The 107,626-nt window shown below is 42.6% G+C and overlaps 2 protein-coding genes across 3 annotated transcripts; one reads left to right on the top strand and one right to left on the bottom strand.

Moving 5' to 3' along the window:
- Positions 1–8,130: 8,130 nt before the first annotated feature.
- rp9 (RP9 pre-mRNA splicing factor) lies at positions 8,131–50,392 on the bottom strand. Of its 2 annotated transcripts, XM_068056571.1 has the most exons (7): positions 50,140–50,196; positions 38,019–38,049; positions 37,122–37,421; positions 33,311–33,440; positions 30,975–31,066; positions 29,067–29,128; positions 8,131–9,725 (listed from the first exon to the last, which is right to left on the bottom strand). In XM_068056571.1, the coding sequence occupies exons 3-7, from the start codon at positions 37,182–37,184 to the stop codon at positions 9,554–9,556; spliced, it is 519 nt and encodes a 172-aa protein (XP_067912672.1). In that variant the 5' UTR covers positions 37,185–37,421; positions 38,019–38,049; positions 50,140–50,196; the 3' UTR covers positions 8,131–9,553. The 2 variants fall into 2 exon arrangements, with proteins under 2 accessions (XP_067912672.1, XP_067912663.1); XM_068056562.1 differs by lacking the exon at positions 37,122–37,421 and having other exon boundaries at positions 50,140–50,392.
- A 5-nt stretch (positions 50,393–50,397) lies between these two features.
- Positions 50,398–68,587, top strand: LOC137383516 (gamma-glutamylcyclotransferase-like). Its single transcript, XM_068056549.1, has 4 exons — positions 50,398–50,752; positions 56,369–56,511; positions 61,557–61,692; positions 64,334–68,587. The coding sequence occupies exons 1-4, from the start codon at positions 50,528–50,530 to the stop codon at positions 64,481–64,483; spliced, it is 654 nt and encodes a 217-aa protein (XP_067912650.1). The 5' UTR covers positions 50,398–50,527; the 3' UTR covers positions 64,484–68,587.
- Positions 68,588–107,626: the final 39,039 nt, after the last annotated feature.

Genomic DNA, 107,626 nt, shown 5'->3' with positions numbered 1-107,626 from the left:
GGAAATAAAGGTACTGAATTGGGGGAAGGCCAATTTCAATATGATAAAACAGGATCTGGCCAAAGTGGACTGGGAGCAGCTACTTGTAGGAAAGTCTACATCAGACCAGTGGGAGTCATTCAAAGAGGAAATAGTGAGAGTTCAGAGCCAACATATACCCGTTAAGGTGAAGGGTAGGACCAACAAGTCCAGGGAACCCTAGATGTCATGGGATATTTCGGATTGGATAAGGAAAAAAAGGAGGCTTATGGCAGTTTCAGAGGGCTGAAAACAGCGGAGGCCCTAGAGGAGTATAGAAAGTGTATTGGGGGTATTTATAAAAGTAATTAGGAGAGCGAAGAGGGGGTATGAAAAAACACTGGTGGGCAAAATAAAGGAAAATCCTAAGACATTTTGTAAGTATTTTAAGGGCAAGAGGATATCCAGGTAAAGAGTAGGGCCCATTAGGGACCAAAATGACAATCTGTGTGTCTGGAGCCGGAGGATATAGGTGAGGTTTTAAATGATTACTTTTCATCTGTGTTCACTATGGAGAAGGACGATGTAAGTGTAGAGATCAGGGAGGGGGATTGTGATATACTTGAACATATTAGTATTGAAAGGAAGTATTAGCTGTTTTAGCAGGCTTAAAAGTGGATAAATCCCCAGGCCCAGATGGATGTATCCCAGGCTGTTATGTTAGGCGAGGGAGGAGATAGCAGGGGTTCTGACACAAATTTGCAAATCCTCTCTGGCCACAGGAGAGGTACCCAAAGACTGGAGGACAGCGAATGTGGTACCATTATTCAAGAAGGGTAGCAGGTATAAACCAGGTAATTACAGGCCGGTCAGCCTAACATCAGTGGTTGGGAAACTATTGGAAAAAACTCTGAGGGACAGGATTAATCTCCTCTCGGAGAGGCAGGGATTAATCAGGGATAGTCAGCATGGCTTTGTCAGGGGGAGATCGTGTCTAGCTAACTTGATTGAATTTTTCGAGGAGGTGACTAGATGTGTAGATAAGGGTAAAGCAGTTGATGTAGTCGACTTGGACTTCAGTAAGGCTTTTGATAAGGTCCCACATGGGAGATTGGTTAAGAAGGTAAGAGCCCATGGGATCCAGGGCAATTTGGCAAATTGGATCCAAAATTGGCTAGGTGGCAGGAGGCAGAGGGTGATGGTCGAGGGTTGTTTCTGCGAGTGGAAGCCTGTGACCAGTGGTGTACCGCAGGAATCGGTGCTGGGACCCTTGCTGTTTGTAGTCAACAGTAATGATTTAGACGTGAATATAGGAGGTATGATCAGTAAGTTCGCGGATGACACGAAAATTGGTGGTGTCGTAAATAGTAAGGAGGAAAGCCTTAGATTACAGGACAATTTAGATGGGCTGGTAAGATGGGCGGTGCAGTGGCAAATGGAATTTAATCCTGCGAAGTGTGAGGTGATGCATTTTGGGAAGACTAATAAGGCAAGGGAATATACTATGGATGGTAGGACCCCAGGAAGTACAGAAGGTCAGAGGGACCTTGGTGTACTTGTCCATAGATCATTGAAGGCAGCAGCATAGGTAGATAAGGTGGGTAGGAAGGCATATGGGATACTTGCCTTTATTAGCCGAGGCATAGAATGTAAGAGCAGGGTGGTTATGATGGAGCTATTAAACGCTAGTTAGGTCACAGATGGAGTACTGTGTACAGTTCTGGGCGCCACACTATAGGAAGGATGTGATTGCACCGAAGAGGGTGCAGAGGAGATTCACCAGGATTTTGCCTGGGCTGGAGCGTTCCAGCTGTGAAGAGAGACTGAAAAGGCTAGGGTAGTTTCCAATGGAGCAGAGAAGGCTGAGGGGGGACATGATTGAGGTATACAAAATTATGAGGGGCATTGATAGGTTAGATAGGAAGAAACCTTTTCCCTTAGCGGAGGAGTCAATAACCAGGGGGCATAGATTTAAGGTAGAGGGCAGGAGATTTAGAGGGGATTTGAGGAAATATTTTTCAGCCAGAGCGGTTGGAATCTGGAACGTACTGCCTGAAGAGGTGGTAGAGGCAGGAACCCGCACAACATTTAAGAAGTATTTAGATGAGCACTTGAAATGCCATAGCATACAAGGCGACAGGCCAAGTACTGGAAAATGGGATTACAATAGGTACGTCCTTGATGGCCAGCACAGACATGATGGGCTAAAGGGCCTGTTTCTGTGCTATATGACTCTATGGCTCTAACCTCACATTTCCCCACATTCTACTGCATCTACCACATTGTTGCTCACTCACTTAACCTGTCTATATCTCTTTGAAGCCTCTTTGTGTCCTCCTCATAGCTTATGTTCCCACCTAGCTTGGTATCATCAGCAAACATAAATATCTTACTCTCAGTCTCTTCATCAAAGTCATTAATAAAATTGTAAATAGCTGAGGCCCCAGCATTGATCTTTGCGGCTCTACTGGTCACAGCTTGCCAAATTGAAATGCCCCATTTATCCCTACTCTCTGCTTCCTGTCTGTCAACCAATCCTCTATCTGTGCTAATAAATTACCCCAACTCCATGAGCCCTTATCATGTGTATTATTCTTTTGAGTGGCACCTTATCAAATGCACAAATGGGATTGTGGTATTAATCTCCCAACAAATTTAAATATTTGCTGGATTTGCTCTAAGTACAAATCAAACTCACTGCAGAAAGTTAGTACTGATATTTCACGATGTAAACATATTATGAATAATGAGATTTATGTTCCTGTAATGCTATTCAACCTCAGAGCTGGATGGGTTGCATCTGAACCGGAACAGGACCAACATCCTTGCTGGGAGGTTTGCTAGTGCTTTTGTCGGGGTGGAGGGCGGTTTAAACAAATTTGGCAGGGGGATGGGATACAGAGTGGAGGTACAGTCGGGGGTGATGCACAGTCAAATATAGAACAGAAAGTAAGTCAGTCTGGAAGGCAGAGCAAATACAGACCTGTTAAGGCACAAGCAAATAGTGCAGGGCTGGATTGCATCTATTTTAACGCAAGGAGTCTTACAAGTAAGGCAGATGAATTGAGGGCATTGATCAACACGCGGGATTATGATATTATTGCTATCACAGAGACATGGTTGAGGGAAGGACAGGACTGGCAGCTCAATATTTCAGGATATAGAATCTTCAGGGTGACAAGGGGGTGGGGATAAAAGAGGAGGTGGCATTGCACTGTTGATCAAGGACTCAATTACAGCTGTAAGGAGGGATGATACCTTAGATGGTTCCTCAAATGAGGCCATATGGGTAGGGGATTTCAATTCCCTCAATATTAACTGGGATAGTCTTACTGAAAAAGGTTTAAAGGGGGAAGAATTCTTAAAATGCATTCAGAAGAGCTTTTGAGCCAGCAAGAGAAGAGGCAGTACTGGACCTAATCCTAGGGAATGAAGCCAGACAAGTGGTAGAAGTGTCAGTGTGGGAGCATTTCGGGGATCGTGACCATAACTCAGTAAAATATAAGGTAGTTATGGGAAAGGACAAAGATGGACAGGAAGTAAAGGTACTGAATTGGGGGAAGGCCGATTTCAATATGATAAAACAGGATCTGGACAAAGTGGACTGGGAGCAGCTACTTGTAGGAAATTCTACATCACATCAGTGGGAGTCATTCAAAAAGGAAATAGTGAGAGTTCAGGGCCATTATGTCCCCGTAAACGTGAAGGGTAGGACCCGGGAACCCTGGATGTCAAGGGACATAGAGGATTGGATAAGAAAAAAAAAGGAGCCTTATGGCAAATTCAGGGGGCTGAAAACAGCGGAGGCACTAGAGGAGTATAAAAAGTGTGGGGGGGGGGGGGGAACTTAAAAAAGTAATTAGGAGAGCGAAGAGGGGACATGAAAAAAATAAAGGAAAATCCCAAGGCATTTTATAAGTAAATTAAGGGCAAGAGGATAACCATGGAAAGAGTAGGGCCCATTAGGGACCAAAGTGGCAATCTGTGTGTGGAGCCGGAGGATATAGGTGAGGTTTTAAAAGATTACTTTTCATCTGTGTTCACTATGGAGAAGGACAATTGTAGGTGTAGACCTCAGGGAGGGGGGTGGTGATATAATTGAACAAATTAGCATTGAAAGGGAGCTGGTTTGAGCAGGCTTAAAAGTGGATACTAGGTTATGGGCTAAGTGCTGGAAAATGGGATTAGAATAGATGGATGCTTGATGGCAGACATGGACACGATGGGCCAAAGGGCCTTTTTCTGTGCTGTATAACTCTATGACCCAGAAATTGTGGAGTCACAGTTGCTCCTAGAGTGTTTTAAAAAAAAATTCTTACTCTTCCTTTTTTCGTCTCCTTTAATTCAATATTTCTTTCTCTTTCTTAATATATCAAGTTTGACTATACGTCATTGGTTAAGGAGACTGTTGGTTCCATCATTCATCAAGGTCCCAGATGCCACCTTGCCCTTCTATTTCCAGCAATGTATGGTGCAAAATTACTTGGAGCTGAAGAGCAAGGGGAAAAAATCCAACTCGGTGCTCACTGCGAGCTGATTTGCTCTAGCTAATTCTGGGTCATTAGGTTTATTGAAAAAATGCAGTTTCTTTTCAATTACCAGATCTTTTGGTATTGAAGTATTTATTAATAATAATGCATCCAAATCAGACATATGAATTAGTTCAAACACATGGCAAATAACTTGGTTTGTTTAAAATGTCATATCCAAATAGCAAATATGAACTGAGACACAAATTATATGGCTTCTACCATTAGGAATATCGCTATACATTAATTAAAAATGTAAATGTTAGCCTTTGCTCAGTCGTAGCATTTTTGTCTCAGAAGGTTGTGGGTTCAAGCCCAATTCTAGAGATTTGAGCACAGAATCCAGGCTGGCCCTTCAGTGCATTACTGAGGGAGTGCTGCATTGGTGGAGGTGGTGTCTTATAGATAAACTGTTAATCTGAGGCCATGTCTGCCCTCACAGGTTAGACAAACCATCACATAGCACTAACCAAAGCAGAGCAGGGGAGTTTTCCTGATGTGCTGACAGACACTTGTCCCGCAATCAACCACCAAAAACAGACTATCTGATCATTTTTCTCCCCGCTAGTTGTTGGACCTTGCTATACGCAAATTAGCTACTGTTCACCTAGACTAGACTTCAAATTACATCATTGGATGTAAAGCCTTTTGGGATGACCCACGGTCATAAATGCGTTCTTTCTTTTATAAATATACAATATGTGTAAAATCTTACTGACATATATTAATGGCTTTTCCATGGTGTTGCATGTGATTAAGTCATGGGATAGAGGGTGATAGATTTGCTGCTGGAAGTAGATCAGGCCATGTCAGGTGTCAGACTGCTACTCTGACCCTGCTGTGACCCCAGTTCATTCAGGGCAGGGTCTTAGCTCTGTAACAGCTGGAAACTGTTTTGAAAGGGGTGTTCTCGTGCTCTAAATGAACTCTAGTTACTCTGTCTATCACCCAGTTCAGTGTTTCGTCACTGTAGAGGAGGGAAATCAAGCTTACCTGACCAAATATAAATGTAAAGGTACAGGAAAATTTGTATATGGCTCTGAATGAGCTTGTCTGAACATTAATGGGTATTTTTGGAGGGAGGGGGAAAGGCAGGAATGTAGAGAATTATCTGATCACTCTGCCTCCTTTCTCCAGCCATGAACATACTAATGCCTCTTCCTTGCAGTGATTCTTTGATTGGTCGAGCAGCGACAGGTTTCCATGCTCCTTTCTCACATTCATTTAAATGTAGGCAAACAAGGGATGACGCAAGAGAGTCAGAGGAAGAGTGCAACTATTTTTAGAGATAGGTATTCAGCGGAAGACTTCCCAGCCCTAGCACCCTCACATTCTCTCAGGGCCATCTGAAAACAGAAATCCTGCCACCTTCATGTTTCTCCCCTAGCTGTCTCTACTGTCCTTGCGTCGGTACTTTTATCTTCTCTTCTAGTTCTTCCGCGTATTTCATTTTGCTTCCTTCCAGCAGCTCTCTTCGCAGTCCTTGATGCTTCTCCACCTCCTTGCTTTCATTACATCCCCAACCTTTTCTCCTTCCCAGTACACTCACCTTCCTATTAACCTCACTCTTACTGCTACTTCTATCTCTCTGAAATACCTGTTCAGCCTCTGCATACATTTTACCTGAAATTATATAAAACTGTTAGATCCAAATATAGATCTATCTGTTTATCAATAAAAAAGTGGCAAGCACACCTCCTATAACATTGCTCATGGCAAATGAGAAAGGAAGGATGGACAGAAATGCATGGAAGTGAATGCATAAAATGACAGGCTTCACATCGAAAAAGAGAAATTACCCCTTTCTGTCTGCAGACATTTCTCGCAATGTTGCGAATGAATTGAATGGATTTTTTAGCTGGTTGGAAAATGATGAATTTGAAGAAAATGTGTTTTGGCAGCAGGCTTCCCTTCATGAATTAATAGTAACACGAGATCCTTCTAACAAATGAGAGGTAGAGAAGTAATTCAAGCAAGTGAATCCATGGAAAGCATGCAACCCAGATCAGATCAGCAGAAAACTTCTTATGGAATGTGCTCATCAGTTGGCAGTTCCTTTTTCTCTGGTCCTTCAGAAAACATTTGAAACGCATACTGTTCCTTGCTGTTGGAAATCAGCCATCATCATTCCAGCTGCTAAGAAGTTGCGGCCAGTTGAGCTCTTAGATCGATAGTCATGAAGTATTTTGAGCGCATTGTGTTGAAGCGTCTTTCAGATCCTCTTGTTCCACATATCGATCAGTTACAATTTGCTCATCAACTTCACAAGTCAGTGGATGACACTGTTCTGACCTTGGCCTACTTGATCCAACAGTACACAGATAGATTAGGCAACCATGCTTGCGCCACCTTTGTTGATTTCTCTTCAGTTTTTAATACTATGCAACCATTCAAGCTTACTGAGAAACTGAAAAACCTTTATGTTAATCCTACTCTCTTAACTTTGGATTCGTGATTTTCTTCACAATAGGACCCAATGGGTGTTTCTCTCTGGAATATACTCAGAGCCCATGTTAATGAATACTGGTTCTCCTCAGGGCCATATACTCTCACCCTTGCTTTGCATCCTCTACATGAATGTCGATCAGAACACAATAACATAAATGATTGTGAAGTACACTGATGATATGGTACTCGTGGGCCTCATCAGGAATAATAAGTAAATAATAGGGACTTGCTGGAGAGGTTCGTAAAATGGTGCGATGACAATTCTCTTAAATTCAATGAAAACAAGACAAAAGAACTAGTTATAGACTTTAGGGAAAAGCCAGCTAATCATATTGTTCCAATAAAGATTCATTATGTGGACATTGAAATAGTCATCGGCTACAAGTATTTAGATATTAAAGTAAATGATAAGTTGAATTAGGGGGGCATGGGGTGATGGGGAAGGAACAGTGTAGTGATGTGATGGCCAAGGGACATACACAATTATATTACCTCAGTTAAAATCTTTGAGTAGATCCCACAATTATGAAACTCTTCTATTTGGTTGTAGATGGGAGTGCTATCTGTTAGATATTGTGGTAGCATAGATCAAATGTTGTTTCAAGAAGTCTTGGGTTCTTTTAGGGCTAAAGAATAACTATTATATAGATATATCTATTTACACTCTCCACAAGCCCATTTAGCCAGCACACCTCATGCTGCTTCTAGCTTCTTCCCAGCCTAATACCTTGTGACTATTACATCATCATCACTATAGTGGGAGGGGTTTGCTCTAACTGCCTCAAACATTAACCCTTTTAGACCCTTATCCTACACTATCCTTTTTGGATGTCTCTCCTGGTACTATTGTCTCTGGAATGGAGATTCTTTACAAGTACAGAGATTGTTGAATCAGGTAGGAGGGCATTTGATGAACAGATCTTTCTTGATGAAATCTTTCAAAAATTTTGATTAAAGTAGTGTTATGAAGAGTGAGAATCACCCTTTGTCTCAGTATTACTGTTGGATGTGGTGAGGAAAAAGACTACAATCCCGGAGATGCAGGACAAATAGGGTCTTGAACTCGTTCGTGCCTTTCTCTATAATAACTTTTAACAGGAGCCTGATGAATGGATGGGGATACGCACTCGATTGTTTTATCATACTGGAATTAATTGTTAACATATATTTTAAGAAAGTTAGACTTTTCATGATATGAAAATTGAAAATTACCCTTTTATTTGTAATTTTAATGAATGAGCAATGTACCCAAAATGAATTTCCATTTGGACAATAAACTGAAATTGAACTGAATTGACTTGCATTTATATAGTTCCTTTCATTTCTACTTCAGAGCTAATGAAGCTTTTCAAAGTGTCATCAGTGTTGTAATGTGGACAAATGCTGCAGCTAATTTGCACACTGTAAGGTCCCACAAACAGTAATGAGAAAAATGACCAGATAATCTGTTTCAGTGGCATTGGTTATGGGATAAATGTTGGCCAAGTTACAGGGGGAACTTGCTTGTTCTTCAAGGAAACCTGATTCTTCAGTTCTGACAAAAAGTAATCGACCTGAAATATTAATGGTTTCTCTCTCCACAGATGCTGCCATCTTATTTCCCATTTTATTTAATAAGACAATACTGCTAAGAACAACCTTTTCCAAACTGCTATGCCTACCAAATGTAGTGATAAGTATTTTTTGTTTAAAACATGAAGAATTTCAGTTATTGAGGGAAAAAAACCTTCTTTCATAAAAAAAGTCATGCACAATTGAGACTGGCCCCAACTGGGCATTCCTGCTCAAAAACACAGCAGCAGATCTACAAATATTCCGCAGGCATCTAATACGCTAGTAGGATTCAGATTTCACAAGTTTGAAAGTAAATAAAACAAAGAACAATCTGGAGATGAAGCTGTCCCAGCCTTCATAATGCTTGTGGAGGGGTTCCAACAGATCTACTTGATATCACCAAAGCATGCAAAAGTAATTCACAAATTAACAAACCCAACCTCACTGCTACATTATGATTCTTTTGTGCTTTTTTAAAAACAATACACAACATTTCTGTCACACAAAAATTATACTCTTACCAAGCAATATCTTGATAAGTCTTAACTACAGGGGTTCTAACTTGCAAATGAGTTGTCAAACTGACAAATGGGGGTATTTACCATCTGTCACCATTTCCCACAAAACTTTTGCTATTTTAGTAATTTCCCTTCCAGTAGAAAAGACGACAACAGCTTTATACTATTATTTTTGTCACTGAGAAAGTGATTTGTAATTCCATTGTTACAAGTTAGGTTTACACGCCTTTTGAGTAAGAACTAAAAGTAATCTTTCAACAGCTAGCATTTTTACAATGAAAATATTCCCACTGAGTCTAGTCCTCAATCTGTCAAAATTAGACATGTACAACAGCTGGAAGTGTGCATTCAATGTCTGTATACACTATTATAAAGGGAAGCATGTTAACCTCAGCCATCATGTTCAGGTACTGAGCTTATTGCTTTCACAGTTTTTCCCCACTCTGGCTGAAAATGTCCAACTCATAAAGCTACTCAACATAAACTATGAATAGAACAAATATTTCTCTCTTTACGACAAACCAGAAAACATTCAAGTCTTTTGTCTTATTCTGAACTGTCACTTGATTTTCTAGCCTTGTGTTTCTTTCTTTTCGTCTTCTTTCTTTTTTTCTCTTTCCTCTTTTTCTTTTTTTTGTGCCTGTCTCTAGAATCTGAGGAGCTGGAACTCTTACTGTCTGACGTGGTGTCCTCTAACATCTGTTTCAACTGTTGTATCCTAGGAAGAAAATGTCACATTACAGTAAATAGAACAAATAACTGTTTACATATTGAATAGGACTTTGTCTTTGAAACAGTATTTTTCACTTAAAATATGATTGTTAGGCAGTGTAAATTCAGCCAACTTTCAAAAAATGGGATACAACTTAAATAACTCTGTAGGATAAAGGATCAATTAATTGCCTTGTTAACGTTTACAATCTACATTAATAACTTGGATGAAGGGTTTGGGTGTATTGTTGCCAAATTTGCTGACAATACAAAGATGGGTGGACAAGCAAGTTCTGAGAAGGACACAAAAGAGTCTTCAAAGGGACATAATCGTTAAGTGAGTGGGCAAAACATTTTGCAGATGATGCACGTGGGAAAATCTGAGGTTATACACTTGGTAGGAAGAATAGTAAAGCAAATTATTTAAATGGAGAAAGACTGCAGAATGCTGTGGTACAGAGGGATCTGAGCCTCCTCATACATGAAGCACAAAAAGTTAGCACGCAGGTACAAGAAGTAATTAGGAAGGCAAATGGAATGTTGGCATTTATTGTAAGCGGGCTGGAGTATAGGGAAGTCTTGCTACAACTACACAGTTGGTGAAAACACACCTAGAGTACTGTGTACAGTTTTGGTCTCCTTATTTAAGGAGAGATAAACTGGCACTGAAGCATTTCGGAGAAGGTTCACTAGGTTGATTCCTGGGATGAAGGGGTTATCTTATGAGGAAAGGTTGAGCAGGTTGGGCCTATACTCGTTGGAATTTAGAAGAATGAGAGGTGATCTTATTGAAACTTCTAAGATTCTGAGGGGGCTTCACAGGGTAAATGCTGAAAGGATATTTCCCCTTGTGGGGGAATCTATAACTAGGGGGCATTGTTTAAAAATAAGGGGTCTCCCATTTAAGATTGAGATGAGGAGGAATTTATTCTCTCAGAGGGTCATTAATCTTTGGAATTCTATTCCCCAGGATGCAGTGGAGACTGGGTCATTGAATATATTCAAGGTTGAGATAGACAAATTCTTGAATTATAGGGGAGTCAAGGATTATGGGAAACAGACAGGAGAATGGAGTTGAGGTCAAGATCAGATCAACCATGATTTTTTTCATTATTTGTTTCATGAGATGTGGGCGTAACTGGCAAGGTCTTGTTGCCCATCCCTAACTGCCTTTGAGAAGGTGGTGGTGAGCTGTCTTTTTGAACTGCTGCAGTCCATGTGGTATAGGTACACCCACCATGCTGTTAGGGAGGGAGTTCCAGGATTTTGATCCAAGGATAGTGAAGGAGCGGTGATATAGTTCCAAGTCAGGATGGTGTGTGACTTGGAGGGGAACTTGCAGATGGTGCTATTCCCATGCATCTGTTACCCTTATCCTTCTAGGTGGAAGAGGTCACTGGTTTTGAAGGTGCTGTCGAAGGAGGAGTGATGAGTTGCTGCAGTGCATCTTGTAGATGGTACACGGTGCTGCAACTGTGCGTCGGTGGTGGAGGAAGTGAATGGCACTCCATTCACAAACAATCAAGGGGGTTGCTTTGTCCTTTGTCGAGCTTCTTGAGTGTTCTTGGAGCTGCACCCATCCAGGCAAGTGGAAGGTATTCCATCACACACCTGACTTGTGCCTTGTAGATGGTGGACGGCATTGGGGAGTCAGGAGGTGAGTTACTCGCCACAGAATTCCCAGTCTTTGATCTGCTATTGTAGCCAGAGTATTTATGTGGCTGGTCCAGTTCAGTTTCTGGTCAATGGTGACCCCCAGGATGTTGATAGTGGGGGATTTAGCAATGGTAATGCCATTGAACATCAAGGGTGATGGTTCGATTCTCTTGCGTTTGAGATGGTCATTACCTGGCAATTGTGTGGTGCGAATGTTACTTGCCACTGATCAACCCAAGCCTGAATGTTGTCCAGGTCTTGCTGCATTTCTACACGGACTGCTTCAGTATCTGAGGAGTTGCGAATGGTACTGAAAAACGTACAATCATCAGTGAGCATTCCCACTTCTGAACTTATGATGGAGTGAAGGTCATTGATAAAGCAGCTGAAGATGGTTGGGCCTTGAACACTATCCTGACAAACTCCTGCAGCAATGTCCTGAAGCTGAGATGTTTGGCTTCCAACAACCACAACCATCTTCCTTTCTGCTAGGTATGACTCCAACCAGTGGGGAGTTTTCCTCCTGATTCCCATGGACTTCAATTTGGCTAGGGCTCCCTGTTGCCACACTTGGTCAAATCTGCCTTGATATCAAGGGCAATCACTCTCACCTCACCTCTTCAGCTCTTTTGTCCATGTTTGGACCAAGGCTGTAATGAGGTCAGGAGCTGAGTGGCCCTGGCAGAACTCAAACTGAGCATCAATGAACAAGTTGTTACTGTTTAAATAGCACAGTCGACGACACCTTCCATCACTTTGCTGATGATTGAGAGTAGACTGATGGGAGATAATTGGCTGGATTGGATTTATTTATTTATTTAGAGATACAGCACTTGTTCTGCTTTTTGTGGACAGGATATACCCGGGCAATTTTCCACATTGCTGGGTAGATGCCTGTGTTGTAGCTGTACTGGAACAGCTTGGCTAGTGGTGTGGCTAGTTCTGCAGCACAAGTCTTCAGTACTACAGCCAGGATGTTGTCAGGACCCATAATCTTTGCAGGATCTTATTGAATGGCAGAGTAGGAAGGGGCCATATGGCCTACTTCTGCTCTTTATGTCAACAGCAACATCACATTCAAGCTCCTGTATCTACATGGAAATACTAGCCCATGATTATGAATTTATGTAGTACAAGCCCACAGCATCAATTGCACACAAGTTGCACCCAGTCACATCTTTATTATAGGTGGTTAGAAGTCTTCAGTGGCAGAAACTTTTTTTTGGTCAAACAAAAACTCTATTAAAGTCAACAAAGTTCAAACCCTGGAAGAACCCACTAAATCTGATCACTACAACTTTGTAACGACTACTGTATAACTTATTTATGCTATAAAATCATCCAAAAGTTAATCACAAGTGACTCAATATTAATACCTAAAATATGATGTGTTGCACCCATTTTACAGTCATAAAACAACTTCTAAAGGTCTAATATGGCAGGTGGCATAGGTGCACTCATTCCACACATCATATTGTTAAAAGCCCCTCCATAGACAGTCAAGGCACATTGCCGAAACAGGCATCAGGCCTTATGTCCCCTTTGCAAAATTGTATTATTCATGACCACAGCATGTACCGTGCATCAGAACATGAGTAAGCTATTCAGCCTCTCGTCCCTGTTTCACCATTCAATTGGATCATGGCTGATCTAGAGTTTTACTCCGTTTACCCGCCTTTGATTCATAACCAATCTGTCGAGCTCAGTCTTGAAAATTTCAATTGACCCAGCATCCGCAGCCTTTTGGGAGACAGAACTCCAGATTTCTACCCGCCGTGTGAGAAAAAATGGTTCCTGATTTTATTCCTGAATGACTCCAGCTCTAATTTAAAGATTATGCCACTCTGTTATGGATTCCCCTATCAGAGGAAATAATTTCTCAGTGTTTACTGCATTGAATCCTTTTATAATTTTAAACACGTCCATTAGATCACCCTTCAACCTTCTAAATGAGCAGCAGGGTACAAGCCAAGTTTATACAACCAGTCCTCATAATTAAACCCTTTAAGCCCCGTTATAATTCTAGGGAACCTGTATTGTACTTCCTCCAAGGCCAATATATCTTTCCTTTTTCTTCAAGTACTGACCCTCTCTTCTTTAAATCTACCGTCATTACCCCTCCCCTCAAAAGAACAACTCTTGACCTCTCTGTCCTTGCAAACTACTGCCCCATCTCCAACCTCCCTTTCCTCGCCAAGGTCCTTGAACTTGTCAGCGCCTCCCAAGTCCATGCCCATCTTTCCCAGAGCTCCATATTTGAATACCTCCAATCAGGTTTCCACCCCGCCACAGTACCAAAACTGCTCTTATTAAAGTCAAAAATGACATCCTGTGACTGTGCAAAGGTAAACTATTCCTCATTATCCTTCTCAACCTGTCTGCAGCCTTTGATATGTTTGACCACACCATTCTCGTCCAATGCCTCTTTACTGTTGTCCAGCTGGGTGGGACTGCACTATTCTTATCTCTATAACTGTAGCCAGAATATCACTTGCAATGGCTTTGCTTTCCACTCCCACACAGTCACCTCTGGTGCCCTCAATGGACCTAATCCTGGCCCCCTCCTATTTCCCATCTACATGCTGCATCTCATTGACATCATCCGAAAACAGCGTTAGTTTTCACATGTATGCTGATGACACCCAGCTCTACTTCGCCCCCACCTCTCTTGCCTCATCCATTGTTGCGAAATTATCAGACTGCTTATCTGACATGCAGTACTGGATGGACAGAAATCTCCTCCAACTAGACATTAGGAAGACTGAAGTCATTGTCTTCGGACCCCGTTACAACTCCGTCCCCTCGTTACAAACTCCATCCCTCCCCCAGCAACTGTCTGATGCAGGAGCAGATCGTCTGCAACCTTAGTGTCATATGTGACCATGAGATGAGCTACCGACCATGTCTGCATCATCACGAAGACCATCTACCACCGTTAACACCTCCGTTAACAATGCCCAACTCTGTGCCTGCCTCAACTTATCTGATGCTGAAACCCTCATCCATGCCTTTGTTACCTCTAGACATGACAATTGCAGCGCACTCCTGGCCCATCTCCAACATTCTAGTTCCATAAACGAGGTCACCTAAAGCTCTGATGCCTGTGTCCTTACTTGTGTCGTCACGAGATTGGCTCTTGGTCAAGCAACGCCTTGATTTCAAAAGTCTCATCCTTGTTTTCAAGTCCCTCCATGGCCAACTCCTCCAGCCCCACAACCTTCAGAGATGTGTGATTCTGGCCTCTTCTGCATCGCTGATTTTAAATGCTTCATCATTGGTGGCCATGCTTTCAGTTGCCTTGGCCCAAAAGCTCTGCAATTCCATCCCTAAATCTCACCACTCCTCTATCTGTCTTTCCTCCTTTAACACACTCCTTAAAACCAAACTCTTCAATCAAGCTTTTGCCCATCTGCCCTAATATCACTTTATGTGGCTTGTTATCCAATTTTGCTTTGCACCTTGGGATGTTTTATTATGTTAAAGGCACTAAGTAAATATGTGTTTTGTTGAGGTGTGGTGCCCAAAACTTAATGTAGTACTCCCGCTAGGGTCTGACCAAGGCTTTGTACAACTGAAGCATAAATTTCTCCCGTCTGTATTTTAGCTTCCTTGAGAAAATTCCAACATTTCATTTGCTTTTATTATTGTTTGCACCTGTCCAGCCAAACCAAGACACCCAGATCTCTTTGCTTCTCCTCACCTCCTAGTCTTTCACCATGAATAAGCTTATCTGATCTAGATGCAAAATACATGGCCTCATATTTCCTCGGATTGGACTCCATTTGTCATAGTTCTGCCTACCCACTTCATCTGTCTATGTCCCTTTATAACTTCCTGCTCTCATCTAGACAACTTATTGGGCCGCCTAACCTCGTGCTATGGTAAGTTTCTTCGGACACAAGGCTGGCACTGGAAATCTGAATGCTTTTAAACTTACCTTATTGTGAAGCTGGAAAGAGTAGGAGCGATATTAAAATCACATGCTGCTGCTGCCAGCCACTGCTCGCCTCCCCTTATGACTCTCATGACCTGGCACTGCAGAGTTGCCTTGAGCGATGCCTGCTGCTCGTCAGTAATAAGCAAACAATTTTCTGTAATCGTGCCACTGGCCTCATTAGGTCCGTGCAGCATGTGCTGTATTGGGCTCGCAACCCCATTCAAGCATGGTGGGGGCGACACAGTGGCACAGTGGTTAGCACCGCAGCTCCAGTGACCTGGGTTCAGTTCTGGGTACTGCCTGTGTGGAGTTTGCAAGTTCTCCCTGTGACTGCGTGGGTTTTCGCCGGGTGCTCTGGTTTCCTCCCACCGCCAAAGACTTGTAGGTTGATAGGTAAATTGGCCATTGTAAATTGCCCCTAGTGTAGGTAGGTGGTAGGGAATATGGGATTAATGTAGGAGGGGATGTGGCAGGAAATATGGGATTAATGTAGGATTAGTATAAATGGGTGGCTGATGGTCAGCACAGACTCAGTGGGCCGAAGGGCCTGTTTCAGTGCTGTATCTCTCTCTCTCTCTCTCTAAATGATCAATTTAGAGTGGTAAGTCACCTGGTCTGGATGGTTTGTATGCCTGGTTGCCAAAGGAATTGTGGGTTAAGATAGCAGCAGGGCTTTCCATAATCTTCCAATCTTCCTTAGATACAGAGAGGTGCATGAGAATTGGAAAGTGGCAAATGTGACACCCTTATTCAAGAAAGGGTGAAAGGACAGTCCAAGCAACTACAGACAGGCCAGTCAGTTTAACAACAGTGGTGGGTAAGGTTTTAGAAACAATAATCAGTGGAGAAAAAAAAATTAGTAGGCACTCAGAGAGGTTTGAGTTAATTAAGTGAGCACGGATTTGTAAAAGGCAGATCGTGCTTGACTAATCTAATTGACTTTTTTGATGAAATAAGAGGTTAATGAAGGGAATGCAATGGATGTTAGAGTCATACAACAGGCCCTTCAGCCCAGTGCGTCCATGCCGACCATAATGCCTATCTATACTAATCCCACCTGCCTGCATTAATTCCATATCCCTCTATGCCTTGCTCATTCAAGTACCTGTCCAGATGCCTCTTAAATGTTGCTACCACCTCCTCTAGCAGCTCATTCCAGATACCCACTATTCTTTGTGTGAAAAATTTACCCCTTTGACCCCCTTTAAACCTCCTCCCTCTCACCTTAAATCTATGCCCTTTAATTTTAGACACCCCTACCATGGGAAACAGACCCTATCTATGCCTCTCATAATTTTATATACCTCTATCATGTCCCCTCTCAGCCTCCTTCGCTCCAGGGAAAACAGACCCAGCCTATCCAATCTCTCTTTATAACTCAAGCCCTCCAAACCAGGCAACATCCTTGTGAATCTTTTCTGCACCCTCTCTAGCTTAATCACATCTTTCCTGTAGTGCGGCGACCAGAACTGCACACAGTACTCCAAATGCGGCCTAACCAACGTTATGTACAACTGTAACATGACAAACAACAAAGAACAGTACAGCACAGGAACAGGCCATTCGGCCCTCCAAGCCTGCGCCAATCTTGATGCCTGCCTAAACTAAAACCTTCTGTACTTCCGGGGACCGTATCCCTCTATTCCCATCCTATTCATGTATTTGTCAAGATGCCTCTTAAATGTCACTATCTTATCAGCTTCCACCACCTCCCCCGGCAGCAAGTTCTGGCACTCACCACCCTCTGTGTAAAGAACTTGCCTCGCACATCCCATCTAAACTTTGCCCCTCGCACCTTAAACCTACGTCCCCTAGTAACTGACTCTTCCACCCTGAGAAAAAGCTTCTGACTATCCACTCTGTCCATGCCGGTCATAACTTTGTAAACCTCTATCATGTCGCCCCTCCACCTCCGTCGTTCCAGTGAAAACAATCCGAGTTTATCCAACCTCTCCTCATAGCATTTTGATTTTGTATGGCCAGGTAATCCTGGGCAGTGCAGACTAGAATTTCCAAAATGTACCCATGTTAACGGCCCAACTCTTGTACCCAATGCCTCGGCCGATGAAGGCCTTCTTCACCACCCTGTCTACCTGTGTTACCACTTTCAGGGAACTATGTACTTGCACTCCAAGGTCTCTCTGCTCAACAACACTCCCCAGGGCCCTGCCAGTCACTGTATATGTCCTGCCTTGGTTTAACTTCCCAAAATGCATCACTTCGCACTTGTCTGCGTTAAATTCTATTTGCCGATCTCTTGCCCACTTTCCCAGTTGATCTATATCCTGTAGTAACCTTAGACAAACTTCTTCACTGTCCACTATACCACCAATTTTGGTGTCATCTGCAAACTTACTAATCATGCCCCGTACATTCACATCCAAGTCTTTAATATATATGACAAACAACAGAGGGCCCAGCGCCAAGCCCTGTGGCACACCACTGGTCACCGGCCTCCAATCTGAAAAACAACCCTCCACTACCACCCTCTGCCTCCTATCAATTTTGTATCCAATTGGCTAGCTCACTCTGGATCCCATGTGTTCAAACCTTCCGGACCAGCCTACCATGTGCGACCTTTTCAAAGGCCTTGCCAAAGTCCATGTAGACAACGTCCACCGCCCTGCCCTCGTCAATCCTCCTGGTCACCTCCTCAAAAAACTCGATCAAATTTGTGAGGCATGACTTCCCACGCACAAAGCCATGCTGGCTATCCCCAATCAGACCTTGCCTTTCCAAATGCATATAAATCCTGTCTCTCAGAATCTCTTCCAATAACTTTCCCACCACTGATGTAAGGCTCACCGGCCTGTAGTTCCCTGGCTTATCCCTGCTGCCCTTCTTAAATAAAGGCACAACATTAGCTATCCTCCAGTCTTCCGGTACCTCACCCGTGGCTAACGATGATACAAAAATCTCTGCCAGGGCCCCAGCAATCTCCTCCCTGCTTCCCATAGCATTCTAGGATACACCTGGTCAGGCCCTGGGGATTTATTCACCTTAATGCACTTCGAAACCTCCAGCACCTCCTCCTTCGTAATGTTGATATGCTCCAGGATATCGCTGTTCCCTCCCTTGAACTCACTAGCTTCCATGACCTTCTCCACAGTAAATACAAACGAGAAGTATTCATTTAAGACCTCGCCCATTTCCCGTGGCTCCACACATAGATTACCACACTGATCCTTAAGGGGACCTAATCTCTTCCTAGCTACCCTTTTACTCTTAATATACTTATAGAATCTTTTAGGATTCTCCTTTATCTTATCTGCCAGGGAAATCTCATGGCCCCTTTTTGCCCTAATTTCCTTCTTAAGTGTACTCCTACATCCCTTATACTCTGAGGGACTCGCTTGATCCCAGCTGCCTATAGCTGACATACGACTCCTTCTTTCTCCTGACCAGACCCTCAACATCCCTCGTCAACCAAGGTTCCCTAAACTTGCCAGCCTTGCCCTTCAATCTAACAAGAGCATGCCGGCCCTGAACTCTTCCTATCTCACTTTTAAAAGCCTCCCACTTGCCTGACGTCCCTTTACCTGTAAACAGCCTCTCCCATTCAACTTTTGAAAGTTCCTGTCTGATGCCATCGAAATTAGCCTTCCCCCAATTTAGGACTTCAACTTAGGACCAGTCCTATCCTTTTCCATAACTATCTTGAAGCTAATAGAGTTATGGTCACTGGGACCAAAGTGCTCCCCCACTGACACATGAACCACCTGCCCAGCTTCATTTCCTAAGAGGAGGTCGAGTGTAGCCCCTTCTAGTAGGGCTATCCACATACTGCTTCAGAAAACTATCCTGGACACACTTAACAAATTCTTCCCCATCTGATCCCTTAGCACTAAGGCAGTCCCAGTCAATATTAGGGAAGTTAAAATCACCTACTATTACAACCCTATAATTCCTACACCTATCAGTGATTTCCCTACATATATGCTCCTCCAATTCCCTCTGACTATTGGGGGGCCTATAGTATAATCCTATCAAAGTGATCACCCTTTCTTATTCAACACCCTTTCTTATTTCTAAGTTCTACCCATATGGGCTCGCTGGACGTTCCCCCCGGGATATCCTCTCTAAGTACTGCTGTGATGTCCTCCCTAATCGATAGTGCAACTCCCCCTCCTCACTTACCTCCACCTCTTGTCTATATGGATTTTAAGTGCCACATAAGAGACTGGTTAACAAAACTGAGCCTCAAGGAATAGGAAGATCAGTATAAGCTTGGATAAAAAAGTTGGCTTCAGGACAGAAAATAGAGAGTCATGGTAAATGGCTATTTTTCAGACTGGAGGATGGTAGACAGTGGTGTTCCCCAAAGTTCAGTGCTAGGACCATTGCTTACATATAATGACTTGGACATTGGACTACAGAGTAAAATTTCAAAATTTGCCGTGATACCAAAGCTGGAAGTGTGGCAAACAATGAAGACGGTACCAATTGACTGCAAGATGACATAGATAGGTTAGCAGAATGGGCAGATGGAATTTAATACAGAGAAGTGCGAAATGATGCATTTTGGCCGAAGGGATATGGAGAGGCAATATCGACTACATGGTGCAGTTCTAATGAGTATACAGGGAGAATGGGACATGAGTTTCATGTGCAGAGATCTTTGATGATGGCAAGACATAGTGAGAGAGTAGTTAGAAAAGCTTATGGGATCTTGGGCTTCATAAACAGAGGTACTGAGTACAAAAGCAGGAAAGTTATGCTGACCCCTTATATAGCTCTGGTTAGGCCACAACTCAAGTATTGTGTCCAGTTCTGGTCATCACACTTTAGGAAGGACGTGAGGGCCCTGGAGAGGGTGCAGAGGAGATTTACCAGAATGGTTCCAGGGCTGAGGAATTTCAGCTATAAGGTTAGGTTGGAAAAGCTGGGGTTGTTCTCCTTGGAGCAAAGGTGATTGAGGGGAGGTTTGACAGGTTTGTACAAGATTATGACAGATTTAGATAAAGTAGATAAACAAAAGCTGTTCCCATTAGCTAATGGTTCAAAGACTGGGGGACACAAATTTTAGGTTTTGGGCAAGAGATGCAAGGAGGATGAGAGGAAGAACTTTTTTTTTTTTTGAACAGAGTGAGTGGTAATGACCTGGAACTCGCTGCCTACGAAAGTGGTGGAAGCGGAGACGATGAATGATTTCAAAAGGAAATTGATGGGCACTTGAGAGAAATAAACTTGCAGGGCTATAGGGATCAAGTGGGGAAATGGATTGCGCTACAGAGAGCTGGCATAGTAGACTCGATGGGCCGAATTTTTCTTCTGTGTCGCAATGACACTAATGAGAAGCTACTGAGGCCAACAGTATAAGGGAGCTGAATTAAAACAAAATGTTGAGTCATTAACTCAGTGATATTAATTATAACCTGATGTCAATTAAACTTTGAAAAAAAATCAAGTTCAATGACCCTTCCAAGATTTTCCTGTGATATCTTCAGTACCCACAATATCCAAAATAAATTTTTTTAGATAAAACAATAGGAAAAATGGCTGGTTAATCATAATTCATTTTAATTGAAACTGGATTGGACAAAATTTGGTTCTTCTTTTCATCCTCCATGACACTGATGATGCTTTGTAGAAAAGCAGGTCAACAGGCCCAACCCCGAGTCAGAAAATGGCACAAAAGTGGTAGGAAGTAAACAATCCCGGGTGATGGTGTTCCCCAGTTAAGTTAATGTGCCGTACTTCATTTCTTCCATTGTTATGCTAAAAAACTGTATAAGATCTAAATGCATTTTATATGAGCATAGTAACGGAGGAATTTACACGTCCAACTTCAAACCAGAAGGTCATGTGATTGAGTTCTCAAGCTAATTGTCACTTGAACTCTTGTGTCATTGCTGGATACAAGTTGCTGGTTTTTAGTTGGACTGCTACATGGAGTGCCATAATGTGAAAAGATGTGCATCTCAAAGGGAAGGGAAAAAACAGCACAATACACTATCCCAATACAAAGACAGTAAACTTGAGGTTTGTTGTGGAGGGGCCTACAGGCCAGATAACACAACATATTTTGCTTCAAGGAGACAGGGCTCTCACTGAAACTAAAAGAGAAAAATATTTATAAACAAATCCTGCCACAGTTTAATGGGAGGGGTATATTATTCTGTGCGGAAATACTTCTAGCATATCAAACGATGGGCCGAAGGGCCTGTTTCTGTGCTGTATGACTCTAAAAGGGTAAACAATTTATGAAAATAGCATGTAGAATAGTCAATGAAAGGTTAAATGAGCTAACACTACAACTGAGCTTTTACTTCATTATCTTTTCCTATTTTGTTCTCTCATCCTTTGCAATCTACTCTTTGTGATGTTCAAACACAAGAAGACAAGCAAAAAAGTACATACAAAATGTGCAATAAAGTCAGCTACATGAAATGTTTTCTTATTTTAATGCACATGACATCACAGTTGGGAAAAGACAACATGCTGAAGGGTAAATTGAAAAAAGAACACAGCGATGCCACTGGACAACTTTGCAGTCATTGCATCATTCATTACAGATCTACTTAAATTAAAAGTGACAGAACCATAGCTTGTAATATAGACAAAATATAAGAGCTATTCACTGATGATTGTTGTTCTCAAGTCATCAGGTCACACTACTGTGGGGTCCAAATCATATCCTACAGCTCTCAGTATGCATACTTTAGTTTAGTTTAGTTTAGAGATACAGCACTGAAACAGGCCCTTCGGCCCACCGAGTCTGTGCCGACCATCAACCACCCATTTATACTAATCCTACACTAATCCCATATTCCTACCACATCCCCACCTGTTCCTATATTCCCCTACCACCTACCTATACTAGTGGCAATTTATAATGGCCAATTTACCTACCAACCTGCAAGTCTTTTGGCTTGTGGGAGGAAACCGGTGCACCCGGAGAAACCCCACGCAGACACAGGGAGAACTTGCAAACTCCACACAGGCAGTACCCAGAATTGAACCCAGGTCGCTGGAGCTGTGAGGCTGCAGTGCTAACCACTGCGCCGCCCAAATTTATACATTACATTCTGCAGTTGACACCCGAATGTGATGAAAAAACTGAAACCTAACCTCAGAAGGCAATGAGTTTCATAACCCACATGAGATGAATTCTTATTAGAGCTGCTCCCAAATACCTATTATTCTCTATGAAGACTGAAACTATGGATTAAGCATAGTTGAAAGTACTAATGTGTGTATAAATATATTTTTAAATGAAAAAGGAAAATCATGATTTAATATAGTCATGTTTCATAGCTGGAAGAAAATAATGCAATGAAAGAGATTCAAGTAGCATAGCTCTTCAAATTCTGTGGTAACACCACTTTTGTTCAAGTCAGATGATTGAATCACAGTACATTCACTTTTTACACCCATTAAGGGGACAAAAAACCCAAAGATATTAGAACAAGAATAGGCCACTCAGCCCCTCAAGCCTGTTCCACCATTCAATTAGATTATGGCTGATCTGTACCTTAACTCCATTGACTCATCTTGATTCCATAACCCTTACTCAAGAAAAATCAGTCAATCTCAGTTTTGAAATTTTCAACTAACCTAGCCTCAACAGTTTTTTGGGGAAGCGAGTTCCAAATTTCCATGCTCCATTGTGTAGAAAAAGTGTTCTCTGACATCACCACTGAATGGCCTAACTCTAATTTTTTAAGATTATGGCCCCTTGTTTTGAACACCCCTACCAGAGGAAATAGTTTCTCTCTTATGTACCCTAGCAAATCCTTTAATCAGCTTAAACACCTCAATCATTTCACTCTTAATCTTCTACACCTACTGGAATATAAGTCCAGCAGTCTTTCAACTTGTCCTCATAATTTAACAATTTTAGCCCTGGTATAATTCCAGTGAATTTGCATTATATCCCCTCGAAGGTCAATATATCTTTCCTGAGATGATGTACCCAGAACTGAATGCAGTACTCCAGATGGGATCAAACCAGAGCTATGTAGAGCTGGAACATAACGTCTACCTCTTTGTACTTCAGTCCTCGAGATAAAAATCCAACATTCCATTAACCTTTTAAATTATTTTTTTATATCTGTCCACTAGCTTTGAGGGATTTCTGTACTTGGTCCCCACAAGTTTCTCTGCTCAGCAACAGTTCCTAGCTTCTTGTCACTTAGAAAATGTTTTGATCCCATCTTTCTTCGGTCCAAAGTGGATGACCTCACACTTTCCCACATTGAACTCCATCTGCCACAGATTCTCCCACTCATTTAATCTATCAATGTCCCTTTACGACCTTCTGCTCCCATATGCACTATTTACTGTGTTACCCAACTCAGTGTTGTCAGCAAACTTAAGATATATGGCTCTCTGTTACTTCATCCCAGTAATTTATAAATACACTGAAAAGTTGAGACCCTGCTAAATCCCTAAAGGACATCACTAGTTACATCTTACCAATTTGAGTACATATGCATTATCCCCATTCTCCATCTCCTTCTTCCTAACCAATTCCCTATCTAAGCCAATAGGTTGCTTCCAATCCCATGTGCTCCAATTTTTTTTTTGAAGTATCTTATGTGAAACATTGTCGAATGCCTTCTGGAGGTCCATAGCCATTCCTATATCTACCATGTTTTTAATCTCCTCAAAAAAAATTCATACTTTACTTATATATGATTTATCCTTTACAAATTCACGCTGACTTGCTCTGATCAGCTCATATTCATCCAAATGCTCAATTACTCTGTCCCTAATAATAGATTCTAGTAACCTCCCCACAACCAACGTTAGACTAATAAGTCTATAATGTCCTAGTTGGTTTCTATTACCATTCTTAAATAATGGAGTGACATTGGCAGTATTCCAAACCACCTATTTCCTCACCTATTTTTTTTTTTAATACCCTGGGGTGGAAACCATCAGATCCTGGAGATTTGTCTATCTTTAATCTCATTAGTTTCTCCATCACCAATATCTTTTGTTTTACTTACTTAGGAATCTAGTTAGTTCCTCCCCTTGATTTATTTTTGGCTTTCCTTGCATCGTTGGTACTTTAGCTTCACCCTCTACTGTGAAACCCAATACCAAGTAGTTAGTCATAGAGTCAAACAGCACAGAAAGAGGCCCTTCGGCCCATCGTGTCTGCGCCGGCCATCCAGCACCCAACTATTCTAATCCCATATCCCTGCCTTGGCCCGTAGCCTTGTATGTTATGGCATTTCAAGTGCTCATCTAAATACTTAAATGTTGTGAGGGTTCCTGCCTCCACCACCTCTTCAGGCAGTGCGTTCCAGATTCCAACCACCCGCTGTGTGAAAAACAATTTTCCTCAAATCCTCCCTAACCCTCCTACCCCTTACCCTAAATCTATGCCCCCTGGTTCTTGACCCCTCCGTTAAGGGAAAAAGTTTCTTCCTGTCTAACCTAATCAATGCCCCTCATAATCTTGTACACCTCAATCATGTCCCCCCTTAGCCTTCTCTGCTCCAACAACCCTAGCCTTTTCAGTCTCTCTTCATAGCTGAAATGCCCAACATCTTGGTGAATCTCCTCTGCACCCTGTCCTGTGCAATCACATCCTTTCTATATTGTGGTGCCCAGAACTGTACACAGTACTCCAGCTCCATCATAACCTCCCTGCTCTTATATTCTATGCGTCAGCTAATAAATAAAAGTATCCCATATGCCTTCCGAACAACGTTATCTACCTGTGCTGCTGCCTTCAGTAATCTATGGACAAGTACACCAAGGTCCCTCTGACCTTCTGCACTTCCTAGAGTCCTACCATCCATTGTATATTCCTTTGCCTCGTTAGTCCTCCCAAAATGCATCACCTCACACTTTTCAGAATTAAATTCCATTTGCCACTGCTCCACCCATCTTACCAGCCCATCTATATCTCCCTGTAATCTGAGAATTTCCTCCTCACTATTTACAACACCAACTTTCGTGTCATCTGCGAACTTACTGATCATACCTCCTATATTCACGTCTAACTCATTAATGTACACTACAAACAGCAAGGGCCCCAGCACCGATCCCTGCGGTACACCACTGGTCACAGGCTTCCAATCGCAAAAACAACCCTCGACCATCACCCTCTGCCTCCTGCCACTAAGCCAATTTTGGATCCAATTTGACAAATTGCCGTGGATCCCATGGGCTCTTACCTTCTTAACCAACCTCCCATGAGGGACCTTATCAAAAGCCTTACTGAAATCCATGTACACTACATCTACTGCTTCACCCTCATCGACACATCTAGTCACCTCCTTGAAAAATTCAATCAAGTTAGTTAGACACGATCTCCCCCTGACAAAGCCATGCTGACTATTCTTGATTAATCCCTGCCTCTCCAAGTGGAGATTAATCCTGTCCCTCAGAATTTTTTTCCAATATTTTCCCAACCACTGTTGTTAGACTCACCGGCCTGTAATTACCTGGTTTATCCCTGCTACCCTTCTTGAATAATGGTACCACATTAGCTGTCCTCAAGTTCTCCTGTGGCCAGAGAGGATTTGAAAATTTGTGTCAAAGCCCCTGCTATCTCCTCCCTTGCCTTACATAACAGTCTGGGACACATCTCATCTGGGCCTGGGGATTTACCCACTTTTAAGCCCGCTAAAACATATAATACTTCCTCCCTTTCAATGCTAATATGTTCAAGTATATCAAAATCCCCCTCCCTGATCTCTACACCTACATAGTCCTTCTCCATAGTGAACATCGATGAAAAGTAATCATTTAAAACCTCACCTATATCCTCCGGCTCCACACGAAGACTGCCACGTTGGTCCCTAATGGGCCCTGCTCTTTCCTTGGTTATCCTCTTACCCTTAATATACTTATAAAACGCCGTAGGATTTCCCTTTATTTTGCTTGCCAGTGTTTTTACATGTCCCCTCTTCGCTCTCCTAATTACGTTTTTTAAGTGCCACCCTATACTTTGTATACTCCTCTAGTGCCTCCGCTGTTTTCAGTGCTTGGGATCTGCCGTAAGCCTCCTTTTTTATCCTTATCCAATCCTCTGTACCCCTTGACATCCAGGATTTCCTAAGCCTGGTAGTCCTACCCTTCACTTTAACGGGTACATGTTGGCTCTGAACTCTCACAATTTCCTCTTTGAATGACTCCCACTGATGTGATGTAGACTTTCCTACAAGTAGCTGCTCCCAGTCCACTTTGGCCAGATTCTGTTTTATCATATTTAAATCGGCCTTCCCCCAATTCAGTACCTTTATTTCTGGTCCATCTTTATCCTTTTCCATAACTACCTTAAATTTTACTGAGTTATGGTCACTATCCCCGAACTGCTTCCCCACTGACACTTCTACCACTTGACCGGCCTCATTCCCTAGGATTAGGTCCAGTACTGCCCCTTCTCTTGTAGGACTTTCTACATACTGGCTCAAAAAGCTCTCCTGTATGCATTTTAAGAATTCCACCCCCTTTACGCCTTTTGCATTCAGACTATCCCAGTTGATATTGGGGAAGTTGAAATCCCCTACTATTATTACCCTATTATTGTTACACCTCTCTGAAATTTTCCTACATATCTGCTCCTCTATCTCTCACTGACTGTTTGGAAGCTTGTAGTACACATCCAGCCAAGTGATTGCTCCTTTTTTGTTTTTAAGTTCTATCCAAATGGCCTCATTTGAGGAACCTTCGAAGATATCATCCCCCCTTACTGCAGTAATTAATTCCTTATCAACGGTGCAATGCCGCCTCCTCATTTATCCCCTCCCCTGTCACGCCTGAAGATTCTATACCCTGGAATATTGAGCTGCCAGTCCTGTCCCTCCCTCAACCATGTCTCTGTGATAGCAATATCATAATCCCATGTGCTAATGAACACCCTCAATTCATCTGCCTTAGTAGTAAGACTCCTTGCATTAAAATAGATGCAATCCAACCTTGCATTTTTCATTTGTGCCTTACCAGGTCTATATTTGCTCTGCCTTCCAGACAGACTCACTTTCTATGCAATATTACCCCCTACTGTACCTCCACTCTGTCTCCCCTGTCTCCCATCCCCCTGCCAGATTAGTTTAAACCGCCTGCACCACCCCCCCCCCCCCCCAACATCACTAGCAAACCTCCCAGCAAGGATGCTTGTCCCATTCCAGTTCAGGTCCAACCTGTCCAGGTCCCACCTTTGCCAGAAACAGACCCAGTGATCCAGAAAACTAAAGCCCTCCCTCCTGCACCATCTCCTCAGCCACGAATTCATCTGCTCTATCCTCCTATTTCTAAACTCACTAGCACGTGGCACCAGGAGTAATCCAGAGATTACTTTGAGGTCCTGCTTTTTAATCTGCTACCTAGCTCCCTAAATTCTTGTTGCAGGGCCTCATCCCTTTTTCTACCTATGTCGTTGGTACCAATGTTTACCATGACCTCAGGCTGCTCACCCTTCCCCTTCAGAATGTCCTGCAGACGCTCCGTAACGTCCTTGACCCTAGCACCAGGGAGGCAACATACCATCCTGGAGTCACATTTGTGGGCACAGAAACATTGCAGGTAAGTAGTTATTTGGTAAGTCGGCCATTTCCTGATTTCCAATTACAATATCATCTGTGTCAGTCAGTTACTGAGGGGCCACACCATTTTTCTTAATATATTTGTAAAAACCTTTTGTCCTCAATATCCCTTGCAAGCTTTTTCCTACATTCCCTTTTTTGAAGGTCTTATCACTTTCTACATAATGTTTAGCTGTCCTTTATATCTCTCCCAGTTCCTGGGATCTCGACTGTTCTTGTCCTTCGTACAAACCTTTTCTTTTAGTTTCATACTACCTTTCACTTACTTTGTTGATTGAGGTTGCTTATTTACACACCTAGAGCTCTTGCTTTTAAGGGTTTGTACAGGTCTTATAGTCTACCAAATACCTTTTTTGAACAACTATACTGTTCATCTGTAATTTTACCTATTATTATTTCTGCCCAGTCTATTGTGGGCAATTCCTGCTTCATCGCTCTAGTCAGCCGTACCAAATTTAAAACCTTGGTTCGTGACTCATCCTCCTTCTTGTATCTAATGTCAAATTCTATCATATTATTGTCACTGTTAGCTAGGTGTTCCCTTACCTCTAGATTATTGACTAATTCAGGCTCATTACTAAATCTAAAATGGCATGTTCTCTTCTTGGTTCAAGGACTATTGTTCCAGAAAACTGTCCCAAACACAGTTGAGAAATTTGCTGCTCTGCTTCCTCAGATTCTGTGAAAATTCAAGTCTCCCATTATTACTATTCTGCTTTTGCAATAAGCTTCTCTGGTCTCTGCGATAATGTACCCTGCTACTTTATCACTGCTACATGGAGGTTAATAAACAACTCCCAAAGTCTTGCATCCTTTTCTATTCCTCAATTCTACCCAAAGCGTTTTTACTGCCTGCTCACCCTTACGAATATCCCCTTTCTAATGTTGTAATAATGTTCATTGTCAATAATGCTGCACCTCCTTTCCCAATTTCCCTGTCCATTCTAAAGTCCTTATGACCTGGAATATTTATCTCCCAGTCATGTCCAGCTTATAACCAAGTCTCCGGCACACCCTTTATGCTGAGTTTGCCCTTCTAATTTGCCCGTTTTATTTCTATTGCTACATCAATTAGGTTATAGAGCTTTTAATTGGACTTAGACCATGTCCTGTCCTTATGCACAAATGTTTTTAAGCAAACAATTTAACTTCTATCACTCTTTTTTTTAATCACTTCTGTTGTATTTTAATCAGTAATTATCTATAGTTGCCCTATCACTATCAGTCTAATACTAAAGGTTATGCTTACCTGGTTTCCTTTTCATAACGTTTGTTTTCTCTGATTAAGTCATACATGGGATCCTCGTGTGCCTAGTAAAAGAATGCACCATGTTAGCAAATTGTTTATGGTGACTACAAATTTCTACAAGCTAAATTTAACTTTAAAATCAACTTTCAAATATCTGTCATGAAGCACAAGATTGTTAAATGCTGGATTAGTTAAGTCCAAACACTATGATTTGATTCATATTATTAATAGACATTTCAATCAGATTCCTCTCCCCAGAATGTGATTTTTATTTATGCCATGCTATTAATGCAACATTTCAAAAATTACTTGCTTTGTTAGGTAGGCAAATAGAGCAGCTATTTTGTCACAGTTAGATCCCACTAAGACTACGGAGATGGATGAATAGGGGTATCATGGGGTATTTTATGTTCATTTGAACTTGCAGATGGGGCCTCAGTTTAACATATCATTTGAAATACAGCACCTCTGACAATGAAGCACACCCTCAGTTTTGCAATCAAGTGTGAGCCTAGCTTATGTGTTCAAGTCCTGACATGGAGTGAAAACTTGCAATCTTCTGACTTAGAAAAGAGAGTGCTACCACTAAGCCAAACTTATGTGTAGTAAATTGCTTTTTTCTGTTACTTAGTCCTGCATTATTTAACTTACAAAACTAGGTCAATGACATTTAAGCAATTAAACCAAGACAAATCTGACCTCACTTTAGCAAATCAGGTAAAAAATATGACCAATATCAGTAGCACTATAAAAACACTATTACTGATACATGGCTTCAGGAAACGTTAGTTCTAATTGGATAGGTTTCAAAAACAGCAATCTAATGTGCTAAAAAAGCGAAACCCATAAGGCTGAATTTTAACAAAGAAACAGATGGGTTTGAGTCAGATGGGGGGGCGGTTAAAATCTCAGAAATCGGTTTCCTGACCCAAACTTGCCTCCAACCGATCTACTTCTGATTTTAACTAAGGCTGGCGGTTGGTGGAAGAACAACCCAATCCACGGAGGCGGGTTGCAACTTCAAATACGGTAATGAGACTACAAGCCTCACTGTCATTCTGCTTTTGAAATTTTACAGCTGTCGGCTGAGTTTCCCGAACTTCAGGTAACTGAGCAGCTTCCGCAAAGCAAGGATGGTGGATTAAGGAAGTAAATGCCTTCTCACCTACCTCCTGGATCCAGGTGCCTGCCTGAAGTGACTTCACAATCAGGCACAGCCCACACAATCTTCCCCTTCCACGCTACAATCAGGCCCCTATGCCCGCTCCCTCACCAGGCCCTGAATCCCGCCTCCACCCCTCACCAGGCCCTCAATCCCAACACCCCTCAGCAGGCCCTCAATCCCGCCTCCCCCCCCCCCCTCACCAGGCCCTCAATCCTGCCCACCCCCTCACCAGGCGCTCAATCCCACCTCCACCCCCTCACCAGGCCCTCAATCCCAACACCCTTCACCAGGCCCTCAATCCCGCCTCCACCCCCTCACCAGGCTCTCAATCCCAATCCCCCTCATAAGGCCCTCAATCCCACCCCAACCCCCCTACCAGGCCCTCAATCCTGCCCAACCCCCTCACCAGGCACTCAATCCCGCCTCAATCCCATGTCCACCACTAGGCCCCGATCCCTCCAATTACCCAAGGCCCCCCCTCCCCCACCAGTTGATCCCCCATTCCCAGTGTAGACCTATCGGCAACTGTCTGCCTGTCAATCATGCTAGGCCTCTGGGCTGGGAACTGACCACTTATATCAGAGACATATGGTGGAGTTAAAACTTCACAGTCTGTGGGGGAATCCTGAATTGTGGGATTCCCCCCATCTTTGACTGATGCTGCAGGTCAGGTCAGTAACAATTCTGCTCATACCTTTTACAAATTTTCAAAAGCAAAGAGAATGAAATATGTTATGACTTACTACTCTGAACTGTTCCAATTTCTGATTTCCACTGATGAAGTAGGGACATTCTCTATCCCCAGTTCTGTGTCCAAACTTTTTGCATCTCCAGCCTGGAAACAACAGTGTAAAATAGTACAAGTAACAACTAATAGCAATTCTCCTCGGCTAAGCTTTGAAAATGGCTAAATGCTTATCAATGAAGGCATTTTTAAACTTCGAAGTGAAATAAAACTTCAGGTTTGGCTTGAATAAGGAAGCTGCTTTTAGTCTGCTGATAAACTACACCATTTTAAATAAACACAATAATTTGCTTCATTATATTTTAATGACTCAAAACAAATAATTGGTTTAACAGTTACATTTATGTCAAGTTCAGAAAGATATTCTCGAATAATCATAACTGCAAACTGTTAACAACATATGAATGCATTATAGGCACAAAAATTGCACAACTTTTCAATCTGACACTTCAGTACAAAATGAATGCTCCAAAATTAGTATTTCAAACAAGATTATCCGTATTTCACAACATATAGCTGATTCTACTTTTCAGAGAAAGCATACTTTGACTTTTAGTGGTGGAAAAATTATACTGCAAAACTTTCAATTATCCAAGGTAGCTGAATTTGCAAACAGTGGGCTGCATTTTAATGTGCAGACGAGCTGGGAGTGGGGGTGGAGGGGTTGATAGTGGATGGGAAATTCAGAAGTAAGTGCAGCCCTTCTGTCAGTGGCTATTTAACTCAGGCACCTATATCATTTTACTTCTCAGTTTGCTGTTCAATTAGCATCAATGGGCATGATGACAATGTGCATGGCATGATTTAAAGGGACACATCAAACATGCAAGTTGCAGGAGTTTGGAGTTGTCATGGACAGCCACAAACCTCTTGCTATGTAATTGGATGGGCAAAAGCTGAGTCCCACTACAGTGATGCCTCCCTAGATGTGCTGTTGGTGACTATAAGGGCCTGGAGGGAGATATACTTCCCTAAATGACAGGAGGAAAAAGCCTGCAACTGAGATAGAGGTTGGAGGTTGTGGAGGTCAGCAGCAGGAACATGGTGCTACACTCCTGGATCTAATATAGGAGGTGACTCAGTGACCTCAGCAGGTCTGGAAAGGAGAGAACAATGGCACACTGCTCTACATCCTGATGTGCATATCACTCTAACCCTCTCTCTCTACCTTCTGAATCCCAATCAAGCACATCACTCCTCACAACTTACTTTGCAGATGCACCCATTCCCATTTGTGCACTTACTCACATTCCCATCTATCCATCCGCACTGACATTTACTCTCATCCTTATATATTGTCATGCCTCTCAGTCATTCTCAACAAATATTCACCATCCATTAGGTGAATTTATCCCATTACTCTCACTCATAGGTCTCTTCTTTCCCTCCTTGCAAGAGAAGAGATTACAGAACACCAGGGAAAGGCGGAGAATTAGAGCTGGCCCTCCAGCCTTCTCTCAATTAACATCTGCAGAGGCAATGGCGCAGGAGATTAGTGGTGTCTCGGCGTGCCTGGCCATCGGAGATGGAGCCTGCCAGCTATCTGGTGAGGGAATTAAATATCAGGCAGCCTGAGATCCAAATCTAACACAACGTAAGTGGCACCCATGCTGATCTGATTGATCAGAACTCCGAACTGCAGTTCAGACCTTTAAAAGTCCAAAGTTTAGCTGAAACCTGCCAAGTGGGAAAGTAACCTCGATAGTGTGCAAAGTAACCTCTCAGCACAAGTATCGTGAACAAATCCTTTCACACAAGCAAGAAACCAGCTGTGGTTACTGAGAATTTATTGGCTTTTTTCCCCATCATGTCTTCAGCCTGCTCAATTGCTACTGTTCTCGCTTTGCTTTCACTGGTAGGTTCCAGGAAGCCCAGATAACCTGTGGACCCAAAGTTATTGTGCAAAACCCTAACAGAGATTAACATGCCAATTGCCAAGCTGCCTCTCCCGAGGGGACTGCATGCACGCACACAGGCAGCCTAACACACTGGAGTGAAATGTGGAAGCCGGCACATTGGAGTTGACTTCACGACACGCTCACATTTCTCCCAAATAACCTCACCGCTCCCTCCGACACCCCGACATGCACTCTACCTCCCCCCCCTCACACTTCTCTTGGTTAAAATTCCCTCTAGTGACTCTGTAGTTTTATCAAGTTAGAATCTGTCCTGGCTCCTTCCAAGGACATTTATTTTATCTACATAAAAGTCATCTATTTCAGTATTTTTTTCTACATGTATTGGCACTAGTTTCATTTAATTTTTGAGTTCATAATTTACTCCCTTCGCTTCTCTTCAACAGTGAATAAATAGTATTAACAAGATTCTGCTTACACTGCATGACTTTCACTTCTTTTCCCAATGGCATCCAAAGTCCTTTGGTAGGAGCATGTGCCAGGAAATCTCTTGCGCCTTCATTGCCGGGCAGATCTGGGATACAATCTTCAGGCTTATCATCATCTTCCTGAACACATGAAAATCATTTTACAGGCCTTATAAATTCTGTAAATAGCTTTACTATTTCACATTATTCAGAAGAATCATTCAGACCCAAAGCTCTGGGGAACTTATTCAATTTAATTTACAGAATACAAAACTAATGGGGTGAAGTTCCTTCTTAGTGATAACCTGATAATGACTGCTTTTCTCCATAATCAATGTCTCCCAAAAAAAACTGTCAGAAATCACAAATTTCAAAATCAGATTCTAGTAATTTCTTTGGTGGCTTCTTAGTAGTAGAGAGTATACTTAGTAGTATATTCTCCTGTTTGTTTGGAGAATGTTCTAACTTCTGTGTCATATATATTCCCACAAAAGGATCAGAAATGTGCAACAAAACATCAGATTTTCATTATTCATTCATTCCCATTCTCAACTTTTCCCCCTTTGATTTTCTATCCTTCCTTACCTTTCTGGAAGGCAATGATTCATGCTGGATTACAGTTCCATGGATATCGGAATTCTTCTGCTACTTTGACCCAGTGGCTATTCTTCAGACAAAAACCTGGACAGTTATTATCTGTAAGCTATTTGACTGTGCAGGTTAGTCATAGTTGAACCCTCACCTGACAGCCACAGATTGCTGAACTTCCTGCAGGAATCACTTGACAGATCAACGCAGCGGGAATAGGACTGTTTCTTCCCCGTCTCTCAAAGCCCATGGAGAATAAAGCCCCCACTGCTGCCCCAGATCCTCAAATACTTAAATTACTTGCTAGAATCCTGTCTGGATTTAACTTTATAAGTCCTTTCTCTCACATGAAAGAGAAATGTATTCAACTGAATTGCCAAATATATTTAAATATTATGAAGTAACTTATACAAGAAACACATCAGGTTAGAATCAAGGCATGGTTACAGCACAGGAGGCCATTCAACCACTGTATCTGTGCAAGAGCAATTTAGCTAGTCCCACTTCCTGCCCCTTTCCCTGTAGCCCTACAATTGTTTTCCCTTCAGGTGCTTATCCAATTCCCTTTTGAAGCCAAGTATTATAGTGTTAAAAACAAACAATACAGTAATTTTGTTCAGCTGAACTGGCAGGATGGACCCCACTCATTTATCCGTCACTTTGCAGCTTTCTATATTTTACTAAAACTAATCTATTGAAGGTAGACCTTTGGTTATAAATCAATAATAAACTTTTGACTGGCCCAAGTACCACTAAGCTTGAGATTAACCTTTAAAAATCCACTACAGGCATGAAAACTGTGGAGTGGGAAAAAAATTCTTTCATGTTTTGCGCTCAAACTGGTGGTCACTGGCACAGTGAAAGGAGATCTTTCAAGCAGATTACCTTTCTGCTGAAAAGTGAGGGCTGTGGGCAGTGCTCCCACTTCATGTCCAGTTCTGGGCACCACACTTTAGGAAGGATGTGAAGGCACTTAGAGGATGCAGAGAAGATTCATGAGAATGCTTCCAGGGTTGAGGAGCTTCACTTATGTATATAAATTGGAGAAGTTGGACTGTTTTCCTTGGACAAGAGATGGCTGAGAGGTGATTTGATCGAGGTATTCAAAATCATGAGGAGTCTGGACAGAGTAGGTAGGGAGAAACTGTTCCTATTGGTAGAAGGATCGAGAACGAGAAGGCACAGATTTAAGGTAATTGGCAAAAAAAAGCAACGGCGACATGAGGAAAAACTCTTTCACACAGCAATCGGTTAGGATCTGGAATGCACTGCCTGAGATCGTGATGAAGGTAAGCATTCAAGAGGGAACTGGATTGTTATCTGAAAAGGAAGAATGTGCAGGACTATGGGAAAACGACGGGGGAGTGACACTAGGTGAATTGCTCCTTCAGAGAGCCAGTGCAGACACGACAGGCTGAATGGTCTCCTTCTGTGCGAGAACCATTCTACGATTCTATAATAACACTGGAGAGCTCACTCTAACCAGACATAAACCTTTGGAAGGAAGGACTTATGAAAAAGTAATAGGCATCACTTTGTAACATTAGGATTATGTTGTAATGCAGATAAACACACCTCCACTTTAGGCCTGATGGTATTTCACAGAACTATGACTGAATTGTACAGTAAAAGTGATTACAAGTAGCTTTGTCACAGATTGATAATAGGACAAATTACTTTAAAATTTTTAATATCGCACAAATATTTACCCATGTTTATAGGAAATGGGCTTGTATTTTAAGAGGATAACATGAAACTAAACATTACTCATATATAAAAAAAATCATTCAATAAAAATTGTTTCATGAATATTGATTCAATTCAGGACATTATCTTGGTACAATGTTACAGCCAAATTCTAGCATTTTAAAATACGTGCAACTGTGACACTAAAATATCACAGTGCAAAGCTGTGAAATTAATTCACTTTGTTTTTGTAACATTTTAAATTTTGCTTTAAAAACTTATGAAATGTTATGTAACAAATTCCAGCAAACATGACAGTTTCAACTGAATCAGTAAAGATCAAGAAATTTTCACAAAACACTGTTTACAAGAATATTGTTTAGTCCAGTGTGCGATTATCTCAATACCAACTACAAATAAGCACCCAACCACATCTAATGTTGCTGGCCTCCTTTCTACTCTTCTCTAGCCTAAACACTGACAAAGGGGAGAACTGCACAAACCAAAGATCGCAACCCATGAGGGCAGAACCAAGATTGTAGAGTTGGAGGAGGTTTCTGTGCAAAAACAGATTATGTATCTCCATAGAGACCTTATGGCACAGGCGTCCATTTGGCCCATCGAGTCAATGCTGGCTGTCTGTACAGCAATCCAGTCAGTCCCATTCCCTCGTTCTATCCCCATAGCCCTGCAAGTTTATTTCCCTCAAATCCTTTTGCAATCATTAATCATCTCCACTTTCATCACCCTTGTAGGGAGAGAGGGAGAAGGGAGTGCATTGGAGGTAGGAGAGGTGGAGGAGAGGAAGGGGAAGAGCATGAAGATTGATTCTCTAACAAAGGAAGCAGGTAGAGATGAAGATGAAAACAAGAAATGCTGGAAATACTCAGCAGGTCTGGCAGCACCTATGGAGAAAGAAGCAGAGTTAATGTTTCAGGTCAGTGGCCCTTCATCGGAACTGGCAAATATTAGAAATGTAATAGGTTTTAAGCAAGTAAAGTGGGGGTGGGGCAAGAGACAACAAAAGAGAAGATGTTGATAGGACAAGGTAACAGAGAATAACTGAGCAGAAGGTCATGGAGCAAAGGAAAATGGTATGTTAATGGTGTGGTGAAAGACAAAGCGTTAGCACAGAGAGGGTGTTAATTGACAGAAAATGAACAGCCCTGGCACCAAGCACAAACATGAAAAAAAAAGTGGGTAGGTGCAGTAGAAACAAACTAAAATAAAATGAATAAAATATAAAAAAAGAAAAAATAACTAAAAATAAAAATAAAAAGGGGGGCCCTGAATAGCACCACCTTCTGAGCCAGAGCATTCCTAAATGACCACTGTAATTAAAAAATAAAAAATGGTCATGCTCTGAAATTATTGAACTCAATGTTCAGTCCAGCAGGCCTTTGCTCCATGACCTTCTGGTCAGTTATTCTCTGTGACTTTGTCCTATCAACACTTCCTCTTTTGTTATCTCTTGTCCCACCCCCGCTTTACTTGCTTAAAACCTATTACATTTCTAATATTTGACAGTTCTGATGAAGGATCACTGACCTGAAATGTTAACTCTGCTCTCTCCCCACAGATACTGCCAGACCTGCTGAGTATTTCCAGCATTTTTTGTTTTTAGTTCAGATTTCCAGCATCTGCAGCATTTTGCTTTTATATTAGAGATGAAGAAGATTCTTGGAATAGAAAGCTAAGGGGTGAAGATCCTCAGTTAAATTCCTTCGACATTATTATTTCAGGATCCAACTCCTCCTTCCATTGTCAAGGACCTAAGGGAGCGATGTTGCTTGGGCTCATCAGGGGCAGAGAAGTGCATCTGCTTTTATTCTTCAAGCCTTCATTTTCCTATTTATTGGGTTGCGTGGGGAGGAAGAGACAGAACTAGGTCAGTGTATATTAGAATCATACTGGCATATTTGTGGGAGTAACATTATATATATTGTGGTGTACATCAGCTTGACGATGATTTGATTTCTTGAAATTAGCAGTTCAAACTAAAATAAATTAAAACTATATTCATTCAAAATAGAATGTGTTTGAGTTTCTCAGTGGTCAATACTGGTTCTAGATAGAACACTAAATAGTAACGTTTAGATGTCAATTTAAAGCAGACCAACAGTGCACTAAATTGGTGTGCCACATAGTAGCAGAGTTAGTATACTGGTTCTTGGTCATTACTTCTCACAAAACAAGCCTTCGATCTCAAAACATTGGGATGCCTGCTGCTTCCACACACACACAAAAATTCAGTGCTAGAGCCACCCACATCACTTTTGCATACCTCATGGTAACTGATAATAGTACAAAATATGAGGCAAGAATCCATCAACCATTTTGTCGAAGATTGTGATTAGTGCAGGATTACCAACTGATAGAAAGAATTTTTTTTTTCTTTTAGACTTGTAGGCATTAACAAGTGCAACAATTCAAATTATCACTAACCTTTATCATTCCTGGTGGTGGCTTCTCATAGCTATTACAAATAAACAAAAATAAATTACAATAATTTAAAGACTTCACAAACATGAAATATTCAACAGTAATACTATACATGAACTTCCTATCCTTTATTGAATAAGGATACATACTACAAATTTGGTGTTGGTAGGAAGTGGAAACCAATGTTAAAAAGCATCATAAATTGGGTGCCAAGGCACAAACTGACTCCCAAATGAAATTGAGCGAGACACCCTCCTCCAGGGAGATTGAACTAGACTGATACCAAATGAAGTGGAGCAACCACAAATTTTGTGTTAGCTGTTTAAATTCAAAAGTGTTCGCCTTCTACCAAGGGTTTGGGACACCACAATGACACAATGTTATCTCTACCATTTCCAAGGTTACTGATGCTGGCCGATGACACATCTGCATTAATCTAATCAACTTTTACCATTACAAATGCCTAGATCCTTATTTATAAATGGAAACTGTCTATGCAAACTTGTGCGCTGTAATACAACCCTCCGCCATCCCTCCTGGGTGGATGTTGCAAAGCCACAAGAGAATGAGTGCAATGACAGTGACAAATTTACATAGGCAGTTTCCATTATAAATGTGGATGTATGAATTTACAACTGAAGTAAATATAAAAATAAGGACAGCATTTGTCACTGTAAAATGAGAACTGAACTACATTTACGAACCCTGATCCTTTCTCTGCTTCAGAGTGTGGAGCACAGAGTGATCTGAGAGTGCTTCGTAAACTGAGTACTAAGTCAGGGGTTTGATGCAAGTAGGATCTCTCTGGTAAGTATTTCTCAAGCTGTAATTTAGATTAATAGTTAGAATTTGACTTAGAATTTTAAAACTGTAAAAGAAATTGCAAGCTATTTAAGATACCTAGTTAACAGAAACTGCCTAGCAGTGGCAGTTAACTGTCAATCAACTGAAAGTGGAGAGAGAAGCAGAGTTAACGTTCTGATGAAAGGTCACAGAGCTGAAACATTAACTCTGCTTCTCTCTCCACTGATGCTGCCAGACCCGCTGAGTATTTCCAGCACTTTCTGTTTTTATTTCAGATTTCCAGCACCCACAGTATTTTTCCATTAATCAACTGAAAGTGGTTGTCTGAATACATGTTAATTACTTAGCAGTTGTAACTTGGGTGTGAGTCATAACCTCTCTATATAAAAGTAGACAGTGTTTGCTACTGCACAGAGTGTGGAGCACAGAGTAATATGGGAACAGAGTGCATCATAAACTGAGTGTTAAGTCGGGAATTTGGTGCAGAGGCAGGAGCTGGTGTTGCCTTTTATTCTTTTTGTTTTATCTTCAGTAGCAGTGCGTGTTTTTCTTTCGTCTCCAAGCTAGGAGACAGTAACTTGCTATTACTTTAGTTAACTAGTTACTAATTTAGTAAAGTAATCAAATAAATAAATAAGGTTAGACAGACATGGCAGGGGAAGGCAGTGTGCCATGACTGTCACATATGAGTTTGTGGAATGCACTGCAGTCCCGGACAACCATATCTGTGATGCCTGCAGCTTGAGCAACTTCTGCTCAGAGTTGCTGAGCTGGAGTCTAAGCTGCAGACATTGTGGGGCATCAGGGAAGGGGAAGCGTTACCTTTACACTTTGTTCCAAGAGGCAGTCACGCCCTTTAGGTTAAGTAGCACTTAGGTCAATGGTTAGGGATAGGAGGGTGTGACTGAGAATCAGGCAGGTATGGGAACCAGCATGTTGTACATAGCAGCATACGAATTAGGAGCAGGAGTAGGCCACTCGGTCCTTCGAGCCTGCTTCGCCATTCAATAAGTTCATGGCTGCACTGATTACTCCACATTTCCACCTATCCTCGATAACCTTCCACCCCCTTGCTTATCAAGAATCTATCTACCTCTGCCTTAAAAATATTCAAAGACTCTGCTTCCACCGCCTTTTGAGGAAAAGAATTCCAAAGACTCATGACCGTCTGAGAGAAAAAAGTTCTCCTCATCTCTGTCTTAAATGGGCGACCCCCTATTTTTAAACAGTGACCCCTAGTTCTAGATTCTCTCATAAGGGGAAACATCCTTTCCGCATCCACCTTGTCAAGACCCCGCAGGATCTTATTTGTGATGGAAGATCCTCAGCCCTTGACTTTGACCAACAGGTACGAGGTACTTACTAACTGCGTGGGTGACAACAAGGACTGCAGGGTGAATGAACAAACTGACCAGGGCACCATGGTGCAGGACGCCATTCAAGTGGAGGGGGGGGGGGGAATGAAAAGGAATGTGGTAGTGATGGGGATACGGTTTCCTGCAGCTGCAGGAGTTCCAAAGGTTGTGTAACTGGCCCAGTGCCAGGGCTAAGGACATCTCCTTCTGGCTGGTGACAAACTTGGAGGGAGAGGATCCAGATGTTGTGGTCCGCGTAGGAACCAATGACATTGGTAGAACTAGGAATGACGTTCTGCTGAGAGTGTTTTGAGGAGTTAAGGTCCAAATTAAAATGCAAAACCTCAAAGGTAATATTCTCAAGATTGTTAGCTGAGCCACATGTCAATTGGCATAGGGTCAAGTAGATTAGAGAATTTAATATGGCTGAAACACTGGTGTGGAAAGAAGAAATTTCAATTCATGGGGCACTGACACCACCACTTGGGAAAGAGAACTGTTCTGTTGGGGCGAGCTCCACTTAAACCGGGCTGGGACATGTGTCTTCGCGAATCGTATAACGAAGGCTATGGATAGGGCTTTAAAATAAAGCCCTGTTGGGGGGGGGGGGGGGGGGGGTAGGGTTCAGATGAAGGGAGATTTAGAAATCTAAAGAGAAAAGTCGAAACAATATAACAGTGTGGCGATAAATATTCCAAGTTCCACAGCATTTCAAAAAAGACAGACAGAATGGAAAAGGAGGAGTAGCCCTAATAGTAAAGGATGACATAAGGACAGTAGTGAGAAAGGATATGGGTCTGAAGATCAGGAAGTAGAATCAGTATGGTTGTAGATTAGGAATAGCAAGGGTCAGAAAACACCGGTGGAAGTAGGTTATAGGTCTCTTAACAGTAGTTATATCGTTGGACTGAGCATTAAGAAATAAATAATTGAAGCTTGTAACAAAGGCAATAGAATAATCATGGGGGACGTTAATCTTCATATAGACTGGCCAAAAATCAAATTGGCATAGGTAGTCTGGAAGATGAGCTTATAGAATGCTTTCCTGACAGTTTCCTAGAACATATTATGGAACCAACTAGGGATCAAGCTATTTTATATCTAATATTATGCAATGAGGTAGGGTTAATTAGTAATCTCATAGTAAAAGATCTGCTGAGAAAAAGTGATCATAATACAATCGAATTCCATATCAAGTTTGAAAGTAACATATTCCAGTTCCAAACACGAATCTTAAACGTAAACAAAGCATATTACATAAATTTGAGGGGAGAGCTGGCTAAGGTTCATTGGATAAATAAACTAAAAGGTATGGCAGTAAATAAACAGTGGGAAACATTTAAAGAAATAATTCAAAATGTTCAACAAAAATACGTTCAGTTAAAAAACAAAAACTCAATGACAAAAATCCATCCCTGGCTTAATAGGGAAGTTAAGGATAGTATTAGATTAAAAGAGGCTTATAATATTGCAAAGAAAGTAGTAACCAGCAAAGGACGACCAAAAAGTTGATAAAAAGCAAATAAACAGAATGAGAGTAAGTTAGCCAGGACCATAAAAATAGATTATAAGACCGGTTATAAATATATATAATGAGTAGCTAAATTAAACTTTGGTCCCTTACAGGCAGAGACAGGAGAAATTATCATGGGGAAATAAGGAGATGGCAGAGACGTTGAATGTTTTGTCTGTTTTCAATGTAGAGGACACAAATTACATACCAGAAATAGAGGATAACCAAGGGGTTAATAAGAGTGAAGGTAATTATTATCAGCAGAGAAGTAGCATTGGAGAAACTAAATGGACGAAAGGCTGATAAATCCCAGACACGATGGCCTACATCCTTGGGTTCTAAAAGAGGTAGCTGCAGAGATAGTGGATGTGCTGGTTATGATTTTCCAAAATTCCCTAGATTCTAGAACAGCCCCAGTGGATTGGAAATTAGCAAACGTAACACCGCTGCTCAAGAAAGGAGAGAGAGAGAAAACAGGAAACTACAGGCCAATTAGTTTGACAGTCATCGGGAAAATGCTAGAATTTATTATTAAGGAAGTCTTAACAACATACTTGGAAAATCATAGTATAATGAGACAAAGTCAACATGGTTTTACAAAAGGGAAATCATGTTTGACAAATTTATTAAGAATATTTCGAGGATGTAACTAGTAGGGTAGATAAAAAGGAACCAATAAATGTAGTATACTTGGATTTCCAAAAGGAATTCAATAAAGTGCCACACAAAAGGTTAACATGGAAGATAAGGACTCATGGAATTGGGGTAATATATTAGCATGGATACAGGATTGGTTAATGGACAAGAAACAAAGAGTAGGGATAAATGGCAGGCTGCAACTCATGGACTGCCGCAAGGATCAGTGCTGGGGCTTCAGCTGTTTACAAACTACATTAATGACTTAAACCAAGAGACCAAGAGTAATGTATCCAAGATTTCTGACTATACAAAGCTAAGTTGGAATGTAAGCAGTGAGGAGGACACAAAGAGGCTGCAAAGAGATATAGGCTGGTTATGTGAGTGGGCAACAAGGTGGTAGATAGAATATAATGCAAGGAATGAGATTATTCACTTTGGTAATAATAGAAAAGCAGATTTTTTTTAAAATTTGTAAATGTTGATGTTCAGAGGGAGTTGGGTATACTCATACAAGGAACACAGAAAGATAGCATGCAGGTACAGCAAGCAATTAGGAAGGCAAACGGCATGCTGGCCTTTATTGCAAGGCAATTGGAGTACAAGAATAAACATGTTTTGTTACAATTGCACAGTGCCTTGATGAGACCACACCTGCAATTTTGGTCTCCATATCCATGGAAGGATATACTTGCCTTGGAGGTGGTGCAGCGAAGGTTCACTAGATTGGTTCCTGGCATGAGAGGGTTGTCCTATGATGAGAGGCTGAGTAAATTGGGCCTACATTCTCAAGTTCAGAAGAATGAGGGGTGATCTCATTGAAACATACAGGATTCTGAAAGGGCTTGACAGGGTAGACACAGAGGTTGTTTCCCCAGGCTAGGGAATTTAGAACATGGGGGCACAGTCTCAAGATAATGGGCCAATCATTTAGAGTCATAGAGTTATACAGCACAGAAACAGGCCCTTCGGCCCATCGTGTCCATGCCGGCCATCAAGCACCTATCTATTCTCATCCCATTTTCTAGCACTTGGCCTGTAGCCTTGAATACTATGGTGTTTCAAGTGCTCATCTAAATACTTAAATGTTGTGAAGGTTCCTGCCTCTACTACCCCTTCAGGCAGTGTGTTCCAGATTCCAAACACCCTCTGGGTGAAAAAATATTTCCTCAAATCCCCTCTAAACCTCCTGCCCCTTCCCTTAAATCTATGCCCCCTGGTTATTGACACCTCTGCGAAGGGAAAAATTTTCTTCCTATCTACCCTATCTATGCCCCTCATAATTTTGTATACCCCAAGCAGGTCCCCCCTCAGCCTTCTTTGCTCCAAGGAAAACAACCCTAGCCTATCCAGTGTCTCTTCAAAGCTGAAATGCTCCAGCCCAAGCAACATCCTGGTTTATTTTTTTAGTTTAGTTTAGTTTAGAGATACAGCACTGAAACAGGCCCTTCGGCCCACCGAGTCTGTGCCGACCATCAACCACCCAGTTATACTAATCCTACACTAATCCCGTATTCCTACCACATCCCCACCTGTCCCTATATTTCCCTACCACCTACCTATACTAGGGGCAATTTATAATGGCCAATTTACCTACCAACCTGCAAGTCTTTTGGCTTGTGGGAGGAAACCGGAGCACCCGGAGAAAACCCACACAGACACAGGGAGAACTTGCAAACTCCACACAGGCAGTACCCAGAATTGAACCCGGGTCGCTGGAGCTGTGAGGCTGCGGTGCTAACCACTGCACCACTGTGCCGCCTCTGCACCCTCTCCAGTGCAATCACATCCTTCCTATAGTGTGGCGACCAGAACTGTACACACTACTCCAGCTGTGGCCTAACTAGCATTTTATACAACTCCATCATAACCTCCCTGCTCTTATATTCTATGCCTCGGCTAATAAAGGCAAGTATCCCATATGCTTTCCGAACCACCTTATCTACCTGTGCGACTGCCTTCAGTGATCTATGGACAGGTATACCAAGCTCCCTCTGACCCTCTGTACTTCCTAGGGTTCTACCATCCATTGTATATTCCCTTGCCTTGTTAGTCCTCCCAAAATGCATCACCTCACACTTCTCAGGATAAAATTCCATTTGCTACTGCTCTGCCCATCTTACCAGCCCATCTATATCATCCTATAATCTCTGATCATACCTCCTATATTCACGTCTAAATCATTAATGTACACTACAAACAGAAAGGGTCCCACCGATACAGCATCGGTACAGCACCGATCACTGCAGTACACCACTGGCTTCCAATCGCAAAAACAACCCTCGACTGTCACCCTCTGCCTCCTGCCACTAAGCCAATTTTGGATTCAATTTGCCAAATTGTCCTGGATCCCATGGGCTCTTACCTTCTTAAGCAATCTCCCATGCGGGATCTTATCAAAAGCCTTACTGAAATCCATGTAGACTACATCAATTGCTTTAGCCTCATCTTCAGATCTAGTTACCTCCTTGAAAAATTCAATCAAGTTTGTTAGTCATGATCTCCCCCTGACAAACTATGCTGACTATCCTTGATTAATCCCTGCCTCTCCAAGTGGAGATTAATCCTGTCCCTCAGAACTTAGAGTCATAAGAGTCTTTTTCCAATAGTTTCCCTACCTCTGATGTTAGACTCATCAGCCTGTAATTACCTGGTTTATACCTGCTACCCTTCTTGAATAATGGTACCACATTCGCTGTTCTCCAGTCCTCTGGTACCTCTCCTGTGGCCAGAGAGGTTTGAAAATTTGTGTCAGAACCCCTGCTATCTCCTCCCTTGCCTCACATAAGAGCCTGGGATACATCTCATCTGGGCCTGGGGATTTACCCACTTTTAAGCCCGCCTCCCTTTAAATGCTAATTTGTTCAAGTATATCACAATCCCCCTCCCTGATCTCTACACCTACATTGTCCTTCTCCATAGTGAACACAGATGAAAAGTAATCATTTAAAACCTCACCTACGTCCTCCAGCTCCACACAAAGATTGCCACTTTGGTCCCTAATAGGCCCTACTCTTTCCCTGGGTATCCTCTTGCCCTTAATATACTTACAAAATTGGGATTTTCCTATATTTTGCCCAGCAGTGTTTTTTCATGCCCCCTCTTCGCTCTAATTATTTTTTTTTAAGTACCCCCCCATACTTTCTATACTCCTCTAGGGCCTCTGCTGTTTTCAGCCCTCTGAATCTGCCGTAAGCCTCCTTTTTTTCCCCCTTATGAATGAGATGAGAAGAAATTTCTTCACTCAAAGGGTTGTGCATCTCTGGAATTCTTTACCCCAGAGGTTGTGAATGTTCTATTGCTGAACATATTTAAGGCTGAGATAAAACAGATTTTTTGATCTCTCAGGGAATCAAGGGATGTGTGGTGTGAGCGGGAAAACGAAGCTGAGACAAAAGATCAGCCATGATCATATGAATGGCGGAGCAGGCTCAAGGGGCCGTATGGTCTACTCCTGCTCCTATTTATGTTCTTATATTTACCTGATTACTACAATTGGTCTTTACTTGCTGTGTGCATATTTAACAATCTGGAGGAGAGTCCATGAACATCCCCATGCTCAACTATGGTAGTGCCAAGCAGTTATGTGCAAAAGACGAAGCAAATGTGCTTACAAATGTCTTCAGCCAAAAGTGCCAGGATCCAACTTGGTCTCCTCCAAAGTCCCACCTATAATAGATTTAGCCAATTCAGTTCACGCCACGTGACATTAAGAAGTGGCCAAATGCACTGTATACACAGAGAAAGCTGTGATCCTTGACAAAATCTCAACTGTAATAAACATCTCTGCACCAAATCTAGCTGTCCCTAGCCAAGGTATCCTAGTTCTGGCATCTACCCAACAATGTGAAAATAGGCTAAGGGTGTCCCATCCACAAAAAGCAGGACAAATCTTACTTCATCTATTACTGTCCTATTAACCTCCTCCTAATTACTGTGAATCCTGTAAATGAAGGACACCAAGAAACATGTATCTGGTGTCCTTTGCCTTTCACAATCTCAGATCCCAAAGCGTTTACAACCAATGAAGTACTTTTGAAGTGTAGTCACTGTTGTACTGTGGGAAACACAGCTGTCAATTTGCATACAGCAAGCTCTCACAAACAGCAACATGATAAAGATCAGATAATCTGTTTGAATGATGTTGACTGATGGACAAATATGGCCAGGACACCAGTGAGAATACCCATGCTCTTCTTTGGAAAAGTGCTGTGGGATCTTTTAAATCCAACCGAGAGAGCAGATGAGACCTCGATTTAACAGATCATCCTAGAGACAACACCTCTATCACTGCAGCTCTCCCTCAGTAATTATACTTGAGTGTCAGCCTAGATTTTGGTGCTTATATCTCTGGAGTGGGTCTTGAACCCATAGCCTTTTGATTTAGAAGCAAGAGCTTCATTTTATGTACAATAAACCAGACTAGCAAAATATCCCAGGATTTGCTGCATCTACTGCAGCATTTTTTTGCCTTATCTGGTATCATGTCTAATTCTGGAGCCCTGCTAATGGGATGTGATTTCAGTTCTATTTACCGTCAATTGGGCATCCCAGTTCATGGACATCCTGGGATCTGCTACACTGGCAATGTGCACTGGACAAGGTGTTCACCCCCACTCCCTGCTTGAGCCCCACCCTCCAGATTCCTAGTCCCCTTCTCCTTCACTCCCAAGACTCCATTCCGCAGTCCTCATTTCCCTCAGCTTCAATTCTCCATCTCTTCCCCTGCCCCTGAGCCTCAATTTCCCAGTCTCCATCTCTTCCCACCCCGAATTTCAGACTCACTGGATAGGACTCCACGGCAACTCGCAAGAAGCTCAACACCAGTCAGGATCTTTTGATTGGTGTTCACCACTTTTATTACCAGTGTTCTGTAGCTGTAGAGCATTGATTTACAGGATCCACTGGATCACTCTTCAAAATTACTTGGACAGCATGTCCCAGCCCTGTGAACTCTACATCCAAGGAGAACCGGAGAAGCAAGATTATAAGAACACCATGACCTTCAAATTCCCTTCCGCCATACACAATCCTAACTGGGACATAGATCGCGGATCCTTCATTATCACTATTAAAATCCTGGAATTCCCCATTTAACAGCATTGTGGCAGCACAAAGGTGGCAACAGTTCAAGGATAAGCTCCCCTACCTCTTTTTCAGGACAAGTATGGATGGACAATGAATGCAGCTTGCCAGTGTTGCCCAAATTTAAAGAATAAATAAAAACAAGTATTAAACTTCCTAAAATTTAGCAGAACTAAGGGCTGGAATATATTTGTAGCAAGCTGGGATTGTAGAATTAGATTGATTTGCAGAGGCTTAATTTTTCTTTATTATGGAGCAGATCTTTCTTTTCATCTTCTGTGTCCATTATGTACAGGATTTCATCTGACTTTTCAGACACAAGACTTCCAGCCCTAGCTCACAGAAGGCAGATGCATGGCCTCTACTAGGCAGTCACCCCAGACTGGGACAGTGACTTGCTGTAGCAGGCCTTGGGCATGTGCCACAGCAAAAGCATGAAGCAACTGTCAGGCTTTTTCCGTAATGGGATGCAACCTGTGCATGCCCAATTTGAGTGTGCTTGCACAAACAAATTCAAACAGTTAACATCATTTATCTCGAGGGCGGAGGGAAGATAGCATGGGACAGCTTTTAACATATTACTTGAAGTGGATAGTATGTATTGTAATTCTTCATATGTGACTCAGTGAACATATAGTCCACAACAAAGAAGCAAATGAAAGGGACTTGCATTTATATAGAGCATTTTATAACTTCAGGACATCCCAAAGGGCTTTACAGCCAATTAAGTATTTTTAAGCACAGCCACTGTAGTAATGTAGGAAATGCAGCAGCCAATATACACACGCAGTTCCACAAACAGCAGATAAAAGAACAAAGTGATTCCTGACAACGCAGTCGGCCACTGGCGTCATCAGACTGCGCCAAGGTGCGCACATGCGCAGATGGTCACCTACTCTCTGCGCGTGCGCTGCGTTCTGACTTGCCAGGACTGGTTAGCGCATGCGCCGATGACGTCATCGCGTGACGTGTGCATCTTCGGGCAACACGCCTGGTCGGCCTCTGCGCACGCGCTTTATGCTTACAGCAATGTAACGCTAACGGTTATTCACCCATGTGCCAAGCTCCGCTCCCCCCCACGCCCCCGCTGCTCTCTCTGGCTGCTCTACTACCCCGCCCCCTTGCTGCTCTCTCTGGCCGTTCCGCTCCCCGCCTTGCTGCTCTCTCTGGCCGCTCCGTTCCCCCCCTCACTGCTCTCTCCGGCCACTCCGCTCTATCAGCCGCTCCCCCACCCCCCCCCCCCCCGTCATGGAGCAGTCTGAAATAAAAACATGACCTCTTGGTCAGCTATGTGGCCTTGTCCAAACTACACCTTCTCCTTTGTTATCTCTTGCACCACCCCCAGCTCACTTGCTTATAACCATTGACATTTCTAATATTTGCTAGTTCCGAAGAAGGGTCACTGACCCGAAACGTTAACTCTGCTTCTCTTTCCACAGATACAGCCATAAAAGAAATGGCCAGATAATCTGTTTTAGTGATCAATGCAAGCCAGGAAAAAGATTTCTCCGGTTCTTGTTCAAAACAGCGCCACAAAATATTTTATGTTCATCTGAGAAGACGAGGCCTTGGTTTTAACATCTTATCTGAAAGATGATACCTGCAAATGTGCAGTACTCCCTCAGTACTATAGCGGAGCGTTGCCCTGTGTTTTGTGGTTAGGTTTCTGGAGTGGGATTTTAATCCATAACCGATTCAGAGGCGAGAATACTACCAATGAGCCACCATGATTGACGGGGAAGAGAGTTTTGGGATTTTTAATATACACTGAATATATATGACAGATTAGAATTATGTCAATAATAGGAAATTGATCAACCGCAATGGGTAATCATTAACAGTCTGGTAAATAGCGCAAATTCTTTACTGAAACAAACTCAGAACATTCTCCCTACCCTTTGTGTAGCACTGAGATTTAAAACAAAGGCTCGAATTCCACGGTCCTTAACCCCATCTGTGTTTCCCAAACATTACATCACTTCCCAGAAAGGACTTTTTAATGGCGGCGCAGTGGTTAGCACCGCAGCCTCACAGCTCCAGCAACTTGGGTTCAATTCTGGGTACTGCCTGTGTGGAGTTTGCAAGTTCTCCCTGTGTCTGCGTGGGTTTCCTTGGGGTGATCTGGTTTCCTCCCACATGCGTAAAGACTTGCAGGTTGATAGGTAAATTGGCCATTCTAAATTGCCCCTAGTATAGGTAGGTGGTAGGGAAATATAGGGACAGGTGGGGATGTGGTAGGAATATGTAATTAGTGTGGGATTTGTATAAATGGGTGGTTGATGGTCGGTGGGCCTGTTTCAGTGCTGTATCTCTAAATAAAAATAAAAAATCTAATTTATATTCCTTATGCTTACTGGTATTTCACTGAAGATTGTGCAAGGTTGCAGCGCCTCACTGTTGCTAGCTCTATTCATATAAAGCACAAATTCCCTGTGTTGCGCTGACTGGCTAAGGGGAAATCTCCTTGACAAGCCTGCAAAAAAAAGTCTCTAGGCAGCGGCTATTACTTCACCACTCAGAGTGAAGCCAAGGCCAATATAATTCTTGGGCATTTACACCCTAAAGAATCTATGGCAAGTCCTGCAGTGCGCACGGGCCGTGAAAGGCGCTTCGAGTAAATGGTTCCCGTTGATAAGGGTACAAGAGGGAGGGTTGGCGACCTCTCCATAGCGGTTTGCGCACGGACCCCGAGGCTCTCTCATCAACCTCTTCATGTTTCTCTCATCCTTACAAGGTCTCGACGTGTTTGATTTTCTTCACTTCTTGGTGCAATCGTTTCTTCTTCTTCCTCTCCGGCTCCTTCTCCTCCGCCGTGTTACGTTTGCGCCGATGATGCCGGCGTTCATATCCACCCGCTCGGCTATCCTCTGCCATCTCACTCTGCCTCGAAAGCCAAAAAGGCCGCGACTATGAACATTATTTGCTCGGGCTGACGGCAGCCCAGAGGCCTGACAACAACAAACAAGAGGAGAGAGAGAGGGTGCTGAGCATGCGCACTAGCTCGCGTTGGCTATCAAAACGCGCGCCTGTAAACGGTGCCGTGTAATTTAATCTGCTCCACAGATATTGCCAGACTTGCTGAGTGGCTCCAGCATTTCTTGTTTTTATTTAATTCCGGGATGAGTTCCGTTTTCCGATTATTGCGCCTCATGGTGGCCTGTGTGATTTGGGGCGGAATGGTCTTTGCCTTCTTGATGGCGACGGTCAGTAGCACGAACAGGACTTACGTCCTTGTCGATGGAGAAGAATACTTCTACTACTTCGGCTACGGGAGTAACCTGCTGCGGGAACGGTTGTTGCTTTTGAATCCTTCGGCTGTGCGGGCCTCTGTCGGCCGCTTGAAGGTACGTGACAGTGCACGACTCTGCATGTAATCAAGTCCTTGTCTCTAAAAGCCTGCTCGGGTCTGCAATTGAAACCTGAAAACTAAATAAATTATCTATCTATCATGCTAAATTTGCTGATGACACAAAGATAGGTAGGAAAATAACTTGTGAAGAGGACATAAGGAGGCAACAAAGCAATCCTGGAATAAAAACAAGAAATGCTGGAACCATTCAGCAGGTCTGGCAGCATCTGTAGAAAGAGAAGCAGAATTAAGTGACCCTTCTTCGGAACAAGCAATCCTGGGATTGCTGCAGTGTTCCAATGAACATCAACGCAAGCTTGAGGAACAACATCTCATTTACTGATTAGGCACACTTACAGCCTGCTGGACTGAATGTTGAGTTCAATGTCTTTGCTCCATGACCTTCTGGTCAGTTATTCTGTGACCTTGTCCTATCTACACTTTCTCCTTTGTTATCTCTTGCCCCACCCTCGTTTTACTTGCTTATAACCTTTTACATTTCTAATATTTGTCAGTTCTGAAGAAGGGTCACTGACCTGAAACGTTAACTCTGCTTCTCTCTCCACAGATGCTGCCAGACCCGCTGAGTATTTCCAGCATTTCTTGTTTTTATTTCAGATTTCCAGCATCTGCAGTATTTTGCTTTTATGACGAAATGATCTAGATAGGTTAAGTGAGTGAGCAAAGACCTGGCAAATGGAGTAATGTGGGAAATTGTCTACTTTGGCAGGAAGAATAAAAAAGAAGCATATTCTCTAAATGGTGAGGGATTTCAGAGGGATCTGGGTGTCCTAGTGCATGAATCGCAAAAGGATAGTATGCAACTACAGCACATAATTAGGAAAGATAATGGAATATTATTGTTTATTGTGAGGGGAATTGAAAATAAAAGTAGGGAGGTTATGCTTCAGTTATACAGGGCATTGTTGAGCCCATATATGGAATACTGTGTCCAGTACTGGTCTTATTTAAGTAAGGATGTAAATGCGTTGGAGGCAGTACAGAGAAGATTTAGTAGACTAATACCTGGAATGGGTGGGCTGTCTTATGAGGAAAGATTGGACAAGCCATGCATGTATCTACTGGAATTTAGAAGAGTAAGAGGCGACTTGATTGAGACATGTAAGATCCTGAGGGATCTTGACGGGGTGGATGTGAAAGGGATGTTTCCCTTGTGGGAGAATCTTAAACTAGGGGTCACTGTTTAAGGGGTCACCCATTTAAGACAGAGATGAGGAGAAATGTTTTTATGAGGGTTGTGAGTCTTTGGAATTCTCTTCCTCAAAAGGCAGTGGAAGCAGAGTCTTTCAATATTTTTAAGGCAGAGGTAAATAGATTCTTGATAGGCAAGGGGATGGAAGGGTATTGGGGGTCGGTGGAAATGTGGAGTAATCAGTTCAGCCGTGAACTTATTGAATGGCGGAGCAGTGTCGAGTGGCCTACTCCTGCTCCTAATTCATATGTTCGTATAACCACGTCCGACCCGAGCCCAACCCAGCCCGAGTCCTTTTGGTTTTTTATCCCCGTGCCCAACCCGACCACCGGAATGAAGTTGATTATATTAAACAGGTTGTGCTGTACCTTGGATGTAATCGCTCACTGCAGACTAGTGCAGAGTCCAGATGCATGTTTCCTGCTTTGACGTCCTGGCTGTCACTGTGTCCGATCCGGCCCGGTCCAACCCCGAATGCCGGACCCGGAAGAGCGACCCGACCGAACCTGACACGTTGTAGCCATGCTCTACATGTATCCGTTCTCTACTGCACTTGCTGCTAATCGGGTATCTGCTCTGGCCTCTGAGATTTCTTGTCCCATTTTAAACATTTGAGCTCAACACTGATGGAGTGCTGCACTGTTTTAATGGTGCAGTAATAAAAGCAAAATGCTGGAAATACTCAGGTCAGGCAGCATCTGTGGAGAGAGAAACAGTTAACGTTTCAGGTTTGTGACCTTTCATCAGAACTGGCAAAGATTAGAAAAGAATTGGGTTTAAAGCAAGTGAAGGGTAGGGGTGGGGGTGGGGGGGGTTGTTGTGGAGAAGAGAACATGGATTAAAAAAAATAGAAAAGGCCATTCGTGCTCTGAAATTGTTGAACTCACAGTTGAGTATGCAAGGCTGTAGAGTGCCTAATCGAAAGATCAGGTGCTGCTCCTTGAGGACTTTTTTATATTTTTGTATTCTACATTTTTTTTTAACCATGTGCCTGTATTTTCATGTGGACAGAGTTGCTCATTACTCTGCCATTAACGTTGTCTCTGGACAAATGCTTTTGTCTTTCACTATAAGCATTAACACGCTCTTTGCGTTTATCCCATGACAGCTTTATTATCTAATCTCTCCTGCTCTCTGCCCTATCACACGCCTTCCCTTTTATTCTTGTCCCCACCAAATTACCCCCCACCCCCCCTTCACTTGCTTAAAACCTAATTCTTTTCTAACCTTTGCCAGTCCTGATGAAAGGTCACTAACCTGAAACATTAACTCTGCTTCTCTCTCCACAGGTGCTGCCAGACCTGCTGAGTTTTTCCAGCACTTTGTTTTTATTTCAGATTTCCAGCTTCTGCTGTATTTTGCTTTTATAGTATTGCTGTTGCTGAGTGTCTGGGATGGGCAATTTTCCTTTTATTTTCTGGTTCTGATGAAGGGGTCCCCACCTGAAAGGTTAACCTTTTTCCCCGAAGCTGATAGATCTGCTACTGTTGTTTCCAAAGCTGTAGCTCTAACATTAAAAAAAAAGCTTGCCAAACAATAATTGGACAGTTGATCAAGTTAGCTATCGTTGAATTATTTACAGTAATGCCAACTCTATGGTCTCCTAAATCAAAGGACAGGTTCTTAAAAATCAAGCAATTTGGTATATAATCCTGACTTGCTGTTTTTGCTTCAAGCATAATTCAATATAGAGAAAATAAAGCTGATAAACTGACACAAAATGGTCCAAAAAGGAAAACATCTTGTAATCTCATGTCAAATGTCTATAGTATAGACACTGCCTTCTTGGAATAAATACCATAGTAACATGGAACAAATTAAAATACTGTACAAGGAAACAGTAACAAATCCATGTGTTCAGTGATCCAGTTGAGAATACACTGAACTGGAAAAATGGAAATCAACGAAGCTGGAAAGCCTGCTGGGTGTAAAATGCAGTTATTTGCACAAGTAGCTTCTCCTTTATGGGCTGGTTCTCAGTCCGATAAAATATTGGATAGTTTGCAACTTGCTACATCTTGGAAATCTGGTCTTACGAATCTTAGATTAACCTTCCACTGTACATAAGAACATAAGGAATAGGAGCAGATGACCATATGGCCCATCGAGCCTCCCACCCCCAATATAATCATGGCTGATCCTTGGCTTCAATTCCACTTTCCTGCCCACTCCCCATATCCCTCAATTCCCTGGAGGCCAAACCAAAAATCTGTCTATCTCCGCCTTAAATATATTCCACCATGGAATATTCACAATCCCCCTGGGTTAGAGAATTCCAAGGATTCAATACCTGTTGAGAAGAAATTTCTCCTCAGTCCTAAATGATCAGCCCCTTATCCTGAGACTGTGACCCCTTTTTAGTGTCTACTCTGTCAGGTCCCTTCAGAATCTTGTATGTTTCAATGAGATCACCTCATTCTTCTGAACTCCAGAGAATATGGACTCCATTTACTCAGCCTTTCATCATAAGACAACCCTCATCGCAGGGACCAATCTAGTGGATATTTGCTGTACTGTCTCCAATGCAAGTGTATCCTTCCTTTAAATATGGAGACTAAAACTGTGCGCAATACTACAGGTGTGTTCTCAACTTGTACAGGTACACACAAGTCCCTCTGAAATTTAACATTTACAAGTTTCACATCTTTTAAAAATAGGTTCTACTTTTCTATTCTTACTACCAACATGAATACTTCACACTGCCCCACTCACTGCATATTATACTCCATCTGCCACCTTGTTGCCCACTCAGTTAACCTGTCTCTATCTCTTTGCAGGCTCTTTGTCCTCCCTCACAGCTTGTATTCTCACCTAGCTTTGTATATTTGTAAAACACAAATAGTTCAGAGAAAGTGAATAAAACATGTCTGAAGTTTTAAAACATTAAAAACCCATGCAGATCTGACCACTAGGTGCAGTAAAGCAGCACTGACCACAAGTTGCTGGAGCTGCGTCATCAAAGTGACTCATCTGTGTTTGTCCTCATGCTTGACTGAGACTGGACAGGGCACCAATGCTATATTCTGCGTGCACATTTCTCTTAAAGGGAAAAGTTCAGTTCACCTTCAGGTTGCTGTGGCCACAAGCTGTTGGGTCTCACAGGCAGGAGCCTTGGCCTCTTTCTTTCACAGACATTTTTTTTTAGAGATACAGCACTGAAACAGGCCCTTCGGCCCACCGAGTCTGTGCCGAACATCAACCACCCATTTATAATAATCCTACACTAATTCCATATTCCTACCACATCCCCACCTGTCCCTATATTTCCCTACCACCCACCTATACTAGGGGCAATTTATAATGGCCAATTTACCTATCAACCTGCAAGTCTTTGGCATGTGGGAGGAAACCGGAGCACCCGGAGGAAACCCACGCAGACACAGGGAGAACTTGCAAACTCCACACAGGCAGTACCCAGAATTGAACCCGGGTCACTCGAGCTGTGAGGCTGCGGTGCTAACCACTTCGCCGCCCCATGTGTGTGAGGTTTAAAAAAAAAAGGCTGCAAATCCAGTCACAAGATTATGAATAAGGCTCCGAAATCGTGTGTCTCATGTTGAATTTCCATGTGTTGGCATTTATAATTTCCCACTAACCCCGTGGTTCAGAATTTTCACCCCACTGCTAACTTGTTCCTTTTGCACTGTTTTATTTTCCATAGTAAAACGTAGAAGGTACATTTTATAAACCTATGGTTTGGCTATGTTATGCTGGCTGTGGTGGAAGTGTTCTCTGTATCCATTTGTACTTGGATTTCTACAGTTTCTTTTCCTGCTTGCGTGTATTTGTGGAATGATTCATGTCATCTGATGGGCTCCTGCATTCTTTATATTGTCAATTTCCGTCTAGAGCCTAAATATATTAGTTTACAGAACATATGCATATATTATGTTCCTAGTGCACTCCCCATCATTAACTTGTGATGTAGTTCATATGACCACTGACCACCTCCAGGCGCTTATCCATTGTCTCTCGAGATAAGGAGGCCAAAGAAGAGTTCATATCAGTTTTGATTCATTTGGAAGCACTAAGTATCATGTGACTGGTATGTAACAAACTTCCCTGGTGGGAGACATACATCATTGAGTTTAAACAAACACATTTTCTTCTGAAGAACAGCCATATACGACTCAAAACATCAACTGTTTCTCTTCACAGATGCTGCCAGACTTGCTGAGTATTTCCAATACTTTGTTTATTTGACATTTTCCTTCATCTTTCTGTTTCTTTTATGCATTTGCCTCTGAGCTTCTTGTAAATCCTGCTTGATTGACTTGGTATTAAGTGTGTTCAGCTATTGTACATTACAAACCTGACATTCGGGAATGGGATTCACAATGTCTCAGACATGTATTGGTTCAGTGAAGCCTATGGTTGAAATCTTGTTTTCTTTTCCAGGGCTATAAGCTTGCATTTGGCCTTTACAAGAGGAATCTGACCGAGTGGGGAGGAGGTGTTGCTACTATTATCCAAAGTCCTGAAGATGATGTATGGGGAGTTGTATGGCGTTTAAAAGCTGCTGATCGGCAGTCTTTAGATGAGTAAGTATTATTTTTGTATACCTGTTCAATATTCTCAAAGGCATCCTTTTTCCCCCTTCTAGTCTTTATTTTTATAAAGACCTTCAAATTCCCTTTTTTCTCTTTTTAATGTTTATCTCCATGAAGACCTGGAAATTGGCCCTCACCTTTTCAATCAGATACAGTCTTGTTTGTAAATATAATTTGGGTTCAGGCTTCTTGAGTCAGACATGCAAACACATACTTGTGTCTAGGAATTAATTTATCCTTTTATTTAGGACAGGCTCCAAGTATTCTTAAAGCACAGCAACATCGACCATAGCAATATGAATGCCTGCCGCTATGGGTCAACCTTAGCTTGCAAAATACAGTACTATCTCTATCCGAGGAGCACAAGTGGCCAACATCTCTTCCCTTTCTGTAGAGAATTCACTGCAGCTCCCTATATACGTGAAGATCCTCCCTTCTCCGTATAAACCCTTTTTTATCGCTACTACACAGCAACTTTAGCTGCAGCTTCACATTGTTTCCCAGACTTTACATAAACTTTTACAAATGTCTGAGCAGATAATCCATTATCTCAGTTAACGCTATATCCTTGCAATTGGCATTGGTAAATATGAACTGCCGACCGCCTGTACATTATTTCAATTTCTAATTACTGTTCTGTTGATACCCAGGCCTACTGACCCCTCTAGCTAGAAACATTGAAGTCCCAAAGAGACGGGGTTCCAGGTAGATAGAGCTTTATTTTCTGTACCTGCTCATAAAATTTTAATCAAAAGGCTAATGGAATGCTGGCCTTTATATCTAATGGACTGGAATTCAACAGGGTGAAAGTTATGCTAAAGTTACAAACTTGGTTAGATCACATCTGGAGTACAATGAGCTGTTCTAGGCACCCACCTTAGGAAGGATATATTGGCCTTTGAGGGAGTGCAGTGTTGATTTACCAGGACTCCAAGGAGAGGTTGCAAAAACTAAGGTGGTTTTCCCTGGACTTTAGAAGCTTAAGGGGTGATTTGATTGAGGCTTTCAAGATATTAAGGAGAATAGAGAGGGTAGATAGAAATAAAATATTTCGGCTGGTTGGGAAGTCTAGGACTAGGTGGCATAGTTCAAAAATTAGAGCCAGACTATTCAGGAGTGAAATTCAGAACATTTCAACGCACAAAAGTTGGTAGAAGTTTGTAACTCTCCTGAAAAGGGCAATTGATGCCAGATCAATTGATAGAGATTTTAGAAAGGCTCATTTTACTTGATGTTGATTCGCTCGGACCCGATGGAATGCTTCCAAGGATGCTGTGCAAGTAAAGGTGGAAAATGCAAAGGCACTGGCCATGATCTTACAATATTCCTTCGATTTATGGGGGTGGGGCCAGACGACTGGAGAATTGCAAATGTTGCATCTTTATCCAAAAAAGGGTATAAGGATAAACCCAATAACTACAGGCCAGTCAGTTTAACTTTGGTGGTGGGAAAGCTTTGAGACCGTAATCTAGGGCAAAATTAACAGTCACTTGGTCAAGTGCAGATTAATTAAGGAAAGCCAGCACCGATTTGTTAAAGGCAAATTGTGTTTAACTAATTTAATTGTGTTTTTTGATGTAACAAATGGTTAATGTGGTGTATGTGGACTTCCAAAAGGTGTTTTGATAAAATGCCACATAATAGGCTTGACAGCAAGGTTGAAGCCCATGGAATAAAAAAGAAAATGGCAGCTTGGATACAAAGTTGGCTGAGTGACTGGAAACAGTAGTGGTGAACAGTTGTTTTTCAGACTGGAGGAGGAAGGTATATAATCAGGTTCCCTGGGGTCAGTACGAGGACCACTGCCTTTCTTCGCATATATTAACGACCTAGACCTGGGTGTGTCTTGCACAATTTCAAAATTTGCAGATGACAGAAAAACTTGGAAGCATTGTGAACTGTGAGGAGGACAGTGATAGACTTCAAAAGGACATAAACAGACTGGTGGAATAGGTGGACGCATGGCAGGTGAAATTGAATGCAGAGAAGGGTGAAATGATACATTTGGGTAGGAAGTACTAAGGGGGAGGCAATTTAAAATAAAGGGTATAATTCGAATCGGGAAGGCTGCAGGAACAGAGACATGGGGGTATATGTGCACAAATCCTTGAAGGTGGCATGGCCGGTTGAGAAATTGGTTAAAAAGGCAAATGGTATTCTGGGCTTTACAAATAGGAAGTATGTGAAGGCCTTGGAGAAGGTGCATAAAAGATTTGAGAATGGTTACAGGGATGAGGGACTTCATTTATGTAGCTAGATTGGATAAGCTGGGGTTGCTCTCCTTAGAAGAGAAGGTTGAGAGGAAATTTGATGGAGGTGTTCAAAATCATGAAGGGTCTAGACAGTAGATAGAGAAGTGTTCCATTGGTGGAAGGGTTGAGAACCAGAGAACACCCATTTAAGAAAATTGGTTGTTTTGCTAATGGCGAGACGAGGAAAAGCTTTTTTTAATGCTGTGATTGGTTATGATCTGGAATGCACTACCTGAGTTTGATGGAGACAGATATAATCAGGCCTTTCAAAAGGGAGTTGGATAAGCACCTGAAGAGAGAATTTGCAGGGCTACAGTGAAACGGCAGTTGAGTGGGACTAGCTGAGTTGCTCTTTGAGAGCTGGCATGGGCTGAATGGTCTCCTTTGGTGCTGTAGCCATTCTATGATCCTAAAATTGTAAATTTTGAATCTGATAGTTTTTTTTAACAAAAGGTATTCAGCGATATGGGACAAAAGTGGGTACGTGGAGTTAGGTCCCAGATCAGCCACGACTCATTGAATGGTGGAACAGGTTCAAGGGGCTAACTGGTCTACTCTTCCTCCTATGTTCCTGAATCTGTTCCTGTAGATTTCACTTCCTTATCCATTTTCTTGTGCAGGACCACCTGCTCAAACATACAAAACAATCTAGGTATTTATTTATTTAGAGATACAGCACTGAAACAGGCCCTTCGGCCCACCGAGTCTGTGCCGACCAACAACCACCCATTTATACTAACCCTACAGTAATCCCATATTCCCTATCACCTCCTTACACTAGGGGCAATTTACAACGGCCAATTTACCTATCACCTGCAAGTCTTTGGATGTGGGAGGAAACCGGAGCACCCGGCGAAAACCCACGCAGACACAGGGAGAATTTGCAAACTCCGCACAGGCAGTACCCAGAATTGAACCCGGGTCCCTGGAGCTGTGAGGCTGCGGTGCTAACCTATTTAAAAATACAGTGGCTTAAAACTATATTTTTCTCCTGGTTAAGTTTAAAATTACACAGCTATGGCATGCTCAGTAACCTTGCATTAAGAGAATTAAGCATAGTGGTGCTAAATTATCATATACCTGCAGTCAGTTATCCAATGAATCAATCATTAACCCTTAACACTTTTTCTATTACCTACTAAATTCAACTGAAGATATTGTATATCACCAAATAACTTTGCTAAACAGACATTCCAGTGTGGCCCCTCATTTTGAGAAATCTTGCGTTATATTGCTTCAACACTTTTCTGTTCGAGCGTCCGCTAGATGAAGTGCAACATATAGCGGGCTTAAATGAGCAACACTGCAGTTTTTTTTTTAAATGTAGTATGAGTGGCCATTTGGAAGACGCAATTGTCAAGGGGCTAAAGGTTGCAAACAGAAGAAAAACCAAGGCAGATGTAGTCAAAAAAGTGTCAGAGGATGCAGTTGTAGTAGATGTAGTTGTGAAGAACTTTCAAAAATGCAATCTCATTTAGCATTATTGACATAAGCGTGCTTTATTCAGCTGGATGTTCAATGCTTTTATCATACTCAGCCACTCGAAGAGGAAAATGGCAGGCTGCCTGACATGGTTAAGTAGTTAGTCATGGTGCTACACTTTTTACGAGGGGAAGAAAATACCATGGGTAGGAACCTGTTCTCTGCTAGATAAATTGAAACACCTCATTTAACAACATCATGAGTGATTAACTCTGAGCTACTGTTTTTGAAAATCTAAATATTAGAGTACAATATTGTCATTTTTAAAAAAAATTTCCTTTCATGAGTTTTGTTTTTGGCTGGATGGTTCCCCAAATGTTATCTTTCTGCCCTTCAGTAAATGATGGGGGAAAAGAATACATTTACTCTCCTACAGTAAATAAATAATATGAAGGTATGTGAATCATTCCCTGAAAATGTCTTGGTTTTTATTAAAACCTGTAATTTAACCTGTCCTAAATATTGCATAACCAGTCAGATGTGCATTTTCAGAGTATCACTCGACTCTGCATCAGTTCCCAGGCCAGGATGAAGCCACAGTGTCTTGTGCAATGAACAGAGCAGCTCTGGGATGGACGACTTCTCTGTTGATGAGTAATGTTGTCCTAATTTTTTTTTTAAAGAAAGCTTTCTAAACATATTCTTGAGTCACCACAAGTGTGTGTACAATTAAGGCCAGTGTAGTCTCAAATCTTAGAGTATTTTCTTCTACAAAAATACACTGCTTTTAAAACCCTAGCTTTATGCATTTGGTTTACTATGTACATAAATGTGTGTGGTTACGGTGCTGTTTATGATGTTCCTTTGAATCATCATTTAAGGGATGTGTTGATGTTTCAGGGAATGGTAGTGAAGGAAGTGGGTATGCTACTACTTTTGGTTACATTGCAGTTTTTGTTTTAACGTTGCACCGTTATGCTCCTTGAAGGTAATTACCTTCATCTATATTGTAATGATGGTGGGAGGCCTTAATGAAAGGGGAAACTTTGCATTCAAGCTTATTTATGATTTAGTATTGCATCCGATCCAGAAGTGAGTTCATAGGACAAGACAGACCTATTTTGCTTTAGATGAAATTCAAATCTGTGACCACATAATGTAAAATACCTCAGCTAAATTTTTTTTTTTTATTAATAAATCTTATCCCATCTCGTGTAAGAAAATGTTTGTCATTTAAAGTTAGTGATTGCAGGTCTGTTTTATTTCCAAATCTTGATGTTAAAATGCTGGGATGTGGGGAGTGGTGGGCAGGGGAGGTACAGTGATTAAACATCTGATTTTTTTTTCCCCCCTTCCCAACAGTCAAGAAAATGTGAAGGAAGGGTTCTACAGTCCAATTGAAGTTAAAATTGAACGAGAAGATGCGGGAGAAATGATGTGCCTGACTTACCAAATTAATTATTTTAATTCTGTCCTGCCATCCCCACTTTACAAAGAGGTAGTTTTTTTTTAAATGTCTTCCACTGTAACAACAAACATAAAATGAGAATGAAGGTAGAAAATTTTCTGTGATCATAATTCTTTCTTTCTTTCTTCTTCTTTTGGGCCTCCTTATCTCGAGAGACAATGGATACGCGCCTGGAGGTGGTCAGTGGTTTGTGAAGCAGCGCCTGGAGTGGCTATAAAGGCCAATTCTGGAGTAACAGGCTCTTCCACAGGGTGCTGCAGAGAAATTTGTTTGTTGGGGCTGTTGCACAGTTGGCTCTCCCCTTGCGCCTCTGTCTTTTTTCCTGCCAACTACTAAGTCTCTTCGACTCGCCACAATTTAGCCCTGTCTTTATGGCTGCCCGCCAGCTCTGGCGAATGCTGGCAACTGACTCCCACGACTTGTGATCAATGTCACACGATTTCATGTCGCGTTTGCAGACGTCTTGTGATCATAATGCCCCACATTAATTTAGCCACCTTTTTATGTAATTCTCATTTGCTTGTGCCGAGATGCGTGAAAAAATCCTAAACCATTTACATGTTACTGTTGGAAAGCAATTGATTTAAGTGTTTTTTTATTTACAAGTAGTCCAAAGTTGTACATTAGGTACTTGGAAGTCAACTTTGTGATATTAGTAAATAGATAGTTATTTTTGAACTCCTGGAGAGTTCTACTTTTGGTGCCAACACTGAGATGACTGTCAGGCCTTTTGTAGAAGAGGACCTGAATTCTATTCCAGTTGCTTTTTTTAACCATGTTCTATTTTGCAGGACAAGTCACACATCCTTTTTCAAACAATTATCCACCTGAAAGTTGGCTGGAGCTAGCAGACTTTTTTTTTTAAACCTTTGACCCCCTGGCTTTATGTGACTCAAAGAACTTGATGTCGAGATGGACAATGCTGAATTGTTTTGACTAGATCCTTTTGCATCCAAGATTGACTTCATAATCCACTTATCATTGGGGATTGTCGGTCATAATCTTTCCTGTATCTTAGGTCATTGCTAGCACAGTGCTATTGTTTATACAAAATACATGTTTTTTAAAATTTATTAGTACCATGCAATCCAAACCTGCTGCTGCTTAACATTACAGGGGCAGAAAAACATAGGGGGTGTTTCTTGTTCAAATCACTTCTAAATTCCGTTAGAAGTGAATAATGAAGTAGATTTTTGTTTTAATGTTTTAGATTCTTGCCAGCAGAGACTCAAAAATCATCTTGGACACTTCTAAATGATGCGGGAGTATTTTTCTGCAGACTTTGCTTCCCCTTTAGTACTGGCATTGTGTTTTAATGTTCTACTATTGTGACTAAACTTTGGGTACTTCTTTACTTATGACTGCTAAAGATTAATGGAGGGATTAGGAAATTTCGTACAAAGTTGTTCACATTTTGTAGCTTGGGACCCTCCTTGTGGGATATGACCACTCAACCTTTAACTGTGGCAAGAAATTTAAGGATCTTAGGAAAGCAATAATGTGATTCATACACACACAGGTCACCTAACATTTTAAACTTTCCAAATTAAAAGACCCAGCCACATTGTACCATCTATTAACCCATGAATGAGGTTAACCAAACCAGATGTCTTTAAATCAACAAATTAACTGTTTTAATTAGAAAAATTAAATTCTTAAACACTAAGATATAAACATTTTAAAATAGAAAAAAATAGTCTTTGTAGATTTATGCCCTTGCCGGATGTGGAACGGTCCAAGGTTGCTTGAAGTCCTCACACAGCTGTCTGATTTGGGGCGGAACACTCAATAGTCTAATTCAGAAGTCAAAATTGTTGCTCCTCTCCAGCGATGAATTTCAACAATTAACAGCTTGCAAACACTTTTTAATGAATCAATTTGGCTTCAGAATTTTTTTGAGGGATAAAAGATTGTAACAGTCTAACTTCCCTTCTTTCGGTTTAAATAATCAGATCTCTGTTTTAGCTTGACTTTTTTTTTTGTAATTTTGAGAGAATAATAAACAAACAGACTAAATTCTCTTCTTTCAGTTTAAATGATCTGAGATCTCCTTTCAGGTGCTAAAACACAGCTATATGTCTGTTTCTCGGAGTTAGAACAGTCTATTTCCACTATAAGCCAGTTCAAAATTAAATTGGAACAATACATTTCTCGATCTCTGGTCCTGAATGGCTGGCTGTATCCTGGGCAACGAGAATGCACTCTTAGACTCCGTCTTTAGAGCTTGCTGCCTTAAAGCAGTACGGCTCTTTTTCCCGCCTTAAAGCCACACCATATATATCAGCATTAGGTTTAAGGATTATACTGCTTTTGCACAGTTTCCTTTTGTAACGTTCCCTTTTAAAATTTTGCATGAGCCAATTTTTTGAATGCGTGGTCCCTTTAAATTTTTTGTATGGCGGCACACGCACACTATTTAAATAGAACAAGGCCTGCGCAGTACTTTACAGGCTGCTACATGGCTGTGTAAGCGTACAGCTTAGCGGGAACAATATTTTTGAGGCCAAGTCATTCGGGAATGATGTGAATTTAAAATCATACAGCTATGGTGTTTGAAAATTAACCTGTAGAAGAATTAATTATCTTTTGCACTTGAGGGCTTTCTGTATTGTATAACAACGATGGTAAACAGTTGCTTTCACCTTTTATTTACTTGAATTATGTTTTGCAGGTAATCTGTACAGGTGCAAAACAGAATGGATTGCCTGCTGAATACATTGCAAAGTTGGATGCCATAAAGACTAATAATTACAATGAAACAACCCCATTTACAATACACATTGGATCAATTTTGTGTCCGTACAAAACAACATATTGTTAAAACATTTGGCTTTTGAAAAGTTATTATACTGTGTCTGGAAGGCAGATATTTTAAACATACTGATAAGTCAGGATTATGTTAAATTGAGTTTGAAATCTAAAATGGTAGAAATTAAAAAAATTAGTGGTATTCACGCTGCTGTACATAGTGCAAACATTGTAACTCTATGGGTAGGTAGAGGTTTTTAAATGACTATCCATTGTTTCTGTGCTCAATTTGTCCCAGAACAACATTTTAAAAATAAATCAAGTCCTCAAACAGTGATTGCTTGAATCTGGATTGTTAAGCACTTTTTGCTAATCCCCTAAAATAGGAGAATACTTGAATATCAAGAGGTAAAATGGAGGGAGGAACTTAAAACAATCACTATCACTTGGGAAAAGGTACAGGGAAAACTATTAGAACTAAAGGCTGACAAGTCCCCTGCATCTGATGGCTTGCATGCAAGGGTCTTAAAAGAAGTGGCTGCAGAGATAGTGGATGCATTGGTTGTGATCTTCCAAAATTCCCTAGATTTGAGAAAGGTCCCAGCAGATTGGACAATTGCAAGTGTAATACCTCTAAGAAAATAGGAATTTGGAAAGCAAAAAACTATATAGGCCAGTTAGCCTAACATCTGTCATAGGAAAAATGCTAGAATCCATTATTAAGGAGGTAATAAGAGATTATAATATGATTTTTCTAATCCAGCAGAGAAAATGTGGTTTTGTGAAAAGGAAATGGTGCTTGACTAATTTATTAAGAGTTCTTTGAGGAAGTAACAAGCAAGGTGGATAAAAGGGTATCTGTAGATGTGGTGTACTTGGATTTCCAAAAGGCCTTCAGTAAGGTGCCACGTCAAAGGTTACTGCACAAGATAAGAGCTCATGATGTCGGGGGTTATATATTGGCATGGATAGAGAATTAGTTAACAGAAAGCAGAGTAGGGATAAATGGGTAATTTTCAGGTTGGTAAACTAACTAGTGGAGTGCCACAGGGAACAGTGCTGGGGCCTCAGCTATTTACAATTTATATCAATGATTTGTATAATGAGATTGAATGTATGGTAGCTAAATTTGCTGATGATGCTAAGAAAGGTAGGAAAGTAAGCTGTTAAGAGGACATAACCTATCTAAATTCCTTTTGTAGGTTGTGAGTGGGCAAAAATTTGGCAGATGGAGTATAATGTGGAAAAATGTGAAGTTGTCCACTTTGGCAGGAAGAATAGAAAAGTAGTATATTTGAATGGAGAGCGACTGCTGAACTCTAAGGTATAGAGCAACCTGGATGTCCTAGTACATCTATGAAAAAAGGTTAGTATGCAGATACAGCAAGTGATTAGGAAGGCAAATGGAATGTTGGCGTTTATTACAAGGGGTAGGGAAGTGTTGGCACAGCTGTACAGGGCCTTAGTTAGACTGAACTGGAGTACTGTGTCCAGTTTTGGTCTCACTTAAAAGGATATAATTGCATTAGAAACAGTTCAGAGAAGGTTCACTTGTTTGATTCCTGGGATGAAGGGGTTATCTTGTGAGGAAAAGTTGAGAAGGTTGAGCCTATACCCATTAGAGTTTAGAAGATTGATGGTGATCTTTGTTTCAGTAAGGTCCTGAGGAAACTTGACAGGTAGATGCTGAGAGAATGTTCCCCTTATGGGTAGTCTTGAACTGGAACACCGTTTCAAAATTATGGGTCTCCCATTTACGACTGAGATGAGAAATTTCTTCTCTGATGGTTGTTAGTCTCTGGAATTCTCTCCCCAGAGAGCAGTGGATGGTCATTGAATGTATTTAAAGCTGAGTTAGATTTTTGAATGGCAAGCCAGTCCAGGATTATGGGGGGCAGACAGAAAAGTGAAATTGAGGCCACAGTTGAATGGCGGAGCAGGCTCAAGGGGCTGAATGGCCTACTCTTGCTCCTAATTTTTGTGTTCTTGGGTTCTAATAAAAGACCTGCCATTTGGGAAAAATGTTAACATACATGCTCATTATGATGTCTTTAGAATTTGGGGACATCTTTTGAGGATAAGGTTTCTTTTTGGCTGATTCCTTAATGGTTGTTGTACTTCAGTTTGAATTTTAGGAGATCTTGTCATAAGGCAAGCATCCTAGCCTTGTGACTTGCTTAGGACTCCAGCAAGAGAAGCACCTGGAATGTGAGAAAAATACAATTTGGGTGCACGGAAAGTAATGAGAATATATCTTTTTTTTTTAAAGTCTACTTTATGGGAAGTCGGGTGTAGTTTGCAGGATTTTTGTGTGGCTGATCAGTGTTTTTTATTCAAATCCATTCCTTAAATTTTAGACAGGACAGTAGTTTTAAACCTCTTCCTTTCTAAAACTTTACATCTTGAAACAGTGGAATTACGCTGAACAATATATGTTCCATAACTAGTTAATACTGACAACATCACTGTTCTGGATTATGTATAGCCCTTTGCTATTGAGTTGGACTGTGAATCTGTTGAGGGAACTGATGCAGACCAGTAGCTAAGACGTGGGTGCCTCCCTATACTCAACATGGAGCCTTTAGTTTATATTTCAATTTATGAAGTGTGTTATGATTTTCAGCTGATGAGAATTGAACATTTACATTAGAGCCCACTTTTGTGACCTTATGATAAATACTAACAAAATCACAGTGAAAGGGGAAATAGTTGAAATAGTGGATGGGCTAAAAATTGATAGGAGGTATGAAAAAAGTTGGCAATACTTTAAAGTTGATAAGCCACTAAGGGATGCATCCGAGGGTGCTGAGGAAAGTAAGGGTTGAAATTGCAAAGATACTGGGCATAATCTTTGACATGGCATCATAGATACAAAGTTAGCTGAGTGACAGGAAACTGTAGTGGTGAACGGTTGTTTCAGAATGGAGGAAGGTATACATTGGTGTTCGCTAGGAGTCGGTACTAGGACTGCTTCATTTCTTGATCTATGTCAATGACTTAGACTTGGGTGTACGGGGCACAATTTCAAAATCTGCACATGGTAGATGAATGCTGTTACATGGATAGAGAAGCTGGGGTTGTTCTCTGAGAAGGTTGCAAGGAGATTTGATGAAGGTGTTCAAAATCATGGAGTCTAGAAAGTGAGAAATTGTTCCCATTAGCGGCAGGGTCAAGAACCAGAAGGCTGATTTAAGGTGAATGGCAAAAGAACCAAAGGTGGCATGAAAAGATTTCTTCTATGCAGCATGTGGTTAGGATCTAAAATGCACTACCTGAAAGTGGTGGAGGCAGATTCAATAGTGGATTTCAAAGGGAACTGGATAATCACCTGAAGTGGGGGAGGGGGCGGGGTGGTGAAATTTGCAGGGCTGCACGGGAGTTGAAGTTGCTAAATTGTGCTTGCAGAGAGCAGGCATAGGCTCCTTTTTGTACTGTAACCATTCTGTGTATTTTAATGGTGTGTATGTATATGTGCTATTGTGCTTCAAATAATAAATGCCCTTTTAAAAGTATAGCTTTTATTTTAAAGTATAGTTTGATCTTTCTACAATTTCATTTTCTTTCCATGTAAAACACCAAGAACACCTAACTGATAGTAACAGTTGGTTTTGCATTTCATATTTTTCAAAATATTTACTACAATTCAACTTTAATCATCTAACAGAATTGTATCTGAAGCTATTGCAAATGCTGTCACGCCTGCAACAGTTTTGAGGTTCCAGTCTCTAAATGAAAAATATTTTCTGTAACCACCTAAACGCATCCATTGAATAAGTATTGTTAATGGTGTATCAATTGTATTTAATAATACGCAGGTGGAGGGCATCAATTAGGGTTTCACTTGAACACTTATACATAGGCATTTATTGAAACTGTATTGTTGCTTAAGTTAGGACATGTATGTTTGTAATGTTGCACTCTCTAAATAAATGTTAGACTGAGTAAAGATGGCCACCAGTACTATCCTTCAGCAATTGAATTTCTGGAACAGTTGTTGGCACTGTTCTTGGTGTATTTTATTGATCCATAAAATATGTATGTATTTATTTAAACAAGGTGGTGGCAAACCTAAATGCAGCAAATTAATTCTGAATCCTTTTGTGGATTATATGCCAACTTTAGCTAATGGTTTGCACCTAGCATTTTTATTTCCTTCAATAAAATTGTTCAACTTGTATTTATATAATACTTTTAATGTAATTAAAGCGTCCCACGGTGCTTCACATTATAAACATGACACTGAGCCACAAAAGGAGATATTGGGTCAGATAATCAAAAGCTTAGTCAATGAAGTAGGTTTTAAGAAGTATCGTAAAGGAGGAAAGCAAGGTGGAAGAGTGTAGGGAGGGTATTCCAGAGCTTGGGGCCAAGACAACTGAAGATGTGGCCATCAATGGTGGAGTGATAAAATTAAGGATGAGCACAGACCTCGGAGGGTCGTGGGGCTGGAGGAGATTAGAGCAAGGGAGGGGTGAGGTCATGGAGGAATTTGAAAACCAGGATGAGAATTTTAAAATCAGGACATTGCTTGACTTGGAGTCTTTGTGCTGGCACGCATATGATGTGGGATGCTTATCTTGGGATCAAATGTGACACTAAGATTGCGAACAGATAGGCTTAATCTCAGACTGTTGCTAGGGCAATGGATGGAGTCGGTAGCTAGGGAACAGAGTTTGGAGCAGGTACCGAAAAGAAGAAAAAAATGGCTTCAGTCTTCCCAACATTTAATGGATATCAGATGAGCAGTATGATAACTTAGCAACAGTTGGAGTTGAGTGGTGGGGAGGTAAGCTGAGCATTCATATAAAAATGAAGGCCGTGCTTTCGGATGATGGCGGTGACGGGTAGCATGTAGATGAGAAATATGAGGGGGATAAATCCGCTTAATGACCCTACTGCTGGTCTAGGTAAGACTTCATGGGGAGATACTTCAGCACAAAGTGTTATGACTGAGGTGGGAGGAGTGCACGGTTTATCCTAGTTCCACTTCTTCACAGGTCATATTTAAATGTTTTCCCACTTATTGATACGATCAATCATAGACTATTTTTATCTCAGAATAAAACATATCAAGTTTTTTTAATAAACAAAATTATCAGTTTATTATAAAACAAGTCTTAACTAGTAATGAAGCAAAGCATAAACACTCAGATTGAAATATAAAAGTTCTGTTTTTACCTTAGCCCCTCACACACCTATACGCATGCGCACACACACGCACGCACACACTGGTTAATTGAAAAAGTAGAGATTTACTCTTTAGATCTCTAGCACAAAAAAATACATTGGCCAAAATACTTGCTAATTCTTGAAAAAAAAGAGAAGTAAAAAGATATCAGAAGTCCTTTTTGGTTTGGCATCCCAAATACGTATAGATAGTTGTCATTGGGATCTTCCTAGAACAGTTCTTGTCAGGTTTGGGCAGGTTTTTCCAGGGGAAATGCAATAACGGGTTTCAGGCAGTTTCTTACACTTGCTTCTCAAGAGATGGAAAACTGGCAGGCTTTTTCAAAGAGCTGGAACAGACTGAGGTGGGTGCTGCTCTCTTAGCAAGTTTTCTCCAGCTGTCTTTTCAAACTGTTGGCCATATCCCAATTCACTGTCCAAAGTGAAACCAAAATAATTTCACAATTGACCCCTATAAATCTTGACCTGTCACTTCTTCGTAAACATCTTTCCCAAAGTCAAAAACAACCCCTGCTGGGTAATTTATCTGAAGGTATCTGCCTTCCGGTAACTGTTTTTACAATCCAGACCTCTCGGTGACCCTTGTAATTTTTTTTAAATTTAGAGATACAGCACTGAAACAGGCCCTTCGGCCCACCGAGTCTGTGCCGACCAACAACCACCCATTTATACTAACCCTACAGTAATCCCATATTCCCTATCACTTCACTACACTAGGAGCAATTTACAACGGCCAATTTACCTATCACCTGCAAGTTTTTTGGATGTGGGAGGAAACCGGAGCACCCGGCGAAAACCCACGCAGACACAGAGAGAACTTGCAAACTCCGCACAGGCAGTACCCAGAATTGAACCCGGGTCCCTGGAGCTGTGAGGTTGCGGTGCTAACCACTGCGCCACACTGTTCCATGGACTTTTCAGTTTTTAGAACACAAATCATCAACATTTAACAAAAAAAATGGAAGCACTCGTAACAAAAGTGAGAAGAAGGACATAGAGCAACTAATCGTCACAAAACTTAAAATTAAATGCAAATGATGGGTTTGATTGAGAAAATCTTATTTTAAGAGACAGCTGAAGGGGAAAAATCTCTATCACAAAGGCTGCCTACTTCCACTTCTATAACATTGCTGTAACTGCCCTTCTGAAACATTCATCCAGACTCGATTAATCTAATGTTCTCCTGACTGATTTCCTATTTGCCACACCCCATAAACTTCAGTTTATCCAAAGCTTATCTGCCTGTGTCATAAGTCCCGCTCACCCATCACCTCTGTGCTTGCTGACCTATGTTCACTTCCGATTTCCCCAAGGATTCCAATTGTAAAATTTTCATCATCCTGTTTAAATCCCTTCATGACATCCCTCCCCATCTTTGTAACTTCCTCCAGCCCTACCTCTCTGCTCCTGAACACTGCTTTCTTCTGACTCAGGTACTTGTGCATTCTTTCCTAAACTTCTGTTTCAGCACCTTCCTCTCTTCCTTTTAAGACTTCCTTAAAACCCACATCTTTGTAACAAGCTTTTTGTCACCCCTCCTAATGTTTCCTTCTTTGACTCAGCATCCATTTTTGTGTGAGTACACTTCTGTGAGGTACCTTGGAACATTTTTCTATGTTAAAGGTGATTATGTAATTGCAAGTTGATGTTGGATCAATACTTATTTTCAGTTACCCAAGTTGTAAAGCTTGTTATCTCAATTCAAGATTAAAATCACTGAGAGCAAATGTTTTAAGTATATTGTAATGTGGAAGTTAATTTACTTAGCTAAAATGCTTAATATGAAAATAATGCATCTGGTTGCTCAGTAAATCATTGTGACAATTGAATGATTTACTGAGCACCTAGCTATTTAAGAAAGGAGGGAGAGAAGAAAAGAGGAACTACTGGCCATAAATCGCTGGGAAAATATGGGTATCTATTAACAAAGTCTTAATACACTTAGAAAATCATAGTATGATCAGACAAAAGGGGAATAGTCTTTGACAAATTTGAGTTTTTTGAGGATGTAACTACTAGGGTAAATAAAGGGGAATCAATAAATATACTCGGATTTCCAAGAAGCATTTGATAAGGAGTTGGGGTTAATATATTGGCATGGATGGAGATTGGTTAATGGACAGTGTTATGACCAAGGCAGAAGTAATGCACTGTTAATTCATCCCACTACTCCACAGGTCACAGCATATTAGTACAGTTTCCCATCTACTGGAAATGAGCCAAATTAAACACTTTATTTATCCCCCAGAATAAAGCACACCAAACCGGGTTTGTTTAAACAACAACAAAATTAACTATTAATAAACCAAGTTTTAAATAATAATGAGATAAATCTATATGTATGCAAAGATTTTATAACTTATTCTTCCTAACCCTCATGCACACACATACATTCAAAAACCAACGGTTAACTGGTTTTAGAAATGATGTTTTAAATTAGAACTATTTCTTAGGAATAATAAAATAACTGGGTTGTAACTTCTGGGAGGATATTTCCAGATTGATGAGGTGTCCCAGAGTCAAATATTCGGATGCCACTTGATGTCTCTCCAGGTGAGATTAATGAACAGTCTGTGATGGGTAGGCTTTCAAGGCAATTCATCTGTAGCAGGCATCACACACATCTTTCAGCAATAGGTTGTAGCAACAGGTCTGATTAAATTTTAAAGTAGCGGTCTAACAGTAGAAACTTTCTTGAGATTTCAGGATCGTTTTCTGTAGCAAATCGGTTAGTGGAGCAGCTACAGCACTAAAATTCAGTACAAACTTTCTGTAGAAACCACACATCCCCAAAAACCTCATGATTTCATGTTTAGTCTTAGGGATAGGGAACTCCACTAAGGCTTGTACTTTTGCCATTCTTGGCAATACTTATCCTTGCCCCACTATGTGTCCAAGGTAGGTCACTCTTGCTTTTCTGAATTCACTTTTTGCCAGATTTACCACTAAATCAGTGGCTTGTAATTTTTAAAGGGAGTTTCTGGCTATTTTAAGTGCTCTTTCCAAGTGTTATTGTATATTAGTACATCATCAAGATACACTTCACAGTTGGGAACACTGGCTACAACCTGATTCATTAATCTCTGAAAAGTTGCTGGGGCTTTTTTTCAGTCCAAATGGCATCACTCGCACTGATAAAGACTGTCTGGTGTGACAAAAGCTGATATTTCTTTAGCTTGGGGTGTCAAAGCAACTTGCCAGTATCCCTTTAACAAATCTGTCAATGTAAGAAACATAGCACTGCCCACTCTGTCAATACTGTCTTCTAAGCAAGGAATCTGCCTTTGTTACGCATTGATGTTTCTGTAGTCTATGCAAAGTCGAATTGACCCGTCGGGTTTAGGCACTAATACTATTGGTGAACTCCAGCTGCTTTGACTAGGTTCAATTAAGTTGTTTTCCAGCATGTATTGGATTTCTGCTTTTACTTGGGCCTGTTTGTCTGGACTTAAGCGGTAAGGATGCTGTTTTAAAGGAACGAATTCCCCTACATCCACATCACGTGTGGCTAAGGTTATACATCCTGGCTTATCCCTACAGACTCTTTTGAATGTTGTGAGTAGCCTTGTTAGGTCTTCATGCTGTTCTGCATCTAAATGCAAAAGCATGTTGTTCAATTTTCCTAGCCATTCTGTATTTGCTAACCAGATAGCAGGAGGTTCATTCTGAGAATTGTCTTGGCCTCCTTCTGCCTCATCCTCACTATTCTTTTCCTTCTCAACAGTCCCCATTACTTGACATACCTCTACTAGCTTATCATCCTCCCTGCGATAATATTGCCTTAATATATTGATATGACACAACTGATTATTCTTCCAGCGAACAGGGGTGTCAATCAAGTAATTCACCTTACCCACTCTTTTGACCACTTTATATGGACCACTGAACCATGTTTTTAATGGTTCACCCTGTAATGGTAACAATACTAATACTTCATCCTCTGGTTGAAAATTCTTTGCATTCTTGTCTGCCTATTTTTTCATATCGGCTTATGATACTTTTAGGTGTTCCTGAACCACACTGCAAGCTTTCGTGAGCCTTTCCTGGAACACAGATACACAGCCTAGTATCGAAGATTCATTCCCTTGTTTTAAGAATCTGTGTTTGATGAGTTTTAGAGGACCTCTTATTTCATGTCCGTAAACCAATTCAAAAGGACTAAAACCTGTAGACTCATTCAGTGAATCCCTGGTAGCAAATAAAAGAAAGGCTAGCCCTTTATCCCAATCATGCAGATATTTGCGACAGTATGATCTAATCATTGTTTTGAGAGTTTGATGGTACCTCTCTAAAGCTCCTTGTGTCTGTGGGTGATATGCTGAAGATTTTAATTGTTTGATACCCAAATTACCCATGACTTCTTGAAATATTTTAGACATGAAATTAGAACCTTGACCCAATTGAACGTCAAGTGGTAATCCATATCTTGGAAAGAAATGGGTTAACTTCTTGACTACTACTTTAGCAGTAATTGTCCTAAAAGGAATAGCCTCTGGAAATCGAGTAGCTATATCCATGATAGTAAATATATATTGATGTCTTGCTTTTGTTTTTGGCAAGGGGCCTAAATAATCTACCAATACCCTACTAAATGGTTCCTCAATAACTGGTATGGGAATTAGTGGCACCGGTTTTATGGTAGGTTGTGGCTTACCCACCATTTGGCATGCATGGCATGTCCTACAAAACTGCTTCACGTCCTTTGTAAGGCCTGGCTAGTAATAATGTTGACTTATACGCGATTTAGTCTTCCGGATCCCCATATGTCCCACTATCGGAATTTCATGGGCTTTCCTTAATATTTCCTGGCGATACTTAGGTGGTACCACTATCTGTCGAATAACTGTCTAGTCATTATCCACAGGTCTATAGGGTGGTCTCCGCTTCCTCCTCAAAACCCCATCTTCAACATTATAAATGACTTGGATGAGGAAGTGGAAGGCTGGGTTAGCAAGTTTGCCGATGACACGAAGATTGCTGGAGTTGTGGATAGTGTGGAAGGCTGTTGTAGGTTGCAACGGGACATTGACAGGATGCAGAGCTGGGCTGAGAAGTGGCAGATGGAGTTCAACCTGGAAAAGTGTGAAGTGATTCATTTTAGTTTAGTTTTTAGTTTAGTTTAGAGATACAGCACTGAAACAGGCCCTTCGGCCCACCGAGTCTGTGCCGACCATCAACCACCCATTTATACTAATCCTACACTAATCCCATATTCCTACCACATCCCCACATGTCCCTATATTTCCCTACCACCTACCTATACTAGGGGCAATTTATAATGGCCAATTTACCTACCAACCTGCAAGTCTTTTTGGCTTGTGGGAGGAAACCCACGCAGACACAGGGAGAACTTGCAAACTCCACACAGGCAGTGCCCAGAATTGAACCCGGGTCGCTGGAGCTGTGAGGCTGCGGTGCTAACCACTGCGCCACTGTGCTGCCCCTTGGAAGGTCAAATTTGAATGCGGAATACAGGCTTAAAGACAGGATTCTTGGTAGTGTGGAGGAACAGAGTGATCTTGGGGTCCATGTCCATAGATCGCTCAAAGTTGCCACCCAAGTTGATAGGGTTGTTAAGAAGGCGTTGGCTTTCATTAACAGGGGGATTGAGTTTAAGAGCCGCGAGGTTATGCTGCAGCTCTATAAGGCCCTGGTTCGACCACACTTGGAATATTGTGTTCAGTTCTGGTCGCCTCATTATAGGAAGGATGTGGAAGCTTTAGAGAGGGTGCAGAGGAGATTTACCAGGATGCTGCCTGGACTGGAGGGCATGTCCTACGAAGAAAGATTGAGGGAGCTAGGGCTTTTCTCATTGGAGCGAAGAAGGATGAGAGGCGACTTGATAGAGGGGTACAAGATGATGAGAGGCATAGATAGAGTGGATAGTCAGAGACTTTTTCCCAGGGTGGAAAGGGCTATCACCAGGGGGCATAATTTTAAGGTAATTGGAGGAAGGTTTCGGGGAGATGTCAGAGGTAGGTTCTTTACACAGAGAGTGGTGGGTGCGTGGAATGCGCTGCCAGCGGTGGTAGTAGAAGCAGATACATTAGAAGCATTTAAGCGACTCTTGGATCGGTACATGGATGATAGTAGAATGAAGGGTAGGTAGTTAGTTTGATCTTAGAGTAGGTTAAAGGTTCAGCACAATATCGTGGGCCGAAGGGCCTGTACTGTGCTGTACTGTTCTATGTTCTATTAAAGCCTTTTGGAACTCCTTTTGCCTCAACTTCTGTTAGAGCTGACTGTGCTATTCTATGTAACTCTGGATCAGCTTGTTGTGCTGCAATTATAGAAGATTTGTTAAACATTTCATTTGGATTATCCAAAGCCCCAGGGAAAGTTTCAGAGACTCAGCTATCTGTTTGTGGTACCAATTTTACCTCTGACAAAGGAACTTGTTTAGCCATTGCTCGGGTTACAACACATGCAGGAAATATTCCTGGAACTAGTTCCTGTAATTGTTCCATTTCTTTAACTTCACTTGGTTTTTCTGTGACTATGAGAGAAACTGATACTCTTGATCCAGCCAAATCATTCCCTAGCAGTAGGTCAATTCCCTCCACTGGCAAACTATGGACAACTCCTACAGTTACCATCCCAGATATTAGACCACATTCTAGGTGCACTCTCTATAAAGGTGCGGGTATATACTCCCAGCCAATTCCGTTAACTAAACCTTTAGCATTCAGTGTGCTCTCTGGTGGAAATGTTACAATCTACCCCAGCAAAATAGTTTGGGTTGCTCCGGTACCCTAAGTATAATGATAGGTTTTCCTGCCTCACTTAATGGATATGGAGTTACTTTTCCCTTCAACAAGAATTCATTATAACTTTCAGGTATCTTATTCTCAACATCTACGCTTACTTTAGTTTTTATGCCTGTTTTTACAGCTGCCGTTAAAGCTACAGACTGGTCTGCTATACTCTCAGTCAGAGCCTCTTTCTCTACATTAACTTTGTGTACTCCAACAAGTCCCATGGGTTTACCTCACAGCTTCCAGCATTCTGAACAAGATGTCCCACCTTACGGCATTGATAACACTTCAGTTTGCGGACATCACTTCTATCCTCAGCACCTTCCTTTCTGGCCTGAGGAAACAATCCTGGGGCATTCCCAGCTGTTCCTTCCTGTCCCGGCTACTTGACTTCCTTTCACTCTCCCACCTTCTATTCTTCTCCGGTTTGTGGGAGTGATGGACAAAAGGTTTTGGCTTATTCACAAGCTCAAGATCATCAGCAATTTCCGCTGCTTGCCTGGCTTTTAAAACTTTCAGGTTATCTACATGAGTTCTCGCTAGTGGAGGGCTTGAATTTTTAAACTCTTCCCAGTGAATCAGTTCTCTACATGCTTCCATCTTTAATGCCCATACCCAACATTCAAAATTAATTTGCTTCACTCTCTCAAATTCTACATACGTCTGCCCAGCCAATCTCCGTAGGTTCTGAAACCTTTGATGGTAAGCTTCAGGGACTAACTCATAGGCAGCGAGAATAGCCTTTTTCGTCATCGCATAATCCGCAGAAGTCTCTTCAGGAAGCATGGCATAAACATCTTGAGCTCTGCTGACCAATCTGCTTTGCATAAGCAGTGTCCAGCTTTCCTTCGGCCATTTCATTTGTTTGGCCATTTTTTCCAAAAGAAATGAAAAATGCCTCTATGTCGCTTTCCTCAAGCTTAGGGAGAGCTTGTATAAATTTAAACTGCTTTTGCTGGATTCAGATTCTTCCTGACCAGAATTTACACTGGATTCAAGACCACCTCTTTGTCTTAGTTCTATCTCTTTTAATTTGAAGTCCCTTGCTTCTCTTTCACTTTCTCTTTCAAGAGCTGTATCTTTCTCCCTTTCCTTTTTTCCAAATTCAAGTTTTTTCATTGTAATTTCTTTTTCAGCCTCAAGTTGTTTCATTTGTAACTGAATTATTGCCAAGTCAACTGCATCGCCCTCTGACTTACTATCTTCTTCCTTTTCTTGTTCTTCCAATTTTAAATGTTGGGTTATTACGTCAATTATCTCTGCTTCTTAGCACCTGATTTCAATTCTAACCCCAATTTTGCTGCCACTATCAATTTAACCTTGGTTAAACTTTTCAAGTCACTGAGGGATACATTCTCCTTTTCCAGAAAACCTGCTGCAACTGCTAATGCCATTCTGATGATGCCTTTACCTTATTATACAAAAAAAACCTGGTTCCTTTTATTTTTCTCTTTCAAATTATTACTCCCCTTATAATTCACATAATTAGCATTGGATTTGAATCCTGACAAGAGCCCCCAATTAATATGTTACGACCAAGGCGGAAGTAATGCACTGTTAATTCATCCCACTACTCCACAGGTCACAGCATATTAGTAAAGTTTCCCACCTACTGGAAATTAGCCAAATTAAGCACTTTATTTATCCCCCAGAATAAAGCACACCAAACCAGGTTTCTTTAAGCAACAACAAAATTAACTATTTATTAATAAACCAAGTTTTAAACGATAATGAATCTATATGTATGCAAAGACTTTATAAGTTTAGTTTAGTTTAGAGATACAGCACTGAAACAGGCCCTTCGGCCCACCAAGTCTGTGCCGACCATCAACCACCCGCTTATACTAATCCTACCCTAATTCCATATTCCTACCACATCCCCACCTGTCCCTATATTTCCCTACCACCTACCTATACTAGGGGCAATTTATAATGGCCAATTAACCTATCACCCTGCAAGTCTTTGGCATGTGGGAGGAAACCGGAGCACCCGGAGGAAACCCACACAGACACAGGGAGAACTTGCAAACTCCACACAGGTAGTACCCAGATTTGAACCCGGGTCGCTGGAGCTGTGAGGCTGCAGTGCTAACCACTGCGCCACTGTGCCGCCCTAACCCTCATATTCTTCCTAACCCTCACGCATACGCATACATTCAAAAAACAATGGTTAACTGGTTTTAAAAACGATGTTTTAAATTAGAACCGTTTCTTAGGAATAATAAAATAACTGGGTTGTAACTTCTGGTACGATATTTCCAGATTGATGATGTGTCCCAGAGTCGAATAGTCAGATGCCACTCGATGTCTCTCCAGGTGAGATTAATGAACAGTCTGTGATGCGTAGGCAATTCATCTGCAGCAGGCGTCACACACATCTTTCAGCAAAAGGTTGTAACAACAGGTCTACATAAATTTTAAAGTAGCGGTCTAACAGAAGAAACTTTCTTGAGATTTCAGGATCTTCACAAAAATCAACAGGGCTCATTCATGAGGCAGACACTTTCCAGAGACTGGACCAATAGGAATTTTGCTACCTTTAACAATGCAGGCTTCCTCTCAGCAAAGGGCCTTTCTTCTTAGAGAGCAGCAACTCATCTTTCCCTGGGTCTTTTCCTCTCCAAGGGTCTTTTCTCTCTCCAGGCATAGCACAGCCCCAACTCAAATGTAAAATTATTTTTTTACAAGAGTGATAAGTATTCCATTCATGGAGACTTCTTTTTCTGGTCGGCAAACCCAGGTCTCCAACAGCAACTGGCTTCTCAACCCAAAAGCAAAACTTAAAACTTTTAACAACGTAGTCACAAGACAGTCATAACATTTTTTTGGTTGCTTGGCTACAAATTTTACAGCCTACAGTTCAAACACCAGGTCTCAGCAGTCATTATTCATACAAAGTCCTTTTTTCTCAGTCTTAAAGGCATACAGACCTCTTAGTTTAAAAAAAAACAAAATTCTCATGACAACAGGAAGCAGACAGTATGGATACAAAGCTAAGTGGGAATGTAAGCTGTGAGGTGGACACAGTGGCTGCAAAGAGACAGAGGCAGGTTAAGTAAGTGGGCAACAAGGTGGCAGATCAAGAATAAATATGGGGAAGTATCAGGTTATTCACTTTGGTAGTAAGCATAGAAAAGCAGAATATTTTTTAAAAGTTGTGAAACTTCTAAATTTTTATGTTCAGAGACATTTAAGTGTTCTTGAACAAGGAACACTAAGTTAGCATGCAGGTACAGCAAGCAATAAGGAAGGCAAATTGCACATTGGCCTTATTTGCAAGGGGACTGAAATACAAGAAGTCTTGCTACACTTGTATAGGGCTTTGCTAAGACCACAACTGGAGTGCTGTGTGCAGTTCTGATCTCCATATGTAAGGAAGGATATACTTGCTTGGAGGTGGTATAGGGAAGGTTCACTAGATTGGTTCCTGGAATGTGAGGATTGGAATGAGAGGGTGAGTAAATTGGGCCGATATTCTCTGGAGGTTAGAAGAATGAGAAGTGATCTCATTGAAATATACAAGGTTCCAAAGGGGCTTGACAGGGTACACACAGAGAGGTTGTTTCCCCTGATGGGGAATCCAGAACCTGGGAGCAGAGTCAAGATAAGGGTCTGATCATTTAGGACTGAGATGAGGAGAAATATGTTCACTCAAAGGGTTGTAAATGTTTAGAATTCCCTACCCGAGGGTTGTGCATGCTCCATTGTTGAATATATTTAAGGCTGAGAAACAAATTTTTGGTCTCTCAGGGCATCAAAAGATATGGGGAGTGTGTGGGAAAATTGAGGTAGACGATCAGCCATGATTGTTTTGAATGGCAGAGCAAGCTCGAGGGGTCACCTGGTTGTCTCAATTTCTTATGTTCTTAATTGTTTTGATTAACACAAGCTGAGTTGAACAAATATGCTCTCAAAAACTAAACTGAATGTTTCATTAGATGGAGAAGCACATTAAAACCAATGTTAAGGCATTCTGAGTTGGACCTCAGAACCACCCTCACCAGAATGACTGTTGTGGAGATTGGTATGCCTTGGGATTAGATCTCCAATTGCATGCTAATTAACTCAGCCAGTTTCAGTGCTGGGGATATGGTTCGGAAGGGTCGGGGCGTGCACCAAAACCTGGGAGGAGCTAGTAGCCAAGGTACAACAAAAGTTGAGCATGTGGGGGCAGCGATCTCTCTCCATTGTGGGTAAGAACCTGGTCATCAGGTGCGAGGCGCTCACGTTGTTGCTGTACGTGGCGCAGGTGTGGCCCATACCCCACTCCTGCACTGTGGCGGTCACTCGAGCCATTTTCCACTTCATCTGGGGATCTAAAATGGACCGGGTCCGGAGGGACACGATGTTCAAACCTCTGGATAAGGGTGGGAAAAATGTACCCAACGTGGCCCTAATCCTGATGACCACCTTCGTGTGCGGCTGCATCAAGCTGTGTGTAGACCTCCAGTACGCAAACTCCAAGTGTCACTACGTGCTGAGGTTCTATCTGTCCCCGGTGTTGCGAAGGATGGGCCTGGTCACATTGCCGCGGAACGCTCCATGCAGTTGGACCGTGCCGTACCACCTATCCTTCGTGGAGCAGTTTCTGCGGGAAAACACCTTTGACCACCGATCCATCAGGCAGTGGTCTGCACGGAATGTCCTCAAGGCCCTACGGGAAAAGGAGATGGTGGATCCTGTCGGATGGTTCCCCGAGCAGACCACCAAAGTCATTTGGCGGAATGCCTCATCACCAGAACTTTCAAACAAGCACCAAGATGTAGCTTGGCTGGTGGTGAGAAGAGCCCTCCCCGTCAGATCCTTCCTGCACGCCCAAAGTCTCGCCCCCTCCACGCAATGCCCCCGCGGTGGCTGTGGTGGGGAAGAGACGGTTGCCCACCTCCTCCTGGAATGTGTCTTTGCAAAGCAGGTGTGGAAAGAGATGCAGTGGTTTTTGTCGAGGTTCATCCCAAGCAGCTCTGTAACACAGGAGTCTGTGTTCTACGGGCTGTTCCCAGGGACGCACACCGAGATAAACATTAACTGCTGCTGGAGGACTATCAATTCGGTGAAAGATGCCCTTTGGTCTACCCGAAACTTGCTGGTCTTCCAGCGCAAAGAGTTGTCCACGACCGAATGTTGCAGACTGGTACATTCCAAGGTCCAGGACTACGTGCTGAGGGACGCACTAAAGCTTGGGGCAGCCGCAGCAAAGGCTCAATGGGGAAAGACCACAGTGTAAGGTCCCCCCATCAAGCTGAACTGAGGGGCTGGATCCATGGGAAACCCCATGAACTGTATCGGGAAATTTTTCATTTGCTGTAAAATGTAAAAATGTAATTGGCATGACAAATGTGAAATGGAAGGGTTGTGAGGCAACTCATGATTGTAATGAAGCAAATGGACCTCCTTTGCACTGTTTGTATTTTTTGACTTGGTGCTGTTTGAAACTGGTAATGTAATTTTTACAGATTTTTATGAATAAAGTATATTTTGGAAATAAAAAAAGTGACCCCATTGTTTTTGGCTGGTGGTGAGAAGAGCCCTCCCCGTCAGATCCTTCCTGCACGCCCGAAGTCTCACCCCCTCCGCACAATGCCCTCGTGGTGGCTGTGGTGGGGAAGAGACGGTTGCCCACCTCCTTCTGGAATGTGTCTTTGCAAAACAGGTGTAGAAAGAGATGCAATGGTTTTTGTCGAGGTTCATCCCAAGCAACCCTGTAACACAGGAGTCTGTGCTCTACGGGCTGTTCCCAGGGTCGCACACCGAGATAAACATTAACTGCTGCTGGAGGACTATCAATTCGGTGAAAGACGCCCTTTGGTCTACCCGAAACTTGCTGGTCTTCCAGCGCAAAGAGTTGTCCACGACTGAATGTTGCAGACTGGCACATTCCAAGGTCCAGGACTATGTGCTGAGGGACGCACTAAAGCTTATGGCAGCCGCAGCAAAGGCTCAATGGGGAAAGACCACTGTGTAAGGTCCCCCCACCAAGCTGAACTGAGGGGCTGGATCCATGGGAAACCACTCGAACTGTATGGGGAAAATTTTGTGTGCTGTAAAATGTAAAAGGCATGACAAATGAAATGGTGGGGTTGTGAGGCAACTCATGATTGTATTGAAGGAAACTGATCACCTTTGCACTGTTTGTATTTTTTGACTTGGTGCGGTTTGAAACTGTTTGGTAATGTATTTTTTACAGATTTTTATGAATAAAGTATATTTTGGAAATAAAAAAAGTGACCCCATTGTTTTTTATTAGATCATTAGAATTAGAATTCGATGTTGCTCTAAATCCACTAAATGTATCCCATTAACTTACAAACAGGATTCAATAATGTTAGATCCCTTCCACATTAAAGTACATTTAAGAAAGACTGATAGTTATACAGCACTTTAATGGCTTTTTCACAACCCAAAGTCCTTTACAGCCAATGAAGTACTTATGAAGTTTTGTTACTGTTAAAAGTAGGAAATGTAGCAGCCAATTTACACATAGCAAGGTGTCACAAGCAGCAATGATAATGACCAGATAATATTTTAGTGATGGTGGTTGTGGTATTAATAATGCTCAGGACACTCTAGAGATTGTACCTTTTAATATGAAGGGCCACCCGCGCATCAACACGAGCAGAATTTCTCATCCACAGCTGTTACAAAAATTTCTAAATTCACTTGTAACAGCCCTTCAAAACACTCCCACAGGGGATGCAGAGACCAAGTGGGCCCACATCAGAGACGCCATCGATGAGTCAGCTTTGACCACCTACGGCAAATGTGCGAAGAGAAATGCAGACTGGTTTCAATCTCATAATGAAGAGCTGGAACCTGTCATAGCCGCTAAGCGCATTGCACTGTTGAACTACAAGAAAGCCCCCAGCGAGTTAACATCCGTAGCACTTAAAGTAGCCAGAAGCACTGCACAAAGAACAGCCAGGCGCTGCCGAAATGACTACTGGCAACACCGATGCAGTCATATTCAGCTGGCCTCAGACACCGGAAACATCAGAGGAATGTATGATGGCATTAAGAGAGTTCTTGGGCCAACTATCAAGAAGATCGCCCCCTCAAATCTAAATCAGGGGGCATAATCACTGACCAACGCAAACAAATGGACCGCTGGGTTGAGCACTACCTAGAACTGTACTCCAGGGAGAATGTTGTCACTGAGACTGCCCTCAATGCAGCCCAGCCTCTACCAGTCATGGATGAGCTGGACATACAGCCAACAAAATCGGAACTCAGTGATGCCATTGATTCTCTAGCCAGCGGAAAAGCCCCTGGGAAGGACAGCATTACCCCTGAAATAATCAAGAGTGCCAAGCCTGCTATACTCTCAGCACTACATGAACTGCTATGCCTGTGCTGGGACGAGGGAGCAGTACCTCAGGACCTGCGCGATGCCAATATCATCACCCTCTATAAAAACAAAGGTGACCGCGGTGACTGCAACAACTACCATGGAATCTCCCTGCTCAGCATAGTGGGGAAAGTCTTTGCTTGAGTCGCTCTAAACAGGCTCCAGAAGCTGGCCGAGCGCGTCTACCCTGAGGCACAGTGTGGCTTTCGTGCAGAGAGATCGACCGTTGACATACTGTTCTCCCTTCGTCAGATACAGGAGAAATGCCACGAACAACAGATGCCCCTCTACATTGCTTTCATTGATCTCACCAAAGCCTTTGACCTCGTCAGCAGACATAGTCGCTTCAGACTACTAGAAAAGATTGGATGTCCACCAAAGCTACTAAGTATCATCACCTCATTCCATGACAATATGAAAGGCACAATTCAACATGGCGGCACCTCATCAGACCCTTTTCCTATCCTTAGTGGCGTGAAACAGGGCTGTGTTCTTGCACCCACACTTTTTGGGATTTTCTTCTCCCTGCTGCTTTCACATGCGTTCAAATCCTCTGAAGAAGGAATTTTCCTCCACACAAGATCAGGTGGCAGGTTGTTCAACCTTGCCTGTCTAAGAGCGAAGTCCAAAGTACAGAAAGTCCTCATCAGGTAACTCCTCTTTGCTGACGATGCTGCTTTAACATCTCACACTGAAGAGTGTCTGCAGAGTCTCATCGACAGGTTCGCGGCTGCCTGCAATGAATTTGGCCTAACCATCAGCCTCAAGAAAACGAACATCATGGGGCAGGACGTCAGAAATGCTCCGTCCATCAATATTGGCGACCACACTCTGGAAGTGGTTCAAGAGTTCACCTACCTAGGCTCAACTATCACCAGTAACCTGTCTCTAGATGCAGAAATCAACAAGCGCATGGGAAAGGCTTCCACTGCTATGTCCAGACTGGCCAAGAGAGTGTGGGAAAATGGCGCACTGACATGGAACGCAAAAGTCCGAGTGTATCAAGCCTGTGTCCTCAGTACCTTGCTCTATGGCAGCGAGGCCTGGACAACGTATGTCAGCCAAGAGCGACGTATCAATTCATTCCATCTTCGCTGCCTCCGGAGAATACTTGGCATCAGGTGGCAGGACCGTATCTCCAACACAGAAGTCCTCGAGGCAGCCAACATCCCCAGCTTATACATACTACTGAGTCAGCGGCGCTTGAGATGGCTTGGCCACGTGAGCCGCATGGAAGATGGCAGGATCCCCAAAGACACATTGTACAGCGAGCTCGCCACTGGTATCAGACCCATCAGCCGTCCATGTCTCCGCTTTAAAGACGTCTGCAAACGCGACATGAAGTCCTGTGACATTGATCACAAGTCGTGAGAGTCAGTTGCCAGCGTTCGCCAGAGCTGGCGGGCAGCCATAAAGGCGGGGCTAAAGTGTGGCGAGTCGAAGAGACTTAGCAGTTGACAGGAAAAAAGACAAAAGCGCAAGGGGAGAGCCAACTGTGTAACAGCCCCGACAAACAAATTTTTCTGCAGCACCTGTGGAAGAGCCTGTCACACTAGAATTGGCCTTTATAGCCACTCCAGACGCTGCTCCACATACCACTGACCACCTCCAGGCGCTTACCCATTGTCTCTCGAGATAAGGAGGCCAAAGAAGACTCATTCAATAAAAGAGCGCCCGTGACTAGTAAATATTCAGTAAGAAATAGCAAGCTAGATTTGCTGTGGGGGTGCAATCTCTGCTGGAAATGTGATGGGACAGAACCTCTGCCACCCCTTGTTACAAATGATAAATGGCTGGGTTCAGCAAGATTTGCATAATTCTGGAAGCTCAAGGCATTGGAAGTGCCTTGAATCGAGAGCTTGACTATTTTGGGGGCAATAAATTACATACACCAGGGGCAGCCATAAGTAAATGGAAAGGAGACACAATGGTCAATTCCAGGCCAGTGGAGGATGTGCCCAGGGCTGACAGTGTGAATACCAATGGTGGCATTGCTCTGTGACAGCTTCCTTGGAAATCAAAGTGTTCACAGGAACCGCTCCTTGGTCAAATGCAGGTTGGAGTGCCTCTGTATTTATACTCTAATGTGGGGGTATCAGTAAGTAGGTGCCATGTTTCTGTGATGCAAACTTCGCCTGGTTTTCTTCCATTCCTTCTTTCTTAAAAGGGGGAAGAGTAAATAGCAATCCTCAAGCAAATGCCAGCTTCCTAGTAAATGGGACAATGGTAGGTAGCAATTCAGGTGGAAGCTACAGAAAAAAAGCACACTAAGTTTTAGTAAAAGGTAACTGAACAAGTTTTTTCATTTTGTTATGAGGTGTTTCCATGTTTTAGTATTTTTTGAGGACTTGGTGTCTGGAAATATCTGAGGAGTTGCTGGACTTGGATTTTTTTTTAAAATGTTCACTGGAAGGACTTGGGACTTTGTTTAAAAACAAACTGGTTCAGTTGGGGGTAAGTCTGCTAAGAGAAAAACCACCATCTCACTCTGCAAATCCAGTGTGAGGATTGGAGAAACTGATGCCGCATTTCTCCTGAAAAGCCTGCCAGACTAAGCCAAGTCATGTTGCAGCTGTACAGAACCTTAGTTAGGCCACACTTAGAATATTGCGTGCAATTCTGGTCGCCACACTACCAGAAGGACGTGGAGGCTTTGGAGAGGGTACAGAGGAGGTTTACCAGGATGTTGCCTGGTCTGGAGGGCATTAGCTATGAGGAGAGGTTGGAAAAACTCAGATTGTTTTCACTGGAACGACGGAGGTGGAGGGGCGACATGATAGAGGTTTACAAAGTTATGAGCGGCATGGACAGAGTGGATAGTCAGAAGCTTTTTCCCAGTATGGAATAGTCAGTTACTGGGGGACATAGGTTTAAGGTGCGAGGGGCAAAGTTTAGCGGGGATGTGCGAGGCAAGTTTTTTTACACAGAGGGTGGTGAGTGCCTGGAACTTGCTGCCAGGGGAGGTGGTGGAAGCAGATATGATAGTGACATCGGGAACAGCCGTTTCCCAGCAGACTCGGGGATTCCGGGACGGCTTTTTAAAAAAAAAAATCAGAACCCACTGGAAAACGCCGAGCCTGTTGGGAAACGGCTGTTCCCGCTGTCAGTAGCTGTCACCTGTGAAACCGACAACAAACTTTTTTTTTTAAAAGAACTGACTTTGAAAAGAACGTTCCACTCTCTGCAACTGTGTGAGAGTCAGCAGCTGTCACCTGTGAAACTGACAGCGCAATAGTTTAAAACCAGACTAACAATGGGAAATTTCACATCTCCAGTACAGTGAGGCTGAGGAACTCCCTGGGAACAGTTTACATCCGCGGGCTGGAAAGAAACGTTTGGCGGGCCAGATCCTGGCCCACGGGCTGTATGTTGGACAACCCTGTTCTAACCCAATCAAGTGGATCATTGTGAGAAATCTAGGCTTGTCTCCTTCACAAGACAGACAGTCATAATTCACTAAGATACAAGTACACATAGGAAAAATGCCATAATAGTTAAATTCTCCAAAATTTCCAAATTTCAAACATTTATTTTAAGCTTACCTCATGATGACTGGCTCCTTCTTTCGTTACCATCTTAGTTGGGTGTTAAAACTTAGCAGCAGCTCCAGGCAACTCAAATTAATTTCCGTGAAACAGTAGATATGTTTTAAGCCAAATATGATACAAAATCACAATTTCTACGTTATGCTCTGTGACAAAATCCATTGTAAAAAGTGCCAATTTAAGTACAGTATCTGTTACACCTGTCATTGGCACAGTGCTAGATCTTCCTATGAAGTTTACTGTGTCCATTTTTGCATCTGAATTAACATTGAGACAAGCTGGCTCCCACTAGATCTAATCGAATGGCATGGTTGTGGCAATACATCAGGAGCAGTAAGTCCCAAAAATAGCAACGAATCCAAATAAAACTAACATTTATGGTCCCTTTGGAGAATGTTCAAAGAGATCTTTTTCTTTTCAAAATTTATTTATTGCCTTTCAAGCCTTCCGTCAAGGCCTCCACTGCATCCGTTCCTGGCTCCTCTTCATGAATTCCCTTTTTTAATGCCCTGATGACTCCCTTATACCAGGCTATACCTTTTTTTTTTAATTCATTCATGGGATGTGGGTGTTGCTGTCTAAGCCAGCATTTATTGCCCATCCCTAATTGCCCTTGAGAAGGTGGTGGTGAGCTGCCCTCTTGAACCGCTGCAGTCCATGCGGGGTAGGTACACCCACAGTGTTGTTAGGAAGAGAGTTCTAGGGTTTTGACCCAGCGACAGTGAAGGAACGGTGATATAGTTCCAAGTCAGGATGGCGTGTGGCTTGGAGGGGAACTTGCAGGTGGTGGTATTCCCATGTATCTGTTGCCCTTGTCCTTCCAAGTGGTAGAGGTTGCAGGTTTGGAAGGTGCTGTCTAAGGAGCATAGATGCGTTGCTGCAGTGCATCTTGTAGATGGTACACACTGCTGTCACTGTACGTCAGTGGTGGAGTGAGTGAATGTTGTAGATGGGGTGCCAATCAAGTGGGCTGCTTTGTCCTGGATGTCATCAAGCTTCTTGAGTGTTGCTGGAGCTGCACCCATCCAGGCAAGTGGGGAGTATTCCATCACACTCCTGACTTGTGCCTTGTAGATGGTGGACAAGCATTGGGGAGGCAGGAGGTGAGTTGCTCGCCTCAGGATTTCAGGCCTCTGACCTGCTCTTGTAGCCACGGTATTTATATGACTACTCGAGTTCAGTTTCTGGTCAACAGTAACCCCCAGGATGTTGAAAGTGGAGGATTCAGTGATTGTAATGCCTTTGAATGTCAAGGGGAAATGGTTAGATTCTCTCTTGTTGGAGATGGTCATTGCCTGGCACTTGTGTGGCGTGAATGTTACTTGCCACTTATCAGCCCAAGCCTGGATATTGTCCAGGTCTTGCTGCATTTCTAGACGAACTGCTTCAGTAACAGAGGAGTCACAAATGGTGCTGTACATTGTGCAATCATCAGCGAACATACCCACTTCTGACCTTATGATTGGAAGAAGGTCATTGATGAAGCAGCTGAAAATGGTTGGGCCGAGGACACTACTCTGAGGAACTCCTGCAGTGATGTCCTGGAACTGAGATGATTGACCTCCAATAACCACAACCATCTTCCTTTGCGCTAGGAATGACCCCAACCAGTGGAGAATTTTCCCCCAATTCCCATTGACTCGAGTTTTGCTAGGGCACCTTGATGCCATACTCAGTCAAATGCTGCCTTGATGTCAAGGGGAGTCACTCTCACCTCACCTCTGCCTGCTCCTTTCCACAACCTCGTTGTTGCATTTTTCAATCTATTCACGCTCTGTCCTACCTGGATCTGTGATGAGTTGTTTTTCCTAGATATTGCATTGCATGAATAAATTAAAGATTTGCCTAAAATAATTAGAAGAGGTGAGCCCCCACACCGAAGCTTATTCTGCACTAACATTAACCAACTGTGCTCACTACCAAATTGCCCATTTATTGTCCTTAATGTCCTACAATGTCTAAATTCATTCGACTGAATTTTTTCACTGATGGTCAAGTCCTGGTCTGGTGGGCAGCAGCATTTAACTGGCTGTTGCCCTATTGAAGACAGCAGCTCATCCTCAAGAGTTGCCAGCCCAACCAGAGGGCTGACAGTTCAGCAGTATCACTGCTAGCGGTGACCATTGCTGAGGTTGCATCACCAGGGAAAGTGTGCTGAATGGTGAGGCTCCCTCAGAGAGTGGTGAGTTGGTTGGGAGAAGCCGGGGCAGGTGGGCAGATAGGCCCCAGTGATTGGGGGTGGGGGTTAGGACTTGTGGTGCACTGCTGGCACCGATACCACAGCAGCAGCTATTGCCACTGTAGACCCCTCCGTGGGCCTTGGAACGCTCATCAAACAGGGTCTCCTGCCTAGAACAAGCTGAGAGACCACTAGGGTTTACCTGGTGGTTGCTGGGAGACCACCAGGGTTTACCTGGTGCTCTCCCAACACGGCACCAGGTCCTCCTGACCGCGGGGGCAGGAAGTGGCCCTTCATTGGCAACTTAAGTAGCTCAACTGGCTGCCCGGCGGGTGTCTGTGCCACCAAGGTTCCTACTGCTGGCAATATGTCATAGCTACAGGAAGGCGTCGGGCTCTCCTCCCAACGCTTTCCCCCACCATATTTCCAGCCCATCTCCAATGGGCCTGGAAAATTCAGCCCATCTATTCTCCTGTTTGCTTCTCACTTGGCCAAGTGATATCAGCTCTAGGCTGTATCCATTTCTTGCTCCTTACCACCCCCCTTCTACCAGAACTATGGAATCCTATGCCTATTCCTTACAAAAAAACATTTACTGCCCTATTCCCACTCCCCATTACTGAAACCCTTGCCAGCCTCCCCATAAAACCTTTTCTGTCCCTCCATAGGTAACCATTTTCTGTGCCTGAGCACATTTCCTTCCTTTACTCCCTCCTCCATGCTGCTCAGAGTATTTTTCCATATTCTTCCCATTCATCTTTTCCTTATCCCCTTTCCATCACCTTGCATACAATACTGTCCTACCCTACCCCTCTGCTTCCCTCCTCTTTCCATGTCTCTTTGGATTACCAACCCTATCTTTCATCTTCTATTTCCCAACTCCACCCCTTTGCCTCTCCGACCTTCTCCCTTCGCTCTTCAGTTTCCCCAGCTTTCCTCTCCTATGCCTTGCTCTGATTATCTGGTAACCTCTAACTTACTAGAAACTCCCACTGTAAACTTTTTGCACGGTTATTACACACTGCTGCCATCTAACCTAATGCAAATTCCCTTTTTAAATTTTTCGTTGTTATTACACGCTGTCACCAATAGTCGCAAATCAGTTTTGCATCTCCGACTACTGCAGAGACACTGCTATGCAGGAACTAGTTCTTGGCTTCCCAAACTGCTTAAGTTATTTCAAATTATTACATAAAAATAAGACAGAATGGATGAGTTTAAAGCGGGCACTCGATTACATTTGCAAAACCTGGTCCGATTAACACCTTCCCCCAAACCTGTCATCCGAAGCCCATACTTGGTTTTCACTTGTCATGTGCAACAGCATGGAAGGTCAAGTGTATCCTTGAACTGCTGACACTGACTGCCGAAATAGTGACAGTAACAGCTATTCTTACTTTCCCCACAGGATGGCGTTGTAATCTCTAAAATATTACAAAAAGGCACCTTATTTAAAAAAAATATATAAAGTGTTGGAAACACTCAGCAGGTCAGGCACCATCTGGAGAATTAAACAGTTGATGTTTGAGGAATGGAAACTGCCTGTGCATCCTCAGATGTTAAGTTGCCTGGATAATATAGCACCACTCTGGCTTTCCTTTCCCCTTTACATTTTCATTTTGTTTTTACCTTTTCACTCTAGCTGTTCTATCTTTTGAGAGTGTTGCGCAATTTTGATTTCAAAACATCTGCAAAATCCTTTCAAACTTTTGAAGGTAGTCTTGACATTGGCCCTCCGTAGTGAAGTTAAATCATTCCTCATCTTTTAAAGACTGCAACCGCAATAAGCTCTAATTGAAATTATTGGATGAACTTCGTATTACATCACTAAGATAGTTTAGAAATATATTATTTTCTGAGGACCAAGGAGCTAACTCCAGTCCTTTACTGCTTTGTGAATTATTAATCATTTCTGCATCCATTATACGATGTGCACTATTTATATGTCACATTTCAATGGTGGATGCTGAATTGGCATACAGCAAATAGTGATTGATTTCATTATGTCAGAAGGGTACTGATGATCCCCTTAGCAACACTTCTTAGCACTCACTGGCTCTGTAAACAATTGATAAAATTCCTACTCAGCCTTTTCTCCTAATGTATTATGTAAAAGTACTACCGTTAAGTACATTTTAGAATTAGTTTACCAATTTCCACAGATAAATTCCCATATTGTATGGGGGTGATAAATTGGTAAAAACTGATTTAATTATTTTAATCCCCCAATTCCTCATTTTCATCTTTCAAAAAAATCAGTTCTGAAGATTGCGTCTGTTTTGTCAGGACACCATTGAAGAACCTTGATAATTATTACAAGTATGTTATTAACAAAATTGATACTCTGCTTACAATGATCACAATATATTGTTCATTGCACATACTGCAAAACTGTACTTGTTATACTTCAAAAATATCTGCACTTACAATACTCAAATAATGTGTTAATTTTATCAGTCATCACTTTGCACCACACAGTCCATTCACAATTACTTCTGATGCATTTTACTGCTAAAACAAATTCACAATAGTTTGTTATTTTGAAAACCTAAATTATTTTTGGAACTGTCACTGTAAAGGTGGTATCTATGAATGATGAAAAGAATTGTAGGTTGTTATTGAGCTTAATTCCACCATGATAGCGTCTGGTCTTCTTGGCAATTAATGATGTTCAGAATAAAAGTAGATTTTTATTGATTTTCTCTGAATTCGCGCGGTTTTTAAGCATCTAATTTTCTCCCAAGCTTTGACGCTTAAAATGAAAAACACATGAGGTCAATAAAAATGACCGTTAATGCCCTCATGGCAGTACATATCCAAAATATATCAGTGTATTTGTGTCATACTACTGTACATTATCTAACAGGACTTAAATGAAAGATTCAAATTCTTTTGTCTCTGATTGCCAAGAAGTCCGATATATATGAAGAATAAGTAATGTTTCAATTATATCACAAACAGCACACTATAACATTCCCCTTATGAAGTATATGACAGAAAACAATATATCAGTTTATTTATAGTTCCGAAGAAGGGTCACTGACCCGAAACGTTAACTCTGCTTCTCTTTCCACAGATGCTGCCAGACCTGCTGAGTGAATCCAGCATTTCTTGTTTTTGTTTCAGATTTCCAGCATCCGCAGTATTTTGCTTTTATTTTAGTTTATTTATAGTGTTTGCTGTTATTGCTACTGCGATCAACTGAATTACTTTATTTGATTGGTTTCATATTGTTATTACTAACACACCCTGATAACACATTTTTTGCCTTCAGCAATAGTTTTTGTTCAGATAAGAAAGGAACAATTGATTTACTATGGTTTCTAATTAATATTAACATCTGGAAAAAAATCAGTTTGACTTGAATTCTGCACCAGTAATGGAGATGTCCAATACGGGTATCTCAAACAGAATTTATGGATAAAATCATTATAAAATAAGATATTGCAGGTTAATTTATTATTCCCCTGTTCCTATTGCTAGTATTAAGTGTCAGCTTAACTCAGTGTTAGCACTTGTCGCTAAGTCAGAAGGTGTGGATTCAAGCCCTAATGAGGAAGTACTGCAATATTGGAGGTGCTGTCTTTCAGAAGAGATATTAAACTGAGGCTCTGGTAAACATAACAGATCCTGTGGCATTATTTGCAGAAGAATGGGGGAGTGGTACTGACCAATAGTCATCCTGCAACCAACACTACCAAAACAAATTAAATGGTCATTTATTTCATTTGCTGTTTGTCAGACTTTGCGGTGTGCAAATTGCCTGCTGTGTTTACCTACAAAACAAATGACAGCACTTCACAAGTAATTCGCTATCCATGAGGTTGTTTGGGACATCCTGAGGGAAAGGTATTAGAGAATGCATGGCTCATTCTTTAGGATACAATGCCTTACTGTTTCCAGTTCCTAAGAATAAAGAATTCAAGATTCATGATAAATAATTTCTGTGTGTAGTCTCCAGTTTTGCTTTTACATCTTCAAGAACACAAAGTTTTTTGATCATTATCCAGCAGCCACATGACTAGGCAAATAATATGCATCAGACTAGTTCCGAAGAAGGGTCACTGACCCGAAACGTTAACTCTGCTTCTCTTTCCACAGATGCTGCCAGACCTGCTGAGTGGTTCCAGCATTTCTTGTTTTTATTTCATTTCACTTTGTAGTCACTGGTCTTCCGAAGTATGTACTGATTACTGGATTGCAGTGTAGCACTATCCAAAGACAGAAATTTTGCAACTGAAATATCTGTAATTTTATGCAGGTTATGTTTTTCTTGAAAATATTTGTCTATATAAGGCTAAAATAATATACTATTTGGAATACATTTGCAAACATGTAAACTTGTTAGGTTTATCTATTTATAGCAGTTGTTCAGCATGAATCTATTTCATGAATAGAAGGGTTATCATGGATCTTACTACTCGAAGAAGATAAAGTGTCAGCTCCTACCTTAGATTTACAGCAGATAAGGGGGGCATTCAGAGCATTATTGTCTTATACTATTTGTTTGCTAGAGCAGTCCAAAACTAAATACATCACTTTCCCTTCTCGCCATCTCATTTGTTGCATTTCACAATTTCTGACTATTTCTCCAAGGGTCTTGTATAATTTATAATGAAATGATGGTTTCAAATTGAGCTCACAAGGGAATGAAAGGGAATGTGGATTAAATCTAGGCAAACTAGTTTGTGAAATGATATCTTTTGCAAGCCACTTCAACCCAAGACTTTGGAGGTGAAATTTTTATCTATTGGTCATCAGCTTCTTCTTGAAAACAGGTGGCCAGCCATTTAAAATTGGGGAATGGGTCATTGAGGAGCACCTCAGCCATCCATTAGCACCCAAGGCCTGACTGATTTGGTGGCCGTCTCCCGTCCACCCACTGAAAAGTCGGTGGTGAACCTGCTTCCGCCTCGCCTGGGGATCCGGCCCACATTTTATGGGTCCCCAGGCTTTAATTGTTCTGCGGCAGGATTCCCACTCGCTTGAAGGAGGAAGTCCCGCCTCATTGAGCTGCCAGTCAATCAGCGGGCCAGTAGCTCTTAGTCCCTTCAGCGCCACTGGGAGCAGTGGCCACTGCTGGGACTGAAGCCCAGCCAAAGACATGGAGCTGGGAGTCCATGTAAGTTTTGGTTGCCTCTCTGGGGGTAATCGATCGGTCCCCGGCACAGCAAGGGTGGTCGGATGGGGGGGAAAAAGGGGGGGCGTGTTGGGGATGGTTGGGTTAGCAGGAGCATCTCTTCATTGGGCACCCTGCACCAAGGCCACTCAAGGACTTAGGTTTGCCTGGGGCAGGCAGCCTGTTTTTCGCCCCCGCCATCCTACGTAAGGTGGCGGTGGAGGCGGGATCAGGTCAGGAAAGCTTCTCAGAGCTTCCTGCTCCATTTAACGCCACCCCCCTCCACCGTCCCGCTCGCTGGGGTGACGTTAAATTCCAGCCATAGAATTTTCAAGCAAGCTTGTAAATGGGGGAGCAGCCTGCCTGCCAGAAATAGGTGATAGGCTACTTATTCAAAGGGAACCTATGCCAATCGAGGAGCTGGATTACAATTTTCAGGTACAAATGAGCAGACCGTGGGCCACTTACACTCCTCTGCCCATTTGTAACAGGCATTGAGCAGTCAAACTAGTAGTCGAAGAACAAAGAACAGTACAAAGATGCCTGTCCAAACTAAAACCTTCTGCACTTCCGGGAACCATATCCCTCTATTCCCATCCTATTCATGTATTTGTCAAGATGCCTCTTAAACGTCGCTATCGTACCTGCTTCCACCACCTCCCCCGGCAGCAAGTTCCAGGCACTCACCACCCTCTGTGTAAAAAAAACTTGCTTCGCACATCCCCTCTAAACTTTGCCCCTCGCACCTTAAACCTAAATCTCCTAGTAACTGACTCTTCCACCCTGGGAAAAAGCTTCTGACTATCCACTCTGTCCATGCCACTCATAACTTTGTAAACCTCTATCATGTCACCCCTCCACCTCAGTCATTCCAGTGAAAACAATCAGTTTATCCAACCTCTCCTCATAGCTAATGCCCTCCAGACCAGGCAACATCCTGGTAAACCTCTTCTGTACCCTCTCCAAAGCCTCCACGTCCTTCTGGTAGTGCGGCGACCAGAATGTACGCAATATTCTAATGTGGCCTAACTAAAGTTCTGTACAGCTGCAGCATGACTTGCCAATTTTTATACTCTATGCCCCGACCGATGAAGACAAGCATGCCGTATGCCTTCTTGACTACCTTATCCACCTGCGTTGCCACTTTGTGACCTGTGGACCTGTACGCCCAGATCTCTCTGCCTGTCAATACTCCTAAGGGTTCTGTCATTTACTGTATACTTCCCACCTGTATTAGATCTTCCAAAATGCATTACCTCACATTTGTCCGGATTAAACTCCATCTGCCATTTCTCCGCCCAAGACTCCAACCGATCTATATTCTGCTGTATCCTCTGACAATCCTCATCACTGTCCGCAACTCCACCAACCTTTGTGTCGTCCACAAACTTACTAATCAGACCAGCTACATTTTCCTCCAAATCATTTATATATACTACAAACAGCAAAGGTCCCAGCACTGATCCCTGCGGAACACCACTAGTCACATCCCTCCATTCAGAAAAGCACCCTTCCACTGCTACCCTCTGTCTTCTATGACCGAGCCAGTTCTGTATCCATCTTGCCAGCTCACCTCTGATCCCATGTGGACTTCACCTTTTGTACCAGTCTGCCATGAGGGACCTTGTCAAAGGCTTTACTGAAGTCCATATAGACAACATCCACTGCCCTTCCTTCATCAATCATCTTCACCACTTCCTCAAAAAACTCAATCAAGTTAGTGAGACATGCCCTCCCCTTCACAAAACCATGCTGCCTCTCGCTAATAAGTTCATTTGTTTCCAAATGGGAGTAAATCCTGTCCCGAAGAATCCTCTCTAATAGTTTCCCTACCACTGACGTAAGGCTCACCGGCCTATAATTTCCTGGATTATTCTTGCTACCCTTCTTAAACAAAGGAACAACATTGGCTATTCTCTAGTCCTCTGGGACCTCACCTGTAGCCAATGAGGATACAAAGGTTTCTGTCAAGGCCCCAGCAATTTCTTCCCTTGCCTCCCTCAGTATTCTGGGGTAGATCCCATCAGGCCCTGGGAACTTATCTACCTTAATGCTTTGCAAGACACCCAACACCTCCTCCTTTTTGATAACGACATGACCCAGACTATCTACACTCCCTTCCCTCGACTCAGCATCCACCAAGTCCTTCTCTTTGGTGAATACTGAGGCAAAGTACTCATTTAGTACCTTGCCCATTTCCTCTGGCTCCACACAGATTCCCTCCTCTGTCCTTGAGTGGGCCAACCCTTTCCCTGGTTACCCTCTTGCTCTTTATATGCGTATAAAAAGCCTTGGGATTCTCCTTAATCCGGTTTGCCAATGACTTTTCATGACCCCTTTTAGCCCTCCTGATTCCTTGCTTAAGTTCCTTCCTACTAGTCGTTAAAGGTACTGCTGATGTGGGTTCAGAAAAGGGCCTAAGAGATTTTTAATTCATTTTTTGGTGGGCCCAGTTGAATGAAGAGGGATGTTTTTGCAGGTGAATAGAAAGAAATAAGAAAGTAGTTGCATTCACACAGCACCTTTCTCAGGTTGTCTCAGAGCCCTTTAAAGCCAAAGTACCACCTTTAAAGTATAGTCAGTGTTTTTATGTAGGAAGTGTGGGTGCCAATTTGCACACAGCAAGCTCCCATAAACAGCAATGAAATAAATGACCAGATATCTATTTTAGGTGTTGGTTGAAGGATAAATGTTGGCACTGGGAAAACTTTCCTGCTTTTCTTTGAATTTGAACGTGGTAAATGCTGAAGAAGAGCTTGAAGAAATATATTTGTCAGAACTTTTAGCCTCACAACTAACCTTTTGAACAGAAGTACTCCTTCACGACATCAAAAGTTTGCCTGTGCTCCAAGACATAAATTGATGCTCTAGAGTTGGGATTATCCTTTTATATTGTACTGAAGTAGGGATCGTTACATGAATGCTAATGCCAGACTACTTCTGCATTGTTTTGGGTGATGGAATATGCAAAAGAAAAAAATAATTTACATTTATATAGTGCTTTTCATGACCTCAGGGCATCCCAAAACAATTCACAGCCAATGAAGGACCTTTGAAATGTTGTAATCTTGGAAACTGGCAGCCAATTTGCACAATTTACAGAATGGCTGTTAATAGAAAACGTTCATTACAGTCTATCAAAATTAACAAACCTGGGGAAAATATTTCTGTGTGCTATAAGTAGCAAAATCCTCAAAAGTATCCAAATCACCATATGTCTTGCCTTCAGTGGCAATAAATGAAAAAAGACATCAAGATGATCAAGAGCTAGCCTAGCCTGATTGTGCACACATGCTAGATGCCACCAACTATTACTGCATGTCCTGACATACCTACCTGGCAATGAGTATGATGATCAGAGAGATAGATATAGAACTGTGCCATCTGCTGCAAGGACACCTGCAGCTATCATGCAACATAGGGCTGGCTTATCTACAGTCAGTAAAAAAGTTACTAAAACTTGGCTCCACCTGCTTGCAGTAATGATGACCTGTGGCGATGCTGCTGTGAACTGGCACAAAGGACCACTATCCTTGCAACCACCTCCATATAACACCACCTGCACTTCAGCAGCAACCAACAGCAAGCTGGCTGTTGGGTGGCTCCATTACGTAACTGGAAATTGGGTTTAGTTTCCTTCCACTTTTTCTGTCTCTTGTGAGTATGCTAGCCTTCAATCTTGGCAAAAGCCGACACTCAGTTGAGATGTTTTTTGAGCCTTTCCAGAGATTTTTACTATTTGCATTTCTCTTTACTTCATGCAATTTTCCACTACCATCATGAGTGCATTTCCTAGACCCATCAAAATCTATATCTGAAGTTATGATAATGGACTGACTTAGTAAATTTGGGTGCAGACAGCACACTTCAATTTGAGTCAGGATAAAGCCCACCACCATTTGGATCTAAACTAAGTCAATGGCAGAAAGTCTAGATTGGTATCTCTCCCACTTGGCTCAGGCTGGGAAAGGGGTGATGCAGGGGGTACCTCCAGAAAGAAAGACAAATGCATTTAAAAGTGAAACGCAAAACAGGGATGGAAAAAGTAGCACAACTGAAGAAATAAATAATTTCAAAAATCAAAACTCCTGGGTATATTGAAATAAATCTTAGTTTGCATGTTTTTTTTTTAACATTACGAGGTGCCATTTGTTGGTGATATTTCAAGACTTCAAACTTTCAGAGTAATACTCACAAAAATAGGTATCGGACACTGAAGCAATTTACTCACTTAAAGATGGGATTATGCCAGTCTATAGAATAACCCTGTCAACAAAAACTTTAAAATCTGCATTACCTGGTATTGTGAATTGCTATAACAGATGCGGTGTCTTGTGAGTAAAGCAACAGGTCTTCAACGACAGTGAATATCCTGCACTCGATATGATGACCATACAACTTCAAGATTCATACAAACCTGGAAACCAATGCACGTTGGAAGACAAGCTGAAGTCCAGAAAAGAAATCAACATTGAGCATAAGAAAAATCATTGAAGACCAGGAGACCAATAGATCCAGAAAAGAAAGAATGCCAGGACTGTTGAGGGTGAGAGATAAATTGGGGCAGAGGAAGAGGAAATAATAAGACCCATCCAGGATAACAAGTATTAGTTTACACCATAAGAAAGACCTGAGGCTTTTTAATTGTGATAAATTACTGATACAAGGCTGACCTACAATATTTTAACTGAAAACTGGATAGCTGCCTAGTCAAATACTGCAAAAGGCCAACATATTACTTTCTACCATCAAATAATGAAATCACAGCTCAGATCAATAACATGTGTTTTAACTGTATTTAATTGTACTGTAAAGACTTTATGATTGGCAAAAGGCATTATAACTACCGCCAGGTAAAGGATAACTAAACATTAGCAGAAATAAATCAATATATGATTCAGTTCCAAAATCATGAAAAGATGTGGAGAAACTATTTGTGCAAAACTAGAAGAGAATGGAGCTAGGGCTATAACTATTTTTGGCAAATAATTCTGCATTCATCAAATGTGGAATATTATAGGAGATGGAACACTTTTTACCAGTGTCAGCATCAAGCATTTCCAATTCAGATGTAGCATGAGTTAAACTGGATACAGACTTGTTGCAAACATTCATTATTTTTTAAATTCAAAAATGAAATGGATGCATATTTCATTCAATAGGAGTTAGCGACATGAGCTTGCTGCCAAGGAATACAGAGGATATATGGCATATTAGATAGACTGTTTTTATTTTGATGATGTTCATTGTACTGGTTGTCAGAATACTGTAAATGTGCTCTCATTGTATAGTTACATCAATTATAAGCTAATTATCTGTTGAAAAAATATGGTTAATGGATTTTAATGAAGTTCATACCCTCTGAATAAAAACAGAGAAATTACCATATGATCTATTTTAGGTGGTGTTAGCTGAGGGATAAATGTTAATTAGGACACCTGGATAAATTTGAATAGTGCCATATTTTATTCAGTTTAATGCCTCATATGCAAGACAGCACTTCTGAAAGTACACTGCAGTGTCAATTTAGATTATGTACTCAAGTTCCTGAAGTACGGCATGAATCTACAACCTTCTGTCTCAGAGGGATACGTGCTACCACTATCAATGATGGTACCTAAAGGAATGAAAAATACTGAGGGTGGAGAATATGGAGTTCAGAGTAAAAGAATAAAAACATTATAGACAATACAAGTTCCAAGTGTCCTTTAAAAAGATGTACCCTTTATCTTTGCTGAAATATTTAATAGCCATCCTATCGTTACCAGTTCCTGGAATTAGTCTCCAGTAACATTTGGACTGCAAACCACTCAGTAAAGCTCACTCTCTACCAGTATGCATCATATGCATTATGCATTTCAGCCATATACACTCTGTGACCACAGGAGTAGGGCAGAGGTTATGTACTCTGGGACAAATAGGTTACCTCCTGACCCTTCAACGTCCATCTACCACTTACAAGGATTAAGTCAGGGGTGCAGTGGAATACTCACAACTTGCCTGGATGGGTGCAGTCACAATACTACCCAATAAGCCCGACACCATTCAGGACAGAACAGTTTGTTTGATCAGTGCCCTGCTGCTGAACTCAATCTCCACCCCACTACCAGTATTGCATTGCTGCAATATGATTTACAGGATGTAGGGCAGCAATTCACCAGAGTTACTTCAACAGCACCTCCCTTCCCTGCAATCTTTATCGCCAAGAAAGACAGAGAAATATTGTGGGAATGCCATCTGTTAATGTCATGCTGATTTTGACTTTTTTTTTAAACCATGAATTCATTGTTGCTGAGTGAATAGATTGCAATTTCCTACCTAACAGCATCACAGGAGCACCATCAGCACAAGAAAAAGGCTCACCCCACCTTTTCAGGGCAACTAGGAATGGGCAATAAATGTGCCCTTGCCAGGCAGGCCCACATCCCAGGACCAAATAAAAAAAACTGTATAGTATGAATGTAATTTATAACAATGTATCATAATCAAAGAACAGTTCCAATTAAAAGTTTAAAGATATAGCTATATTGTGCTGATCTTATTATAAATTGTTACTTGATTTTTAACCATAATGTACATATTATGTTGCCCGTCAGTAATGTACTTTACCATCTAAATATTACTATCCAGCTAGGTCGCAGATTTTAGAAAATTAACAGACATCACAATTGCACATTTTTAAATGTGGGGCACAGCTGTAGACAGCACTATTATAGTTACAGCCAACTGATATTACATCTGAATCTATCTAAACACGGGTAGCATGCTAGTCAGACCCTCTGCCCATACTCAGGAATCAGTTTACTGAAAAAGAACCTTTTAGCTTATTGACATTTGTTCCAGATGCTCTCTGTTGCAATTTTGACTTTCTGAATGAGAGCACTCTGTTGCCAACGAGATAGTCATTGATTTATCAAGAACATTAGCAGACATTACAATTCTCCCTCAACAAGAGCACAATTCTCAACAAATGTACATTTCCTTGAGGAATTAAAAACTCCATTGGAATAGTACAGCCATGATCATCTAGAAAAATTAAAGATAGAATCAGATTTTTTTTAAAAGAGGCTTAGAACAGAGGTGAGCTGATGATTGTGAGGGCTTTAAAAATCAGCAAAGGATGACCAGGAAATTGACAAAAAGGGAGAAAATTGAATATGAAAGTAAACTAGCAAGAAATATAAAAACAGATATTAAGAGCTTTTAGAAGTATGTAAAATGGAAAAGATTAGTGAAGGTAAACATAGGTCCCTTAAATGCAGAGACAGGAGAACTCATAATAGGGAAGAGGAAATTGCAGAGACATTTAAATACTTTGTGCCTGTCATCACATTAAAAAAAGACTTGCATTTATATAGCACTTTTCACAACCACCAGACATCTCAAAGCACTTTACAGCCAATGAAATATTTTTGAAGTGTAGTCACTGTAGTAATGTAGGAAGCACGGTAGCCAGTATGCGCACAGCAGGCTCCCACAAACAGCAATGTGATAATGACTAGCTAATCTGTTTTTGTGATGTCAATTGAGGGATAAATATTGGCCAGGACAGCATGGATAACTCCCCTGCTCGTCTTCGAAATAGTACCATTTTTACAATCACAAGAGTAGATAGATGGGACCTCAGTTTAACATCTCAGCTGACAGTGCAGCACTCCCTCAGTACTGCGCTGGAGTGTCAGCCTTGATTTCTGTGCTCAAGCCGTGGAGTGGGCCTTGAACCATGGCTAACAATGAAAGACAAAAAGATCAAAGTGATTGATGACAACGCTACGTCATCAGAATGCGCCGCGGTGCGCACATGCGCACATGGTCTCAGGCCCTCTGCGCATGCGCTGCGGTCCGGATTGCCAGAACCAGTTTGCACATGCGCAGATGACGTCATCGCGTAACGTCATCTTCCTCGGGGAACACGCCAGGTTGGCCTTTGCGCATGCGCCAACTGGTCCTGGCAATCCGGACCACAGCGCATGCGCAGATGACCGGAGCCCGTGTGCGCATGTGCGTCAATCTTCCGAAAGCTTCGGCGCGAGTTTTTGAAAATGGAAGGAGGAGAGGTTTCGTCGGGCATTTTATCTCAATTATTTAGTCATTTTGGACATTTGCTTCATTTTTATTAGACAGAGGAGATTGTTCCAAGGTAAGTTGCTCTGAAAATACATTTCAAGGGAGGGAAGGGAGGGGGGGAAGGGGGGGGGGAAGGGAGTGGGGAAGGGGGGAAGGGAAGGGAGGGAAGGGAGGGAAGGGAGGGGGAAGGGAAGGGAAGGGAGGAAGGAGGTCGGGGGGGAGCAGCGGAGCAGAAGGGGAGTGCCTTTTTCTGTGCATGCGCCATAAACACAAGGACTGGCTGATGAGATGGAGCCAATTAATTTGCCCAACAATTGCCCGGAAGCACCTTCGGATGGAGGTGGCCACGCGCTGGACATCAGTCACGTGCCACAATCCATGGATCCTGAGCGACTCACCCCCTGGCCTAATGATCTGATGGTCCATACATATGCCTGCCTGTTCAAAGCTCCACTTCCCCCACCTGCGGTACCCTCTCCTTGCTGTTCAGTTACACAGTCACCTGTTCCTACACCCATCCAAGCAGTGCACATGGACACACAGTCACCTGTTCCTGCACCCATCCAAGCAGTGCACGTGGACACACAGCCACTTGTTTCCCCATCCGCCCTTGAAACAACCATGCAGAGCCTTGTGAGACTGCGCAATTGCCAGCTGCTGCCTGTCAAGCAGAGAAGGCATCCAAAGGGGAACATTCAGCAAGAAGAGACTGAGCACTAAAAGAAACAAGCATGCCGTGTCCAGTGGTAGCACAAATGTGAATGCTCTTGCTGCGTACACAACTGGTGAGGTGGGAGTGCAGCCACACCATTCTCCATCCTCAGTGTTGCTTTAAGGCAAAGGTAGATAAGAGTGAAAGAAATGGAAGATGATGCTGATAATAGTAGGCAGGATTAAATGGGAATGGATGGGAAGACGCACGAGTAGCATAACCACTAGCAGGGAACAGCTGGGCTAAATGGCCTGCTTTATGTTCATAGTCCCAAAAGAAATGTGCTTCTTTTTCCAGCACCCTCACATCATTCATGTTTTCCCTGAGAGCAGCATTGAACCATCACGGGATAGGGGCAGTTACATCATCCTGACTCCTACAGCTGAGGTGGGTACTAAGTGATTCATTGGCCTATACTGCAGAGCATAAAGCATGCGCAACAGTAATTTCATTGGAGGGAGGGAAGCTCTGACACTGATGTTCTTTCATTATTTCCTTTCATGTAAAATGTGCCCTTGAGAAAACAATCCTTGACACTTAAGGAAGGCATTCCAGCAAAGGAGGCAGTGCAGGAGATGACGCAAGGATGTGATTATTCCTGCATCTGAGGTGGGTAATAAGTGCTTCATTGGCGACGTTATCAATTGGTGCCTTCACTGCAGAACTTAAAAAGGTGTGCACAACAGTAATTTCAGTGGATGGAGGGAGGCAAGCTCTGACTCTGATTTGCTTTTCTTCTTTTCATGTAAAACATGCCGTCGAGAAAACAATCCTCGAGACTTATGGTCAGCATTCAAGCAACGAAGGCAACTGGATCATGCTGCGGAGCTCATCACGATGTGGAAAGGAACATTGCATTTATGGATGAATTGGGAATGCACATTGGGATGCGCTTGGGGAACATTCACCAAGAATAGACTGAGCTCAGACTCTTGTGACTTTGCCTTCTTCACATGGACAATACAGTAGTGGAATAGAGAGCCAAGCGTTCATTCACCACAAGGCTCTCCAGGAAGTATCTCTTTAGCTGTGCATAGCAGAGACTCGGCCTGTCTGTCTAACGGGAATGCTGGACACATCCATGCACAACAGTTCCTCGGATACTTAATGAACTTAATAAAACTTTTCAATAATTAAACCCAGAATTGTTGAGGTTTTGTTTTGCATGCTATTTCCCCGACTTTGCAACTGCACTTCAGATATTCAACTATGGTGCGGGGTGGAGGTAGGGGGGTGGAGGTAGGGGTGGAGGTAGGGGTGGGTGAAGAGGGGGAGGGGTGGGGAGAGGGAGCATGCAAAATGCAGGGACCAGACAGTTGCAATGCCTGAAGTACTGTGGAGAAGGGAGAAAGCAACTGGATTGGGCATCCGCAGCTGGAGGGAACGGCTGAATGGAATGGGCCGGAGCGAGCGTGCGAAGACCTTGGTGTCACCGGGTCCAGGGACTGGCCAGTAAGTCTTTTGCTGTTGTGTTTATGGCGCATGGACAGAAAAAGGCACTCCTCTTCCGTTCCGCTGCTCCCCCCCACTCTCTCCCCTCCCTTCCCCTCCCCCTCCCTCCCTCCCTCCCCCTCCCCTCCCCCTCACTTCCCCTCCACTCCCCTCCCCCTTCCCCTCCCCCTCACTTCCCCCTCCCCCTCCCCCTCACTTCCCCCTCCACCTCACTTCCCCCTCCCCCTCACTTCCCCCTCCACCTCACTTCCCCCTCCACTCCCCTCCCCCTCCACTCCCCTTCCCTCCCTCCCTCCCCTCCCCCTCACTTCCCCCCTCCCCCTCACTTCCCTTCCCCCCTCCCCCTCACTTCCCCTTCCCCCCTCCCCCTCACTTCCCCTTCCCCCCTCCCCCTCACTTCCCCCTCACTTCCCCTTCCCCCCCCTCCCCCTCACTTCCCCTTCCCCCCCTCCCCCTCACTTCCCCTTCCCCCCCTCCCCCTCACTTCCCCTTCCCCCCCCCTCACTTCCCCTTCCCCCCCCCTCCCTTCCCCTTCCCCCCCCCTCCCCCTCACTTCCCCTTCCCCCCCCTCCCCCTCACTTCCCCTTCCCCCCCTCCCCCTCACTTCCCCTTCCCCCCCTCCCCCTCACTTCCCCTTCCCCCCTCCCCCCCTCCCCCTCACTTCCCCTTCCCCCCTCCCCCTCACTTCCCCTTCCCCTTCCCCCTCACTTCCCCTTCCCCCTCACTTCCCTTCCCCCCTCCCCCTCACTTCCACTTCCCCTTCCCCCTCCCCCTCCCTTCCCCCCTCCCCTCACTTCCACTTCCCCTTCCCCCTCCCCCTCACTTCCCCCCTCCCCCTCACTTCCCCTTCCCCCCCTCCCCCTCACTTCCCCTTCCCCCCTCCCCTCACTTCCCCTTCCCCCCTCCCCCTCACTTCCCCCCTCCCCCTCACTTCCCCCCTCCCCCTCCCCCCTCCCCCTCCCCCTCACTTCCCCCCTCCCCCCTCCCCCTCCCCCCACTTCCCCCTCCCCCTCCCCCTCCCCCCACTTCCCCCTCCCCCTCCCCCTCCCCCTCACCCCACTTCCCCCTCCCCCCACTTCCCCCTCCCCCCTCCCCCTCCCCCCACTTCCCCCTCCCCCTCCCCCTCCCCCCACTTCCCCCTCCCCCTCCCCCTCCCCCCACTTCCCCCTCCCCCTCCCCCTCCCCCCACTTCCCCCTCCCCCTCCCCCCACTTCCCCCTCCCCCTCCCCCCCCCTCCCCCTCCCCCCACTTCCCCTCCCCCTCCCCCTCCCCCCACTTCCCCCTCCCCCTCACCATAACAGGATTTAATTTTAAAAATACCATGTTTTAGCTCCCCCCTCAGTGAATCCTTGTTCACTTCTTTCCAATTGTAAGGCAAAGCAATCAATCCGACAGGTTTTCTTAGATTTAAACAAGAAGGTGTAAGTTTATTAACCTTAAGCTCCAATTTGGTTAAAGACTACGAGTATGCGACCATGCTAGCATGCATATGTGATAAACAAATTCGCAGATAGAGACAGAAAAGGTAGAAAGAATAAAGGGGAAAGGTTTGAGTAATAGCTGGGTGTATTTACAGTCCTTTGAGTTCAATGTGGAGTCTTTGTTGCCAGTAAGTCTTACTGTTCATTGGGCCCAGTGCACACTTTAACTGGTTTCGATGTAGGAGTCTTTTCTCTCGAGGTTTAAGCGACTTCAGTGGGTCCGGAGGCTTGCGAGAAAGTAGGAGCGCGCCAGCCAGGAGAGAGGCTCTTTTGTTCCAGGTTCAGTTGCAATCCGCATTCTGTCTTCAAACTGTCCTGAGAGCAAAATTCAAAACCAGACCTGGGCCAGCAGGTTAGTCATGTGATTCACTGTTTAAACAAACTCCTGTGTTTTCTGGATTTCAAAGCTCTCAGTGGGGGGGCGGGGGTAGTGCTGTCTCTTATCCTGACAAAATGGGGATCACCATTGCCCAGCCCAATCTCTGTTAATTGAATCAGTGAGCAATTATTTTGTCTCTCCAAACACAGTCTCTTAGTATGCAAATGTTTCCCAGCTACTGCTGATCTCTTTAAACACGTCATCTTTTCACTCCAGCAACAGTTTCAAATTGATGTTCATATGATGAAATTAATATGCCTCATTCTTGGCAGGTGGGGGTCTTCATGACACTAAGCAGAGTCAATAGTTTTTGAAAAAAAATCTTTCATGGGATGGGGGAGTTGCTGGCAACACCAGCATTTGTTGCCCATCCCAAATTTCCCTTGAGAAGGTGGTGAATCATCTTCTTGAACTGAAGTTCATGTGGTGTAGGTACGTCCACAGTGCTGTATACAGGGCATTCCAGATTTTTGACCCAGTGACAGTGAAGTATTGGCAATATAGTTTCAAGTCAGGATGGTGTGTGGTTTTAAGGGGAACTTGCAGGTGATGGTGGTGTTCCTATCGTCTGCTGTCCTTGTCCTTCTAGGTAGTAGAGGTCGCAGGTTTGGAAGGTGCTATCAAAGGAGGCTGGGCGTGTTGCTGTAATGCATCTTGTATACGGTACACGCTGCTGCCACTGTGCATCGGTGGTCAAGGGAGTGCAAGTTTAAGGTGGTGGATGGGGTGCCGAACAAGCAGGTTGCTTTGTCCTGGATGGTGTCAAGCTTGTTGAGTGTTGTTGACTATCACTCACATTCCTGACCTGTGCATTGCAGATGGTGAAAAGGCTTTGGGGAATCAGGACGTGAGTTACTTGCTGCAGAATTCCCAGCCTCTGATCTGCTCTTGTAGTCATAGTATTTATATGGCTGGTCCAGTTCAGTTTCTGGTCAATGGTAACTCCTAGCATGTTGATGGTGGGGGATTCAGCGATGGTAATGCCATTGAACATCATG

The sequence above is a fragment of the Heterodontus francisci genome, chromosome 2 (genome assembly GCF_036365525.1).
Source record: "Heterodontus francisci isolate sHetFra1 chromosome 2, sHetFra1.hap1, whole genome shotgun sequence".
NCBI classification, from domain to species: Eukaryota; Metazoa; Chordata; class Chondrichthyes; order Heterodontiformes; family Heterodontidae; genus Heterodontus; species Heterodontus francisci.
Note: the sequence above shows the minus strand (reverse complement) of the source record. Positions and strands in the feature narration are given on the sequence as shown.

Excerpts from the sequence above, each read along its gene's own strand:
- rp9 (XM_068056562.1), bottom strand. The coding sequence starts at position 50,282 with ATGGCAGAGGATAGCCGAGCGGGTGGATATGAACGCCGGCATCATCGG. Across the intron at positions 38,050-50,139 it reads ATCAAACACGTCGAGACCTT|CTATGAGAAGCCACCACCAG; the intron begins GTAAGGATGAGA and ends TATTTGTAATAG. Across the intron at positions 29,129-30,974 it reads AATTGGAACAGTTCAGAGTA|GCACACGAGGATCCCATGTA; the intron begins GTAAGTCATAAC and ends TTCTTTTACTAG.
- LOC137383516 (XM_068056549.1), top strand. The coding sequence starts at position 50,528 with ATGAGTTCCGTTTTCCGATTATTGCGCCTCATGGTGGCCTGTGTGATT. Across the intron at positions 50,753-56,368 it reads CCTCTGTCGGCCGCTTGAAG|GGCTATAAGCTTGCATTTGG; the intron begins GTACGTGACAGT and ends TTTCTTTTCCAG. Across the intron at positions 56,512-61,556 it reads GATCGGCAGTCTTTAGATGA|TCAAGAAAATGTGAAGGAAG; the intron begins GTAAGTATTATT and ends CCTTCCCAACAG.